The following is a 118,246-nucleotide window of genomic DNA, read 5'->3' as shown; positions in this document are numbered from 1 at the left end:
TCTTACTTCTCCTTAACACTCTCACCTTCTCTGTCTCTTTCACTGTCTTTCTTTCCCATTGCCATTGTAGTTGACCCATTTCTTCTGTCCCATTGCCATTCTTTCTTTCTCGTTTGCAGTCTGCTATCTTTCTCTTCAACCACCATTGCGTCCTCATCACACATGTCCTCGGGGACAATTTGCTCAGGTTTTTGACCTCTAGACTGGGAAAATTTGGTGGATTTAGGGGACGTGTGAATGGGGCAAAGTTTTTGCATTGAAGTTTACCTATGTATGGTCTCCAATCATCTCTCTTTTTCATGTCCACTATCTACTCTCCTGTTTGCTCCCACTGCTAACGTCTTCATTCATCTCTGTTTCTGTTTTAAATCCACTGTCTCACTGATCACCACTATCTCCTCTCTCTTTGCCTTCCACTGCTTATGTCTTCTTTCAATTCTCTTTCTCTTTACTTGCCACTTTCTCTCTCTCACCATCACTGTCTCCTCTCTCTTTCTCTCTTATCTGTGCCTGTCTAAGATGTTCATTCTGTCTGCCTGAGAAGAAGTGCATATCAAGTCGCTATTATAGAAATTGGACTGGGTCTCCCAGCGTTGGATACTCTTTGCCAGTTACAGGAAAGACTGCGAGCTCCAGCCAACGAAAAGTTCCGAGATATGTTACCAAAATCGCTTCCCTTATGTATTACTACTTGATTAACCAATGAAGTTAACTGTCTGTAAAGTGGGGGCAGAAGTTCGGAGTTCTTTCCCTCCAAAGGCGCAGCATTTCACCCTGGGCAAATGATAGGGAAGGAACAGACACACGCACACACACACACACACACACACACACACACACATACACACACACAAACAAGCCCATGCTCCCGCTCCCAGAAATTTTCATGAACCAGCAAGTGTTCATTTTACAAGTTTGATTAAGGACAGCTGTTTGCTTGCTCCTTACTCGCTACCGTGACACTCTCTGCTATCACAGCATGTCGTGTCTTTTCCACACTGTAGCTCTGCATCTGTCTAACAGCATTCGTGAGACTCCAGGCGGCAGCTGAAGGTTTAGTCTCGTAGTTTCTCCAGGACACTCCCTGTTGTTACGGCCTCTGGATGACTCCGTCCTCATCCCAGAGCGGTAGCACATCCACAAAGGAACACATTTATAACCCAATGTCGCGCTCCTGCACAGGGCTATCCCACAGCAGCTCGGCAAACTTGGTGGCAGAAGGAAAGGACGCGACAGAGTGAAAAGACAGAACAGAATCTAAACAGATTTGCAGTCATTGCAATAACTCGTACTTGCATGCATACGCAAGTGGACTACTCATATCAAGACTTTATGAGGTTGTCCTATATTAATTATATGAATGACAATTAGGTTATGTAACAGTTTGTCAAAAACTGTCACGTTACAATATGTCAGGTTATACTGATCTCAGAGATAAGAGGTCAAGTGCTTTGAATAGCCCTTGGCAAAGCGACCAATTGTATACCTATTGGAAGAATGCCATAATGGAGCTATCCTACAGTACAATACAGGGTCAAAATTTAAACATTATTCATCTTCCCTAGTCCAGGTAAATTGACAAATTGGTTGGTTGTTTTGCATTAAGTGTTGTCCATGGTGGGCCTTTTGTAACCATTTGTTCAAGGGCGGTTAACCATTTGTTCAAGGGCGGTTCCTGAGGAAATCCCGATAAACAATTTTTTTTTTTTTTTTTGGTACCAAAAGTACCAATTGTGGGAAAATACACTTCGACAGTTTCTATTCAGGCAGATCGTCGAAATTTTTACCATATCATCATTTTACCATTTTTACCATTTACATCAAGATGATGTCTCCAGGAATTTTGAAACTTTTTTCCATTTCATTATCCATTACCGAGATCCATAGGTTTAACGTTACTCGTTCTACTTATGCACAAATCCACAAAAGAGTATTTTTTCTATACTGTAGGTGTAGCCTAAAAATGTTATACACATTTACCTAAAGTAGTTAATGTGAACTTGCATTTGATGGAATACGATTTTATTTTAACCCTATATCATGCATACTGATTTGTTTTTTATGTGTGTCAGAGTACGTAAATGTGTCGAAGTATACAAATAAGCTGTCAAAACTTTACCTACAGAATTTGTTTTACATAAGCTGCACACTTACCTGTAATATGAAAAAGAAGGGAACCAGCTGAAAAATAACTCCTGTCAGGCATGAAAAAGGAGAATATGCTCATCTTTTAAAGTCTCTGACAGAGCCACATGAGCACTCCTCCGTCTTGACACTAACAACACTTCCCGAGTTTGCACTTGCACCCACTTCCCAAGTGCACCCCATCTAATTGTATACGGGTGTACTGTATAACACTGGTACCGCGAATTGATACCCATCACTGGTATTTGCACTTCTGCGTGTATACCTGCCTGATCCGTAATTACTCTCACTTTAGACATGCGATAGAATAACGGTAAATTGCGCTTCGCCGGAGGCACGACATGACGCACTCCTTCCGAGAATTCTTTCTGCGCTTTCAGCAACGCCTCCAGCATCTGATCTGGACTTAACAAAGTGGCACTCAATTGCCCATGCACTGCGTGATGCATAGCTTCCTATAACTCTTCCAATTCGACACACGCATCATCCACCCTGTCTGCTAATGCTCTCAATAAAACTGCTACTTGTACTCCCCCGTCTATTCGGCTCAATCTCTCCTGTATCGCCTCTATATCCCCATTCAACACTTTCCTGGTATTTGCTGCATACCGTTCCAGGTCTGACGACAACTCCCACACTGTTCTAGTGACATTCAATACCCCTGCTCCATGTTACCTATACGTGTGGTGTGCCAATCCACTTTCGACTTTGTCCCCTCCGCCAACTACTGCACCTCCTCCGCTGTACTATTTAAGCTCCTTATATCTTCCTCGTCCGTGGTTCCGAACACTGTTTTCAGCAATTTTCCCCCTGCATCCAAACTCCCTAGTTTCTTGCGAACGAGCGTTTGCGGGACCACTTCCGTTACTTGTTGCAGCTGCCTTCTCAGCTTTTCGTATGAGAGCTTCAATTCCTGATACTCGTTCCGTATGTCTTGAAACAACCCCTCCTTCTCCGTTGCCGCCTGTAGCGCCGTAAACCTATCCTGTAGTGTCCGTACATCATTCCTCACTCTCCATATATTATACGTGAACACAATTGTCCACCTGCGGCTTGACAATACCACATCTAACTGTCTTGCTAACAAAATTCGCTTATCTAGTGGCTGCAACTGCACCACCTCTCCTCTGCAACAGTTTAGCAGTACCAGACTGACGAAAAGTTTCCCGGGCAATACCTTGCCCGGCACCTGAAGGAAAAGGAAGCCATGTCAATCGCTCCCTTCCTTACCATGTCTAAAACACACAAATGACAAGTAAAAACTACACGTACCCTATTACCTAATAACAATAAATACGACATGTTCCTCCCCGAGGACACTTAATCTGCTTATCCCTAGACCTAAGTGCGTAAGGTACGTTCCTCTGCTGCTCTTTTAGCTTTGGTACCCTCACACCCTTTGTTACTACTGGAGGAATCTGCGATAACGCATCCACTGCGCCCTTAAACGGCTTAATCCTACTCACATGAACTACTGACGACTTGGTTGGTAACTGCAACTTTACGTTCACTGGAGACACTATTTCATTTACCTGATACGGTCCAGAATATTTCGTCAAAAACTTCTTCGTTTTACCCTTCGGAACATAAGGATTAGCCAACAATACCCATTGACCAATTCTGTATTGCGGCAGTTTACCTGTTCTTTGCCCAACACTCTCTTGTTTCTCCAAAGCTTTAGTATTAGCACGCCGTACCCTTTACCAAATCTCTCTCAATTTCTTGGCGAAATTCTTCACTGACTCATCATGTGAACCTACCTGAGGTTTGAGCACATCAAATGGTAATGGCATTTTCCGACCATAAATTACCTCATACGGAGAGAGCCCCGTTCCTGTGTGAACTTTCGCGCTATATGCGCTTGTCAACAGATTTAAATACACGTCCCAATCCGTGTGTTCTGAATTTACGTAATGACTAATCATCTTAACTAACGTCCTATGAACCCATTCTGTTCGTCCATTCGAGTGAGAATGAAATGGGTTTGTCCGCAATTTCTTAACTTCCAATAAACGGCATAACTGCTTCATCAGCTCCGACATAAATTTACTACCCTGATCTGTAATTATTGTATCAGGCACACCATACTTCAGCAACCAGTTATTTACTAAGGCTTGCGCAACAGTGCTTGCCTTCTGATCTGGAATAGCTACCATTACCAGGTATCGGGAAAAATGATCTAATATTATTAATACGTATCGATTACCGGCTTTGGTCTTGTTAAATGCTCCGATTACGTCTAACCCGATGAATGCGAACGGACGATCCGCTTCAGGTAGTCTCTGTAACTGAATTTTCTGATGACTTAAATCTGCTCTCTGCGCACACGGTATACAATTTTGCACATACTGCTCTACATCACTGCGACGTGTCTTCCACTAAAACCTTTCAGCTAACCGTCTATCAGTCTTGTTCTTTTACCACCATGACCCGACAATACATGATCGTGCGCTTGTTTCAACACTTCTTCCCTCAGCGTCTCCGGTACTACGACGCGTAGTCCGCACTTCGTCTTCCTGCAAAGCAACCCATCCTGCATTTCAAACTGCGGTTGCGTTCGGAACAATTGACACTCTCTGTCAGTGGCTTGCGCCTTTATCCACTCCTTCTCACTTATGGCCACAACTTGTACAGCTGATATTTTTCTACTAAGCGCATCTGCATTCGTATGTTTTACCCCTGGTTTGTGAATTACCTCGTAGTCAAATTCAATTAGTTTCAGTGCCCATCTCGTTAAACGACTCGAAGGATCTTTCAGTCCCAACAACCACTTCAATGCTGCGTGATCTATAATCACCTTGAACTTACGCCCATATAAATAACAGCGAAAATACGAGATACCGTAAATCACTGCTAACATTTCTTTCTCTGTAGTTGAATAATTCTTCTCTGCCTTATTCAGGTGCCTGGAAGCATAAGCCACTGGATGTTCCTGTCCATTAACCCTCTGAGAAAGAATACAACCTACAGCAATATTACTAGCATCACAAGATAGTATGAACTCTTGTTCGAAATCAGGAAGTATCAACACTGGGTCTGATGTTAGTAACTGTTTGAGGTTCTCGAATGCCTCCTGATACTGTGTTGTCCATTCAAACTTAACCCCTTTCTTTAACAATCTCGTTAATGCATGAGCAATTTCCGCGAACCCATTTACATATCGTCTGTAGTAATTACATAAACCGACATATTGCTGAACTTGTTTAGTGGTCTGTGGTACTGGAAAACCACGCACAGCCGACGTTAGACGAGGATCCGTTCTTACTCCATCCTGACTGATAATATTCCCATGATAAGTCACGTGCGTCTGAGCAAACTGACATTTCTCGACATTAAGCGTAAGATTTGCCGCTCTTGGCCTACTAAATACTTCGTTCAGTCGTTCCACATTCTCTTCTATATTACGCGAAAAAGTAACAATATCTTCGAGGTACACCATAGCAATCTTCGTTTTCAGTCCTCGAAGCACACCATCTAACAGACGCTGGAAAGTAGCAGGAGCGTTTTTCATCCCACATGGCATTCTGCGATACTAAAAGTGACCAAGGCTTGTTGTAAAGGCCGTCTTCGGTCTATCCTCGGGACTTACTTCTGTCTGATGGTACCCACTCTAAAGATCTAGTGTCGAAAAATCTTTACACCGACCTAGGTTGTCCAATGTTTCCGTGATGTTTGATACTGGATACTTCTCTGTTACAGTTCGTGCGTTCAAAAAACGATAGTCACAACAAAACCTATACTTTTTAGTACCGTCCAATGATTTCTTAGGAACTACCACTATGTTGGTAGACCACGGGCTTTCACTGTTCTCTATAATACCGTCCCTTAGCTGTTGATTAATAAATTCTTCCACTAGTGGTTGTACGTGTTTCGCTATCTTGTATTGTTTTCTATAGACCGGCGGACTACCGCCAGTCGGTATACGGTGCTGTGTAATAGGAGTTGCTGATAATGGGCCTTCTGAATTAAGCAAGTCCAAATACTCTAATAACAAAGCTTCCATAGCTTTCCGATCACCATTCTCCAAATGACGAATCTTATCACGTAGTACAGATGCCTTGACGGTTTGCTTGACGTTATAATCACCTTGGGATTCACCTATATCCTCATCCTCGAGTATTTCCAAACTCGCTGCCACTAAACCCTTTGGGAGATCCACTTCATCTGCCCCAAAATTATCTACACTGACCGGAATCATCAGTTCCCCATTTATATCCGTTACGCGCGCAACGCTCCTCCTAATAAAACAATGCATTTCATCCAATGCTTCATTGCTCTGCAGTGGCTCCACCACACATAGTCTCTGCTGTGGTACATTGGTACCTACTGACAACCAAACTAACTTCCCTGTGCCCGAAGGCACTTTGACATGCGTAATCATCTTTAATGCCCTTGTACGCGGTTCAATTGGTGACATCTTAGCAACGGATGCACCTCGCGACGTAGAAACATTTACAGCTGTTGTACCCATTGAAAACAAGTTTCCACTAAGTTCAACTGTACGCTGTTCAAATGGTTCCAATGGCTCTGAGCACTATGCGACTTAACTCCTGAGGTCAGTCGCCTAGAACTTAGTACTAATTAAACCTAAGGACATCACACACATCCATGCCCGAGGCAGGATTCGAACCTGCGACCGTAGCGGTCGCTCGGCTCCAGACTGTAGCGCCTAGAACCGCATGGCCACTCCGGCCGGCAACTGTACGCTGTGAAAGATTAATTTAGGCATGGTGTTTATCGAGGAAGTCCAGTTCGAGAATCACAGAATACCCTTGTCCCACAGTTGGCAACACTTCCATTTGCTCTCTGAACTCTACAGTTCCAATATTAAAAACGAGCTGTGTTGTACCCAATGATTGCAACTCATTATTTCCTACTCCACGTAAACTATACCCAGGAGTACCTAGTCTTCTCCAACCCACGAGGTCTAGCAACAGATATATGTGCCCCTGTATCAATCAAAAAACTTACATCTGTTATTCCTTACAACACCCATCAAGCAACAGTCCGTCTCTGTACTAGTTTTCGCCGTACTTCTGCTTACCGGGGATGTCTTCCGACGGACGAAACACTCCCGTTCCCGTTTAACGCTTTTTCCTGTTTATTCCCGTTACCATTCTGCTTACTACGACACTCATTCGCCTTGTGACCGTAGCGTTTACAAGCATAGCACTGCGGCTGTCTGCATTGAGCCTTCACGTGACCTTTCCTCCCACAACGGTAACAATTCCGCTCCGACGCAAAAATGCGTTTATCATTGCGAACCCTTGTTGCAGTGTCTATCTACTGCAGATGCGTTGCAATACGCAGTGCTGCAGCTAAATCCCCAGGATTCTCCATCCTAATCCTACGAGAAAATTCTGCAGGAATTCCCCTGAGGAATACATTGAGGGCTCTGTTTTCTGCCTCTCGTAGTAATACACGATCCGCATCAGGATTACTCGATAATTCATAGGTCTGCGAATTAATTTTCTGTATCCTATCTGAAAAAGAATCCACTGTCTCATTGACCTTCTGTGTCAAATTAGCTAACTTCTCCCTAAAAAATCTTGCACTATTCTGCTTACGATATCTTTGTCGTAACCCATCTGCCAATTCGTTAAACGTGCTCACCTTAATAAGCGTCTCATAGTACATCACGAACGTCTTGGCTTCCCCTGCAAGTCGCAAATTTGCCATACGTAACGTAGTTACGTCCGACCAATTGCTCATAGCAACTGTTGCCAAAACATCGTTAATGAACGCTGTGACATCCTCTGTTGTTTTACCCGAGAAAGGCGTGATCAGGTTAGCTACTGAAGGATATATTGCAAGGTTGGACATTGCTACTGACGTGCACTCACTTGAACCCGTTTGCGACTTTTGCGCCGAACGCAAGGTCTCCATTTGCGTCATTAATTCTACATGACGTAACTTATGCTGCGCATTCTCTTCTAACAATTTTGAGACTTGCTCTGTCAGAGCAGCTATACTCACTTCAGTACTAACGGATCTTGTTTCGAGCATGATTTGTGCAAATTACCTGCAACTTACTCTTTACTGAATTTACTCCTCAGAACAATAACTACACTAGCTACTCAACTCCTTTGTCACAGTTGAGCACTACACACAAGAAGACAAACGAGACTCACAATGCACAACTAAACAAAATTAATCCTTCCGCCTTGTTATTGCCCAGCGACACTCTCTACAATTGTGCGCCGCGTGACCAAACCGTCTACAAATTGAACATTCTACTGGTACAAACTTCGTGCATGGCTCCCCACGCCCCGTTAAATTACACACAGTACATCTGACTGGTACCAAGTACGTTTCCCAACTGTTTCTCTTAAACTCAGATAAATCTGCTGTTTCCGCAGGTCTCACAAAGTGCACTCCCAACAAACAACGTGCATCCATAGTTATTAACAAAAATCACCTCTTGCACTTACCACAAGGCTGCGTAGAGTCGACAGTTCTGACCACAACTCTGTGGTGTCAGTCCTGCAGTGGCGGTGTCGACGACTCCAGATACCAGATCTGCAGGCCAGTGCTGTAGTGGGCGATTCGAACACTTCTGATACCAAATCCGTAGGCGGTGGGCGTGAGGACTTCTTACACCAAATCTGTAGGCGCCCCGGTAGTCCCGGTCGCCTATGGTGGACTGGAGGCCGAGCAGTGACCTCTCCAGTTGTCAGGATGCTAGGAAATGACTGCGGACGCGTCACAAACGCCAAAGAAACATTATTAATTCATGACAGCTTTATTCCTGCCGAGTACAATGTGACCCGCATAACACAGGCTGGCTGAGCTTGGTGATATCAACGACCTTCCCCGAGTCCTCGCTGACTCGTAGCGATGACACCAGCTCCGGGCCGCACCAGTCTTGCTAGCGCACCGCCGCGTGCAGTGACGTAGCGTTGGAATGCCCTTACTTCAGCCGCGTGTGGCTGGCGGTGTCCGGCTGGCCGGCCGGCTCGGACAGCAAGCCGCTACGCGTAGGAGGCTCCGGGTTGGAGTCCAGGCGCTGTCGGCACGAGAAGCGTTCTCGTAGTGCGGAGTGTACTCTATCCCACCCCGTCTTCTTCCCTGCTCCTCCTGGTGGCTCGTCCGCGGTGAACGGGCGGAATGGGCTGCAATCCCCCAGCGTCGCAGGCTCACACGGTTGTGATGGCGGATGCACAGGGCCTAGGCCCCGCACGATCTTGATGACGGATCACTGATGTGGTCACCATTGATGGCGAGCGAGTCTGCCGCGATGTCTGCTAATCCTGGGTTGATGATTGGCAGCGGCAGCAGAGAAGACCAGAGCTGGTACTGTCCCCTCACGTCTACACTTGATGGGCCGCCCTTACTACAACATCTCCTTAATAAAGATTAACATGTCGATCACCGAGCTGAGTGCTACACAGCAATCCAGTACACATCTAACTGCAAGTCTAACTGCGAGTCCCTTGTTGCTATCAAAGCTGGCGTATTTAAAGGAAGCACGAGCGACGTCCTGACGTCATGTTGTTGTTGTCATGGTCTTCAGTCCTGAGACTGGTTTGATGCAGCTCTCCATGCTACTCTATCCTGTGCAAGCTTCTTCATCTCCCTATACGTACTGCAGCCTACATCCTTCTGAATCTGCTTAGTGTATTCATCTCTTGGTCTCCCTCTACGATTTTTACCCTCCACGCTGCCCTCCTGTACTAAATTGGTGATCCCTTGATGCCTCAGAACATGTCCTACCAACCGATCCCTTCTTCTTGTCAAGTTGTGCCACAAACTGCTCTTCTCCCCAATCCTATTCAATACTTCCTCATTAGTTACGTGATCGACCCATCTGATCTTCAGCATTCTTCTGTAGCACCACATTTCAAAGGCTTCTATTCTCTTCTTGTCCAAACTATTTATCGTCCATATTTCACTTCCATACATGGCTACACTCCATACAAATACTTTCAGGAACGACTTCCTGACATTTAAATCTATACTCGATGTTAACAAATTTCTCTTCTTCAGAAACGCTTTCCTTGCCATTGCCAGTCTACATATTATATCCTCTCTACTTCGACCATCATCAGTTACTTTGCTCCCCAAATAGCTAAACTCCTTTACTACTTTAAGTGTCTCATTTCCTAATCTAATTCCCTCAGCATTGCCTCACTTAATTCGACTACATTCCATTATCCTCGTTTTGCTTTTGTTGATGTTCATCTTATAGCCTTTCAAGACACTGTCCATTCCGTTCAACTGCTCTTCTAAGTCCTTTACTGTCTCTGACAGAACTACAATGTCATCGGCGAACCTTGAAGTTTTTATTTCTTCTCCATGGATTTTAATACTTTATTTCTTCTCCATGGATTTTAATACCTGACGTCATGCTCGTTTGTAATGAACGCATTCGTTCCACTTATACTGCTGATTCATCTGTCGTACTCGCCCCTTAGGTGTTCTTGCGACCGAGTTACGTGTTGTTACGGCAGACTTACGCGAAGTTGTGAAATGCAATACAGCTGACGCTATACCTCTGTCTTACACTCTACGAAAGTCTCCGTCTAACACAAACCCTCGTGCTAAGCAATTCTCTCTCGCCTGTTGTGTGTAACCAGGCCATTGCCTCTGTCTGACGACACATTCCGATATATGTGCAATCCTCTTACCTCTTGGCCAACCTACTGCCTCTGGCTCTCGGCATAAGCAACGAAACTTCGACAATATTCCACGTTTCCAACTTTTTACTATTCCGCGACACTACAGGAGACACTCCATATGACCACGCTTCCTCCCAGCAACAGCGGTGCCCTCACACTAGCATCAGTATAGAGCTGAGCTAGGAAGAGGTCCGCCCAATTCGAAACTTCAGTTTCAGTAGTCAACCAAATCGAGTACAACAGTGTTTGTGGAGATTCAGATGGACTTATACTTTTGTCAGGGTTGAATATTGTACCAGAAGATAACAGTTACTGCATCAAGTGAGGCTTTGCTGGCCCAAGAGAGATGTAAATTATCCAGTACTACTGCGGTAAAGAAGTGTGCCAAAGTTATGTAATTGTTTTATTCATTCAGATAATAAAGTGAACTAATATTTAATGGTTTGGTTGTTTGGGGAAGGATACCAGACAGCGTGGTCATCGGTCTCATCGAATTAGGAAAGGATGGGGAAGGAAGTCGGCCATGCCCTTTCAGAGGAACCATCCCGGGATTTGCCTGGAGTGATTTAGGGAAATCACGGAAAACCTAAATCAGGATGGCCGGACGCGGGATTGAACCGTCATCCTCTCGAATGCTAATATTTAATGTGTTCTAATTTGACGAGCCTTCTCTCAGAGCAAACAAGGAACCCACAGTTGTGGCTGGACGAAAGTAGTTTCACCTGGCCACAACAACAGAGATCTGCTGAGCTCCAAATCGTAGTCTCACAATATGACCCATTGAAAAATCGCATTTTCTCCTTATTGTCAATCCAGATTGCTGTAGATGCCATTGCGCGAGTTTTCATTAAATAATTTCACATGATTTCATCGATGGGTCAGTCTGTTTACTGATTACATCAGTTTAAGATTTTACTAGTATCACAGGGGTATGCTCGGCACTGAATCGTGTTCTCACAATATGACCTCCTGATAAATCGCATTTTAGCGCCCAGTTATTTCGAACATTTTGATACTGTGCATGACAGTGCCTAGGGATAAACTAATGCATACACTACATACTAGTCCCATAGTGCTCAGAGACATTTGAGCCCACTACGTACTTCTGTTTGTCGCCAGTACACGAGCTATCACAGGTGATGTACCGCTTTGTTTGATGTCTCCCTTCGACATTCTGCACAATTAAACTTATACTGAAAAGGCTATAATCACAGCGCCACAGTACAAAAGAGAATCAAATTATAAGATACGTATTATTTAGCCTCGTGGTGTCCGACTATCGTGTTTTAGGAAGCAAGGCCCCATAACAACGGTATACCTTCTGTCCAATTATAGTCACCCAAAAGAAATTTGAATTTTTCTCTGTGGAACTGTGAACACATAAAAGAGTGATATTGCGTATAAGCAACGAAGTGCATTTTGTGGCGTAGCTGCCTTTGTTCTGAGTGTAACTTGTTCTTTACCATAAAGGGCTAAAATACAACTGATGCCACAGAAGGGACTATCAGTACATGCCGTTTCCTGAAGAAGTAAGAAAAATTTAAAGAACCCATTTACTGTGCCTGCCACACATACTTCTCCAGGTTATAGAATTAGAATTTCAGCGACAATTGCAGTTGGTCTCTTCTTTAAGCCTCGATTAGCAACTAGAATACGAAAGGTAGAGTGCACTAGGCGAATAGAGGGCTGTTAAAGAAACTGTATTAGTTATAAAAGTCACTCCATCATACTCCTTATTTTAGGATAATTGATCAAATTCAGTCATTTGCAGACTTAATGAAAGAAACGACTCTAAGCTGAATCCATTTCTTACTGTTTAAACGCCCTGAGCTCCCTCTAATGCTCACTGGCTAGAGTGTTACAGAGCTTGTATCATCCAGTTCCCTGAGGTGTGAGCAGCCTGGCCGGCACCATCTACCATCAGCAGCCTTAAATCCCTCTTACTGCTGCATCTGGCCTTATCACCACACTGCCACAAGTCGCTGCACCACTCTATCACCTCCCTTGTCAATCTGTTTGAAAATTTTAATGCAAGAACATTTCAGAAAAAATGCCCCTGTAACCAACTGCACCCCCCCCCCCCCCCCGCCAAAAAAAACATTGAATGAATATAAATACTGTGAGGCTGCACCCCACACCAAACATTTCATTATCATGTAACAACAGCTACCCTCCCTTAGCCTATAAGGTCATCTCATATCACCATCTGTGCAAATGAAAATACCACTGATCTGTTCAAATGAGAATTTCTTATTCATTAAATTTGTAAATTAGTTGCTCTACTCTTGAGGGAGGCAGAAGGAATGTTCAGTGGGTTACCTGCTTGGAGGGAGAAGCAGCGAAATATTCACAATTTTCATTTTTTGAATTGATTTCAGAAATTAAGTTTTCTGCTGTTGAGAAATCGCTCACAGCCTGCCCACCAATGCAGCACATGATGCTTGGCTCAGCCAGGTTCTCACAGTGAATATTTCTGGTGGCTGGGGATCTTGGTAAAGTCTTGGTCGCAGTCCTTGACCAATCGGAAAGTAGGCAGGCCCCTGTGGGCTTTCCGATCCTGTGAGAGCCAGCGCAAAGACACTTAGCTCTCTTGGTTGCTGATTTCCCACCCACTAACCGTTCCTCTCCTATGTTCCATTTGGGACTTTGGCCATAATGACCTCCTCCAAGTGTACAGCGATTACCCTGGGTGCACCATATGTATTCCTTAGAATGTAATAAACATGGCAAGGCTTTTAGCAGGTTAATTTTTGTTTTTATTTACAAACGCAACCATCTTGGATGCCCAATTACCTGCCTATCCTGACAACTGAATTTCGACTCCACAGGCCCGCAGTTCGACACAGGACGGACATGCAATATCACTGTCCTGCATTCACCTGCGCAATAGGGAGCACAGAGGGTGCTAAATTTAATTGAGGGCGGTAATTCAGCAAAAACACCTATGTGCATGCATTTTCGATATGAAGTCAGTGATGTGCATCAAAAGTTGTCTGTGTAAAACACATCTGACGATGGCTGAATGAATGTCAGCAGAATTATTGTGACAATATGTCGACGTCATCTGTCTGCAAACCAAAAACCTCCAGAAAACTTCAACGATCAAACTATTAAATAATTTTCAAGATATCTGTATTTTCATTTTGACAAACTAATGTTTCAGTAACAGTTTTGATTACAATATTATATCATAATCAGAGATAATTATTTCAGGTTATTGGGCAAACAAAGGCAGGTAATTTATACATAATAAAAATAAGAGTGGACCAAAGACCGATCTCCTTAGAATCCTGTTTGAAATCCGAAATAAGACGTACAAACAATCTCATTTTGGCATACTCATGTTACTGCTCCTGTCTACATAATGTTTTCCAGTGCCTTTAAGGAGAGTACAGACAGTGAGACTGCTTGGTAGCTACTAATGTATCAGTGAATACCATTCTTGTCAAGCAGTGTGACAATATATTTCAGAATTTCTAAAAAATATGTCCTGAAGTAGTTGTGTATTCTGTGTGATTCTGAATATATTGCATGTATGTGAAGTACATTCTGGAGTTTAGTGATTTGCTTGAAATATTATGAGCTGTATGGGAATTTTGATTTTGAAAGAGTTAACTGGATTTTTAATTCTTTTGGTAGATAACAGAGAAACTGTGGTTTAGCTGTATACATGTAGTGCCATTTCATGCATGGATCCTATTGCATTATCTGATAACTTGTTCACACCACTCTTTTGAAATATTTCCTGGGAATGGTTACTAAATACGTTGGATATGTGACTTATCATTTATTACTTGCTGTTTTATTTAATAACTAAATCCTCATCTTACCTGACAGGAAAAGATTTCATGTTACTATCTGAATTGTTAATTTCAGATAGTAATCTGTCTTTTAAAAATCTTAATCAATTTCTTTGGAAGAGCAAAATATTTTTTTTAATACAAAATCAATCTGATCTCTTTGCTTGCTTTAACTACTCTTTTGTGTGGGTTTCCTCTTTTTTCCTATTAACGAAATTAGTTTTGAACATTGTGATGGAAATAGCAGAGGGTTAAGTAAATGTGTAACCTAGTAGAAAATGTGGCTCGAAGACATGTCTAATGGATGGTTACACATCACTCCATTTGTCAACCTTTAACAGTCTTGGCATTAGAATCGTTGAATTTTTAATCTGTAACCTATCAGTCTACGAAAACAGCGAAACGTGGCCGAATTTATAAATTAAACTAACAAAATAGAAAAGTTAACTGAAGTAAATTAATGCATCAACCATTTATTATCATATATTGGAATATAAAATTTTATTAAGTAAAATCAAAATTGTGAGTAGTGACCTCAAAATAAAAGGAATAATATAAAAGCGGGTTTGAGGTGAGCAGTTTGACAAAAATTTTCATAAATGCATCTAGTAAAGATAGCAGTATATTAGATATAAATACAGTGAACTCTCATACTAAGTTAACATTGCAGCATTTGTCATGTTCCCTGGTACTGCTGTGCTTAATCGTACTTTCTCTTTAGCTGATCGAGTGTACAACATGTTAACATTGGATTGAAGGTCATCTCTAACAACAGTTATGAGCTGGACTAGCTAGTCAGTTCCAACTTTGCTGTTCTCAGTACGTGTTTTCCGAAATGTGAGTCCATCACTGAAAGAGAGCGGAATTTCTGCTATCTTTAGCTATGTGAATTATTTTCTACAGTGATTTTGCTTTAAACACCATATTTTCTTCCATAAACTTACACAATTACAACTCGCAAACATATAAGAGTAACTTTTAATCTGGATCTTCACCCAAAATCAACCAGTCTCTTTCGTGTCTTTACTAGTATTGATGATCCAGGAGAGGTCTCCTTATGTATTCTATAATAGCCCCTCCAGAGCACCTTCAGCTGGTGGCTGCATGGAATAGTGCACACTATCAGCAAGTGTAGACACCCACTCACCACTCAGGCTGCACACCCAGGTAATGACTTGTCTCACTTAACTTGTACAGAGAGGGTCCTCTTGACAATGTAGTACTTTTACAACATCCAGTTAAGCAATATATAGTTTTTCATATTTCGTTCGTGTGGCTATCCTCCATACTTTGAAGAGCCTAACAGCATCCCATAACCTTTCCCATGGAAATGCTGTCAAATGCCATGCATTCCCCAACTCTGAATGGAAGATATCATGTTAACAATCCCTACACTTCTTTATACCACTGAATCATACATTTCTTAATCTTAGATACTACTACAAATCCACCATTGAACATTTTCTGTAATCCTTAATAATACTTTGCATTTGTTTTCTTTAAGTGTCTGTTTTATATTTAATATTTATTTAAGATGATAAATCATCATATCCAATTTTTTCTTCTTCTTTTCAATTATAATTATTCATTAAATTACATCTGTTGGCCAAATAGAACTCTCGGTTCCAAAACCGATAAGATTCTGAATAGTTTTTATACCTCTCATGTAGAAATACCATGTTCTGATGAACATCATATTGAAACTCAAATATGGCGAATTCAGAAATGTGCCAGCGCTTCAATCTTACTTTTTAGGGCCACACTTCAGGATCCAGTACAGCCAGCATAGTGAAGCTCAGAAAAAAGTAAGTCTAATGATTCTTTTATTACTGTTACATCATACTGTCTTCATTTCAAATAAAAAAAATTGTCCTTTCCTAACCTTCCATCACTCTACAGCATTTCCAGGGGTAGTTAATCATCCCTCCTCATACACAATCATGATGTGATTAAACCTGTCACCTCCTTCTCCCATCATCCTAAAAATTTCTTCGGGCCATCCCTCCTTTGGGTCCAACCTAACATAACATAGGTTCCCATGTGTGATATAACCTACCCTACAAACCATCCTTGTCTCTCTCTTCATGAACTGCATCACATCACACAACTACCATTATGAGTATTGAAGTATCCTAACCCTTTTATAGCTCTTCAAACTTCTTGTCGCACCTCCTGGTGCCTCCCTAACAGATCTTTTGATTTCCTGCTCACTTTGCTGCACACCTTTTTCGTGCCTTTCTTTTGGTTTTCTATGTCGCTTTAACTTCCCTATGGCATATTCGCTTCCCACCTCCCCACTTATGTGATTGTATTTCCTTGCATTCCAGGGTACCGTGTCATCTGTTTCTTTATCTCCATAGTCACTAATTTCATAAAACATTTAAATCGTAATTTATATTTGTCTCAGTGATTAAATATCATATATGTCTTCCGACACTGATCAAACAATATGTTACTTAAAAATAGCCCAATTTTCGTGTCCTCTACTAAAATGATCTTGTTTTGCTTATCGCGTATCTGTGTTGTTGATTAATCAGTTTCTTGCTAGACGACACTATTATCTTCTGCACGTTACCCTCATGTTAGCATGTCATATTTCATACTGTTGCACTGCATGCACAGGCTTTCCCCCATTATCTTCTCACACAATGTGTGATAGCCTAACGTGCAGTATACTGATGTCATACACAATATGTGTATGGCACGAAAATAACGTCGACTTCTCCAAATCATATTGTCACATGTGTTGCTCCCCTCGGCCAGCCTGTGACAATAAGTTGTGATACAAATATGCAGCAAAGAGAAGGGTTTCACTGACAGGAAGTGGTACTTCAGGTGGAGAAGGAAGAAAAGAAATTAAAGAATAGATTTGCTAAGGCCAAAGAAAAAAAGAAGACAGCCACAAAAGACAAAATCCCTTACCACCCCTCACCACAAGACAATCCCACTTCTGCTAGATCTTCATGGTGGCGCTGGAGGGAGAATGTGATTGGCATTCCCTACAGAACAGATTAGTCACAACTTCATCGTCATAGGGTTCAGAAATTGACTTTAGTAAATCTATTGCAGGTGTGGAGAGAAAGAATAATAATACGTGAAAAAAATTAGTAAATCTTCGTCGACAAAGTCTGTTGTCATCTCTATCAACTTCTCATAAAGAGTCTCCCGTACAAAATTCATAGACGCTTAGCATTTTGTATTTTTCCTCTCAAAAAATATAAAATCCCAATTATACATAACAGTATATATAGAATTCACACTATGTATCTTTCTCTGTAAGAAACAATCTACACATTATTAATACTAAAAAAAGAATAATTACAGCTATCTGAATAGGAACTTGGGAGTCCTGTATTCTTGCTTTTACAAAATTCACAACTAACTATTCCCAGTTTGCTGTTATTATTCCATAAAGGTGGATATTTGAAACGTTTTACCTGTTACACAGTATACAAGCCTTTATCTTGTACTGTAGTTGGTTCTATTAGGAAAAAAGCTTTGTGGAATCCACTGATGAGCCAGCACATTACGACCACCTATCTAATAGCAAGTATATCCACCGTTGGCATGAATAACATTGGCAACGTGTTATGGTGTGTAAGGAATGAGACCTTGGTAAGTCGCTGGAGGGAGTTGGTACCATATCTGCACACACAACTCACCTAATTCCTGTAAATTCTGGGGAGAGGGCGATGAGCTCTGACGCCACATTCGATGACATCCCAGATGTCTTTGATCGGGTTCAGACCTGCCGACCTGGAGGGCCAGCATATCAATTGGAACTCGCCACTGTGCTCCTTGAACCACTCCATCACACTCCTGACCTTGTGACAAGGCGAATTATCTTGTTGATAAATGATACTGCCATTGGGAAACATGGTTGTTATAAAGGGGTGTATGTGGTGTGCAACCAGAATGCAATACTCCTTGGCCGTCATGATGCCTTGCACGAGCTCCACTGGACCCATGGATGCCTATGTGAATGTCCCCAGAGCATAATGGAGTCGCTATCAGCTTGTCTTCATCCTGCAGTACAGGTGTCAAGGAGCTGTTCCTCTGGAAGACGACAGATTCGCACCCTCCTATCAGCATGATGAAGAAGGTATCAGGATTCATCAGATCACACAACGCTCTGCCACTGCACCATGGTCATGTGTCCATTGCAGTCATAGCTGCCGATTACATAGTGTTATCATTGGCACAAGCGTGGGTCGTCTGCTGCGGAGGGTCATTGTAAGGAGTGTTCAGTGCACTGTGTGTTGCGACACACTTCTACTCTGCCCCAAATTAAAATCTGATGTTAGTTCCACCACAGTTCGCTGCCTGACCTGTTATAACAGTCTGCCCAGTCTACAATGTCTTATGTCTGTAATGATGGGTGGCTGCCTGACCCCACGATGCCTGGACATGGTTTCATTTTCATTAAGCCAAGTGTTGAAGACACACATCACAGCACTCCTCAAATACCTGACAAGTCATGAAATTTCGATAACCCTCGATCGAACTCTGATAGATTGGGTTCCTTCACCATTCTACACATGGACAGCACTCTCACTGACACTACATGCACTGTGTGTTTGTCTGACTAGCACTCATTCGTTGTCAGGTGACACTGTTATTGCCTGGATCATTCGTCGTCAGGTGACACTGCTGTTCCCTAGATGGGTTTTTTATCGATAACAGAATGGTGGTCATAATGTTCTGGCTGATCAGTGTACGGTCCTCTAGACTATGGGTAAAATTTGTTTGTCTGCTTTTTGATATTTCAACTTAACTGGTGATTACGAATCAATACCAGTTCGCCAATTTTAAATTTTGGAACATGTGCACGATGGTCATGTTGCCACACATGTTGTTACGCACATATACGTAAATTAGTGCACATGCTTAGTTGTATTTCATTCATAGAGATTGCTTCCAGTTTGTACAGGGGAGTCAGAGGTCAAGGAGAACTCAGCCAACAAGTTTGACGCTCTGTCTTCCTCTGTAACTCAGCCAGTGAGACACAGTTCACCTGCTATGTCCCATGTCAATCCCCGGCAGGATAGTAGTCGTCACCAGTATTGAACGAATGGCAAATTATGGTAACCCTTAGAGAAATGGCAGCAGTGGGTGGAAAGGATGACTTTGTGCATTCAATGTATATGCATGGAGGCCCCATTTAGTATGCTGACTAGTTTACCCTGGCAGCTATTGAAGGGACAAGGTGCAACCAACTGCACACTGTGTTGCATATTGGAAAAATGATACCTGTCACCAGAACAGCATGTACATTACCTAATTATCCATCATGCATGACTATAGAAAATGTGTGAAATCATTGTGATTCCAAGAAAGTAAGACAATGTTCACTTGCCACCAGTGAAAATCCAGTCACATCCTAAAATAATGTCTTAAGTTGAACTACCCAAACCAATACCATTAACATATCCCACCATCCTATTCCTATACACGTGTGGTTATCATGAAAGATTAGTTGAGAGATAATACCCTTAATATCGAATAAAAAATTATTGGTCACTCATACATATAACAAAGAATGGCTGTTGCACATCTGCACGCCGAAAATTCACACAAGAACAACTAGTTCAAAGAAGGAAGGTGCTAAGGCCAGAGCACTCTGCGCTAGAGGCGCCACAGACCTCCCCCCCCCCCCCCCTCAAGGTTGTGCGGAGCACAGCGGAGGGAAGCCTCATCATGAGATGAAGTTGTAATCTTGGTGCCAACGAGGCAGTTGTAAGAGCCGGCCAGCGCGGGAAGTGGGGGTGGCAGTGTTGGTAGTGCTGCAGCCTGGTGGTTCCCATGGCTGCATGTGAGAGGTGACGGCAGGTGGAGGCGAATCAGCTGAAGGCAGGATGGCTGCGTCGGCAGGTAGGTCGTTGAGGGACCACACCGGTTTTAACTGTGTCAGTGGCCATCTGTAGAGCTGGATGACTAACGCGTTGGTACTGCAATGTAGCACACGATGAGGGCCCAAATAGAGCGGCTGAAGGGCTGCTTACACAGTGTCGTCCCGCAGCATAACAAAGTCACACGTAGCTAGGTCCTTCGGACGAATACAGTGGGGGGGGGGGGGGGTAGGGGGCGGAGCAGGGGGATGAGGCGCGCAAGGTGCATGCAGACACGCTCGACCAGGGCGCATAGATCCTCGGTTGTAGTGGAAGGTGAATCCTTGACGAATTCGGCGGGGAGAAGAAGAGGCTCGCCGTGCAGAACCTCGGCAAGTGAGGCATTAAGATTTTCTTTATGAACCGAGGGAATAGCCCACGGGAGGGCCACTGAGCAGAGGCCTCCATGGCACATTAGGGTGGCTTTGAGTGCGTGGTGCCACCGCTCAATGAGGCCATTCAACTGCGGGTGGTATGCTGTGGTATGAAACTTGCTAACGCCACAGAGTCGTGCGAAGAGTGTGGACTCAAATTGGCGTCCCTGGTAAGTGGTGAGAGACAGGGGACAGCTGAAGTGAGCAGCCCACGCCGAGATAAAGGAACGGGCGAAGGTCTCGGTCGTGATGTCACTAAGGGTGACTGTCTCGACCCAACGGTTCACAAGATCGATGATCGATAAGATGTATCTGCAGCTCTTGGATGGGGAAAGGGGACCAAAGATGTCCATATGGATGTGCCAGAAACGCCCTTTCAAGATGTCAAAGTTGCCCAGAGGAGGTTGAGCATGCCTGCATCTACATCTACATGATTACTTTGCAATTCATATTTAAGTGCTTGGCAGAGGGTTCATCGAACCACAATCATACTATCTCTCTGCCATTCCACTCCCGAACAGCGCGCGGGAAAAAACGAACACCTAAACCTTTCTGTTCAAGCTCTGATTTCTCTTATTTTATTTTGATGATCATTCCTACCTATGTAGGTTGGGCTCAACAAAATACACTCCTGGAAATTGAAATAAGAACACCATGAATTCATTGTCCCAGGAAGGGGAAACTTTATTGACACATTCCTGGGGTCAGATACATCACATGATCACACTGACAGAACCACAGGCACATAGACACAGGCAACAGAGCATGCACAATGTCGGCACTAGTACAGTGTATATCCACCTTTTGCAGCAATGCAGGCTGCTATTCTCCCATGGAGACGATCGTAGAGATGCTGGATGTAGTCCTGTGGAACGGCTTGCCATGCCATTTCCACCTGGCGCCTCAGTTGGACCAGCGTTCGTGCTGGACGTGCAGACCGTGTGAGACGACGCTTCATCCAGTCCCAAACATGCTCAATGGGGGACAGATCCGGAGATCTTGCTGGCCAGGGTAGTTGACTTACACCTTCTAGAGCACGTTGGGTGGCACGGGATACATGCGGACGTGCATTGTCCTGTTGGAACAGCAAGTTCCCTTGCCAGTCTAGGAATGGTAGAACGATGGGTTCGATGACGGTTTGGATGTACCGTGCACTATTCAGTGTCCCCTCGACGATCACCAGTGGTGTACGGCCAGTGTAGGAGATCGCTCCCCACACCATGATGCCGGGTGTTGGCCCTGTGTGCCTCGGTCGTATGCAGTCCTGATTGTGGCGCTCACCTGCACGGCGCCAAACACGCATAAGACCATCATTGGCACCAAGGCAGAAGCGACACTCATCGCTGAAGACGACACGTCTCCATTCGTCCCTCCATTCACGCCTGTCGCGACACCACTGGAGGCGGGCTGCACGATGTTGGGGCGTGAGCGGAAGACGGCCTAACGGTGTGCGGGACCGTAGCCCAGCTTCATGGAGACGGTTGCGAATGGTCCTCGCCGATACACCAGGAGCAACAGTGTCCCTAATTTGCTGGGAAGTGGCGGTGCGGTCCCCTACGGCACTGCGTAGGATCCTACGGTCTTGGCGTGCATCCGTGCGTCGCTGCGGTCCGGTCCCAGGTCGACGGGCATGTGCACCTTCCGCCGACCACTGGCGACAACATCGATGTACTGTGGAGACCTCACGCCCCACGTGTTGAGCAATTCGGCGGTACGTCCACTCGGCCTCCTGCATGCCCACTATACGCCCTCGCTCAAAGTCCGTCAACTGCACATACGGTTCACGTCCACGCTGTCGCGGCATGCTACCAGTGTTAAAGACTGCGATGGAGCTCCGTATGCCACGGCAAACTGGCTGACACTGACGGCGACGGTGCACAAATGCTGCGCAGCTAGCGCCATTCGACGGCCAACACCGCGGTTCCTGGTGTGTCCGCTGTGCCGTGCGTGTGATCATTGCTTGTACAGCCCTCTCGCAGTGTCCGGAGCAAGTATGGTGGGTCTGACACACCGGTGTCAATGTGTTCTTTTTTCCATTTCCAGGAGTGTATTTTCGCATTCGGAAGAGAAAGTTGGTGACTGAAATTTCGTAAATAGTTCTCGCCGCGACGAAAAACGTCTTTGCTTTAATGACTTCCATCCAAACTCCCGTATCATATCTGCCACACTCTCTCCCCTATTACGTGATAATACAAAACGAGCTGCCCTTTTTTGCACCCTTTCGATGTCCTTCGTCAATCCCACCTGGTAAGGATCCCACACCGCACAGCAATATTCTAACAGAGGACGAACGAGTGTAGTGTAAGCTGTCTCTTTAGTGGACTTGTTGCATCTTCTAAGTGTCCTGCCAATGAAACGCAACCTTTGGCTCGCCTTCCCCACAATATTATCTATGTGGTCTTTCCAACTGAAGTTGTTCGTAATTTTAACACCCAGGCACTTAGCTGAATTGACAGCCTTGATAATTGTACTACTTATCGAGTAATCGAATTCCAACGGATTTCTTTTGGACCTCATGTGGATCACCTCACACTTTTCGTTATTTAGCGTCAACTGCCACCTGCCACACCATACAGCAATCTTTTCTAAATCGCTTTGCAACTGATACTGGTCTTCGGATGACCTTACTAGACGGTAAATTACAGCATCATCTGCGAACAACCTAAGAGAACTGCTCAGATTGTCACCCAGGTCATTTATATAGATCAGGAGCAGCAGAGGTCCCAGGACGCTTCCCTGGGGAACACCTGATATCACTTCAGTTTTACTCGATGATTTGCCGTCTGTTACTACGAACTGTGACCTTCCTGACAGGAAATCACGAATCCAGTCGCACTACTGAGACGATACCCCATAGGCCCGCAGCTTGATTAGAAGTCACTTGTGAGGAACAGTGTCAAAAGCTTTCCGAAAATCTAGAAATACGGAATCAACTTGAGATCCCCTGTCGATAGCGGCCATTACTTCGTGCGAATAATGAGCTAGCTGCGTTGCACAAGAACGATGTTTTCTGAAACCATGCTGATTACGTATCAATAGATCGTTCCCTTCGAGGTGATTCATAATGTTTGAATACAGTATGTTCTCCAAAACTCTACTGCAAACCGACGTCAATGATATAGGTCTGTAGGTTGATGGATTACTCCTACTACCCTTCTTAAACACTGGTGCGACCTGCGCAATTTTCCAGTCTGTAGGTACAGATCTATCGGTGAGCGAGCGGTTGTATATGATTGCTACGTAGGGAGCTATTGTATCAGCGTAATCTAAAAGGAACCGAATCGGTATAAAATCTGGACCTGAAGACTTGCCCGTATCAAGCGATTTGAGTTGCTTCGCAACCCCTAAGGTATTTACTTCTAAGAAACTCATGCTAGCAGCTGTTCGCATTACAAATTCTGGAATATTCCATTCGTCTTCCCTGGTGAAGGAATTTCGGAAAACTGCGTTCAAGAACTCCGCTTTAACGGCAGAGTCGTCGGTAACAGTACCATCAGCACTGCGCAGCGAAGGTATTGACTGCGTCTTGCCGCTTGTGTACTTTACATACGACCAGAATTTCTTCGGATTTTCTACCAAATTTCGAGACAATGTTTCGTTGTGGGACCTATTAAAGGCATCTCGCATTGAAGTCCGTGCCAAATTTCGCGCGTCTGTAAATTTTAGCCCATCTTCGGGATTTCGCGTTCTTCTGAACTTCGCATGCTTTTTCCTGCCGACGTTGCTGCTCTGGTACGGAATGCACGCAGAGCTCCAAGTGTGACATTCGTGCCACACGAAGCGCTCTGTAACGAGCTGCGCGGTGACTCGCATCCCAGGGTGAGCTAAGCCATGCAAGATGGTAAAGATCCTATGGCAAAGGGTGGCGGAGTCCAGGGGGCGAAGTGTGCCTGTAGAGCTGTCACAAAGGACAGGGATCACTGAACCAGGTAGTATATGGGGCTGGACAGAGAGCGATGAGCCGTTGTCTTATTTTATTCGCTGTATACTATCATCAGCTCGTAGTCGAGCGAGTTCCTCCAGATTCAACGGTGCGGTTAGCACGCAGATGCAGGAATGATAGTCTGCCACAACGTTCTCCGCGCCGTGGGTATAGCATGTGTTGGAAGAGTGCTGACAGATGTAGTCCATATGGTGGAAACGCCTGGATGGGAGGTCCTTAGCCAGATTACGAATAGCATCCACAAGTGGCCTGTGATCAGTATAGATCGTGAAAGGGTCGCCCCTTGAGGTCACTACGAAAATGTTTAATCACCTTGTACACAGCGAGTAGCTCATAGTCAAATGCTGATCACTTGCTCCTAGTCAGTTTCTTGGAAAAGAAGAAGACGGGCTGGGTGGAGTCGGTGGTGTGCTGCTGTAAAACGGCGCCCACAGCTGAGTCACTGGAATCAGTCATGATTGAGACATGGGCCTCAGGGTCAGGGTGGGCGACCGTGACGGCTTTGGCTAGGGCAGTTTTAATGTTAGCAAAAGCGTCGATCATAGGTTGGGTACACTCCAACTTCCGTTTTCCAGTGGTGTTTCTGCCAGAGAGATCGTCAGTGAGAGCCATTGGGATGGAGGCAGCTTGAGGAATATGGCGGCGATAAAAGTTTGCCATTCCCAGAAAATGACAGAGCTGAGCATAATCTTTGGGGAGAGGAACTTTAAGTATGATTTTGACATGAGAACTCGTCGGTTGGAGGCCGTCGTACGTGGAACACAGTTGAGGTTTATCATGGTTGATCATCAAGTCATTGGCAGTGAGGGCCAAACAGACTGCATCGAGGTGAGCTTGATGCTCCTCAGCGGATGAAGAAAAGATAAGGATATCGTCTAAGTAAACATAGGCAAAAGGCAGAGGGAGAAAAATGTAATCAATTAACTGCTACCATGTCTGTGCAGCATTTTTCAATCCATAAGGCATGTAACAGTATTCAAATAGGCCGAAGGGTGTGATGATGGCCATCATCAGAATGCATAGGAATCTGGTGATACACTTTGGAACAATCTAATATGGAGAAAAAGGTAGAACCATAAAGCAACTGCGTGAAATCTTGGATATGTGGAAGTTAGCTACCGATAATGGTGCAGGACCTGTAGCCCCTGCACATGCGTAAGGTGTCATCCTTTTTGGGGACAAGGTGAGTAGGGGAAGACCAGTTGCTATCGGAGGGGCAGAGGATACCCAAAGTCAATAGATCCTGAACGATCTCCTTGGTACGCAGATGTTTGGAAGTGTTAAGTCGCCTGTCCTTACAACGAACAAGTGGGCTGTCGGTGGTGCGAATCTTATGGCAAGTGCCATTACTGATGGCCAATAATCGCACAGGTATGTCGGAAGTCGGCATGAGGGTTCAAGAAGGTATCCACAGGCAAAGTCAGTTCACTGACCTTGATGAGCCGGTACGATGTAGGCGGGGCGTAGGCTGCAGTTGGCGATGGAAGGCGCGATGCAGGAGTGAAGTGGCGCGAAGAATCAGAAGAGGTGCATGCAGGTGCATCTTGGAAATTCAGCCGTGGTGATGCGATAAAAACAGCAGACGGTGTAATGCTCGACACTGGAGTAGGTTGGTGAGAAGACTGTAAGGGGGTGTGCTGAGCTACCTCGCTGCAGGGCTGGAGATAGGTGATGTATGGTACGCCATGCATGTGACAATTTAGCAGAGGCAGAGATGATGCGAGCATGTAAGTCATCATTCTGGGTGCAGAGTTCGTCTATCTAGGAGTGCACACACGACAGATCAGAGAGCCGTGTGGTTATGTACTCGACCAGGGAAGCACACATGGAAAGTGTAGCCAAGGAGGCATAGAGCGAAGTGGTGCTGAACTTGGGTGTGCATGGAATTGTAGAACCAGACGTGTGGCAGAGTGCGGCGACCTGCAGTTCTGAGGAAAGATCGTAATGGTGAAGAAAATCCACCCAATCACAGGTCCATGTCGGCAGTGTGGAAGGTCCAAGGGAAGGTGTGAACTGGTGAGAGGTGAAGCGACATCTTGATGGAGCTGTGAACCACAATAGGAGAATGGTTGATGGCGATCAAGGTAAAGGTAATGGGGGATAGCACGTCGACGGCATGCTTGGCCGGTATGACGCTAATGTTGGCGCCAGTGTCGACGAGAAAACGAATGCTGGTCGATATATCTGTGGCATAGAGGTGTCGTGTCGCTAAAGCGAGTGGTGCAGCATCGAAAGTAGGCGCCATGAAGGTACCGGTGGGACGTAGCACCTAAATGTGCCCTCCAGTCTTGTTTGGGTAGGCGCAGAGACTACAGCAGTTGTGGGCGGCGTCCCCGTAAGTAGCATGGAAATTGCACAGCGGGTAGGCCAGTTGGCGGGATGGTGTGGTGTGGGCGGGGGTCGCGGCTGACTGCAGTGGGGCCAGTAGCCAATCGGGCCGTTGCTCGGGCGAGGTCATGGCTGTCGGGAGCCCGCTGGCAGTACGTCCTGTAGGCCGCTAGGTGACTGCTCCTGACAGGCAGCTGAAGTGCCTAGGTGAGAGCGCTCGCCTCTGCCAACAGGGTGCGGAACCAGAGGCACAGGTGGCCAGCTGAGTAGGATGGTGGAGATGTCGTTCATTACAGGTGGTGTTGGTGATGGTGTACGCGTCATCCACCATGTGTAACCGAACCTCAAGTGGATCAGCGACGTGAGACAGTAGATGAAGCTGCAGGTCTGAAGTCATTTTGACCATCCACAACATCCAAAAGGTAGTGTCAGGCAATGCTTGGTCGTCGATTAAAGCCCGTAGACGCTGCCAAAGTTGCGAAGGTGTGCGGTCATCAAGCTGCTCCTCATGAATCATGTGATGGATCGCCTCTGCCGGAGGACGGGAAAGGCGCTCGATAAGCAGTGATTTGGTGGTCAAATAGTTGTGCAATGCGGGTGGTGAGAGGAGCAAGTCACTGATGAGGTCCGTATGTACATGGAGATGGCTCACCAGGCAGACAAAACGGGCGCCGTCGTTGGAAATGCCGTGAATGTCCAGGATGTGGCAAACTAAGGCGAACTAAGTTTTTGGATTCTCTTTTTGCAATGCAGGTAGCTTAGGTAATCTGCATGGTAACACATGTTGAGACAGCACCGGCAGATGGAGATCGGTGTGGGCAGAGCAGGACGAAAAAGAGTGGCCAGAGGAGGCAGTGTACATGTAACCAGGGAGGTGTGTCCAGTCGGCAAGCCTGATGAGGAGCGCGATACAGGTGTAACGGTAGGTGGCGTAGCAACAGCGGGCGAGGGGCAGTCATAGTGCAGGCGCATGGCAGCGGAACCGATAACCAGAGTGGGTGGAAGTCTGACGTCATTACTAAAGCGAGCAGAAGGCACTCATGGTGCAACCACTGTGCGATGGTAGCAGAACCAAGGCGACAGGTGTCGCCAAAACGGCGTGGGGGGTGCAGTGACACTAAGTAAATGAGAATGTGCTACCCCATGCATAGAAATGTTCGATTCACAGTTCTGGAAATTTGCTGGCACGTCAAGCCATCCCAAAGGTAACGACAAACATGAAGGATAAACCACAATGTCTTTAACTGGGAGGTCCTCCATGTTATGGTTAGGTGGGGCACGGTCCATGTTGTGGCTGTTGTTGTGTTGCCATGTTAGGCGGCGGTCATGTTGAAATGGGTAAGGTTAGGAGGCCGCTGGCGTGTCCACTCATGGTCGCAAGCGGCAGAGTTGATGGGGCTCATTACACTTGCACCAAAAGTCACAGGTAGATCCATTGCATTGTAAACAACGGAGTCCAGAACGCGATGTGAGTGATTGATAAAAACAAGCACAAATGCCGCTGGATGAGACGTCGACAGTGTCACCATTGTGGTTATCACGGAGGATCGGTTGAGAGACAACACAATATCGAATACAGATTTATTGGCCACTCGTACATATAACAAAGAATGGCTGTTACACATCTGCACGCTGGAAATTCACAAGAACAACTAGTATAGAGAAGGAAGGTGCCAAAGATAGGGCACTCTGCGCCAAAGACGCCAACAATGTAAGGTAAAATTCCCACTTACACGTCTTTGGTTAGCTGGCTGCATCCACCTTGTCAACACACCCCTTCAGCCGATGATTTCCTACCTCTTATTCCCAACTTTGAAGATATCATCTACTGTGCCAAAATGTCCATTCTTTGGGTGGCCGCATTTTGATCAACACTGGTCGCTAATTGCATGTATTATCTGAGTGTCACTGTCGTGTGTTTCTAGAACTACTCGTCTTACTTTTTTCCACCTTGATACACTAGTTTATAGGCACACTATCCCTCTTTCATATCCTCATCGTTATTTCATAATCCTGTTCCAATCATCAATTTTCTGGACCTATTTGTAAGTTTCTGGTCGTTATCTTCTAGTCTAATCACTGATATACTAGCAGTATTAACTGGCACCAACATAAAGTCCTCTATATTTCCTATGTGAATCATTCACTACTTGAAGGTCGCTTGTATAAAATAATATCACCAGTTTATCTGTAAACTCTCTATATTTTTTCTAAATTGAATTTAAAAAGCTGAAGTGGTGAAGAATGGTTACCCATCCCGTTCCTTTGGAGAAATAAAACGATTATAAAGAAGAAAACTAATATAAAGCAGGAGGACGACATTAGGAAATTTACGTGAACAATATACAACAATATGTTGCTGAAGAGTGTAGCACATGGAGGCCTCTGAAGGAAGATAACATCCTGCAGTGGATGTCAAATGGCTGGACCTGTTGCCAGTGATCTCCATACGAATAGTAATCACTGCCTGTTGCCGACACTGATGATCTCTGACGTTAGGCTTACCGTCGACCTATCATGTCACAACAGTCGATACCTAATTGCAAAGGTTTTAATGTCCTAGCAAAACAAACTCATGTAATGCGACGTGTTGGTCAGAGTGTGGCGGGTGTTTGGAGTGCTGGATTTGAGATGAGTAAACGACCGGCAAGTGACGATGGACTGCCGTCGAAAAAAGCACCTGGATTTTGGGCAAATGGCCTTTTAACGGCTATGAAGGACCCTACATTAATTGTGAAGGAAGACAGCAAGGTTGTGGTTATAAAAGATAAATATCCAAAAGTGAGTTGTACCCTCGGTATTCAGTTAAGGAGTTTCCTTTTCAGTGGGCCTAGTAGGCAGTAAGAAGTAGCGAAATATACGCTTTAGTTTTCTACTGCTGTCTGTACACATGCTAAAACTGGGTCAAAAGCTTTGACCATGTATAAATGTCAGTGGCAATGGTAATACATACTCATTTAAAATACCACATGTACGAATGTTCCACCCACTTCAAAGTCCAACTTGTATACATACGTTAAAGACTACGAAATCTAGTAATTATTTATACAAATGAGAAAAATTGTTTCGTAATTTCTGAATCTCTACGCACGTTTTGTGCAGAAATTTGTCTAATGTTGGGTATCGTCATATTGGGTAGACACTAAGAATAATTCTGCTAATTTAATACAATTTTTCGCTAGAAGGTATGAAGTGGCACTCCTTTTGAATTTTTTTTTAAGTTGATACTCGATATTGGTACATTGTATGCGCAACAGCAGTGTAATGCAGCTTTCCTGAATGTTTGTCACTGCAGTTTGAATGATTCGGAATGTTAAGTGATAAATATGGAGTGAATGTTGACCTCCGGCTATCAAGCAGATCTGTCAAGTACTACCACCTTCTTCACACTCTTTTTCACCACATGACAACCAATTTGTTACTTCCCAGTCTAACCTAGACCTCAGGCTATGTTACAGATCAGTTTGTCACAGATAAGATTTAAAGGGTGGGCACTAACACATGCTGTTACTTCTCCATGTTGCCTAATGTTTATTTACTAATGGAATTTTTTTGAAATCATCTCAGAGCTTATGGTTTTATCACTCAAGTTTTAAAATAGTATTAAATGTTTTCAGTGTTATGTTACCCTCCCTACAATAATTATCGACCAGCACTGTTTACTGTATTACTGCCATCTGAGATAAGATTTACCCCTTATTTCATGATTTTGTAAAATATCTCTTGCATATATCAATTTCTGTTACTGAAGACCCCTGTAAAGGGATCTCAATGATCCCCATTGAAAATTGAATGTTTTGTAAAATATTCATAAGCTAGGTATTGTTGAAATACACATTTCTGCGAATATAACTACCAGTCCTTAAAACACACTGGAGAAAACTGTTAAGAATTCCTTTTGGGCCAGTGAAGAAGTTTCCCTCAATTTAATTTATAAGCAAATATTTAGAGCTTGCTTAAAAAAAAAAATTAACTACAAAGTGTGTGAAATCATATCAACAAATTATATTGTATTTTTTGATACTTTGTTTTCAATATGATATGTAAGTTTATCCAGAAATGGAAATTAAAGGGTGAAATTGGCTCTGGGATCAATGTTACTCTTGGGGGAGGGGGAGCTTCAGAATCAACCCAGTTGACAATACTATACCTATACCCAAATGGAAATGAATTGAACTATTCAGCATTCACACAACAAAATGTGATGTGTCTACACTTATACTCTGCAAACCACCGAGAAGTGATTCGCATAGGGTAGGTCTACGTCCCACTGTGTCCGCCACGTTTGAGGATGAGTTACACACTCACGTTTGAGGATGAGTTACACACTGATGCAATTTGGCCTTTCTTTTGACACTTGTTGCAAACAGCCCAATGCTTAGGGTACGCTGCACACTCATATTGGATGAAGCAGTAGAGGTGAGATGAAAACGGGCACACGGCCACTGTTGTGCTGCGGCGTGTTGCTGCTGTGCTTGTAACCGACACTGCTCCATGAGACACTGAGTCTAAAGGTTACTGCTGCGATGGCTTCGCCATTATCATGAACACTAGCAGTGTGCCTAACAGGTTGGCTGAGCAACTTCAAATACCTCCCTTGATGCAGCAATCTGATCGCCTGTGGCCTGTGACGCTTCAAAGGACTGTGCTTGCTATATTGAGCACAGTGACAGTAATACGTTGAGAGAAGCTTGCACATTTCATCAAAAGATGCTGTCCAGTTCTTGAAAAGGTGCAAGTTGGCACGACAAATGCTAAACACACGGTGAAAGCCAGGAAAGAAAGAAAGCCTTACACAGATTTGCATCTCCCATGCGAAAAACCTGGAAATGTTGGCGTAGGAGTCCCAATCTTCAGCCGATTCAGCATATGGTGTAAAGGGCAACAGTTGCACTGATGGGAGAGTAACCTGCCACAAACTAGCAGGTGCCACTTGCTTGAGAGTGGTGGCGAGAGCCTGCTGCTGTTCTGTGAAAGCTTAGGTATTGCTGGGCAATGGTGCATTGGAGTATTTCTTCCATCGAGATTTTTGTCGGGTTACTTAGCACTGACACTTACACAAGGAGAAAATGTAACACTTCCTCATTGCCAAGTTTGCTGTAGCGAGAACAAACACGATTTATGGAACGTAGTACTTCATAGAGCAACTTGTAAGATACAATGCAGAACAGGTTGGGTGTAGCACTGACACACTGACTGGACTATTCGCTTAAATAATAATGGTTCTTTGGCGGCTCACCAGAATGCCCCAGGAAGCTGACACAGGTGGCCTCCACAAGACGTGTGAACTGTATGGATGTGCGATGTCTGAAATTGCGAGCTCATGAAAAGCAGTGAAGGTCACATTATACTGTGTACAGAAAGCTGGTCGAAACCTGAAATTGATGGCAGTGAGATTTTTGGGGGAAGTAAGTGTATATCGAAAGGATAGGCAAATGGGAAAAGGTGGTGGTATATTTGGCATAGTAAACAAGAAACTCAAATCCACCGAGGTAAAAATTGAAGCTGCATGTGAGATTGTGTAGGCCAGACTCAGTATTGCCTGCCAGACTCATCTCCTGATGTAAGCGAAAACTTTTGAGAAAACCTCAGTTCACTTGTATGCAATTTAGTCAATCATGCTGTAATCAGTTGGTAGGGACTTTAATCATCCAATAATTAATTGGAAAAAATACAATTTTGTTAGTGGTTGGCATGATGAGACTTCCTGAGAAAGAGTACTAAATGCCATTCCTGAAAACTGCCTAGAAGTGATAGGAATCCCAGTCATGAAGGAAGTGTATTGGGTCTAATGGCAACAAATAGACCTGACCTCTTTGAGGGTGTGCACATCAAAACTGTTATCAGTGACCATGATGTGATTGTGGCTACGTGTATTGGATCTAATAGCAACAAATAGACCTGACCTCTTTGAGGACGTGCATATCAAAACTGGCATCAGTGACCATGATATGATTGTGGCTACAGTGGTTACTAAAGTGCAAAGGACAGTCAAAACAAGCAGAAAGATATATATGTTCAGTAAACTAGATAAAAAATCAGTAGTGTCATATCTCACTGAGGAACTTGAAACTTTCAGCACAGATCAGGAACACATAGAGGAGCTCTGGCTCAAGTTTAAAAGAAATGTTGACCATGTACTGGATAGATATGTACACAGAACAACAGTTCATAATCGGAGAGAATTTCCATGTTAGACAGAAACTGTAAAGAAACTTCTAAAGAAACAGAGATTGCTGCATTATGGGCATAAAACAAAGTGTATGGCTGTAGATAGAAGCTGAATAAAGTGCCTTTGGCTGTCAAGAGTGCAATGCATGATGCCTACAATGGCTGCCATAGTGGAATACTGTTAAGTGGTCTTTCACAGGACCCAAAGAGATTCTGGTAGTATGTAAAGATTGTTAGTCGCATTACATTAATACTTATTCCATAGTCATGAATACGACGTTTTGTAATGATGTGGGACATGAAAGTTTCATGTAAGTTTTCTTTACACAATATCATTTTTTTTTTATTTTTACTACTTCATATCCAAAAATTCATCTATTGAGCAGAAAGAATTGTTATTCAGAGATTCTTTTGTTTATAAATGTTGGTTGGCTATCTGTCAGACTTTTAATGCTATTTGGCAAATGACCAAAGACTTTTGTGGCAGCATAATTCACCACTTTCTGTGCTAAAGTTAATGTACAGTCCCTGGTGAATGCAACAGAAATTGAGTGTAGTGAAACAAAAGCTTGAAATGATTAACTCTGTTTTTAAATGTTCTTTTACAAAGGAAAACCCAGGAGAATTGCCCCAAATTAATCCTCATACCACAGAAAAGATGTCCCCCTGCGGGTTCGGGGGTTAGAATAGGCCCGCGGTATTCCTGCCTGTCGTAAGAGGCGACTAAAAGGAGTCTCCCATGTTTCGGCCTTATGTGATGGTCCCCTCTCGGGTTTGACCTCCATCTTTCTAAATTATTCCGAAGAGCGAGCCAATTGGGGAAGGGCGCCTTACGTGGTGCACTGTATCCGTCGTGCATTGAGACCTTTAGCCGGCTTTTTCGTCGTTGCAATGGTGTCCCGCTTGTTTTCCATCTCTTGGGCGAGGATACGTCCCTGGGTGCGATTCCCACGCTGCACTCTGCAGTGTTTCTTTTAACTGCGACGACGACCTTGAACAGTTTTGCACCTAAGATCCAGCACGGTAGCCAGTCCGTTGTGGTGGGGCCGCCATGTACCCTCTTGGTTGTAGCCCCCTGACAACACAGGGATCGCTCTACTGATGCCTGCGCCGTTAACTCCCCACGTATGCCAAGGAGTAGATGCCCGTCTCCCTGGGGCATCAGGACTCCCGGCAATGGCCATCCTGCCAGGTGGCTATTGCTGCGGCTGGGTGGCGCCCGTGGGGAGGGCCCTTGGTCGGAGTAGGTGGCATCAGGGCGGATGACCCGCAATGAAGCGTGGTACATCATCTCTCGCTGGCGGCCAGCCGCCAGCAGTCTCTAAGCGTTCTCGGGCTCACTTTAATGCTGAAAAGTACAATCCGAAAACATTCCCCTCTCTGGCCACGCCGTGGGAGGAGCGTAAGTCTCAGGATGGAGGTAATAGTTATTCGCCCCGATTCTTAGTTTGTACGAGAGCTGATGGGGAGTCTTTTCTCTCCACAAAGCCTCAGTTCTTCGTCGAGCATTTAGAGGACAAGTTTGGGGAGGTGGAGGGCTTGTCAAAAATGCGCTCTGGATCGGTCCTGATCCAAACGGCATCCTCTGCCCAGTCACGACGGTTGCTTGCTTGTGACAAGCTGGGGGATGTTGCTGTTACGATCACGCCGCATAAGAGTTTAAATATGGTTCAGGGAGTTATTTACCATAAGGACCTTCTTTTGCAGTCTGATGACGAGCTGCGCGCCAACTTAGAGCGCAGGGGTGTACATTTCGTCCGGCGCGTTCATTGGGGTCCTAAGGAAAATCAGATAGCTACCGGTGCCTTCATCTTGGCCTTCGAGGGTGATACGTTACCGGAAAAGGTCAAGGTGATGGTCTACCGATGTGACGTCAGGCCCTATATTCCTCCCCCGATGCGGTGCTTCAAGTGCTGGAAGTTCGGCCATATGTCTTCCCGCTGCACTTCCAGCCTCACATGTCGAGATTGCGGACGCCCGTCTCATCCCGATACTCCATGTGCCCCGCCTCCCATCTGTGTCAACTGCGGGGAGCACCATTCACCTTGCTCGCCTGACTGCAAAGTCTTTCAGAAAGAGCGCAAAATTATGGAATATAAGACCCTGGACCGGCTGACCTATACTGAGGCCAAAAGGAAATATGACAGACTCCATCCTGTGAGAATGACATCTTCTTATGCAGCTGCTACGACAACTGTGCTCGCTCCATCAGTTTCGAGACTTCCAGCCAGCTCGATAAGCAGTAAGACTCCTCCTGCCCCCTTGCCTGTGGGGGGCTCTACCCAACCGGTTGCTCCTGCACTACCTACCTCAGGAGCAACCTCCTCCCACCCGTCGGGGACGTCCGTCCCCGCTTCTCAGCCGGAGAAGCGTCTAACTTCTTCGGCTACTCTCGCCCGTAAGTGTTCCCTTGGGACCCTCCCTTCCCAGGGTTCCACCAGCGGGAAGGATGACGGCCGCCAGTGGCATAAGTCCTCACCAGCGGCCGGGCGTAGGGCTTCACGATCCTCCTCTGTCCCAGAGACTGAATCGGTGAAGCCTTCCCAGCCGGTGCAACCCAAGGTTCAGCGAGAGAAGTCCAAGAGAAAGACCTCTAAGGCCAAAGAACTTGCGGTGGCGCCAACCCCACCGCACCTTTCGCGCTCTGCGTCTGAGGATGCAGTCGAGATTCTGGCGTCCGCTGAGGACCTTGATCTCGCTGGTCCCTCAGACGCCATGGATGCCTCTCGTACGGGTACTGAATCGGTGGCAGTGAGTGAACAAGCGGCGTAAATTGCCTTCCCAGTCCTTTCACGCCTTTCTCAGCCATGGACAATATCATCCTCCAGTGGAACTGCGGCGGTTTTTTCCACCGTCTAGCTGAGCTCCAACAACTTATCAGCCTTCACCCTTTCTTCTGCATTGCTCTTCAGGAAACTTGGTTTCCAGCAATGCGAACCCCCGCCCTCCGTGGCTATCGGGGTTATTATAAGAACCGGGCAGCATATGAAAGGGTGTCGGGTGGCGTCTGCCTCTATGTCCTTCACACTCTGCACAGCGAGTCTGTCCCTCTCCACACACCTTTAGAGGCTGTCGCTGTTCGGGTGTGGACGCCACAGGCTGTTACCGTCTGCAGTCTTTACCTTCCACCGGATGGTGATGTCTCGCAGCATGTCCTGGCTGCGCTGATAGCCCAATTGCCGCCACCTTTCTTGCTATTGGGCGACTTCAACGCCCATAACCCTCTGTGGGGTGGGTCAGTGGCAACAGGTCGTGGCGCCATCGTTGAGCATTTATTGTCGCAGCTCGATCTCTCGATTTTAAATGATGGTGCCTTCACACACTTCAGTGTGGCGCATGGCACATACTCCGCCATTGACCTTTCAATATGTAGCCCTAGCCTCTTACCGTCTGTCCAATGGAGTGTGCATGACGACCTGTGTGGTAGTGACCACTTTCCGATCTTTCTGTCACTACCACAGCATCACTCTTCTGGGCACCCTAGCAGATGGGCTATGAATAAGGCTGACTGGGACTTGTTCTCCTCCACTGCCGGTGTTGAGTCTCTCTCTAATGCCGACATTGATGCGGTGGTTCAATCGGTCACCACCGGCATCGTTACTGCCGCCGAACCTGCCATTCCCCGTTCTTCTGGGTCCCCTCGGCGGAAGGCTGTCCCTTGGTGGTCGCCTGAGATCGCTGAAGCGATTAAAGATCGCCGGCGGGCGCTCCAGCGTCACAAGCGACGTCCCTCCTTAGACCACCTTATCGCCTTCAAACGGCTGCGTGCGCGGGCCCGCCTCCTTATCCGCCAAGGTAAGAAGGAGTGCTGGGAGCGGTATGTGTCCACCATTGGCCTCCATGTCACTCCTTCGCAGGTCTGGGCCAAGATTCGACGCGTCTACGGCTATCGGAACCCTGCCAGCGTCCCTGCGCTCTCACTGAATGGAGCAGTTTGTACTGACTCCGACGTCATTGCCAATCGCTTAGCAGAGCATTTTGCTAGGAGTTCTGCTTCTGCGAATTACCCCCAGGCCTTCCGCTCCGTTAAAGAGCAGATGGAACGTCGGAGCCTTTCGTTTCGCACCAACCACCCAGAATCTTACAATGCTCCATTCAGTGAGTGGGAATTTCGCAGTGCCCTAGCTGCTTGCCCTGATACCGCTCCTGGGCCAGATGGCATCCACTGTCAGATGCTGAAACACCTTTCAGTGGACTGCCAGCGGCGCCTTCTCGATCTTTACAACCGTCTTTGGGTCGAGGGGGTGTTTCCGTCGCAATGGCGGGAAGGCGTTGTCATCCCCATTTTGAAACCTGGAAAGACCCCTCTGGAGGTGGACAGCTACCGCCCCATTAGCCTCACCAACGTTCTTTGTAAGCTTCTCGAACGGATGGTGAGCCGGCGCTTAAATTGGGTACTGGAGTCTCGGGGCCTTCTGGCTCCGTCTCAGGGTGGGTTCCGGAAAGGCCGCTCCGCCGCCGACAATCTGGTGAGCCTGGAGTGGGCCATCCGTACTGCCTTTGCCCGCCGTCAGCACCTGGTCGCTGTCTTTTTCGACATGCGGAAGGCGTACGATACGACATGGCATCATCACATCCTTTCTACGCTTCATGGATGGGGTCTTCGGGGCCCTCTGCCGATCTTTATCCGCAATTTCCTGTCGTATCGTACCTTCCGCGTGCAAGTCGCAGCCTCCTATAGTTCCACCCACGTCCAGGAGAACGGTGTGCCACAGGGTTCTGTTTTAAGTGTCTGCCTGTTTTTAATAGCCATTAACGGGCTCGCTGCGGCCGTGGGAACTTCTGTCTCTGCTTCCCTGTATGCTGACGACTTCTGCCTTTATTACAGCTCTACTGGCATTGCAGCTGTTGAACGTCAGCTACAGGGAGCTATCCATAAGGCGCAGTCTTGGGCTGTAGCGCATGGGTTTCAGTTTTCGGCAGCCAAGACCCGCGTTATGCATTTCTGCCGGCGCCGAACAGTCCATCCTGAGCCGCGGCTTTATCTTGGCGACGAACTCCTTGCTGTGGTGGAGACCCACAGGTTTTTGGGGGTGGTTTTCGATGCCCGGTTGACTTGGCTGCCTCATATCCGGCAGCTTAAACAGACGTGTTGGCGGCATCTAAACGCTCTGAGATGCTTGAGCCACACCCGCTGGGGCGCCGACCACTCTACCCTGTTGCGGCTCTACCAGGCGTTAATCCAGTCCCGTCTGGATTATGGGAGCCTGGCTTATGGCTCAGCATCCCCATCTGCGTTACGGGTGCTGGACCCAATTCTCCACAGCGGGATACGCCTTGCCACTGGTGCTTTCCGCACCAGACCTGTGGACAGCGTACTAGTGGAGGCAGGTGTACCTCCACTGCGGTTCCAGCGCCAACGTTTGCTGGCAGCTTATGCTGCCCATGTTGTAAGTCTGCCCGGGCATCCAAATTATCGTGTCCTGTTCCCGCAGTCAGTCGTCCATCTGCCAGACCGTCGGCCCCGGTCGGGTTGTCCGATCGCCATACGCGTCAAGGAGCTTCTCTGCGGGCTTGGGTTTTTCCCTGTTCCACCTCCTTTCCGGGCGCCTCTGCGTACACCCCCGTGGTGTGTTCCTCGCCCTTGCCTTCGGCTCGACTTGGCACAGGGCTCGAAGGACTCGGTCCCTCCAGAGGCCTTCCGCCGCCGCTTTTATTCCATCCTGGCCACGTATCAGGGCTCTGGAATTGTTTACACCGACGGTTCGATGGTTGCTGGTCGTGTCGGGTATGCGCTAACTCTAGGGGACCATTCCGAACAACGGTCCTTGGCGGCTGGCTGCAGTGTTTACACTGCTGAGCTAGTCGCCATCTTTCGAGCCCTAGAGTATATCCGCTCCTGCTCAGGTGAGTCCCTTCGTTATCTGTAGCAATTCCCTGAGCGGTTTACGAGCTCTCGACCAGTGTTTTCCTCGTTCTCGTCTGGTGATGGCTATCCATGAGTCCCTGCACACTCTTGCGCGTTGCGGCCGCTCTGTGGTCTTTGTGTGGACCCCCGGTCATGTCGGTATCCAAGGCAATGAACATATTGACCGCCTGGCGAAAGAGGCCACGAGTAAACCATCTCTGGATGTTGGCCTCCCAGAGGCTGATTTGCGGGCAGTCCTCCGCCTAAAAGTTTTTGCGCTTTGGGACGCTGAATGGCGCGATCGGATTACACCCAATAAACTCCGTGCCATTAAGGAGACGACGACTGTGTGGCGGTCTTCCATGCGAGCCAACCGCAGGGACTCAGTTGTCCTTTGTCGGCTCCGCATTGGCCACTCCCGGCTAACACACAGTTATTTACTGCGCCGGGAGGACCCTCCTGTATGTCGCTGCGGGGCGGCTTTGACAGTGGCCCACATTCTGTTGGCCTGCCCCCTTTTAGCTGTGGTCAGGCAGACATTTGCGCTGCCTGATACGCTCCCTGCCGTTTTATCTGATGACCCTGTTATGGCTGCCTTAGTTTTACGTTTTATTAGGGCAGGGAGTTTTTATTCTTTCATCTGAGTGTTTCTGTTTTATTTTATTTTTTGTGCTGATTCTGGCCTTTGGCCTATGATTTTAAACTGATCTTTTAAGGTGTTTCTAAGTGGTTGGCTTTTCCTTTTTTATTTCTATGGTCGGCCAACCACTGTCACACTCTGTGTGGTTTTAGTTCGTTTTGTCTTGTCCCTGTCTCCGTTTCTCTTGTTCTGTACCGTCTGTGATCTATTCTGTTCCTCGTTTTTATTCTCTGTGGGTGTTCTTTGTATTTGGAAAAAGGTACCGATGACCGTAGCAGTCTGGTCCCTTTCATCCCCCAAACCAACCAACCAACCACAGAAAAGATGATTGAAATAAGTATTGATGTTCAGTGGTGTTGAGAAGCAACTGAACTCGTTAAAACTGAACAAGGCTCCAGGACCTGATGGAACCCCTGTCATATTCTATACTGAATCTGCCACTGAGTTAGCCCCCCACCCCTTTTTTTAGCTATAATCTGTCGTAGATCACTTGAACAAAAAACCGTGCCCAGCTCTTGGAAAAAGGCACAGGTTATACACATCTTCAAGAACGGTAGTAGAAGTGATTCACAAAACTACCACTTAATATCCTTGACATCAATTTGTTGTAGAATCTTGCAGCATATTCTGAGCTCAAACATAATGAGGTATCGTGAACATTTAATGAGGCATCTTGAACAGAATGGCCTCCTCAGTGCCAGCAATCATGGATTTTGAAAACATCAACAAAGATACTCTGCAAATCACATTTAAGTGCCTGGCAGAGGGTTCATTGGACCACCTTCATGATTCTCTATTATTCAAATCTCGTATAGCACACGGAAAGAATGAACACCTATATCTTTCCGTACGAGCTCTGATTTTCCTTATTTTATCTCAGTGATCTTTTCTCCCTATGTAGGTCAGCATAAACAAAATATTTTCGCATTTGGAGGAGAAAGTTGGTGATTGGAATTTGTGAGAAAATTCCTCTGCAGCAAAAAATGCCTTCATTTTAATGATGTCCATCCCAGATCCTGTATCATTTCACTGAGATTCTCCCCCCTATTTCAAGATAATACAAAACATGCTGCCCTTCTTTGAACATTTTGATGTACTCCGTGAATCATACCTGGCAAGGATCCCACACCAAGCAGCAGTATTCTAAAAGAGGACAGACAAGCTTTGTGTAGGCAGTCTCCTTAGTAGATCTGTTGCATTTTCTAAGTGTCCTGCAGTCTTTTGTAAGCCCTCCCCACAACATTTTCTATGTGTTCCTTCCAATTTAAGTTGTTCATAATTGTAATTCCTGAGAATTTAGTTGAATTTAGGGCCTTTAGATTTGACTGATTTATTGTGTAACTGAAGTTTAAGGAATTCCTTTTAGCACTCATGTGGATGACCTCACACTTTTCATTATTTAGGGTCAACTGCCAATTTTCATACCATACAGATATCTTTTCTAAATTGTTTTACAATTTGTTTTGATTTTATGATGACTTTACTAGTCGATAAATGACAGAGTCATCTGCAAACAAGTTAATGCTGCTGCTCAGATTGTCTCCCAAATCGTTTATATAGATAAGGAACAGCAAAGGGCCTGTAACAATGCCTTGGGGAACGCCAGAAATCCCTTTTGTTTTACTTGATGACTTCACGTCAATTACTACGAACTGTGAGCTCTGACAGGAAATCACAAATCCTGTCACTTAACTGAGACTATATTCCATGAGCATGCAAATTCACTACAGGCTGCTTGTGTCGTACAGTGTCAAAAGCCTTCCATATATCCAGAAATACAGAATCAATTTTAAATCCTTTGTCAATAGCACTCAACACTTCATGTGAGTAAAGAGCTAGTTGTGTTTCACAAGAACAATATTATCTAAACCCATGTTGACTGTGTGTCATTACCGTTTTCTTCAATGTAATTCATAATGTTCAAACACAATGTATGTTCTAAAATCCTGCTGCATATCGACGTTAATGACACGGGCCTGTAATTTAGTGGATTACTCCTATTACCTTTCTTGAATATTGATGTGACCTATGGAACTTTCCAGTCTTCGGGTATGGATCTTTCGTTGAACAAACGATTGTATGTGATTGTTAAGTGTGGAGCTATTGCGTCAGCATATTCTGGAAGGAACTTACTTGGTGTACAGTCTGGACCATCAATCATGTGAAACCTACTCGCATTTTTCTCACATGACGTACTGAAAGCTTTGGATTAAGGCAGTCAGATAGAGGCTGTATTTTTTTGATATGCAAAAAGCATTTTATTCAAAACCACACCTACCTTTGTTGTCAAAGTATGATCATATGGCGTATCAAGTAGGGTTGCCAGATTTCAGTGAGGGAAAATAGGAATACATTTATCGACACTGACATTTTTTAGAATAATTATATTTACTGCACTTTTTTTTTCATAATACACGCAACACAATGGAGTGCTTTTCAGTTAGCACACAATTCTCAACATTTTTTCATTTGACAATACTGTCTTATAAAAATCACTGCAACTTTCATCACAATTGAAATAAGTGTACATTTCATTTTTTATTGGATCAACTGAACATCTGTTTCGCTCATCCTTCCATTTAATGTTCATAGTGGAGAAAACTCTCTCCTTGAATGCATTTGAAGGAAATATACTCAAAACAAATGTAACTAAAACTAAAACACTGCACAATTTTGAGGTCCCAATGATTTTTATAATGTAGACCCATCTCTGTGGTCTTGTCATAGTAGCTAACTTTGCTTTTAAATGCTCATTCCCTTTCCCCCAAAACAAATCAGAAACCATAGTGACCTATGAATACATATTATGCATGAAGGAAATCAACAATACAAAGTGATTCAGCTAATTTTAAAATATTTTGAAGCTAAGGTTTTTTTGTTTTTGTTTTTTTTTTTTTTCCACAAGTGATATGAAATCCATTAAGGACAAAACATTACTCTCATCAAAATGAAACCATTTTTTTAAATATTTCAAACAAACTTTATGTATATGTCTGCATTCTTCCAGTTGATTTGTTTTTCACCTGGGATCAGATATTCCAAATTATTTAGCAACTGTTGCACCTTATAGCCAAAAATCTGATTGTTTATCCTATGTTCTAACTCCATTTTTATTTTCTCCATCACATGATATACTTCAAAAATTGTCAGCTCATTTTTTCGAAGTTGAGTACACCCTTTGAAAAACTGTCAGTCAAGTGCAAGGAAAACTGTAGATATAATTCCATTAAAGTAAGCTGTTTTCCTGAACCAAACACACCTATCAAATTGTTTTTCATGGAGCTGGGGCAATCATCTACACTAGAAAAGTATGATATAATTGTAGGCAGATTTTTCAGCAACTTTTCTATGGCAGGCTTTATGCTTAAACAACATGTAGGTGCATGTCTCAACAAAACAGTGTGTTCTGTATCAACAAATTGAACGAAATCTTTCAACTGAGGTACCCTTTTAGCTGAATTTGAGAAAAAGTTGAAAGTCCGAATTACTAACATTTTGATATCTATTGACATAGTGGTCATATCAGATTTACAGCAATTATGGACTATATAAGGAGGATATAATATGATCAACAAAAGCAAAACGAGGATAATGGAATGTAATCGAATTAAATCGGGTGATGCTGAGGGTATTAGATTAGGAAATGAGACGCTAAAAGTATTAAATGAGTTTTGCTATTTGGGGAGCAAAATAACTTATGATGGTTGAAGTAGAGAGGATATAAACTGTAGACTGGCAATGGCAAGTAAAGCATTTCTGAAGAAGAGAAATTTGTTAACATCAAGTATAGATTTAAATGTCAGAAGTCGTTTCTGAAAGTATTTGTATGGAGTGTAGTCATGTATGGAAGTGAAAACGTGGATGATAAATAGTTTGGACAAGAGGAGAATAGAAGCTTTCGAAATATGGTGCTACAGAAGAATGCTGAAGAGTAGATGGATAGATCACATAACTCATGAAGTACTGAACAGAATTAGGGAGAAGAGAAATTTGTGGCACACCTTGACTAGAAGAAGGGATCGGTTGGTAGGACATGTTCTGAGGCATCAGGGGATCACCAGATTAGTATTGGAGGGCAGCGTGGAGGGTAAAAATCATAGAGGGAGACCAAGAGATGAATAGACTAAGCAGATTCAGAAGGATGTAGGTTGCAGTAGGTACTGGGAGATGATGAAGCTTGCACAGGATAGAGTAGCATGGAGAGCTGCATTAAACCAGTCTCCGGGCTGAAGACGACAACAACAACAACAACATGCACTATATGTGCGTAGCAGTTTGATTCCACTATACCATGATTTTTCCTTTTTAAGTGAACATACACAGAGTTTTTCATCCCATAGTTTGCATTTGTATAGTCTGCAGTAAAACCTGAAATCTGGGACAAATTCAACTTGTGTTTTGGAATCCTTTTCAAGATCTGCTCGGACACTGCAGATGCAGATTCACCAGAATCCTCATAGAAATTAGAATTCTGTGGGACACGCTTGCTTGCACATCAAAGTATCTTACACAAATACAATAACACTTTTGATTACCTTTGTTGGAAGTGTCAAACGCCACACCAAAAAACTTGCTATACTTCAACTTCTGATTAAAATTATTAATGCTATTTGGTTCCAAAACATCAGTAATTAATGCCTCACATTTTGTTCTACCACAGTGATTTTATTTGCAATTGTCAAATCCGGGAATAACAGAAGATATTTTTACATAGTCAGTGCTGGCATAGCGAAGACGATGATTAACTGTGTGAAACGCGAATGTAAGGTCAGATGTTGTTATCTGAAAACAAAGAAAGAAGCACTAATAATAGTACCTTTTCATAATCGCCTAAACAGCTCTATTATTATCATCATCTTAAAAATTAGAAATATTGAAATTAGCATGCACCTACTACGTACCTTGTTGCTTCAACAGAGTTCACCTTGTACTAGAGAGTTTTCATCAGTGATGTTTCTACCAATGTCAGACGTTTGCGGTTGACATTGTTAAGATGATGCCCAACATTGGGTATGCTGCCATGTGAAATCTAAAATCCCTCTCCAGTTTTTCCAACACATAAGGTATACCCTGCTTTTTGCCCACAATTCTGGAAATCTTTTTCCTGAACAATACACTTGCGGTCTTCTGTTCTGGTGTGTGCTGGTTTGAATATCTTATTTTCATTTTGTGGGATTTTTGCCATCCCATCCATTTTCAACACACTACTTCCACAAAGAAATAAGTTCTAAAACGTGAAATGTATGATGGCATACAATAAAGTGTTGAACCTGCTCCCGAAATGAACAAAACAATGTGCCTTGTTGCATGGGGTCAAAGTACAACTTGTTCACAAAAGAAGAAAATTTCTGTCGGGGTGCAGTGTTAGGAGATTAGATTAGACAGAGTGAGAACAAGCCACACACCTGTCACGCAGTGCTAGTAATACGCTCGCACTTACGTATCAATATCAACTTATGCCAAAGCAAGGCTCCAATCGAAATTGAAAGTTTCATGTTGAATGATGGTGCTTTTTTGCTCCTAATTCTGTATCACAGACAATTCGAAATTGAAAAGACCCAGTAATAAAACTTACATTTTGGCAATAAAAAGAACACACAACAATCACTTCACAATGGTTATAATGCAAAGTTCTGTGTTGGATCGCTGAGGCTGGCAGTGACCAACACAAAACATGAGCAGGCCGAATTCGACTGACTTCTGCCGAGTCAGAACTAGGCAGGTCCCCTTGATCTCTTTGTTAATAGACTGCACACACTGCAGTTCTGCTTCTGACGTCACATGTACGAACTCTGCGTAGTAAAATTTGGTACTGGAAGATTAAAAAATATGTCATTAAACCTCATGTTCAAAGCAGGAACATTTGGCACACAGTTAAAGATGTGCTCTGTACCTGGAACAAAGCAGGGCAATTTCATATTGTTCTGGCTAAAACTGTACAGCTGGCCACCCTAGTATAACATGAAATTTGTGACTGGATTGAGGATTTTTTGGCAGGGAGGACGCAGCGTATTGTTGTGAATGGAGTCATTGTCGGATGTACATCTACATCCATTCTGCGCAAGCCACCTGACGGTGTGTGGCAGAGGGTACTTCTATCAGTTCTCCCTTCTATTCCAGTCTCGTATTGTTCGTGGAAAGAAAGATTGTCGGTATGCCTCTGTGTGGTCTCTAATCTCTCTGGTTTTATCCTCATGGTCTCTTCATGAGATATACGTAGGAGGAAGCAACATACTGCTTGACTCCTCGGTGAAGGTATGTTCTCGAAACTTCAACAAAAGCCCGTACCGAGCTACTGAGCGTCTCTTTTGCAGTCTTCCACTGGAGTTTATCTATCATCTCCGTAACGCTTTTGCGATTACTAAATGATCCTGTAACAAAACGCGCTGCTCTCCGTTGGATCTTCTCTCTCTCTTCTATCAACCCTATCTGGTACGGGTCCCACACTGGTGAGCAGTATTCAAGCAGTGGGCGACCAAGTGTACTGTAACCTACTTCCTTTGTTTTCGGACTGCATTTCCGTAGGATTCTTCCAATGAATCTCAGTCTGGCATCTGCTTTACCAACGATTAATTTTATATGGTCATTCCATTTTAAATCACTCCTAATGCCTACTCCCAGATAATTTATGGAATTAACTGCTTCCAGTTGCTGACCTGTTATATTGTAGCTAAATGATAAAGGATCTTCCTTTCTTTGTATTCGCAGCACATTACACTTGTCTATATTGAGATTCAATTGCCATTCCCTGCACCATGCGTCAATTTGTTGCATATCCTCCTGCATTTCAGTACAATCTTCCATTGTTAAAACCTCTCAAAATACTACAGCATCATCCACAAAAAGCCTCAGTGAACTTCTGATGATATCCACAAGGTCATTTATATATATTGTGAAAAGCAACGATCATACGGCACTCCACTGCGGCACACCTAAAATCACTCTTTCTTCGGAAGACTTCTCTCCTTTGAGAATGACATGCTGTGTTCTGTATCTACGAACCCTTCAATCGAATCACACAATTGGTGTGATAGTCCATATGCTCTTACTTTCTTCTTTAAATGACTGTGGGAACTGTATCAAACGCCTTGTGGAAATCAAGAAACACGGCATCTACCTGGGAATCCGTGTCTATGGCCATCGGAGTCTCGTGGACAAATAGCGTAAGCTGGGTTTCATATGAACATCCTTTTCGAAACCCATGCTGATTCCTACAGAGTAGATTTTTAGTCTCCAGAAAAGTCATTATACTCGAACATAATACGTGTTCCAAAATTCTACAACTGATCGAAGTTAGAGATATAGGTCTATAATTCTGCACATCTGTTAGACATCCCTTCTTGAAAACGGGGGTGACCTGTGCCCTTTTCCAATCTTTTGGAACGCTACGCTCTTCTAGAGACCTACGGTGCACCACTGCAAGAAGGGGAACAAGTCAGTTCATAGAACTTTACTTTCGAATTCGTTGAACACCTCTCGCGCAATTTTTGTTCGTCTGCAAGGCTTTGGCTATGTTTATGTTTGCTGTGAAGTTCCCTTTGCTTCCGTAGCAGTTTTCTAACTCGGTTGTTGTACCACGGTGGCTATTTTCCATCTCTTACAATCTTGCTTTGCACATACTCACCTAATGCATATTGTACGATGGTTTTGAACTTTGTCCACTGATCCTCAATACTATCTGTACTTGAGATAAAACTTTTGTGTTGAGTCATCAAGTACTCTGAAATCTGCCTTTTATCACTTTTGCTAAACAGAAAAATCTTCCTCCCTTTTTTTAATATTTCTTTTTACGGCTGAAATCACCGTTGTAGAGGTAACTTTGCGTGTGCTACGCAGAAGTGTGTTGGAACCGACCCTTGCTGTTCATGTTGTATATTAATGACCTTGCAGACAATATTAATAGTAAAATCAGGATTTTGGCAGATGATACAATTATGTATAATGAAGCTCTATGTGAAAGAAACTGCATAAGTATTCAGTATGATCTTGAAAGGATTTCAACATGGTGCAGAGATTGGCATCTTGCTTTAAATGTTCAAAAATGTAAAATTTTGCACTTCACAAAATGCAAAAACGGAGTATCCTATGACTATACTGTCAGTGAGTTACGGTTTTAATTGGCAAAGTCACTCAAATACCAGGTAAAGCAGGTGGTAGACTTCAATTTATTGGTAGAATACTGGGGATATGCAATCAATCTACAAAAGAGGGGCAGCACAAATCGCCACAGGTTTGTTTAAGTCCTTGGGAGAGTGTCACAGATATACTAAAGGAACTGAACTGGCAGACTCTTGAAGATAGATGTAAACTATCCTGAGAAAGTCTATTAACAAAGTTTCAAGAACTGACTTTAAATGGTGATGCCATGAATATACTGCAACGCCCTATATACTGCTCACATAGGGATCATGAAGAAAAGATTATAATAATTACTGCTCGCACAGACACATTCAAACATTCTTCCCACTCTCCATACGTGGATGGAACAGGAAGAAACCATAATAATTGGTACAGTGTGATGTACCATACCATGCACTTCATGGTGGTTTGCAGGGTGTAGATGTAAATGTAGATGTAGAAGGCACACCAGTTTGTATGCAATCTCCTTTGTGGATTGATTGTGTTTTGCCAGTATTCTACTAATAAAGTGAGTTCTACCATCTGCTTTACTCACGACTGAGCCTATGTGATCATTTCATTTCATATCCCTTCGAAGTTACACCTAGATATTAGCAGACAGGCTCCAACCATGAGTCACTGATAATCTAGTCATAAGATCCCATGTTTTTTGTTTTCTATAAAGGACTGTGATATCTTATGCAGATGACATAAGATAATTTATCACAAGATACCATTAACATACTGTTGTGTGCATCTGATTCCATTAATATGCAAGGCACCCAAATGCCATACCGAATGCAACATTTGTATGTGCCTCATTAAAGATTCTTCATACTAATGTAATGTTTTAATCATTTGTTGTTTTGCATCACCTGTAACAATGTGGAAAATAAAAAGATAAAAATCAACTTGCCACTGGTACTGGTATAATGTTTTCATTGCAGCATCTAATATATGTATCAATTGTAACAGTCTTAGCAAATGAAACCTACCAGTACATCAAAATTGGTTGAACTAAATCCTACATGTACACAAATTAGAATTGTATCCCCTAGAAGTGTTATAACATCTAAAGTCTTTGCTAGTGGTTTGTTGTGTGCATTAAAAATCCACCACAGAAGACAAATCTGTACTCAAAATTCACCTTTGTTAATCCACTTGGCATGGTACAGTGCACAGAAGGCAATTCAATACAGCTTTTCTGTACATTAGAACCTTCTCCATTTCTATCCACATTTTACACGTTTTTACATCCACATTTGCCCTGCTTGCCTCTTTCTGACCCTTTCTATCATGAGGAATCCAGAACGGAATCTCCTTTGTCCATCTCCCATTATTTTGCATCAGTGTCTGCCCATTTTATGTTCTCACCTCCTATTCTTTATATTATATGTTGTTGTTATTCTGTACATTCTTGTTATGTGCAGCAATCACCCTTCTTTTGGTTGTTCGGCACCCTTCAATTTTTGACTGTCTTCGCATCTAATGTTCGCCCACATTTCACATGTTCAAGTCCTAGGATTTAGAGTATGCAGGCCGCCTTTCCTCCCTACTACCACCGGGAGTCCACTTCCGTCAACTGCTCCATTCTCTTTCCTTCCACTCTCCTAAAACTTTCTTGACAACTTGGGGTACAGCACCACCTTGGCTCCAGCCCCGGACCTGCCTGCTCTGTGACCTTTTCAGTTTCCCAAGGATGGTACCCCTTCTCATGTTTATCATCGGGCATTTGCTGCTCTCTGCACAAATGAAGGATGCCACATTTATTTACACTAATGGCTCAAAAACATTGTTTGGTGTTGGGAGTGCCTATATTGTTGGTGACACCCCAAATTGATTTCGGCTTCCCGACCAGTGTTCGGTTTATACTGCGGAGCTTTACACTGTTCTCCAGGCTGTCCAATACATCCGTTGCCCAATCAGCGGATGCAGTATGTTATCTGCTCAGACTCTCTCAGCTCTCTCCTCAGTCTCCAAGCTCTCTACCCTCTCCACCCACCGGATTCAGGACTGCCTCCACCTGCTCCACTTGGGGGGGGGGGGGGGGCGTATCTGTGGCGTTCCTCTGGATCTCAGGACTTGTTGGCATCTGTGGAAATGAGGCGGCCAATATAGCGGCCAAGGCTTCAGTCTCTCTTCTTCGGCCAGCTATTCGCATGATTCCCTTCGCCGCTCTACGGAGTGTTTTATGTCGTCGTGTTGCTCTTTTATGGCATGCACATTGGTCGACACTTCCCAATAATGAATTGCGGGACGTGAAAGCTCTTCCCTGCGCTTGGACCTCTTCCTCCCGAACTTGTCGTCGGGAGGAGGTAATTTTAACTAGACTCCGGATAGGGCACTGTCTTTTTAGCCATCGACATCTTTTAAGCGGCGATCTTCTCCCACTCTGTCCCCACTGCTCTCAACTGGGGACGGTGAGACACCTTTTACTTGTGTGCCCCTTTTTTACTCTGTTACGCGCCCGTCTACAGCTGTCGCCTTATATATCTTCCATTTTAGCAGATGACGTGCGCTCAGCCGATTGCGTTCTCGAGTTCATTAGTGCCAGTGAGATAATGTCAGTCATTTGAAGCTCTTTTTGGGGACAAACAACCCCCCTTCTATAGTGGTTTTTTAAGCTTCCCTTCTGTTTTTGGTTTCCCCAATTTGAGTTTTGCTCCCATTGCTGCTGATTTCCAGTTTCGTTTTTTTAGCCTTTTCTAAGTCACAGACCGGGCGCTAATGACCGTAGCAGTTTTGCGCCCTGAAACCATATTAAAAAAAAGTACAGTCCCTATATTCATCTACATTGGTGGCAATAGAATTATCCTGCAGTCAGCTTTAAATTCTGGTCCTCAAGTTTCTCAGCATTGTTCCTCAAAAAGAATATTGCCTTCCCTATGGGATTCCCATTTGAGTTTCCAAAGCACCTCCATAATAATTGCGTGTTGACTGAACCGTCGCAAATCTGGCAGTTGGCTTTTGAATGTCTCCTCCTCTTTATCTGACATGATACGGATCCCAAACACTTGAGAAGTAGTCAGGAATGGGTCACACTATAGTGTCTTGTGTAGGTGTGGAGTTAAGAACACAATTTATTTGACTTATTAAACTGAACCAGTATAAACACGCAGTAAACACAATAATGCAGAAGTTTGATGTCACACGAACAGAAGATAGCTAGCCAATGTTAAAGTCCATACATAGTCAGAGACAAAAGCAAGTCATCAACAGATAGTAGCCTGTAAGTGAACATTCAATCAAGTGAATACACAAACGAATGAGTCTTTGCATGGCAGGTGCACAGTTGTAGCAGATCGGAGGTCACGGGGTTCCACCAGATGACGTGACATGAGATCTGGAGGTGGGGCCTGTTCTGAGTGTCTTCCGGACACAGCTTGTAGGCTGTGGCATGAGCAGTGGTGGGGGCTGGAAGTAGGAATCACTTTCTCCGACACTGTGACAGCTCCATGTCACTGTTGTAGTCTTTTAGTGCATTATGTACATCATCATCTTTACAGATGACCCACACTTTCCTAAAATTCTCCAGTAAACCAAAGTCATTCATTCACATTCCCTATGACAGACCTTTCAGGCTAGTTCCATTTCATATATCTTTGTAATGTTACATCTTGATATTTAATAAATGTGAATGTGTCAAGCAGCATATTATGAGTACTATATTTGAGCATTACAGGATTGTTTTTCCTACTCATTTGCATTAATTTATAGTTTTCTGCAATTGGATATAGCTGTCATTCATCACACCAACTAGAAATTTCGTCAAAGTCGTCTTGTATTCTCCTACAGTCGCCTGATAATGATATCTTTCCGTACACCACAGCTTCATCAGCAAACAGCTCCAGATTGCTGCTAATCCCATGTCAATCAGACCATTTATTTACATAGCTGATAAAAGCAGTCCTTTCATACTTCCGGGACACTCCTGATGATATCCTCGTCTCTGATGAACACTCACTGTCGAGGACTGCATACAGAGTTCTATTAATTAATGTGTATTTAAGATCCTCACATATTTAGGAACCTAATCCCAATGATTCTTTAACAGTCTGCAGTGGGCCTCTGTGTCGAATGCTGTTCGGAAATCTAGGAATACAGAAGCTGCCTGTTACCCTTCAACCATGCCTTGCAGGGTATCGTGTGAGAAAAAGGCCAAGCTGAGTTTCACATGAGCAATGCTTTCTAAATCTGCACTGATTTATGCACAAATATGTTGGCATTTCCAAGTTTTTAATGAAGCTATAAGATTAAAATACACTTAATCCATACATGTGTTGATACCACTGTACATCGTGAAAATTGATGAAAGGCAGTACACAAATTTATCAAACAATTTTCTTGATGAAATGTATCATAATTAAGAGAAGCAAATTTGAACTGCACTCTGGCACATAGTTTTAATCTGCTAGGAAGTTTCATGCTAATCACAAATAATGACTAGTGCTCATCTGACAATTATGAGCAGTGTATGTAGATTAGGAGAAAAACAGTCACTTTGGGAAAGCCACTGATTCACTTAAACTACTCAGCTGCTGTTTGTATCCAATACGTCAAAAATATGTTTATGTAGCATCACATACACCACAATCAGCTGACTATATGCTGCTGAAGTATGATCTGTGTGACTTAAACAGCCTGGAGTTCAAATTTCTGTTAAACTGTAGGAGTGTCTAATGAGATATTATTTTACTTGGCTTTTGAATATCTGTGGATTTTCAATTTCTTATAGACTTTGTTTGTACCAGAATATAACATTCCATTCTGAGTCCCAGATTAGGGGTTCATACTCTATCAGGACATTATTTTTGTTTGTGCTACTGTGGGTGTGAATTGTACAGTTCATCCTAAATTCGCCCCTCTTATTAACAAAGAATACAAATAAGAAATATATGATTTATTGATACCTAAATGTAAGAATCTGTAGGCCCTTGAACAGACGTCTGCAAGGTGTACAGTTATCAAATGTAAACATTATTCTTATTGCATACTTCTACAAGCAGTACACAGAAGAATATCATATGTCCTTATAATAGTATAATGTTGACAGAACAGACTGATAACTGACACTAATATTTTCCTAAACTGTGTGAAAACATGCAAAAATTTGTTGGTCACAGCACAGATAGGGTGGTCCTTATATGGGAGTTACATGGAAAGGTCAAGTGATTTGTGCACACAATTCTATATTTTTTTAAATTTTTGCCACACTTTGATAAAATGCCACATTTCATTGCAATTAATTAATATCAACCCATGGCTTAAATAGCTAAATAAGATGTCAATACTGAAATAAGTGTGTGTATTCTTCTATTGGCCTATACAACTGAAATCGGCCTATATATATTTTGCAGATATGTGTAAACATAATTATATGGGAAAAATTTAAATATAAATATGTGACAGGACACATAGAATGTAGCATAAATCAATAATAGTGTAGCACTACTTTTTTTCTCTCTTTTTTTTCCAATTTGAGTATTGTCTCCAAAAACCCTGTTCACATTAAAAAATGAATTCTCTTTGTTCTTCATCAGCCATTAATAATCCAATGAAATTTTGCATTGCCTTCACCCCTCTCTCTGTTGTATCATTTCTCATCTTAAGATTGTTCAAAGTCTCTTTGGCACTAAGGTAGCAATTGTTTGAATCTCAAGAAATAGCAATTTTATTTAAGAAATCTAAGTCAATGGTTGACTTCAACACGTCCAAATTCTTGACTGAGATGAACTCATCAATTTCTTTACATGTAGTAATACAGAGATTCACAGCATAATCTGTTTGGTAATATTTTGAAACATTCTTAATAGTGTATGTGAAAGTGCTAAATTGAAATTTATAAAATTATATTATGCCCAAAAAGTTTTGTAACTTCAACAGGTAGAACATTGTACTATATGTGTTTCAGTGTCATTGTTAATGAGGTCATCAAACAGTGATAACACACAAAAATATCTCTTCATTTAAATACCACAAGTGCTTACAAAACTTCTTTAGACCGCGTGAAGAAACTATTGCATTTACTTTTTTGTTCAGTTTTAGTTCTTGTAAAAAGCACAAATCATCGTAAAGTGCAGTGATTGATGAGGAACCCAGAAATTGCCATTTTGCATATAATGTAACTACATAAAAACAAGCATTTTTCAGGCCATCCACTTCACTAATGCTGAGGTGTAGCTGAGAACAATAGAATAGACAGGTCAGTGGACACCAGAAAAGATCACAAATTTTTGTACAGTGGTAGAAAATAATGCCATGAATAACATACTAAAAATCGCTGCTGGCTGTGTGTTGAGGTGTGAGGGGTCTTCAAAGGTTAGTTTTTTATAGTTTTCTTGAATAACTCGAAAACTGCAGCTTCTAGTGAAAATATTTCCCAGGATAAAATTAAACTAGATTAATTTCATATAAAAAGGTCACATTAATTTTTTTCTCTACAACTAGAGTTGTGGCATTGAAAAATCACAGATTATTAAAAATAATGTTTTAATGACTTGAAATTAATGTTTATTGTTAAATGAAATGGATTAAGATCAAATATCAAATGTGTGTACTATGTAAAAGTGCAGTAGAGCCTTATTAACCCCTTAATGCCAAGTGCCACAAATTCACGTCATACCAGTGCTGTGCTAATAATTGGAAGATTAACTGTTTTTGAATACAAGTGTCGATAGGTACTGATTCTTCACGAAGCTGCCAACACTCTGACAAGTGCTGCATTCTCCTGAGTGTTTTGGGTACCTCTAATGAACTATGAGTCTTGATTTTTTTCTTTAAGTTAGAAATTTATACAGGCATTAGGGGTTGAGGGGTAAATTATGCAAAAGAGTGGAGGGTAGAATGCGAGCGAAGGTAGGTCGCCAAACTGTGTTCATCAGCTTTCCTCCTTCACAGGTCTGCAAATGAAGAGCAAGCAGGTGAATCTCCACTCTGTCTACCCAACCACGTCACGAGAAACAACTACAGGTTGTTTCATAAGTTAAACCGACCCTCCACAACACTATGCAGCGTACAGATATCACTAGGGGGAAGCTGGGGGGCAAGGGGTCTATTTTCCACAAACTGCATCAGTAACTCATATCTGTATTCCACAAATGTGGCATACAGGAGTGAGGTACTGATACTGCTAATGCAAGAAACACATGTCATCCCATATGGGGCTGCAGTGTTCTTCTGGGAAAGGCAACATCCCCCACCATGAGTGATCGCTTTTCATTTTGCAATGCCAGCACTTCCTCTCTAGTTCTCTTGTGTGAATATACAAAATAACTTCACTGAGTGCATGTTTATATATTGGAGTTATTTTAAGTATATTAAATGAACACTTATTTGCCATTGTTAAGTGAGCTATAATGTAAAAAAGTTAAAACAGCTGGAGCTATCAACTGTATACCACACTAAAGAGCCTGTCCCAAGCATAACATGCTGTCAATATGTATTTGACAATTTTGATTTCATTGTCTCCCCTCTCACTGGCTGGAATACATATCACAGTATGAGGGGTTTCAAATGCATCATCCCAGCCTCAACTCTCCTCAAATCTCAGGAGGCCCAAAGGCTTAAATTTCTCTCTGCAACAGAAATAGGTCACCTAAGTGTTCTGGAAACTGAGGTATTTCGACATAAGTTGAGTAATGCATTACAGCGGATTATTGTTCTAGATTTGAACATGATTAGTCCTATTCTATCAGAGGTGTTAGCAATTTATGAATGGAAGATATTTATGCAGTCTACCAGTAACACAATTAATAGTGGGAGAAGCACAGCTACTTTATGACTATTCATTAATTTATTGCCGAGTGACTATGACACTATTACACGGCTTTACAATATGTTGTCAACAGTAGACAGCAGCAAGGTGCCACATTTGCCCATTCAATTCATTTCCAACCAATACTGCAAAGGTTGCTGACAGCATCACACACAAAAATTACACACTTCTCAGCCACTGTTTATAGGAACATATTTTACAGAAAAACTCATGTAACAATGGCAAATAAGCACTCGTATAACAAACTGAAAATAACTGGACTATTATATAAAACATGAGCTCAGTAAAGTTATTTTGTCTACTCACATAACAGAACAGGGCAGGAAGCTGTCGTACATGATGACAAAGAATGAATGTACCCTCTAGCAGTGTGGAACTGTGTAGAGATATTTACAAAGATTCTGTCCATAACCATTTCTTGCATTAGTATTGATGGTAACTAATACCAGCATTCTGTGTAGCAATTCTGCACAGTGTGGAAAATAGACAGCCCCCTGCCATATCTGTGCACTGTGTCATGTTTCGAAGATTTTAGTACAAGGAAATACACGACTACAATCTGGTGACCTACCTTCTCTCATCCTTTTACATTCCAGCCTATTTGTCTCCACCATGATACCTCCCCAAAACACAATTTATGCCTTAGAAGGCTCTGATGCACTTAGAGGCAGTATACACGTTTAATATTTGTACTTACCCCACTTAATTTAAAAATAAATGTTAATTTTATGCAATTAAAACAATATTTTTAATAATCTGTGATTGTCCCTTCCCCTGCAACATGGAAACTGTTAGTCGTAGAGAAAAAATGAACGTGTCCTTTTTATAGGGAATCTGATGTAATTTAATTTTGTATTGTGAAATATTATTGCCAGAGGTTGCATTTTTCGAGTTATTCAAGAAAACCACAAAAAAGTGATTTTTTAAATTCCACTGACCCCATGCTCACACCCAACTGGTGGTATGCTGGTCACAACCCCACTTAGCACTGTACAAAAATTTGAGACGATATTCCTACTCAATTTTCCTTTGTTGATTGGACTAGAGGGACTGAATATTCCTTTGGCCATTGAGCTTGCATGATGCGAAACTCCAGACAGTGTCACTTCAAGTCCACAGTTGTCCCCAGAAACATGATGCACAGTTCAGCGAGTGCACAGTAATCATTTTTCAGGTGCCCTCCTTTTATTAGTTTTTTTAAAGAAGTTAAGTGATCCATTAATTTTGAGAGCACTGGAAGCCTCACATAACTGTCAGTCTTCATAACTTGTTTTTTTTTTTTTCCATGCCATTCCACATTTCTCTAAGTTTTTTTGAAAAAGCTAAACTTGACTAACTGCCGCTGGGTAACACATTTTTGAATACATTCCATCTCAGTAGCTCATACATGTGACTGTTCCAACAAAGTAACAGCTCCACTGAAACGACATTAGTTGGAGCCAGGTGGTGTCACAACAAAGAATTTGAATTTTCTCGCCCAGTCTTCAACTTTTATTGCATTCTAAACCGCTGTGATTATTCTTTCCCCACTAGAATTCAGTAATGCATGCACACCAATTACACTGTCCAGTCACATGTGACCACCTGTTAAAAACAAGAATAACCACTTTTGGCAGTGTGTACTGCTGCAAGATATGCAACAAGAGGTCAATGAGGTTCTGGAAGGTATGGAGAAGATGTGGAGCCATGCGCCGATACCATAGAGGCATACTTGTGTTGATCCGCTGCCTTTCATAATGAATATTTATTTATTTATGTATGCATTTGTTTCACCCATGGAAAGCCACGAAAACATTCCGCAGACCATAATGTTCCTGCCCTTATTTGTTTCCAATGTTTCATACTGTACAGACCAACGGTCACCTGTCTAATGGAGAGTAAAGCTTGATTCATCTAAAAAGGCCACATCGTGACACTCGGTGGACATCCAATTGTGGTACTGGCATGCAGGTCCCTATCTTCCGATAAAAAGCTGTCGGCACTGTTGCATGAACCAGGCAACTGCTAGTGGAGGCCCATACGCAGCAGCATTCGCTGATCAGTTGTTGAGGAGATATTATTCGGTTAGCATCTTGGCTCATCTGGATGGTTAGCTGCTAAACAGTTGCTTGTCTGTTTGTCCATACACATCTCTGGAACCGTAATTCAACCCTATCATCTATGGCCTGTGAAGCACCACATTTGCCTTGGTGCCAGTTTTGAATAGCACTGTTTTGCTATGCACAATATACTTTAAGCGGGGTGGCGTGTGAACAGCTTACAGAATTAACCATTTTGGAAATGATTCAATCCTTGATCTGAAAACCAAACTTTCGTAGTAAATGGGCTAAAGTATATTAACAATATTACCCGCTCCAAAAAACTCAGTGTTTGTTGTTGTCTCCTCTTGTAGTTTCTAATTAGACTCTTGTTAGCCTTGTTGAGCAGAACTATATTCTTATGTTCAACCTAATTCTGTAGTCTCTCTCTCTCTCTCTCTCTCTCTCTCTCTCTCTCTCTCTCTCTCCACTAAGTATTCCTTTCTGTACCAGCTCTTCACACTCTAACTTGTTTCCTTATTCCTTTCTTGTTATTTCAGTGTATTTTACACTATTATTTCGTCTCCTTCCTATGCACCCTTTCACTATCCTTCATATTTAGTTCATTTTCCTCCTTATCCTTCATTGTTTTATATTGTTAGGGAGTTCCAAACTAGCACACACTCAGCATTAGGGTGAATGTCATTTGGAAACAACCCTGTGGATAGGCCATATCTCCAAGATATCCTTCCTTCCACGAGTGTGTTACACACACAAGATATACTGGAGAGCTTCTGGGAAGTTCGGAAAGTATGTGAGAGGCACTGGTGGATTTGAAGCTGAAAGGATAGGTAACAAATTGTGTCCTGATATCTCATTCAGAAAGAGATGATGTATAATCACTTGCCTCTGTGGTGCTACTTTCTGTGTACGGAGGCATGAACTTTCAGGTGAAACATCATTCAAAGAGCACACACATCCCCATATTCATTGTATGTGTACGCCATAATTTCTTGTTAGCTCTATAAAATCACTATTCCATAAAGTTAGTTTTGTATGGATGTGTTGTTTTGGTGAAAAAAATACAGGGTGGGTGTTTCACAATTCATGTTACAAACTTCTAGAGGTTTTACCAGGGACTTGATGTTATACGTTTTACATAGGAACCCATGTCTGAACACCTCATCCAATGATGACACAGAGCGTCAAAATTATAGGCACTGGTGCCTGTTAATGTATGAATATACAGGGTGATTTCGTGATGATGTTACAAATATTCAAGGGTGATGAAGAAGGTAAATGTATCATTTGAGGTAAGGGTTCCTGTAGCAGAAACAAACAAGTTGAAAGTTATAAGCGAAAACACTTCTGATACCTCTGACAGTGGAGTACTGTTTTTGCTAAATTGTAACGTAGGAAACTTTCAGAATTGGTAGTATGGATCAATACAAGAAAAAAGTCTAGTAAACATGGGCTGTAAAATGTATACCTGAGGGGCTACGAGCTCTTGTTCATCTTCGCTAGTAAGAAGCACTTCTCCTGTATTGAACAAGTGCTCATACCTCTTAAAAGGTATGCATATCTGAGTCCAAGTTCACTAGAAATTTTATCTTGTTTTGGTTCACACTGCCACCTCTAAAAGTTGCCAACCCTTAGCAACAACAGTACTAATACATGTATTCCACTGTCAGAGGTATCAGAATGCTTTTTGCCTATTACTTTAAACTTGTTAGTTTCTGGTACATGGATCTTTACCTCAAATTGTTGCGTTTAACCTTCTCCATCTTTCTTGAAAGTTTGTACCATCATCATGGAACAACACTGTATATACATACATTACCGTAACAGGCATTGGTGCCCATAACTTTGATGCTATGTAGCATTGTTGGATGACGTTTCTGGACATGGGTTCCTATGTAAAACTTTATCTACTAAGTCCCCTCCACAACCTCTAGAAGTATGTAACATAAATTGTGGAACACCCTGTATAACTACACAATATCAAAAAATGCTAGTGACCATTTTATTTGTTAGAATAAATCATCTGAGTTCTTTCCAGTAGAGTAAGCAGATAGGGGTTTTGGTATCAAAGAAATTTTGCCTTGAACTGTTTTCTGGTTGTATCAGAATTAACACAGGTTTTGGAGATACTAACATTAGATAGGACAGCAATGCTACAAATACATACTGAAGGTATAGCATTTCATAAAAAAATAAGTCCTGTAGGACTCGGGCAGATGTTAAGTGTTTCAGTCAGATGTCATTTCGGTAGCTCACGTATCAGTGCTACAACTTAGTTTATTTAGCAGCTTCGAATCAGGTCTCCTGAGCTGGGTGGACTAAATTCCAGACTTTTGGGCAGAAAAAAATTCTGAACCCATGAATTACAGTGTAGTAACTAGAATAACAATACAAAAATGATAGATTGCTACTCACCACCCTCCTCCTCCTCCTGAAGGGGGCTTTTTTGTCTGGAATCTAAAAGTTTAACAATCTTTCCATTGTGTCAGTCTACATCAGTACCTCGTCTGTCGGGTGAGTACTGGTCTATCCTTTCCATATTGTTGTTATTCCATAGTGGACTTCCATTGTTAAGATAGTAGATAGAAATAGACTGTGAGAATAAGTGCATTGTGGAACTGCTAACAGAAGTAGTGGAAGCTATTAGGTGCATGGAAACAGGAAGTAACCTTCGTAATAATCAGATAACAGTAGAAATTCTAAAAGCAGGGAGCTAAAAGATTATGAAAGTGAAATTTGCGCTGTTATTCTCAGAATGCTTTTGTAAGAGCACAACAGAGATACACTTAGTTGAAACAAAGCTGTATCTGTTGTAATCCACAAGAAAGAAAGCAGAGAAGATGTGAAGAACTTTGGATTCATTAGTCTTTTGCCAGTGGTATACAAGACGGAATTTTCACAAATATCTTTACTTGTTGTTTAGAAAAAAAAAAACCTCAGGCTTTTAGATCTGTGTGTAGTAGAATATATTACTGCTGGTTGTGGGCAATGTTATATAGAAACAGCAAAGATTGTTAGTTTCTAGTTTGTGTGTGTGTATGTGTGTGTGTGGGGGGGGGGGGGGGGTATAGACAATGAGAAAGTGTTAGCCTATAGAGTCTGTATTGTCAGCACTTGAGAACCAAAGAATACAATCTACCTATATCAGTTTGTTAAAGAATAAATACAAAATAACGCTACAGCTTCCATTTCACTAAAACCATCTTTTGCGGCCTTGGCAGAGGTCTTCAAACCAATAATTATTTATGATGAAGACAGAATAATCCCAAACACCTCTTACCTAAACCACTATAGATTTGCAGATATCTGCTTTGGATCACGAACAACTTCAGCAAAGGATGGAGAAACACAAAAGAGCAAGGATAGTGTCAGATTTGAAGATTAATAACAGTAAGATCAAAATAATGTATAATCAGTACAGGTGTTGGACAAAAAAATGGAAACACTGCAAGAGATGGTTGCTTGAAGAGAAATGCAGATGCTAGTCAAGCCTGTGGGTTGAGCTGTTGTATTTGATCATGAACGGCATCAGCGCATTATCCTCAATACATTGCATGGTCAGTACCAGTGCTCTGTGTAGCCTTGAGTGCATTACGTCAGAGCTGATTGAATTTGAACACAGGCAGATTGTTGGTGCTCATATGGTGTAGGTGCTTCCGTAACCAAGGCAGACAAAGTGTTTGGTGTTTCAAAATGCACAATATCGAAGATTTATGATGCACACAGGGAAAGCAGAAAAATATCATCCACTCAGTCATAGTGCAGACGAAAGTGTGTGTTGTACACTGTCATTAAAAACGATTGTGACGAAAAATAAGGCAGCAAGAGCTGCAAAAGTCACTGCAGAACTAAATGTCACTCTTGCGGAACCTGTCAGAACCGAAACAATGACAATGGGACTCCATAAGCAGGCCACACTGGAGTTCCAAAACCACTCATCAGTGATGCAAATGCCTGTAACAGTAAAATGTGGTGTCAAAGCCATCAAACCTGGACTATGGAGCACCAGAAGGAAGTTGTTTGGTTGGATGAGTCTTGTTTCACAGTGTTCCCAACTTCTGGCCGAGTTTATGTCTTAAGAGTAAAATGTGGAAGGGATTTGGTGATGATCAGTATGCCCGTATTGTGGCATTCCATAGGCCTCAGGGTTCTTCTCCAACTAGGTCAAAGAGTATAGGGAAAGTCATCAAAGTGGCAAATGCCTTGGAAAAGCCTCAGTTTGCTTTAGGCCTCTAAGTTTAGGATATACAATAAAACAGCACTTTACAAAGCAACTTTTCTCGATTTAATTTGAGGAAATTTAGAGATACAACAAGTGAAATAAGTGTTTCTAAGCAAATTAGGCTACATTCTGTGTTCACTAAGGTGGGGACCTTCCACGTCCTTGCTCCATGTGTTCCTTAACTCATTCTAATGCGCTTTAATGTTAAAAAAGAAAGTTCCCCTTGCAAAAGAAAAGTAAATGCCTAACACTATTTCTACATTTGGGAAAGACACAACTCTAAGGAATTTTCTTTAAATAGTGTATAAAACGCAGTTCCAGTGGCTCATGATTTTCTGCTATCAGTAGCGACAGCCACATCTTTTTTGAACAGCTCAGAAAATTGCAGCAGTTCATCTCCCAGTATTTCTTGCAAATCGTCTTGATAACCAGAGTTCTTTTCAAGATCTTTTCTGCGGCTCAAGTATTAAATTTCAGAAATATTCCAAAGACACTTGTCACTTTATGGTACACTTCCATGTGTTTCGCTAATGCAGACAACACATTACCAATTATGAAAATAAACAAGTGAATTTTAAAATGTTGCCCAGATGTTTGATTTTCTCCAACTTCATCGAGTGTAGGAGAGCCACTGAAATGGTGGTTCATACTTCGTATTTCGCTTGCGCAGTCGTGAAATCTGTTACTTATATTATCATAGCTGGGTCAGCACGTTGGCTTTTCCTTACATATCTGAAAATATGGACTGCATGGACTTGAGCGCACCTTTTTTTTTTTTGCCAGTAGAAAATATAAACGTCGTTATAACAATCACAATTTTTTGTACAGTCACTTAATTAAATTTATACAAAATAGTAAAGTTAATACGATTGAAATGAGGCGTGCTTATGGCGCTATTGAGTTATTTTTTTAACGGTTTAGTGTCTCACGAGAAATTATTTTCGTCACATTTTCCAAAAGAGGTTTCACCAGGATACGATGGATGCCTGCTCGGTGTGCAACCTGGAACCAATTCTACACCGCTGTATAGATGATTTCATGAATTCCATCTCCCCCCCCCCCCCCCTCTTACAGTGGTATCACAGTGGCAAATAAATCTTTGGCTACTGCATTCCGAAGCACATGAATAATAACATTTCACGAATAATATCCGATCAAATACGGCTAACAGATATCGACATTGTTATAAACGTTGCACATGTAGAAGCTATTTGTTTTCCTTCAACTGGTGACGCGTATAAATATAACAAATAAGCTTGCCTTATTCTTCAGTGTTTCTCGTTTTCCTGCCGCCAAATTTCACACTCAATAGATAAAAATTATATTTCATACCCTTAATGCCTTCTAATGTTGGTAAACAGTGACGCTGAATCCTGTTAGTACAATGCGTTAACTGTAAGACGACAGAGTTATGAGGGGTGGTGCGGGGAGAGGAGGAAGCAAGCATTGGCTGGCGAGGGGAGAGCCATTGAGGAGAGGACAAGGCACGCCTACCAGTTGCAGTGCTAGCACTACAAATTGCGCGTCATGTTTACACGAAAGCAGACGAAAGGCTTGGAAGTAAAACTCACTTTAAATGTTGTTCGTAAACGAAACTGAAATCGTCATGTACATTAAAATCTAAATATATAAAAATGAATGTACGTATGCTTGTCTACTATGCGCTTCCCCATGTTGTGACACCAACGACACTCTCTTCACGTAAGTCACCCTTCCTCTGCCAACATTTATTAAACGTTAAGTTATTATCGATCCACGATTCATCGAGATAAAATATTTCTCTGCCTGCTTCCCTGAAGTTCGTCATGTCAACAATGAAACGAGATCGCCAGTGCACAATGTCTGGACGTTCTAGCAACTCTTGTTTTCCACCTTACGCCATATGAATCCGATAGACAAACGTACTTTTCTCAGCGAGACAATACTCCACTTCCAGCCTATTTTGTCGTGCAAAACTGGAAGCAGTGTTCGCAGGCTTGGCACAATCTTCCACACTGAATAAAATTCCGCTATCGTGTCGCGAATGACACGCTGGTTGAAATCATCGATCATTACTTCGATTTCTCCACTTCTTTTCCTAAGTTAAAAGAGAGGGAAAGATTTATAAGAAAATGCCTTCTGCACTGCATGTATTTTTTTTTTAATTTGGAAATGTACTGTGATATGAATGAATGTGTTTCGAAATAATACAGTAACCAGTGATGTTTCCATACAAAGCAATACAGTAGCAAGGAAAAATGAAATATAAGGTAATTCGGACGAAATAGGGGGCTCCTTCAAAGTGATCGCGAACAAAATATCTGAAATGGAAACTCACCTTTTCTTGCCAGGCGTTCGTGGTGATACGCCAGGATGATTCTTGGAAAACTGTTTGAATCTTCCAGTGCTACGCATGCTTTGTTCTGTGTATGTAGTAGCTCTCACTGAAGATTTGTAAATGGGGTGAAGCAATTTTTTCTGCTCCCTTTCGCAGCATTCAATCACACGCAATATAATTTTGCGAGCATCGCTACGTAATACTGGTTTCCTTCTAACCGTAGGCCTACCGATAGGGGTTGTTGGCGACTCCTGAGATGGGCCAGCAACTGCCTCTTCACTAATTTTGATAATGTTTAGCACAACTGCACAATAAAAACACTCAGAACAGTACAGCGCAAAACAATAACGAAGCAGACGACAATGGCTACCTTGTACAACACAGTCAGCTACGTAATGTTGGCAGCAGTCGAAACTGCGTGCCTACCGAATCCTCCCGACGTTTACAGACTTCTACCGATTCTCAGGACTAGGGAGAGGTCTACCATCTAAAAGTTTACACACTGTACAGTGATCTGGATAAAAGAAGAGCAGAAACCGCGAAACTACTCGTCCTACAACAGGTAATTTTCAGCAAGATAGCAATCTGTACTGTAGTTGGCTTGTATCAAAAGTAGCTGTAAGTAATGTAAATACATTATAGAAGGAATGAACGACTGTAACAGTAGACTTACAGAAATAAATATGGAATCTGTTAACTACCTTCTTATTGGTGATCAATAACACCCTACTCCAAACGATCAAGTTATTACGACTAGCTTCGTAAACGTTAGGGAATTCCCCTATCAGTTTTGCGGTGTTGTCAGTTTGCGACACACAATGTATGGTGTGATCAGTGCTCACTTTTAGAAATGGATGACTTTGTTGCTACTCAATCACTCATTTACATGGGGCTCCCAAATCCGGATTTCATAAATCGGTTTCCCAGTGTCACTTCTGGGTGTTCATGCAAACACTTCAAAATCGGTTTTGGAAATCCGTTTCTGGTTCATCAATTCCGCAATCTATTTTATTTCCCATGTAAACGCAACCGGTTTTGAAAAGTGCTTGGGTTGTCAGATATTGTCTTATTTTAAAATATTTTCGACTAATGTGGGCCCGCATCTCGTGGTCGTGCGGTAGCGTTCTCGCTTCCCACGCCCGGGTTCGATTCCCGGCGGGGTCAGGGATTTTCTCTGCCTCGTGATGGCTGGGTGTTGTGTGCTGTCCTTAGGTTAGTTAGGTTTAAGTAGTTCTAAGTTCTAGGGGACTTATGACCACAGCAGTTGAGTCCCATAGTGCTCAGAGCCATTTGAACCATTTGACTAATGTGGACGGGGTGGCTTTTTGTACAGTGAAGGATAAGTACAAATAGTAGACTGAAGCGGTTTACACCTCGTCTAATTGAAGAGAAATAACAATTGTTCTGACTAAATCATAGAGAGTACCACCTGTTTTCCAGGCGCCATATTCAACAGTGCTATACTCCATTCATCATAAGAATAAATCTGACGTAAACAAACACAAACGCGATGACTTGTCAGAAGCTGTAGCAGAAGTACACTGGTGTTAAGCTCTTGGAAGTAGGTCCTACTTATGTGTTAGATATATTATTACTAAGTTACGTTAAATAAAATTCGAAGGTATTCAAATGTATTAACAGCCTTCAGCGTTTTTCTTAATCACGCTTTAGCTATGTAGTTTTTATTTCAAAAAACCGTGTAGTCACAGCCTCTGCACTGTTGTTGCGCTGTTAATATGCAGTATGAAAATGGCTGAGGCTGCTTCCCCATCCGTGGTGAAACACACATGTGGAAAACGGTTATAAAATGCCGAGAAATAGGTTTCCCTTAACGTTTTCCATAAATTTACACAGATAATCGGTTTTGAAGTTTTCCAAGGCCTGAGCTAGCGAGGTGTGCGCATCGCTGCCGCTACGCTTACTCGGCCGTTGTGAGCTTCTGAAGAAGTTTCTGTGCTGTGAGCGCCGCGGGAAGCAAATTGTGTGTTGTTCTCACATCGCCTGCAGATTGTGTTCTGCGCCCCACAGCATGGGAAAGAAGTACGCGCAGAGGAAACCTGCTGGTACGAAGGGTCCTTCGGTTGTGCAACTCACTGAGTCTGCCGACCAATCAAGGAAGCCCCGAGTTTTGCCGAATGTTATTTTGTTCTCATTAATAAAATAATTGACATTCGAAACTATATTGTTTCTTTGCCCGTCCCGTTTTATGTCTGAACTGTAACTGCTCACATCATTTCAGGTTAGTTGGACCAGCTAGCTAGCCAGTGCTGTCCTAGAGAGCCAGTATACAGACAGGCTCCCTATGCTGTCAAAGTTTAACGTGCCAGTAAGGCTGTTCCGCGTTATCTCTCATTGTCAGTCTATGTGCGTGTAACACAGCATAAAATATACTTGACTGTACTGGTCACAGCTTGACTTGCGCTCTATGTGAAACGAAATCCAACGAGATTCAAGCAAACACGCAAGAAAACATGGCGTAATGTTTCAGTCTGGTTTATTCTTATGAAGAACAGAGTATAGCAAATCTTCTTCAGCCCTTCACTTGTAAACACGACAGCAAAAAACGGTTTCCGTAATTCGGTTTTTATCTTTTGGAAGATGTGTCGCATGTAAACGTAGTGATTGTAGATTTAGAAACTACCGTCATTTCATTGGACAGTAGGTAAATAACATTCATATCGAACTTGACAAATTTTTTTTAAGTCTGGGCGCGGTACCCCCTAATGCGCGGGCCATTTGCAAGTTCGTAATTTATATCCTTTTTGCTTTCATCATAAGCTCTCATTTTGTTGCCCAAATAGCAACACATGCCTACCATTGTTAGTGTCTCGTTTCCTAATCTAAATCTCCCAGCATAATCTGACTTAATTCAGCTTCCCGCTGTCAGCTTCGTTTTGATTTTATTGATGTTCATCATAAAACTTCATTTCAAGACATTATCAATTCCGTTAAAATGATACAAAAGTCCTCTGCTATCTCTGACAGAATTACAATGTCTTCGGCAGATGTCAAGCTTCTATTTCTTCTTCCTGAATTTCAGTTGCACTTCCTTTACTTCTTGCTCTATCTACATAATGAACAGGAATTTCTGGCCCAGCTATTGAGAGATATATGTCCACCTTTGGCTTAATGCAAAAATGTTATATAACATTATATTTGACAATATAAAGTAAATACAGCACCTAGAAAGTTTCTGAGAATACTTGTTGACGAAAACTTAAATTTTAATGACCCACTGATAAAACTTGTACAGAAACTCAATTCAGCGTGCTTTGTTTTAAAAAATATCTCAAACATTTTTACCTCAAAAAGTTCCAGGTTGGCATACTTGGCATACTCCTGCAACTTATGGAATGTTGTTTTGGGCTACCACCACTTGCCACCTAAAGCTAACCTTTTCATTACAGAAGAAGTCAATCCAAATAACAACATAAATCCTCCGCAGACACACTGAAAACCTATGTTCAGAAAGTTAAAATACTAACAAACAATATCCACACTATATAGCCACAAGCTTAGCTGCATGCAGTGTAGCGTAGTGCTTAATGTTTCTAGCTGGGGTGCTACGCATTGCCAATTCAGACCCGACCACAAGGAACTGTTTGTTATTTAGCTTCTATCATTTCTAGAAGGTTCTGTATAGTTCTTGTGTTTGTATATTCTAGAATATTTTATGTTGGTATAAATAGCAGTACACTCTGTGCAGGAATTCAGTCCAGTTCTGTTCTGACTGTACGTTGGTGCTTCAAAACATCATCATCATGACTGTGGCTGCAATTAGGCAATGTAAAAGCTGTTGCTTCATGGTCAGGAACTGTAATACAAACAATAAATCATTCTCACATTCTGCATATTCAGGAGACTAATGGATTCCAAAACAGCAGGCATCCTTCAGTGTTCGTGGAGATGCTGGTTGGAACGTGACAAAAGGCTGAAAATATTCTACAGAGTTGCCATACACAAAAGGTGTGCTAACTTGATGTGTGGCAATGTGTACTTTTACAATGAAAAGAAACTGCAATAGCAGGGATAGATTCCAGGTCGAATTCAAGAAAATATTTGGTGACAATCGACAGCAAGTTCACTTAGTGGAAGAATTATTGGACAGGGTCCAACATCATGGAAAATACCAGAGTCCTATGTGCAGAATGTTTTAGCCTAATGACATGTTGTGAATCCAAATATGATGTAAGCTGACAAAATCTGACATTTGATGAAAGGAGTCAAAAAAGACTTGTACCAGGCCCATTTGCTAAAGATGTCACAACAACAAGAATTCAAGTGTGCCAGTGCATTGAGTAGATGGAGCAGAAAATAGATGGACTAAAGAGGTATGACCAATTCCCAAATGTGGTACCTGTGGCAGTTGTAGAAAACCACTATGACTTGGTCTTTCTCATAAACCATGTTGTGAGAGAAGAGATTCAGCATTTTATAGCAGCCAGAACTGAGGGGCTGAGTAGGCAAGAATTAGCAACCACAAATGTTGACCCTATAAATCAGCAAATAACAGAGAATGTTGAAGAAGAAGTGTATCAGTCTTTAGCCACAATTCCCACTGCCAGTTAAACACGCCAGGAAGAATGGTCTTGGGCTCATGCCACAACCGTCAAGGGACAACCCACCACCTAATCAACGCAGGTACAACCAAATTGTCTGTCAACTATAATACACCAGAAAACAGCTGACAAGAGGACACCACGCCAGTATGTTTCCACTGTGGATGCCCTGGATTCATTGCATGCTGCTGCAGAGAAAGAAGACAAGTTTTTGACAACTAGTAACCTACCAGGTATGAACCAGCCCTACAGATCTGTTCACGCCAGTCAACAGCAGATGATTGTGGTCAACTTGTGTGATGCCCATTGCCTTACCCTGGATAAGGTTACTCCTCAACATAGTCAGAGCCATTCCTCATTGCCAAACAGAGGTACCAACCACTTGCCTAGTCGTTGAATTCAGGAAAACTTAAGAAAGGTGACCATTTATGGAGGTGAGGCTGCCACAGATGAAAAGCCTACATGGACGACAGTCACCACATTGTCAGGAAATCAAATTGACGTCATCGCTGACAGCCAATGTGTCCCAGTACTAGTCGACTGAAGAGTTTCATTTTCTATAATGTTAAATGCTTACCGTAATCAGCTAAAGAAGACCATTTTCCGTTATGCAGAAGTCGCTGTGCTGAGGGTTGCAAATGGGAAATAGTTCAGCTAACAGGAACATGTATTACAAGAATAGCTGTCAATGACAGAACACAGATTGCAAAAAGCTACTCAGTCTCACAAAAGAAATCTATATGCCAGAAACAATCGTAAGCATTGTCAGTGGTCAAGGAGAACTGTGGATCACTAATTGTCATGAGCAGCCACAACTCATCCCTGTTGGTATATGCCTAATAACATCTGAACCAGTTCAGGAAGGGCAGCCCAGTGCCATCGACAAAAGAATCTTGCTCTGCTACCATTACGGATAATGCAGAGGAAAAATCTACTATGGAACTGCCAGTGATATCTGATGTGACCAAGAAACAATATCTGTGAGTGTTGGCTGTTCTGCACCAATTGTAAATGCTTTAAAATCCAGAGTGGAGATAAGACAGACCTAGTGGGACATAGTAAAACACCATATCAACACTGCGCATCATCCGCCGATCAGCCAGTGCTCGTATGGAGTGTAGCTAGCTGAACAATGGATAGAACAATGGATAATCGTGGAGGAAGTGGTGAAGATGATACCAGGTATATACCACTAGCTTCGTTATATGTCACTCTTCCATAACAACCTAACCTCAAGTCGTGTCGTGGTAAAAGCCACATATAACACTAGCGTGCCGTGACACGAGATAATGTTACCCTCTGGGAGGATTTAGCGTTTTGACCGTGCGTGTGTCTAATGGATGAAGGTATCAGACAGTAATTTTGAATATATTGTCATTGATAGAAAAACTAAACAGGCTTTTACTTTCGGGATAATGAAAGTAGTAAAGTTCATATACGAATGAAAACTTGAACGGTCACCAGCCCAATTAGGCACATTAATATGAAATATTATGTTCAAGAAAATTGAATATTGGTTGCCGTAGTGACCTTCATTAAGACTCCCTTTGAATAGCACACTGGATACACATGAATACAGTGCAATCTAAGTTGTGGGTAGCAGTAGTTACCATTAATGCACAAACCAATAATCATAGAAAGCAAAATTGTACCCCACTCATAATAGTAATAACAGCTGCAATCACGATCATTATGTGGCTCGGTACTGAGACGTTACTGTAGGAAGCACTGATCTAAAGTTGGACGTGGAAAGGTTTTTGATTTAACTGACATATTAGTACCACAAATAAGATTAAATAATACTTAAATAACACTGTTTATACTCCTATTTATAGAAATGTATCGGATTTCTTTAGTAGCAATAATATTCCAATTATCTTTCTAATATGAGAATAATAGGGTGGGGACCCATAAACTGATACTGTATCACTAGTCAAACTCTATGATTATTTCAGTAGTAAGATTCATTTCAACTAAGTTTAATTCTTAACCCCACTTGGAATAGTTTGTTTTCATCCTTCAAAGCAAATTACTGAACACTGAACTCGATGTACCTCAAAAAAAGTCATTCATGATATTAATCAAGGCTAAATTATGCTTCAAATAAGTTTAACTTGTGTGCCTTTTTCAGCACCTGTGAAGCAGGTATTCTAGACAGTAACATTTACACAGTCTGGCACTGAATTCTAGCACATTTAATACACAGAAGTAAATCACTAATTCGTTAGAAACAGGATACTCGGTTTTCTGAACACTTGGGAGGGGATCCTGTATAGGCTTATGAATAGGATAAAAGTTATGGTTCTAAACACAGGTTTATAGCACTTAGATTATTATTGAAAACTCTCACACAAATTAACTGGTCCATGCTCCGATACATATCTGTATGTATGAAGCTGATGGAGCAGTGGCGAAGTAGTGGTAGCAAGCGACATGGTGGCTAACTGTACTCACGGCTCTTGATGTTTGAATGCTCTTTACAATTTCTTCTTGGCCACGGATTTTTAATATGTTAGAGCCATTCCTTATTGCCGAGATTACCATGCAACAGCCAATTCCACATCTGAGGCAATATTCCTTGCAAAACAGCTTCCAGTTGCCTCCTTTGGCACCTTTGATGTGTACCGTGCAACGGCTAGACACTGATTGCGTACCGTTCTCACCAAGGAACCGCCCAGTTCGACTGCCAAAAGCACCTTTTATATCGCTCCAAGCCACTTCCATTGCGGAGAGACTTCCCTACATCTTTCACGTTATACAATACAAGTGTCCTAAGCATGAACCAGCTTCCAGTACACAATATTTGCTTTATAAATGTAAATATATTATAAAATTTAATTATTTTAAACATTATTTAGTTTTTTTTTTTATACATACATTAAAAACTTTAAATTTCCTGTCGCAAATCAATGACTTTAAGTAACGAAGAACAAACACTTCATAATCACAGATACACAGTTACGTAGTGTAACCTGCTTTTAATTGATATAGGTGTTATAGGTGACATCAGTGAAACTCATTCTGTGGTGCTCTCCTGTGCCCCTTGTGAGGGAGGTGTATTAGGCACCGTACAATTCTCCACTGAATACTGACGACTGAACAAAATCATGAAAATAGATGTCTACCCACTGCTGCACATTGATGGCACCCTAAACTGTTTGGGAGGAGCAAAGTATTTCTCAACTATGGACCTTTAGCCAGGCTAGTGTTAAATCTAGATTGACAAGGCTAGCATTGTGCAGGCCCGGATCTGCCCAAATCTTTGTTTTACAAAGTCCCTAGCATTCAGCACACATTGTACTATCTAATATTTGTATGATTTCATAACATCCCAGTTGGTTTTTAAACGTTGTTGTTGTTGTTGTTGTTGTTGTTGTTGTGGTCTTCAGTCCAGAGACTGGTTTGATGCAGCTCTCCATGTTACTCTATCCTGTGCAAGCTTCTTCTTCTCCCAGTACCTACTGCAGTCTACATCCTTCTGAATCTGCTTAGTGTTTTCATCTCTTGGTCTCCCTGTACGATTTTTACCCTTCGTGCTGCCCTCCAATACTAAATTGGTGATCCCTTGATGCCTCAGAATATGTCCTACCAACCGATCCCTTCTTCTAGTCAAGTTGTGCCACAAATTTCTCTTCTCCCCAATTCTATTCAATACCTCCTCATTAGTTATGTGATCTACCCATCTAATATTCAGTAAACATTATTGAACACATTTTAAGTTGATTTTTGAATATGTGCACAGAGTACATGATGTCTTGGCCAGGGGAATCCCTGTCACATCAAGAAATAGAAAACTTTTCCAGAGAAAAAAGGGGACTGGTCTTGAGCTGAGCTGAATAAACCCGAACGAGTGAATGCCAATCGCTGTTTGTTTATGTGGTTGTTTGGGTGTGTGAATGATCAGCATTGTCATAATTACTAGCAAAATCCATAGATTCAGACTACCAGAGTGAAAATAAATGAGTAACAGGAATGACAGGTAAGAAAGATTACATATTATCTTTTCAGTGTATCCAAGACAATGAAATTTTGACAAACTTTTTGCTAGATTGCTATACTGCCAGTTGTACAGTCCTCGATTGGCAGCTGCTCTAAATTCTATTCTCCTGACGCAGGATCTCGGCAGTGAGTGAAATGATGAACAGACAAGGATGGACTTCCCAAATTTGCAAATTAATTTTATCTTTGTAATAATTTTTTATAACATTTTTAATGTATGATTGAGATACAAATTTTTTAACAATGCTGGTACGACAGACCCAAGCATATGTTCATAGCCTACCACTTTCCGAAACAAACAGTTGAAGACAGGGGAATTAATCAAATGAAGAGCTTATTTCTTCTTTTGTTTCATACAGGAGCATCAAAACATTATCCTTGCCACAAAACAACTCATTAATTTATCTTTGTCAGGGTCTGCAACCCTTTGAGTTTTACATGTATAAAAAGGAAAGAACACAAAAATAATATGATTCAACACAACTGATGGCACAGAAATAGGTCTAAAATTGTCTACATTATTCCTTCCTCCCTTTTCATAAAGCAGCCTTACGTGTGAGTAATTTAATTATTCAGGAAACTGACCATTCTTAAAGGGAAAAAATACAAATATGGCTAAGTACAGGGCTAACAAGTGCAGCACAGTACTTCAATATTTTGATAGGTACTCCAACATGAGTCCTTAGTCTTCAGTGATTTAATTATTGACTCAGTTTCCCCCATGTCAGTATCACAGAGTAGTATTTCAGACATCAATCTCTGAAAGGCATTTTCCAAGAGCGTTGTACGATTCCCTGTAGAAACAGTTTTTATTTAATTCACCAGCAATGCTCAGAAAATGATTGTTAAATATTGTACATATACCTGGCTTGTCAGTAACAGAAATATTTTTATTACGAAATGACTTTACATTGTCATCCTTGTGCTGCTTACCAGACACTTCCCTTTCAACTGAACATATGGCTTTAATTTTATCCTGTGAATTAGCTGTTCTGTTTGCCTACCACACACTCTTTGCTTTCCTAATAACATTTTTAAGCATCTTACAATACTGTCTGTACTGTACTGTGATTGTGACTACTTCTAACAGTTTGATATAATTCCCACTTTGTTCTACATGACGTCTTTATCCCACTAGTCAGCCACCCACACTGCCTTTTGCTGCTAATACTTGGCTTAAAACATTCTGATGGACAGGAACGTTCAAAGAGCATGAGAAATGTATTAAGGATAACATTATATTTGTCATCTATGTTATTGGTACTATAAACATTGCACCACTCTTGTTCCTTAATGGAGTTTAAAAAACTCTCTATTAGCTTTTGTACATAGTCTGTAATTATATATAACATTTGTTTGAGTCTCCCTTTTACTGACAGAATGTCCATCTAGTAACGAAGAATGAATAAGAATATTGTCTATGGCTGTGCTACTGTTCCCCTGCACCCTGGTTGGGAAAAAACATCCTTTTTCTTGCACAATCATATATAAAATTAATATTGAAGTCACCACATATAATTAATTTTTGGTACTTCCTATAAAGTGAACCAAGAACCCTGTCTGGCTTGAGCAGAAATACTCTGAAGTCAGAGTTAGGGGACTTATAAACAACAACAATTGGAAGTTTAGTTTCACTAAATTCAACTGCCCACTCACAACATTAAAATACCTGTTCAGTGCAATGCCATGATATGTCTACGGACTCAAATGCAATACTGTTCTTTACGTACGTGGCCACTCCCCCACTCCACAAACAACTCCTTCAAAAACAATCAGCTAATCTGTATCCCGGTAAAGGAAGTCTCTGAATTGTCTAATTATTTAAGTGGTGCCCCCATATACCAATAATGTCAGAGTCAACATCTATAAGCAGTTCACTAACATTATCTAAAGTATCTCTTATATGTAAGTGAAATATGTTAATTCCTTCACTACTTGGATACCTGACCACCTCTGAAAGTGATTCCTTTGTTGGATGGACTTCCTTTAAGCAGGGATACCTATCAGCTGACTGATCATTGGGCAAAAATGGTTGTTCATGATCCCAGCTCATTTACAGCCATCTATTCTGAATAATTTCCATGATGATCTAACATCTGGGCACCCAAGATTGATTAAGACTCTAGATAGAGTTAGAAACAGATTTCACTGGCCATGTCTCTACTGAACTGTTACACAGTCCCACTTTAAGGAATGCCAGCAATGGCAGCTCATGTTGCAATTGCCTCCAGAGCACCTTTTACCACTTCTGCCTGCAGCAGCAAAATCCCACCAAACTGGCATTGACTTATTTGGGAGGCTCCCAGAGTTGGCAAACAGGAATTGATGCATTACAGTCTGTAATGATTAAATGATTACCTCACCTGTCATACTGTCACTAAAGCTGTGCCAACAGCCGAAGATGTGGAAATTGCAAGGTTCCTTGTAGATGACATCAGTTTGAAGCATTGATCACTCTGAATGATAATCTCTGATTGTGGAAAAGTTTTTCTTTAGAGACTTGCATCATAGGTAATTTCACGTTGCAGTATCACCCCCAGGAAGACAACTGCCTACCATCCACAAGTGAATTGTCTCACAGAATGTGTTAATAAGATGTTGGCAGGTATGCTCTCTATGTATGTTGATGTTGAACAGAGCGATTTGGATACCATACTGCCCATTGTGACATTTGCTTACAGCACACCACAGGTTTCACTTTGTTCTTTCTGCTTCATGGTCGTGAGGCTGAAATGATAACTTATACACTGTCCCGGTTTCAACCACATATACTCAAAATGTATGTTATTGCATATGGATAGGAAAAACAATCCCTTAATGTTCAAATACAGCATTAGCAGTGCACTTCTTGACACAGTCATGTTGACCAAATATCTAGGCACAACATTCCAGAGCTATATGAAATGAAATGAGCACGTGAGGACAGTAATGTGGAAGATGAATGGTCAGCTTCAGTTTGTTAGGAGAATTTTAGGAAAATTTAGCTTTCTAGTAAAGGATACAGTGTATAGAACACTAATGCAACTCATTCTCCAGTAGTGTTTGAGTCTTTTGGACCTACACCAGGTCGGGTTAAAGGAAGACACTGAAGCAGTTCAGAGGCATACTGCTATAGTTATTACCAGTAAATTTGATCAACATGCAAGTATTGTGGAAATGCTTCATGAACTCAAAATTTAGAAAACTGGCATTTGAGGCTGACTGCAGAATGATTCAACTGGTGCCAATGTAAATTTCACATAAGTACTATGAAGATATGAGCAATTGGGTCTCATATGAAGGCATACAGACAGTCTTGTCCTTGCTCCATTTGCACATGTACAGGAAAGGAAAAGGCTAGTAGTGGTGCAATGTACCGTCCACCACCTGTGTATTGTATTGTACAGTGGCTTACGGAATATGTATGTTGTTATAAATGACTATGTGAAACACCACAACACCAGACCAAAGAAGTAAGACGGTTGCCTCACATTCCGATCTTGGATTCCTAGGAGAAAGATCGAGTGTGCTGTAACGCCAAACTGTGATGAGTGGGATAGAGTGAGGGAGTCTTAGTATGGATTTTTATGCATGAGCAGAAAATGGGACTATCCAAAAAGTCACTAAAGCACTCGTTTGAGCCATATTGCATACGTCATTGTTTGTTGGATGTCACATATGAAGTCAAAGATTATGATGCTTCATGAAGAACACAAAAGTGCAGAGGCATCATCCATGTTCTCCATATAAAACTGTACCACACTTCTATGGTGCAGATCAGTAATGGGGGTGTCTCATTCAAGGGAACTGAAGACATACTTGACAATGCAAAGATTTGATAGGAGAGACTACCTATGCTGTTCATCATATTGAAGAGGATGTGACAGTGTGACCACAGTGTGAGGAGCTGCCAGTGTTGCTGTACAGAGGAACATTGACAAGATCTACATGAAGGATGCTGTTGTCAGGACCAGTGGGAACTTAGGAAAGAGTGGGCTGCTCTTTCTCCAGAAGTGGGAGCAATGCTGCAAACAGTGTTGTGTGCAATGTGGCATAGCATTTAGCATCGCTGACTGGTGTTGTGCAAGTCTCTAGTTGAAACCTCATCACAAGAAGTTATTTAGCTTCTATCATTTCTACACTCATGCTCATAAATTAAGGATGATTGCAGAATGTGGTGCCACACAATGTGGCACTACACAAAACTGGTGCTAATAGCATAGGCACATGGGGAATCCACATGACACAGATCTTTAAGTCTACGGTATTGCTGATAAGTTGAGAAAACCATCCCGAAACACATGTGCTACAAAATGCCACTGTTTCCTGCGCATGTAACCTGACGTCAATACGGTATATGATCACCATGCACACGTACACAGGCCGCACAATGGGTTGGCATACTCTGGATCAGATGGTCGAGCAGCTGCTGGGGTGTAGCCTCCTATTCTTGCACCAGTGCCTGTCGGAGCTCCTGAAGTGTCTTAGGGGTGTGAAGACATGCAGTGATACGACAACCGTAGATGTGCTCGTTGGGGTTTATGTCTGGAGAACAGGCAGGCCACTCCATTCACCTGTTTCAAGGTACTCCTCCACGATGGCAGCTTGGTGGGGCCGTGCGTCATCATCCATCAGGAGGAAGGTGGGATCCACTGCACCCCTGAAAAGGCAGGCATACTGGTGCAAAATGACGTCCCAATGCACCTAACCTGTTACAGTTTCTCTGTCAAAGACATGCAGGGGTGTAAGTGCACCAATCATAATCCCACCCCACACCGTCAAACCATGACCTCCATACAGGTCCCTTTCAAGGACATTAAGGGGTTGGCATCTGGTTCCTGGTTCACGCCAGATGAAACCCCTGCGAGAATCACTGTTCAGACTCTACTGGACTCGTCCGTGAACATAACCTGGGACCACTGTTCCAATGACCATGTACTGTGTTCTTGACACCAGGCTTTACGGGCTCTCCTGTAACCAGGGGTCAGTAGAATGCACCTTGCAGGTCTCCGGGCGAATAAACTGTGTCTGATCAGTCATCTGTAGACTGTGTGTCTGGAGACAACTGTTCCAGTGGCTGCGGTAAGGTCCCAAGTGAGGCTACCTGCAGTACTCCATGGCCATCTGCGGGCACTGATGGTGAGATATCGGTCTTCTTGTGGTGGTGTACACTGTGGACATCCCATACTTTAGCGCCTGGACTCATTTCCTGTCTGCTGGAATTGTTGCCATAATCTTGGGATCACACTTTGTGGCACACGGAGGGCCTGTGCTACGACCTGCTGTGTTTGACCAGCCTCCAGTCTCTCTAGTATTCTACCCCTCATAACGTCATCAATGTGTGTTCTGTGAGCCATTTTCAACACACAGTAACGATTAGCACATCTGAAAATGTCTGCAAACTTACTCGCTGCACTGTATTCTGAAATGCACCAACACATATCTGCGTATGTGGACTGCTGCCAGCGCCACCGTGTGATGACTGCAGGTCAAATGCACCGCATGGTCATACCCCGAGGTGATTGAAAATGTCTGCAAACTTACTCGCTGCACTGTATTCTGAAATGCACCAACACATGTCTGCGTATGTGGACTGCTGCCAGCGCCACCGTGTGATGACTGCAGGTCAAATGCACCGCATGGTCATACCCCGAGGTGATTTAAACCCGAAAACTGCCCACCAGAAAAGAAGGGAATGGTTGAGTCCAAATGAAGCAGCAACTTCTCATATATAGACCTGCACACATCCACAAAAGAATGTTGTGTGTGGTGGAACAGCAATGGCCTGATGTATTACGAATTGCCTCCCCTAGATATAACTGAGATGAACTGCAAATGCAATCCAAGAAAAACAACCAGGAAGACTTGTGTGGTGTACTACACCACAATAACAGTCGCCTGCATTCTGCGAGACTGATGAAAACACTATACAGGAGTTATTTTGGGAAGTCATTGCACACCCACATTATTCACTTGATCTTGCACCCTCAGATTTCACCTTTTCCACTCTCTATCAAGCAACCTTAAAGGAACATGCAGTTGAAAGGAACTTGTAACTGTTCAGTATCTGTCCAGGCATCAGCTGTTTTTATTAATAGTGAGTTAGGTGATGCTGACTCATATTCAGGTTGGCAATGGTTCAAATACCTGTCTGGCTCACCATATTTAGGTAATTTCCCTAAATTGTTTAAGGTGAATGTCAGGATGGTTCTTTTGAAGGACACGGCTGATGTCCTTCCCTATAATTTGTCAGTTCAAGTTCACTTTTTGTCCCTAATGACTTCATTGTTTGTTTGTTTGTTTGATTGATTGATTTCTTTATTAATCCATGTAACAATTTACATTGTGTGGATTTCGTCAGCAAAATCATATACAATACAATATACCTACAATTTATACACATAAAATTAATATTTACACACATTTTAAAGGTATCTTACATTAGTTTTATATCCTTATGTAATTTTCTTATAGTACTGAACGATTCTGGATTTCATATTATAATTTTTCCTGGGATGGGATGGGATGTTATGTTAAGGCCCCCGTAAATGATCAAACATTTTGTCAAACTTAACTATGCTTGCTAAACATTTGACCTTGTACCATGCTGTTTGATGTGCTTGTCAAGCATAGAGTGCACTTGGCGTGTTAAACAGGAATTTTGAGTGACAGAAAGTTTGAGAAGCATGTTTGATTGTGTATGTCTATATTTGTCAGGCAATAACATCAACAAAAACAGAAACGCTAGAATTTGCATGCCGTGTTTTGAAGATGACAGACCATGGTAGTGATGTTCGTTGTGTCATATGACCGAGACAGAATTCGTGCTGCAATTTATATCACTGTATCAAGAGTTTCCACAGTTGTGGAAAGTAAATTTGAGTGAAAATATGGATAAAAATAAAAAGAATATTATCTCTGCACAAAATGGTAGAAGTATTGTGGCTTTCACAACCCAGCATCATGCAGGAAGACATGAAGAAAAAAATATTCTTCGGACATCATACAGATGAGAGCAAAAAATTAAAGAAATCAAAGCTCTCCGGTACTTCTGCCTACAATTGGTATTGTAATGAACTCTCTTTTTTAGAAGACGAAATGGAAGAGGAGGTTGGAATTACCACAATCTAAAATGAGGTAACTAATCTTTTATTTATGTCTTTGTCTGTATTAAATCTTGTCACTTTTTCTATAATGACACAACTGATAGTAACACATATAAAAATGTTATTGTTGCAAGATTTTGGTGTGCAAGGGAACTGCTCCATCCATCACGAAGTATTCACAATAGTCTTCTTGTACTTGCCTTGCCAGCAATAAGGAATTCCCTGCTTTGGATGACTGTACTGGAAACATCTCACTGTGATCATTCCTCCAGGCACCAGGTGTAATAGTACCTGAAGCACAATCTTCAATGTCTGTCTCACCGTGGTTAATAAATTGCTGTTTTTTAATTAATAAATTGTGCGAATGGCAGCAAGCCAGTACAAATATTTTTGCTTTCTCTGGTGACAAATTAATTGGTTTTCTAAAAGTATTGTTGAATTTTGCTGTGAGGATGCCTAAAGCTTTTTCTGTGACCCAACAGGCACAAGACAAATGATAATTCAAAATCCTTTTCTTGTCATTTAACACATTTTTGTTGTATGGTTTCGTACGATTTGTATGCAACTGAAATGCTTCATCATCTATAGACATGTATGGAAACTTATTTTCTGCATTTGGCAATTCCTATGAGAGTGGAATCTCCAATTGGTTGTTTTCCAGTAGATTCCAAAATTTAGTATCTTTTTTTACTCCTCTATCAGATAGTCTATCATTAGCAACACTATCCACCATAATAAACTTATATTTTGCGTCGGCTATACCCATTAGCACAATGCTGTATGTCCCTTTGTAATTACAGTAACAGGAGCCTGAACGTTGTGGTTTCGTAATAGTGACATGCTTTCCATCAATAGCACCCAATGAAATTAAAGAAATTGTAACAGCTTCAAAATTCTTTCATTGTATTCTTCCAACCATCTTCCATTATGGGGAGCTGAAAGAAATACATCTATTGATAAATTAACAGGTACAGGAATACATTGCATACAAATTTCTTTATTTATCGTTACAGGAATCATGGACATTGGCCAAAGAAGACTGGACAGTGGTCAAAGAACACTGCCTAAAAATTTTATTAATGACATAATATTTGAAGGAGAAAGTGGGAATCTCCACAGAAATTGTTACCATCAATGTAGGCAATGAAGTACCCAGGACACATGTCAAAAATATACACACCAGTGACATAAGCACTTCTTCAAGTGCATAAAGTTTTTCTCCACCAACAATGGAGCTTTTTGTGGATGACTTACGACAAATAGTTGAGATAGATGCGGAGGACGACAGTTATTCATTAGATGACGGAATCACTTGTATTTTGTGTTTGTTTTTGTATTTTTAAAATGTAAGACAACTGTAAAATTGTTGGAATAAATGAATAAGAACACTTACCTGAGTGTTAGCTTTTAATACTTCATTTATTGCTTCAATGTTTCCATAATGATGCAACTCAACGTGCGAGGTAAAATGCAAGACACAAACATCAAATCTTCAAAACCTGCTCCAGTTGCCAAGCATCTCAAAGTTATTGATAATCATTGGAAAACTGATAATAGATTTTTTGTATAATTGTCTTCTTTTTCTGTGCAAGGGCAAAGTAATTCCAACAAGTTGTTAAATGTTTCATGGTCCATTCTTAGAAAGTTGATGTCATCATCAATTTCAAATTGCAGTGTTTCTTTTAGGAGATTTACATGGGTATATTTATCTCTCAGTTTTAACCACTCCTTGCGCCAATATCTAGTTTCCTTTATTTTTTTCAGCGCAGTGCCAAAGTTAGAGCCAAAAATACTTTGTCGGCATTCGTAACCATTTTCACTACTCACGAACATGAGCAGCGTCTGCTTCTAAAGTGAGGTTATATTGACAGACATTGTTTGTACGTGTATGGGCTTGGTTTGACAAATCCGTGGCTAATAAGAGTGATTTTGTCAAACACGTTTGATCATTTATGGGTGATATTAAGCTCTGTCTCCTTTCCTTTTTAACATCAATTTTAACTTTAAATTCTTTGGAAAATTCTCAAATTAATATTACCTGTGAATTATTGTTGTTATCGTTTTCAGTATGAAGACTGGTCTGATGTAGCTCTGCATGCAACTCTATCCTGTGCGAGCCTCTTAATCTCCGAATAACCATTGCAATCTATATTCTTCTGGATCTGCTTGCTGCATTCATCTCGTGGTCTTCCTCTATAATTTTTTAACACCTACACTTCCCTCCAATACTGAACTAGTGATCCTTTCATCTCTCTTAACATTTTCCTATCAAACGATCTCTTATTTCAGTCAAGTTGTACTACAATTTTCTTATCTCCCCAGTTCTGATCAGCATCTCCTCATTATTTACACGATCTTCCCAGCTAATCTTTGTCGTTATTCTATAGCACAACATTTCAAAGACTTCTATTCTCTTGTCGGAACTGTTTTAAAGTCCATCTTTGAATTCCATACAAGGCTACACTCCTGACAAATGCCTTGAGAAAAAATTTTCTAACATTTAAATTCATACGCAGTGTTAACAGATTTCTCTTCTTCAGAAACTCTCTTCTTGCCACTGCCAGTCTACATTTTATATCCTCTCTGCTTTGGCCATCATCAGTTATTTTACTGCCCAAATAGCAAAACTCATCTACTACTTTTAGTGTCTGATTTTCTCATCTAACTCCCTCAGAATAGTCTGGTTTATTTCAACTACATTCCATATCCTTATTTTGCTTTTGTTGATGTTTATCTTAGTCTTGCTTTAAAGATGCTGTCCATTCTGTTCAACTGCTCTTCCCAGCCCTTTCTTGTTGCTGGCAGAATTACAATGTCACCGACAAATCTTAAAGTTTTTATTTCTTCTCCCCAAACTTTAATTCCCACACCAAATTCTTATTTTGTTTCCTTTACTTCTTGCTCAATGTATGTATATAACAACATTGAGGTTAGGCTACAATCCTGTCTACTTCCCTCAACCACCGCTTCCATTTCATGCCCCTCAGCACTTATAACTGCCGTCTGCTGTCTGTAAAATTTGTCAATAGCCTTTCTCTTCCTGCCTTTTACTACTGGTACCTTCAGGATTCCAAAGAGAGTGTTCCAGCCAACAATGCCAAAACATTCCTGTAAGTCTACAAATGCTATAAATATAGTGACGCCTTTTCTTAACCTATCTTGTAAGATAATTCATGGGGTTAGTATTTCCTTGCGTGTTCCTACATTTCTCCAAACTCTGAACTGATCTTCATAGAGGTTTGAGTCTAAAAATTTTTCCATTCTTTTCTAAATTATTCGTGTTAGTTTTTTGCAACCATGACTTATTAAACTGATAGTTTTGATGATTTTCAAACCTTGCAGCAACTGTTTTCTTTGGGATTGGAATTATTATATTCTTCTTGAAGTCTGAGTGTATTTTGATTGCCTCATATGTGTTGCACACCAGATCAAAGATTTTGTCATGGCTGGCTCTCCCAAGGCTATCAGTAGTTTTGACGGAATGCTGTGTATTCCTGGGGCCTTGTTTCAACTTAGGTCTTACAGGGCTCTGACAAATTTCTCTCACAGTATCATAGCTGTCATCTCATTTTCATCTGCATCCACTTCCCTTTCTATAACATTGTTTTCAAGTTGTTCTTCCTTGTATAGACCCTATATACACTCCTTCCACCTTCCAGGTGTCCCTTCTTTTCCACCTGAGCTCTTGATATTCATATAGGTGCTTACCTTTCCCACAAAAGCCTCTTTAATTTTCCTGTCGGAGGTATCCATCTTTCCCGTTGTGAAATTTGTTTCTAAATTGTTACGTTTCTCTTCTAGCCATTTGTGTTTAGCCATTTTGCACTTCCTACCAATCTCATTTTTTAGATGTTTGTGATTCTTTTGCCCGTTTCATTTGCTGCATTTTTATATTTCGTCATTTCACCAGTTAAGTTCAGTATCTCCTGTGTTATCCAAGGATTTCTACTAAGCCTTGCCTTTTCACTTATTTGATCCTCTGTTGCCTTCGCTATTTCATCTCTTAAAGCTACTCATTATTCTTCTTCTGTATTCGTTTCCCCTGTTCTAGTCCATTATTGCTTAATGTTCACTCTGAAACTCTCAACCACCTCTTGTTGTTTCAACTTATCCAGATCACATCTCCTCAATTTCCCACCATTTTGCAATTTCTTCAGTTTTAATCTGCAGTTCATAACCAACAAATTATGGTCAGAATCAACATCTGCCCCTGTAAATGTCGTATAATTTAAAATCTGGGTCTGAAATCTCTGTGTTACCATTATGCAATAAATCTGAAACCTTCTGCTGTCTCCAGGTCCCTGATAATAGAGTTTATAGATGTAAGCATTGTGGTCATATCTCAGATTCGTTCAACACATCTCTTCACACTAGTCTATCCTGTGCGAACCTTATCGTGTCCAAACAACTACTGCAACCTAACAGTCATTCGAACCATTGTACTGTGTCCACTCTGTGGTGTCTTCCCCTACAGCTTTCACTGTCAACACTTCCTTCCACTTACAAATTAATTATCTACACCTATATTCTGCAAACCACCATGAGGTCCATAAGAGAGTATGTCCCATTGTACCAGTTATTAGGATTTCTTCCTGATCCATTCATGTATGAAACATGGGAAGAATGACTGTTTGAATGCCTCTGGTGTGCAGTAATTATTCTAATCTTATCCTGATGATCCCTATGTGATCAACACATTGGGGGTTATAGTATACTCTTAGAGTCACCATTTAAAGTCAGTTCTTGAAACTTTGTTAATAGACTTCCTTGGGATAGTTTGCATCTATCTTCAAGACTCTTCCAGTTCAGTTCCTTCAGCATCTCTGTGACACACTCTATTGGATTTGAAGGAGATATCAAGGTGGTAAGGTAATGACCATGGTTCTCTCTTCTAATCATCACTACTTTTATTACACAACAAATGTACAGGTCGAAGACTAGGCGGGAACTGAGGTCCCGGAAGTATACAAAACAAAGATCAACTCGAAGACATAATACACATATGATGTTCTGGCCTATCGATCTGTGGATCGACGCCACAGATTAAACAAACCTGCTGCCCTTATCCGTATATGTTCAATATCCTCTGTTAGTCCTTTCTGGTATGGGTCCCACATATTTTAGCAATATTCTAGAACTGGTCACTTGAGTGATTTTTAAGCAATCTCCTTAGTGATTTTTAAGCAATCTCCTTTGTAGACTGATTGCATTTACCCAGTAGTCTACCAATAAACCAAAGTCTCCCACCTGCTTGACCCACGACTGAACCTATTTTATCATTCCATTTCATATCCCTGCCAAGTGTTATACCCAAGTAGTTGTATGAGTTGGCCAATTCCAATGGTGACTCGTTGATATATAGTAACAGAATACTACATTTTTTCATTTTGTGTTGTGGAAAATTTTATGTTTCTTAACATTTAGAGCAAGTTGACAATCTTTGCATTACCTCTAAATCTTGACAAGATCTCACTAAATATTTATGCAGCTTCTTCCAGATTGTACTACATTATATACATCTTCATTATCTGCAAAAAATCTGAGATTACTATTAACATTGTCTGCAAGGTCATTAATATACAACATGAACACCAAGAATCATAACGCACTTGCCTGTGGCACACCCGAAGTTACTTCTACATCCGACAATGGCTCTCCAACCAAAATAACATGCTGCAGCGACCCTACCAAAAAGTCCACAATCCAGTCACAAATTTCAGTTGATACCCCATATGATCATACATTTGACAATAATCTCTTGATGCTTCAGAATGTATCCTATCAGTCTCTCTTATTTGTGCCATAAAACTCTTTCCTTTCTAATCGCATTCTGTACAACTTCATCAATTACCCAAATTACTCTTTAAATCTCCAGAATTTTTCTATAACACCGAATTTCAAAGACTGCTGTTCTTTTCTTGTTGGTACTGGTTATCTACATTCCACTTCCAAATAAATCTAGAAGAAAGAAAGATATGGAAAACATTGACAAAGATGAGGAACAGGATGGTAAGAAACATGTAAAGACATCAAGGAATAAGAGGGAGCTGTTGGGGGTAAAATGGTAGGGGATGATAGAGATTGGAATGTATCTAATAAATAATTAAGGGTGTAATGTACAAGTAGTACTCGGAGATTAAACAGTTTGCCACAGGAGAGGGAGTTGTTGTGGGCTGCATCAGACCTATCAGGGGACTGCTGAGGAAAAAAGGTTACAATCCAGATAAAAACATTCAGTTAAATCTTGCTAGCAGTTCAGTTGATATGCAACACTAACATATTTCCCTTTTTCAGGGAAGTTTGTCTAGATGTTGCAGGCCTACTTTATCCACTTTGTTCCTTCTGTTATTAGTTATTTTGATACCCAAATAACAAAACTTGTGTACTACCTCTGTGTCTTAATTCAGCTATGCTCCATTACCTTTATTACAATTTTAATGATTTAAGGACAATATTATGAAAAGGATAGACTCCTACTCACCATATAGTAGAAATGTCGTGTTGCAGGCAGCATGAATGTGTTTGTGTGTGTGTTTTCTTATCAGAAGGAGTCTTTTTGTTGTGCCTTTCTGCTACTTAACATTTCCACTGTATGTTGTTGTTGTGGTCTTCAGTCCTGAGATTGGTTTGATGCAGCTCTCCATGCTACCCTATCCTGTGCAAGCTTCTTCATCTCCCAGTACTTACTGCAACCTACATCCTTCTGAATCTGCTTAGTGTATTCATCTCTTGGTCTTCCTCTATGATTTTTACCCTCCACGCTGCCCTTCAATGCTAAATTTTGTGATCCCTTGATACCTCAGAACATGTCCTACTAACCGGTCCCTTCTTTTTGTCAAGTTGTTCCACAAACTCCTCTTCTCCCCAATTCTACTCAATACTTCGTCATTAGTTATGTGATCTACCCATCTAATCTTCAGCATATGGTGACTAGCAATTTACTTTTCCCATAACATTACCATTATTCCCTCCTGGATTTTCCATTGTTTGACTTTTAATGATTTTCATTTTATACCCAATTCTGAAGACACTATATGTTCAGTTTAGCTTATTTTCCAGGTCCTTTGCCATCTCTAACAGAATGTTAGTATGATTTCACACTCTTTAAGTTTTTACTTCTTCTCCCTGAACTTTTATTCCCTTTCCAAATTTCTCTTTGGTTTCCTTTAGAGGTTGCTCATTGTTCAAATTTACTAACATGGGGTATATGCTACAACCCAGTCTCTCTTCCTTCTCTACTATAGCCTCCCTTTCATGTCCTTCAGCTCTTATAACTGCCATTTGGTTTCTGTACAATTTGTAAATAACCTTTCCCTCCATGTATTTTGAATTTTAGAGAGTGTACCCCAGTAGCGCTAACGCGCTGCTTCCTGGATTTGGGTAGGCGCGCCAGCCCCAGATCGAATCCGCCCGGCGGATTAACGACGAGGGCCGGTGTGCCGGCCAGCCTGGATGTGGTTTTTAGGCAGTTTTCCACATCCTGCTAGGTGAATACTGGGCTGGTCCCCACATTCTGCCTCAGTTACACATGTCGCAGACATTCAAAACACGTTCGCACTATTTCACGATTTCTACTACATGCAGACAGCTGGGGTACACAGATTCCGTCCCTGGGGGTACGGGGTGGCGGCAGGAAGGGCATCCGGCCACCCCTCCAACTAATCTTGCCAAATCCATTGTAACCATGCCAACCCTGCGATCGCTGCGGTACTATGGTGTAAGTGAAAGAAAAGCGAAAAAAGAGAGTGTACCCCAGTCAATATTATTAAAGCTTTTATCTAAATAAATGTAGGGAATAGATTTATTTCTCTTCTTAGGAATCTGGTGTAGAGCCTCAGCTACCTGATAACCAGTTCATGACCCCCCCCCACCACCACCACTCTTTGGTGGATTCATGCTTGGCTATCATGGGGCCCCAGCCTTTGCTGCATTTTTTTTCCCCTCTGTGCTGCATGTATATCCTCTTGATATTGTTTTTTCCCCTCACTTGGGGAACATGTCTGGTATGTTCTTGGGAATGTTCTGTATTGTCTGTATCTGACGTAAGAACAGTCTCACTTTTGTTTTTCCCTCCCTTTTCCTGTCTTTGTTTCTCTTCTCCTCTCGTTCCTCCACTTTGGCATTTGAGGTTCCTCTTGCCCTTCTTCCTCCCTGTGCTCTCCTGAAGGCCAGCCCACATGTTTGACATATAACAGGTGACTGGGTAACGCGTAATTGCCAGCCCTGGGTCGACAGGTAGGATTTGCATGTACTCTCTGGTACAGACCAGGCCCAGGGAGGGGTGATAGCCTCAGCTGCAACCTTCCCAAATTGCCAATTGGTCCCCCATGTGAAGGGGTCCCCCAGTTGGAAGGTGTGCGCCATCGGAGATGCTGGCAATCGTGGGGGATTTTCTCGCAATGAGTCAATCATCTTCCCAATCAATGTGTACGAAACGTAAACATAATGAGGCTAATGATTCAAAGACCATTCCCGCTGCACCATGGTTCCTCGTGGTCTCACATACCGAAGATAGTCAGTCCTTTGCAATCATAAATACATTTATTGTTCAGGAAGGGGTTGATGCAATTGCTGGCCCTGTGAAATCCTGCTCTCATTTAGGGAATGGCGCTTTTCTTATGGAGACTACTTCTGATTCTCAAGCACAACTACTGCTTGCTGCCTCGATTCTTCCCAGATACCCTGTTTGTGTCAAGGCCCACAGAACTTTGAGTTCTTCCTGTGGTGTAATTTACACCAGGCTGCTCGACGGTCTAACAAAGGCTGAAATCCAATCTTACCTCTCCTATCAGGGTGTGTTTGCCATCCATCGTGTAATGAAAAAGATAGATTCCTCCTTAGTGCCCACCCGCACTCTTTTGCTTCTCGCCTTTGATAGAGTGGTGCTTCTTGTACAAGATCAAAGCAGGCTATGAAATTATCACAGTCTGGCCATACATTCCGAACCTGATGCACTGCTACCAGTGTCATCGTTTCAGTCAGACTAGAATGTATTGTCGACACCCAGCCAAATGTGTAACCTGTGGTAGGGGTGTGCACGAGGGCAATTGTTCACCTCCTTCTTCCCCACTGTATCAACTGCAATGGCAGCCATGCTGCCTCCTCTCGGGATTGTCCCATGTATTGTGATGAGTGGGCTGTCTGAGAGATCTGGGTAAAGGAAAAAGTGCCTTACCCAGTTGCTCGCAAGTTACTGGCTTGTCACAAACCCTGCGTTCTCCCGTCTGACACCTATAGTTCTGTTCTTGTTATCCCTCTCTCCATGAAGGACATGGCCATGCAGACGTGTGAGCTCCAATTCAACTCTGATGTTGTGAAACCGCCCAGTGTTAAGGTAGCATCACCACCCCCCATTCAGCTGTGCAACAAGCCACCAAACTCTCGCCTCAAGGGGCGAAGCCACCAGCTACACAACCGGTAGGCTGGGAAGGACAGGAGGAGTACTCCCGCGAAGACTTCCACTGTCCCTCCAGCCAAATAACACTAGAGTCTTCCTCTAAATGGAAAGGCTCAAAGAAATCCACCAAAGGCAAACGGACTTTTCATTCGCCAACTTTAAGATCTTCTTCGACAGTGTCACCACGTGATACATTAGCTCGACCAGCCTCCGGGTCGCCAGTGCACACCACCAACCATTTTTCAGCATTTGACTCCACATGCCAACTGCACAAGCAAGCCCTACATCTCTTCCTCAACATGACTTTCCTCCAAAGGAACGTTCACCGCCTTCGGTCCCACAAAGAGGATTTATGGCTGCTTTTAACATCGCAGCATCCCCTTGTACTCTGCCTTCAGGAAACGAAATTGTGCCCTCAAGACTGCTTTGAGCTTTCGCATTTCTTACCGATTCATTTTGACCTCTCCCCCCGAGATCGGCATTCCATCTCATGGGGGCGTCATGTTGCTCATATGGGATGACATTCATAGTCAACCCATCTCCCTGACTACCCATCTTCAAGTTATTGCAGTTCACCTTTTCCTCCCCCTCCTGACTTTTTCTCTCTGAACCATTCATGTCCCACTGTCATTTGATGTCACCAGGGCAGACGTCCTTCAGCTTATTGGGCAGCTACCTCTCCCATTTTTGCTACTCACTGACTTCAATGCACATCATCCCCTTTGGGGTTCTCCCAGGACCTGTCAGAGGTGCCCTCTTGGCTGACCCTTGACCTCTTCTGCCTTAACAATTTAGCACACACTACTCTTTCCAATTCCTCACACACCTATTCCCATTTGGATCTATCCTTCTGCACTGCCCAGCTTGCCCATTATCTTGAGTGGTCCCTTTTTTCTGACACTTACTCGAGCAACCATTTCCCATATGCTGTCCATTTGCTGACTCCTACCTGATCCGCATACACACCCAAATGGCACGTTACTAAGGCTGACTGTCAGCTTTGCTCCTCCCTGGTGACCTTCGAAGAACAAGATTTCCCCAGTTGTGATGACTAGGTGGAATATCTCACAAACATTATCCTTACTGCTGCAGAATGTTCCATTCCTTGCACTTCCTCTTTGCCACATCATGTCCCAGTCCCTTGATGGACTGAGGCATTCCGTGATGCAATTCGCACATGGGGACGTGCTCTCCACTTTTTTAACCGTCATCCTACAGTGGCAAACTGCATTCTTTATAAACAGATGCGTTCAAAGTGTCATCGCATTCTTAACAGTTCCAACCCTTCCTCTGTCATGTGAGCCAACCTCCAATGGCTCTCGGGGACCAAGACCCATTCCAAAATTTCTGGCCTGACGGTAGCAGACGATGTCATTGTGGATCCTATTGGTTTCTCCAACACCTTGAGTCGCAATTTTGCGGAAGTTTTGAGCTCTTCCTACTATCAATCTGCCTTCTTCCATTGGAAACGGGCAGAGGAGGCTCAGGCAATACCCTTCTCTTCTCTGAATCATGAGTGCTACAATGCCACACTTACTATGAGGGAGCTAGATCATGCTCTAAGTTCATCCTGATCCTCCGTCCCAGGGCCAGACGCCATCCACATTCAGATGTTGCAGCACCTTTGTCTTGTGGGCAAGCACTTTCTGCTTAACATGTACAACCACATTTGGGCAGAGGGCACATTTCCCAGACTTTGGCATGAAGCACTGTCGTACACATACCTAAGCCCGGTAAGGACAAAAAACTGCCTTCTACCTACAGCCCCATCTCTTTTATTAGCTGCATTTGCAAGGTGATGGAACGTATGATTCTTGCCCGGTTGGTATGGTGGCTCGAGTCTCCCTATTTACTGACGAATGCACAGTGTGGATTTCAAGCATGGCATTCTGCAATTGACCATCTTGTTACTTTGTCCACCCATTTCATGAACGGTTTTCTGTGGAAATCCCAGACTGTGGCTGTGTTTCCTATTTGGAGACGATCTATGACACCTGCTGGAGAACTGGTATCCTCCATACTCTTTACACATGGGGCTTCAGTGGCCAACTGCCCTGTTTCCTTCAGTCATTTTTAAAAGACAGAGTTTTCAAGGTGCATGTGGGTTCTGCCTTGTCGGACACCTTTATCCAGGAAAACCGTGTGCCTCAGGTTGCATGCTGAACATTATCTTCTTTGTTGTCACCATTAACCCTATAATGGCCTGTCTCCTGCCTGGCATCACTGGCCCCCTTTTTGTTGACAATTTTGGTATCACTGAGCGGCATCTTCAGCGATGTCTTGATCGTCTTTACTCCTGGAGCATTGACAGTGGCTTTCACTTTTCCACTGACAAAACCATCTGTATGAATTTCTGGCAGTGCAAATGGTTTCTCCCACCATCTTTACACCTTGGGCCTGTTGCCTTTCCGTTCATTGAAACTATGAAATTCCTGGGTCTCATGCTTGATAGGAAGCTCTCTTGGTCCTCCCATGTGTCTTACCTGGCAGCCCACTGTATGTGGTTCCTCAGTGTCCTACGTGTGCTCAACGGTACTTCCTGGTGTGCCAATTGAACCACCCTCCTCCGTTTGTACCAGTCCTTTGTCCGTTAGAAATTCGACTGTGGGTGCTTTATGCATCTACATGTCCATCCTTCTTATGCCGTCTCAACGCTATCCGTGATCGTGACATCTACGGGTGCCTTTTACAATAGCCCAGTTGAGAGTCTGTATGCTGAAGCTGCTGAACTGCCACTGTCCTACCTCTGTGACTTTTTCCTCAGCAGGTATGCATGCCGTTTGTCTGCCATGCGTGGCCACCCATCCTATGCCTCCTTCTTCGATGATTCCTTTGATCGCCAGTATGGGGTGTGTCCCTCTTCTCTGTTACCTCCTGGAGTTCGCTTTCGGCACTTGCTACAGCGGCTTAACTTTATACACCCTCACCTTTCCTGGTGGGTGTGAACCCTTCACCACCTTGGCTTCGTGAAGTGGGCCACGTTAACCTGGGCCTTCATTTCCTAAGGACATTCCGGCATACTACTCAGTATTTACAGCTGAGCTCTTTTGCACTGTATCTGGCCAAGGAGTACATCCATCGACACAGTCTTTTCAATTGTGTCCTCTGCTCAGACTCACTCATCACCCTTTAAAGTCTATGTGCACTGTACACCGTCCATTGATTAGTGCAGTGGGTCCAGGAAAACTGTCACTTGCTCACTCTTGGTGGAGCCAGTGTGATGTTTCTGTGGGTTCCTCGTCATGTCGGTCTGCCAGGAAACGAGCCTGCTGACGCTGCTGCCAAGGCTGCAGTCATTGTACCTCAACCCGTGAGTTCCTATATCCCGTCCGATGATCTCTCTGTTGCCATCTGTCAGGAGGTGGAGTCCCTTTGGCATCGCCAATGGTCCTTGCTTCACGAGAATAAGCTCTGGCTTATTTGAGCCTCTCCCAGTGGCTTGGATGACCAGCTCTCCACCCTCCCTCCAGGAGGAGGTCATTTTAACTAGGCTGTGTATGGGCACTGCCTTTTTAGCCATCCTCATTTGATAAGTGGTGATACCCCACCACTTTGTCCACATTGCACCCAAGTTTTAACTGTCCACCACTTCCTGATGGACTGCCCAGTTTTTAACAGGTTTTGTTCCCACTTGGGTTTGCCATCTGAGTTATCGGCCGTTTTAGCAAATAACATGTGGACTGTCTACCGTGTTTTACTTTTTATCCTCCAAAGCAATATGACGAAGGCCATTTAATTTTTAGTTTTGGACCTCTGTTTCTGTATGGTGTCTTTTTTTTTTAGCCCTTTTTCCTCTGCCTGTTTGTAGCTGTCTTCTATTATGTCAACTGGCACTGTTGTATAGTTGCTTTTTAACTCCTCTGTCTTTGTGTCCTATAGTTTTGATTCGGGCGTGTATGACACCAGTTGTGTTTTGTGCTCAAAAGCTAAACAAAACCAAAACTCAAACATTTCATTCTGTTGTCAGTAGGAAGGATGGATTATCAGAATAGATATGCAGCACCAGTTCTCGACTATTTTTTAAGCTATTCTTCATTATTATTCTGCTGTTTATGAAATCTTCTCTATAAGCCGAGTCACCGTGTCATGTTCTGCATTGTCTCGACAAGTTTTCCTCTCATCATCTTCAGGCAAAGTGTCAAGTTCATGTCCGATTCATTCTTTTCTTCCTGTTGGACCACAGACTCTTACACCAAGAGCTCAATGGGTAGGCCAGTTGTGTGCCTCTGGAAGAGATGTTGCTGCCATGGTTGAATGCCTCCCGAGGGGGAAGAGGGGGCTCCTGGCATTGAGAACTAGTGCTACGTGTCTTTACCACTTGCTGCTTCTACCACTTTTGCATCAAGCTATTCTGGATGTATTTTTGCTAACACTGCATCCCATGTGGAGCTCAGTTGGACATTGCTGTTCACATTGACAAGATTGTGATGTACTCTTATTTCCATTGCCTCATTGACCAAATCCCAGAACTGGTTGGGACAGGTGAGAATCTTGTTCCGTTCAAAAACAAACCTGTCTCCTTTGTTGATGCTGTGCTGTGCTACTGCAGACTTGTTATTTTGGCTGATGCAAATGCTCTTCACACATTCTGAAAAGTGCTGCAGGATTTATTGTTGCGTCTGGCTGATGTACTCCATGCTTTACTGATAACCATTGCTGTTGGATGTCAAGTATCCGTAGCCGTAGCTGAGACTGCCAGGATAATAGAGAAGTATGACATAAAAACAATTTTCTGTACAATAGTTAAAATCAAGGTGAAGCTCCAGTCAGCCAAAGACCATCTACTGTTACGGGCACCTGACATCTACAGCATTGGTTCAGAGTATGGCACGGAGTGCATCAGCCGGGTGCAGTGATGCATCTCGCAACACTGTTCAGAACCTGAGAAGAGCATTTGCCTTGGCCAAACTGAGAAGTAGCATTGGTAGAGCACAGTATCAGGGAACGAGATATGTTCATTTTTGAACAGAAAAGGTGTTAATGCATTCTGGAATTCTGTCCTAAAAGAGGCAGTAGAAATAAGATTAGATGATTATCTCGTTGACTGGGACAGCAGTTTGCAACTGAGCTCTGAGTGAGGTGTGGCATTAGGAAAATAAATCAAGAATGCTGTGATGTGAAAGGGACGTAGACCGCATGGGGGTTGGGCAGGCAGCACCAGTTCTCGACACCAGTAGCCCCCTTCCCTGTGCTCGGGCCCTTCCCACCATCCCTTCCCACCACTGGCCGTGACATACCTTACACCCCCCTGCGGGTCCGGGGATTAGAATAGGCCCGAGGTATTCCTGCCTGTCGTGAGAGGCGACTAAAACGAGTCCATCCCCCTCACGGGGGTAGTTAGCGCCTGCGTCCGGAGACGGACGGTTCCACGACCTATAATTGTAGTCCTTTTGGTTTTTCACTTCTCGTTTCTTCCTTCCTTTTGTTGGTTCCTTTCTTTGCTCTTCTCCACCTCACTGTCTTCTTTACTCTGTCCCTTGACTTCTCCTTGCCTTCTCATTGCCTTCTTCTCCTTGCCTTCTCATTGCCTTCTTCTCCTTGCCTTCTCATTGCCTTCTTCTCCTTGCCTTCTCATTGCCTTCTTCTCCTTGCCTTCTCATTGCCTTCTTCTCCTTGCCTTCTCTGGTCTCCGCCTCGGCGTTTGAGACAGTCTGTCCTCTTTCTCCCTCTCTCTCTTCTTTTGCCTCTTCTTCCTTCCTCCCTGTGCATGCCTGAAGGCCGACCCACGCGTTCGCACGCGTAGCCGGTGACGGGGTAATGCGTAATTCCCCGCCCTGGGTAGACATGTAAGGCACGCGCGTATCCCTGGTAAAGGCCAGGCCCGGGGAGGGGTGATTGCCTGAGCTGATACCTTCTGACCATGCCGATTGGTCCCTCCGTCTGTTTCTCGGGAGGTGTGACCTGAGGTGTAAACATTCACCTAAGGCGGGAGTGCCCTCTCAGAGGGTCCCCACAAGGAAGGAGCGCGCCATCGGAGACGCTGGCAATCATGGGGGATTCCTCTGCAATGGATTCTACTCCATCTCTCTCGACTTCTGCCCAAAAACGGAAATGTGACCAGCCACCAGTGACAAAAGTACTACCGCCTGCCCCACAGTTCCTCGTAGTTTCTCGATCTGAGGACGGAAAGGATTTTTCCTCTGTCAACCCTTTCGTTATCCAGAAGGGCGTAGATGCCATAGCCGGATCTGCCAAATCTTGTACCAGGTTGCGTAACGGTACCTTATTACTAGAAACTGAGAGTGCCTTTCAGGCACAAAAACTGCTTCGGGCCACACTCCTGTACATGTTCCCTGTCCGGGTGGAGGCCCACCGAACTTTGAATTCGTCTCGTGGTGTAGTCTATACTAGCTCCTTCGACGGATTGACTGACGAGGAGCTTCAATCTTTCCTCACTGAGCAGGGCGTGAAGGCTGTCCATAGGGTCATGAAAAAGGTCAACAATGACCTTGTACCGACCCGAACACTTTTCTTGACCTTCGATAGTGTTAAGCTGCCATCGCGCATCAACGGTTACGAGGTTATTTCTGTTCGCCCCTATGTCCCGACACCTACGCGCTGCTACCAGTGTCAGCGTTTCAATCACACTCGACAGTCTTGTTCCAATGCGGCTAAATGTGTCACTTGTGGCCGGGATGCCCATGAGGGTGACTGTCCACCTCCGTCTCCTCGTTGTGTGAACTGTCAGGGTGACCATGCCGCATCCTCCCGCGACTGTCCTGTCTATAAGGAAGAACGCTGTATCCAAGAAATTCGGGTCAAAGAGAAAGTGTCCACCTCGGCTGCTCGCAAGCTATTGGCTAGCAGGAAGCCTGCGCTGCTCCCAGCGGGGAAATACAGTACTGTCCTCGCCTCTCCTCGGACTACCAGGGAGGTAGCAACCCAGACATGTGATCTGACCTTCAGCACCACGGTCATCCGTTCGGCCAGTGCTAAGATCGCGCGGTCGACGTCTCCTCTTCCTCCCATCACCCCACAGACACCAGCCCCTTCATCAGCTTCTGCTAAGACGAAGACCCCGAAGTCAGATGCACGGGCCTTCAAGAAGGAACCATCCCGTGCAGACTTCCTACGTACCTCGACCTCCCAGCCTTCGACCGGTGCTTCCACCAAACGTCCTTCCAAAAAGGCTCATAGGAAGCACAGTTCTCCTTCTCCGCCACGGCGCATTTCTTCTCCTGCGCCACCCAGCGGTTGCCGCCCCAGGCCGTCATCCGTTTCGCCTGGCCGCACCGCTGGTAGCCGTACATCTGGCCGTTCACCGGCGGAGGAAGCTCCCCCTCCCGGCCATCCTCCCGAGATGGCCGATGAACCTATAGACCCAATGGACGATGACTGTCTGCCTACTGATATCGGCGGCAGTGCTCGCTCGAAGCCAGGCCCTCAGCGGCCTTCGAGGTGACCCCTTCTTTCATCTTCCTTTTCTTACGATGGCACTTATTCACTGGAATATTCGCAGCATTCGCTCCAACCGAGAGGACTTGAAGTTGCTGCTCCGCTTGCACCGTCCGCTCGTCGTAGCCCTCCAGGAAACGAAGCTACGCCCATGCGATCAAATTGCCTTGGCACACTACACCTCTGTGCGTTTTGACCTACCCCCTGTGGTAGGTATCCCAGCTCATGGAGGGGTTATGTTGCTGGTCCGGGATGATATTTACTACGATCCCATCACGTTGCACACCGGCCTGCAGGCAGTTGCCATCCGCATTACTCTCCCCACTTTTACGTTTTCCTTTTGTACCGTTTACACTCCGTCATCTGCCGTTACCAGGGCAGACATGATGCAACTTATTGCTCAGCTACCTGCACCATTTTTGTTAACTGCAGACTTCAATGCCCACCATCCCCTTTGGGGCTCTCCAGCATCCTGCCTGAGGGGCTCCCTGTTAGCAGACCTTTTCAACCAGCTCAATCTTGTCTGCCTCAATACTGGCGCCCCTACTTTTCTTTCGGACACATCTCACACCTATTCCCATTTAGACCTCTCTATATGTACTCCCCAACTTGCACGCCGGTTTGAGTGGTATGCCCTTTCTGATACATATTCGAGCGACCACTTCCCGTGTGTTATCCATCTCCTGCAGCATACCCCCTCTCCGTGCTCCTCTAGTTGGACCATCTCCAAGGCAGACTGGGGGCTCTTCTCTTCCAGGGCGACCTTTCAGGATCAAACCTTCACAAGCTGCGATCGTCAGGTCGCACACCTCACGGAAGTCATTCTCGCTGCTGCCGAATATTCCATCCCTCACCCTACTTCTTCTCCACGTCGCGTACCGGTCCCCTGGTGGACCGCAGCATGTAGAGACGCTTTACGTGCTCGTCGCCGTGCTTTACGCACATTTAAACGCCACCCTACAGTGGCGAATTGTATCAATTATAAACAATTATGTGCTCAGTGTCGTCGTATTATCAAAGAAAGCAAGAAAGCCAGCTGGGCTGCTTTCACAAGCACCTTCAACAGTTTTACTCCTTCTTCTGTGGTCTGGGGTAGCCTGCGCCGGCTATCTGGCACTAAGCTCCACTCACCAGTTTCTGGCTTGAAGGTCGCAAATGACGTCCTTGTGGCCCCTGAGGCTGTCTCCAATGCCTTCGGCCGCTTTTTCGCAGAGGTTTCGAGCTCCGCTCATTACCACCCTGCCTTCCTCCCCCGCAAACAGGTAGAGGAGGCTAGGCCACCTAACTTCCGCTCCTCGAATTGTGAAAGTTATAATGCCCCATTCACCATGCGGGAACTCGAAAACGCACTTGGCCGATCACGGTCCTCCGCTCCAGGGCCTGATTCTATTCATATTCAGATGCTGAAGAACCTTTCTCCTGCGGGTAAAGGTTTTCTTCTTCGTACATACAATCGCATCTGGATTGAGGGACATGTTCCCGCATGCTGGCGCGAGTCTATTGTTGTCCCGATTCCTAAGCTGGGGAAGGACAAGCACTTGCCTTCCAGTTATCGACCTATCTCGCTTACCAGCTGTGTCTGTAAAGTGATGGAGCGAATGGTTAACTCTCGATTGGTTTGGCTGCTCGAGTCTCGACGCCTACTTACCAATGTACAATGTGGATTTCGTAGGCGCCGCTCTGCTGTTGACCATCTGGTTACCTTGTCGACCTTCATTATGAATAACTTCTTGCGGAAGCGCCCGACCGCGGCTGTGTTCTTTGATTTGGAGAAAGCTTACGACACCTGTTGGAGGGCGGGCATTCTCCGCACCATGCGTACATGGGGCCTTCGCGGTCGCCTCCCTCTTTTTATTCATTCCTTTTTAATGGATCGACAGTTCAGGGTACATGTGGGTTCTGTCCTGTCCGACACCTTTCGCCAGGAGAATGGGGTGCCACAGTGCTCAGTTTTGAGCGTCGCTCTCTTCGCCATCGCGATCAATCCAATAATGGATTGCCTCCCAGCTGATGTATCAGGCTCCCTTTTCGTGGACGATTTTACCATCTATTGCAGCGCGCAGTGTACACGTGTCCTGGAGCGCTGTCTTCAGCGTTCTCTTGACCGTCTTTACTCCTGGAGTGTCGCCAATGGCTTCCGTTTTTCTGCCGAGAAGACGGTCTGTATTAACTTCTGGTGCTACAAAGAGTTTCTCCCACCGTCCTTACGACTCGGTCCCGTTGCTCTCCCAATCGTGGAGACTACCAAATTTTTAGGCCTTACATTTGACAGGAAACTTAGCTGGTCTCCACATGTGTCATATTTGGCCGCCCGTTGTACCTGTTCTTTAAATGTCCTCCGTGTTCTCAGTGGTATGTCGTGGGGAGCGGATCGAACCGTCCTACTTCGTCTATATCGGTCGATCGTCCGCTCCAAGCTGGATTATGGGAGCTTCGTATACTCCTCTGCACGGCCATCCATCTTACGCCGCCTTAACTCCATACAACATCGGGGTTTACGACTTGCGATCGGAGCATTTTATACTAGTCCCGTAGAGAGTCTTCATGCTGACGCTGGCGAATTGCCACTCACCTACCGGCGCGATATACTGCTTTGTCGGTATGCCTGTCGGCTACTGTCAATGCCCGACCATCCGTCTTATCGTTCCTTTTTTGACGACTCTCTCGACCGTCAATACGGGTTGTGTGTCTCTGCCCTGCTACCCCCTGGAGTTCGCTTTCGTCACCTCCTTCAACACCTTAATTTTTCACTCCCTGGAACCTTTCGAGTGGGCGAGACCCACACGCCACCTTGGCTCCAGGCTCAGGTCCGCGTTCACCTTGACCTCAGCTCGCTCCCAAAAGAGGTTACCCCCGGTTCGGTCTACCACTCCCGTTTTGTGGAACTTCGTTCGAAGTTCATCAATATGACTTTCATTTATACAGATGGCTCTAAGACCAATGACGGGGTCGGGTGTTCTTTTATTGTCGGGGCACAAAGTTTCAAATACCGGTTCCATGGCCATTGTTCGGTCTTCACAGCTGAGCTCTTTGCCCTCTACCAGGCTGTTCTTTACATCTGCCGCCACCGACATTCTGCTTATGTCATCTGCTCCGATTCCCTGAGCGCCATCCAGAGCCTCAGTGATCCGTATCCGGTTCACCCTTTTGTGCACCGGATCCAACGCTCTCTTCGGCAGCTGGTGGGCATCAGTTCTCCGGTTAGCTTTATGTGGGTCCCTGGCCATGTCGGTATCCCTGGGAACGAAGCTGCAGATGCCGTGGCCAAGGCTGCGGTCCTCCAGCCTCGGACAGCTTCTTGTTGTGTTCCTTCGTCAGATTTTAGCAGGGTTATTTGTCGGCGTATTTTATCGCTGTGGCATGCCGATTGGGCTGCCCTTACAGCCAACAAGCTTCGGGCCTTGAAACCTCTTCCCGTGGCTTGGACGTCCTCCTCACGCCCTTCTCGGCGGGAAGAGGTAGTTTTGGCCCGGTTAAGAATTGGACACTGCCGGTTCAGCCATCGCCATCTGCTGACGGCTGCGCCGGCGCCGTTCTGCCCATGTGGGCAATTGCTGACGGTCCGCCACATTTTAATGTCCTGCCCGGATTTTAACGCGCTTAACCTGCCATGTACTTTAGATGCCGTTTTAGCGGATGACCCACGAGCAGCTGCTCGTGTTCTTCGTTTTATCAATTTGACAAACCTCACTAAGGACATTTGATGATGCTGTTTCTTAATCCTATGCCTGTCAGTCTGTCTTTTATCGTGTTTTCCCTTTTAGTTGTTGTTTTAAACTTGTGCCTCGCGGTGCATTCTTAACGTCGTCAGGGCGCTAATGACCATTGAAGTTGTGCACCCTAAAACCACAAAAAAAAAAAAAAAAAAAAAAAAAAAAAAAAAAAAAAAAAAAAAAAAAAAACATACCTTACAGAGGCACGTGATTGGCCATCCTTTCGGGCCTGCGGCAGAGGAGTCAGCTGTCCAGTGACTATAAAAGAATGAACTGGATGTAAACTTGACACTTTCATGCAGGTGACAATACAGAACCACTGTGACAGCACAACGCCGTGACTTGGCTAATAACATGAGAAGTTTTCGGCAATGATTTTCGGTGAAAAAGCTTGCTTTCCCTCTTGTCTTTTATTTATTTTTATCAAGGTTGTTAATTTAAATTAAACTGTTATATATGCAGCTGCTTTCATGTAAGGCATCTCTTTTTGTAAGTGTAATATTTACCTCATGTTGTCCACTTTCCTCTTCCACTTCATCCTCATGCCCCTCTGGGCCCACTCATTCACGTGAGCAATGTTTACTCTTAATGTTTTTTGGATTATTGCCTTTAAATTTGCTTACTGTTTAGCTTTGACACTTTCAATTATGTTACTACTACACTGTAAAAGATGACATTCACTCTGTGTTTGTACCTCACTCTCCATGCATAATATCTTTTTGGATTTTGTGAATTTTAAAATTTTCTCAGGGAATCGAACGTTCAAACAAATTTCGGGCTTGCAATCGGTCGTCATTTTGTACATCCCATGGTATTTAAATTGGGCACCTGCCAGTCTTATTTAGGTCAGCCATCAAAGACAGTGTCATTGATGGCTCACCTGAAGATGAAATATAAGGGGATGTGTTAGACGACGACTGGCACTGAGTGCAAGCCCAAAATTTATTTGAACTTTTTGGATGCTGTTCACTAGTAATGGAGCATCTATGTGACAATGTCAGTTGTAACATGACAGCGGCGTTGTAAACTGAAAACTGGTTAACAAAATAAATAAATGCTGTAGAACATTTACAGTTATGAAGTTGTTCCACGAAGCAGCAATGGAAGAACCAGTTAACAACTGACATTAATGTATCTTATAAGAGATGTGAGTTTTGAAATTTTGATTGCTTGCGGCTTTGTACTGAATGCTTATTAAAATAAACAATAAACCCTTTCATTCCAGGCTGAATTCCACTATCTTGTACTTCCAAAGGAAGATATACATTCCTTGACGAATGTCACTAGAGCTAATCTACCACTTCTTAAACACATGGATAAAATTGGTCAGGAAATAACAGGAAACCATGAGGAAAGACAGTTCAAGTTAGTATACATTTTTTGCTGCTTCTGGTGAACGTAGGAAATGCAATGTAATAGAAAATGAGTTAGACTTAAAATTATGTTATATGCATGTTGAATAAAACTTAAATTTAATGTTTGGGTGGGCCAAGGCTCAACCCTAGGTCTGCTATTGTTCCTCATATACACTTTGTGATCAAAAGTATCGACACCCCTAAACACATAAGTTTTTCATATCAGGTGCTTTGTGATGCCATCTACTGCTAGGTACTCCATATCAGTGACCTCAGTAGTCATTAGACATCGTTAGAGAGCAGAATGGGGCACTCCGCGGAACTCACGGACTTTGAATGTGGTCAGGTGATTGGGTGTCACTTGTGTCATACGTCTGTACGCGAGATTTCCACACTCCCAAACATCCCTAGGTCCTCTGTTTCCGATGTGATAGTGAAGTGGAAACATTAAGGGAAACGTGCAGCATGACACTGTACAGACCGACCTCATATGTTGCCAGACAGAGACTGCCGACAGTTGAAGAGGGTCGTAGGGTGTAATAGGTAGACATCTATTCAGACCATCACACAGGAATTCCAAACTGCATCAGGATCCACTGCAACTACTATGACAGTTAAGTGGGAGGTGAGACAACTTGGATTTCATGGTCGAGTGGCTGCTCATAAGCCACACATCACGGCGGTAAATGCCAAACGATACCTCGCTTGGTATAAGGAGCATAAACATTGGACAATAGAACAGTGGTAAAATGTTGTGTGGAGTGACAAATCACGGTACACCATGTGGTGATCCAATGGCAGGGTGTGTTTAGTGCCAACAGTGATATTCAGAGGCGGTGCTGTTATGGTGTGGTTGTGTTTTTCATTGGGGGGGGGGGGGGGGGGAGGGGGGAGGGGGGGGGGGCGGCGGCTTGCACCCCTTGTTTTGCATGGCACTATCAGAGCACAGTCCTACATTGATGTTTTAAGCATCTTCTTGTTTGCCACTGTTGAAGAACTATTCGGGGATGGTGACTGCATCTTTCAACACAATCGAGCACCTGTTCATAATGCACAGCCTGTGACAGAGTGGTTACACAACAGCAGCATCCCTGTAATGGACTGGTCTGCACAGAGTCCTGGCCTGAATGCTATAGAACACCGTTGAGATGTTTTAGAATGCCGACTTGGTGCCATGCCTCACTGAAAGACATCAACACCTCTCCTCGTTGCAACACTCCGTGAAAAATGGGCTGCCATTCCCAAGAAACCTTCCAGCACCTGCTTGAACGTATGCTTGCGAGAGTGGAAGCTGTCATCAAGGCTAAGGGTGGGCCAACACCATGTAGAATTCCAGCATTACCGATGGAGGGCGCCACGAACTTGTAAGTCATTTTCAGCCAGGTGACTGGATACTTTTGATCACATAGTGTATGTAAACAATCTTTCATGCAGTATGTAACAAACAACATCAGTTCTTTTTGTGGATGACACTAATATTGTAATTAATCCAGGCATATATACAACAGAAGAAATGATAAGTATTGTTCTTAAAAGCATCATTGACTGGTTTTCTGTGAGTGGGCTGACTCTCAATTTTAAAAAGACACAAATACTCAGTTTGCACATCTGATGGTACTACATCAATTATAAGTGTAATACATGGCGAAGGGATAATACATAATGCAGAAACTTCAAAATTCTCAGATGTTCACATTGATGAGAATTCAAATTGGAGAAAGCACATTATGAAACTCCTCAAAAACCTTATTTCAGCCATATTTTCACTTAACATCATTGCAAATCTAGGGGCTAGAGAAATCAGTATGATGAGACATTTCACATGTTTTCATTCAATAATGTCATATGAAATAATGTTGTGGGGTAAAATGTTAAGAGAGAAAGTGTTCATTGCTCAAAAATGTGCTGTAAGAATAATATGTGGTGCTGAGCCATGTGTGGTGCTCATCCACAATCACTTCTATTACTGCTTCCAGTATATTTATTCCCTCATGAAATTTGTTGTAAATAATCCACAGCAGTTTAAAAGGAACAATGATGTACATAATTACAATGCCAGAAGGAAAAATGACATTCATTTCTCCATATTAAGGTTGTCTTCAGCACAAATATAGATGCACAAACCTGCAAACAAAAATATTAATCACTTACCCAGTGGTACAAAATGGAACATCAAAATAACTAAGTGCATTAAAAATTTATGCTTAAATGTAGACAGAGCATTATAAAATGATCATCTTTTTTCATTAGCCCATCCTTTTCTGTCACTCTGTTGCTATGACTTATGCTTCCTCCCCCCCCCCCCCCCCTCCACCCCTCAATCCAAAACAACAAAAACTAAAAAATTCTCTCCTACCCAAAAGTTTTGATGAAGTACTGTATGAATAAAATCCTCTCGGTTTTCAAGCCGTGTCAAATTGAATGAAATCCTCGAGCTTTCGATGACCATCTCTGCCATTGTCGTCAGGAGTTCACTGACTGCCAGGGCTGCTACAGTTTCTCACTTATGTAGGCATGATGACATCAGCAGCATCCAATCAGATAGACCCAATGTGGCACGCGTGCGCATAAGTCGACCCGGGCAGCTAGTGGCGCTATTGCCCGTGGCCGGACCAGTGACGTCAGGTGGCGCTAGGGGGAGGTGCCACGTTTGAAATGGCCGCTCCCACGTCGTGCATCTGTCTTTGCTTTCTTTCGATGTCCAATGCCCAACCCCCATGCCCTGCTGAGTGTGTACCACTAGTCTGTGTTGAAATTGTTGTTGTTTAAACAAATCTCAGCTGCTTCCTTCCCTGGCGCCACCTGACATCACCGGCACGCACCACATTGGGTCTATCTGATTGGCTGCTGCTGTTGTCATGCCCATATAAGAGAGAAACCGTAGCAGCCCTGGCAGTCAGTGAACTCCTGATGGTGATGGAGGAGATGGTCATCGAAAGCTTGAGGATTTTATTCAATTTGATGTGGCTTGAAAACCGAAAACATTTTATTCATGTCTGCCATTGCGAAAGACTTGGAGGACACAAAGTACTGTATATTTGACAAGAGTAATAATTTACACGTTAAGCAAGTCATTGGAATTACATAGGGTAGCTGGGTCAACACTGTGTTCTCTTCTTGGCTCTTAACTACAGACTGTGTTTTGTGGCAACATGCAATCACCTCTCTGACTGAGCTTTAAGCTAACTCCTTATCACTTAGTGCCTATGTGCAGTTCTGTTGTCCCTACTGTCAAAGGGCAACACAACTGACATTTTTTCTTCCCTGTGAGGGATTTGATGCATTTATAGTCAGTTACTTAGTAATGTAATAAGTGTGTATTTTGAAGTTTTCCCAGCACAGTGAGCATCTCATGAGATTTTGGGATTACAGCCACATGATACTGACTTCTTGCATCGATATTTTGACAACCAGACAGCCATTTTCAGATGAATAGTATGACTAGAAATTAGTATTGCACATCACTACATTCTGTACAAAAGTTGAAGTGTTGGCCAGAATGAAACTCTTGGCCATGAAAAGATCCTTTTTGAATTAAATTACAGTATCTGCAGAAATACGTTTGATGTAAGTTTTTATTAATTGGGATGGTGGCTTTCAGCTGCATAAGTTGAGACACTCAGTCATTTGGTTATTTGTTCACAAAGCAAAATTATATGCCTAAATTATATGCCTAGTGCCATTTAATGTGTAGAGAAAGTACATAAAAGGACATGTATGTGTATTTGTGCTGATGTCCACTTAACTTTATTATATCAAACAATAGAAAACCCAGGATGGAATGTAACAAAGAAGTTTGTAACTTTATTATATAGTGTAACAGAAAAACAAATTACATCAAGTGGAAACGAAACACAGTTCTCCAAACTAGTCCAAAGAAACTGGCCCCAAAGATAATGCACATGATGTCCTGTTGACTGTCGATAATCACTCCCACACAAACCCCTATCCCCACCCCTAAAGTGCAGAGTACCAGATAGGCCAGGGTACTTAAACTTCATTTCCCAGCCCACACGAGTGTGGGTGTAAGGGGTCGGGTGCCGTTGAATGGTTCTGCTTGTATAACTGGTCCCAGGGTGTGAAAGTTGGGCCGGTTACAGCTATCTGGCTCTGGCGTGATTGTTGACCTGGTGTGAGGTGTGCATGAATTTGACTTTGTGGTGGTGAGTGTTGCTGGCAGCATCCAAGCAGTTTTTACCCACAGTGTGGAGACTTTGGTCCTCTTTCTGTGGTTGAGGAAAGTCACTGTGCATTTTTCTCATTGTAATGCTCAGTACAGGCCGATGTACAGTGGCCGCAGAGGATGTAGTACCAGATCTATGGGAAGCACGGTGTGTGCGAAAACTGGGTGTGTGTGGTGTGCTGTGATGCCAGAGTTGCACAGAAGGTCTCTGCATGCTTTTTGATTTGCTGCAAGAGACAGGTTAGCTGTGCCTTGTTTGCGAGAGGCACGGGTGCAAGAAATTCCACTGGGATGCATAATTGTTCCCCGTACATGAACTCTGCCGATGAACAGCCCACATCAGTTTTTAAACAATCTGTAAACACAACAAAACCGTGGCAATGCTTGAGTCTGAGTCTTTGTGGTACATCAGTTAGGCCTTTAACATACAGTGCCACCTTTCTACCAAGCTGCTGCTGGCTGGGTGGTAGCTGATTGTTCAGTTATGTCAGAAACTGCAAAATGTTGACAATTGCTAGAACATTGTGGACTCAAATTGGCGTCCCTGTTTGGTGGGAATTAGAAATGGAAACCCAAAATGGGGCACTCTAGTTTCCATGAATTCTCACGTGGTAGTCTTTGTGGTAACATCTCTGATCAGAATGGCCTCTGTCCACCATGTGCAACAATCCACAGCCATAAACAAATACCTGTAGCCTTCAGAAGGGGGAGGGGCGTAGCCAGATCAATGTGGACATACCCAAAACATGCACTAGAAATTGGAAATTGTCCTACTGGAGCGTGCACATGGTGTCCTACTTTACTGTGTTGGCACTGAAGGCAGGAGCGGGCCCAGTCCCATGTATCTTTCTTGACTGATGGCTACACAAAACGGTCCGTCACCAACCTCACTGAGATGCTAGTTTGTGGGTGCGCCAAGTTGTCAGTGCTGTCAAATTGTCATCAGAATTGGGGAGTAATGTATTGGCATGGTCTAGCAGTAGAAATGTGGCACCATACTTAGACAAGCCGCAGGGCACGTCCATAAGTTGGGAATGCAGGCCGGTGGAAGAGTCTGCAAGAAAGATTGTAGTTGTGTTCCCATAGTTAGAGCACTTGCAAGTTCAGAACAATCCAACATCGAAGTTTGCCCATTGATGTGTGAAAAATAGTCTGCCACAATAGTGTCAGTTCCATGGCTATCGCACACATCTGTAGAAAATCATTGTATGTACTCGATTTGGCGAGCCTACTGTGGAGAACATGAACTGCTGATTTTGTGGAAACTTGACACGATGGGTTTGTGGTTGGTAAATATTGTGACAGGTCTGCCCTCAGTGAAGGGGTGGAAATGCTTGACACTCATAAATTTCAAGGAGTTCTATGGCATATGCACTGCAGCAAGTTTGGCCGCCATGTACCTTCTGAGAGAAAAAAAACTTTGTGCTTGTCAATGTCTGTTTACCTTCTGATGGAGTGCTGCACCCGTTTTGAACTGGCTTGCTTTGACTACACAAGCTGGGTGGGCTCCTAATGCATGAGCATCATGCAGGCTGTTTTGCAGCTTTGTGAAGACTGACTCTGTCTTGTGCATCTGTGGAAGCGGGCCTTTGGTATTTTTGTTACCTCCAGCCAATGCATTGTGTAGCATTGTCCGAATGGCGGACATTCTGGGAGTTGGCGTTGATAAAAAGCATATCATTCCCAGGAATCGCCTGAGTTCTTGATAATTTTGAGGTTGAGGGAGAGTATGCAACAGTTCCACTCTTTCACTTTGAGACGTAGGATCCCATGACGCTGTGAACTGTAGTGTGTGCTGTATCATGTCGAGTTGCTTCTTGATGTTCTGGATGGTGTCGTCAATGTCACAGTGGAAGTTTTGCATGGACGACATGCTGGTATGGGATGATGTGGGGTATGTGTAAAGAAAAATTGTCCACTGCCACACCACTGTAGTTTCAGGCTCATCATTTATGCAGGGAAATTTTCACTCCATAAAAGGAAGAGTACACATATTTGTGCTTATGTCCACTTAACTTTATTATACAGTGTGACAGAACAACAAATTACATCAAGTGGGAAATGAAACATCCTTCTCAAAACTAGCCTCGAAGATAATGAAGATAGTGTCCTGTTAACTATTGATAGTCTCTCCCACATATTCTTATCAATTTAATTACTGAGTTTTAACTTTGTGGTTGTGCAATGACAGTAAATCTAATCTAATCTAAAACACAATAACACTGTTGCCTATGTGCATCTCAGATGCAGCATAACATGACGAGAGACTTGGTTGTCTAACTTAGACCTGTGCACATGCATTGTTTTGACAATTTTTAGTATAAACATAGCAAAGCACACTAATAATCTCCACTCCTAAAATTAATCTGTAGGTTGCTGCCTAGTTTTCTGTTTAAAGAAGGTGGCAAGAAGTCAATCTCATCTAACTGCAATCCCATAATCTTGTTGAATTGAATGAGAAGGAAAGACTTCCTTCTCATCCCATATGATAAGTCTCCCCTGACCTGTGGTTCTGGCTGACTTTACTGAAATCAACCCCTTTTTCTAGACCTCTCCAGTCCTTTTCCTTCACCCTTCTTCCTTTCCCTTCAACCCTTCTGCCTGAAGAAGGAGCCATTGGCTCCAAAAGGTTGCCAGTCACACCCATCTTTTATGTGTGTGTTCTGCCGCCACTTAGTAGATTTTTTATCTATCCAATTGAACAATAAATGCTGCATTTTCCAAAATATCCATGGCAGATAGCTATTCTCCGATACTCATACTTACATTGAATGTGTGCATGGAAACAGTAATTCATAACTCTTCTCCCGTACAATAAACAAGAAAGGTTAAATAGCGTTGTATGAAGGCTAACAATAACAGTCTGGCAGATTGATAGCAGTAATCGACAGACATGCTGGGCACAACTGTAGATTATTTGTGTTATAGTTTTGTAACTAAGTAAGTACAAATCAAAAATGTGAAAGTTATATTTTTTAAATATTTTGCAGGATTGGTTACCACGCAGTTGCAAGTATGGCAAGACTACATTTGCATGTGATCAGCGATGACTTCAACTCACCTTCTCTCAAAACAAAGAAGCACTGGAACACTTTTACAACTGACTTCTTTGTTCCCTCAGCAAGTATGTACTTTGCGGACCATCTGTTGTGACCTTTAGAAATTCTAAAGATGAAATTAGAGCATCTACATGCCCCCCTCCCATACTCTGCTAAGCCGAACTGCCATTTCATAGTTGGTGAAAACAGTATTGTTGTTGTTCTGGTCTTCAGTCCAGAGACTGGTTTGATGCAGCTCTCCATGCTACTCTACCCTGTGCAAGCTTCATCATCTCCCAGTACCTGCTGCAACCTACATACCTCTGAATCTGTTTAGTGTACTCATCCCTTGATCTCCCTCTACGATTTTTACCCTCCACACTGCCCTCCAATACTAAATTGGTGATCCCATGATGTCTTACAATATGCCCTACCAACCGATCCCTTCTTCTAGTCAAGTTGTGACACAGATTTCTCTTCTCTCCAATACTATTCAATACCTCCTCATTAGTTATGGGATCTACCCATCTAATCTTCTGTAGCACCACATTTCAAAAGCTTCTATTCTCTACACTCCGTACGAATACTTTCAGAATGACTTCCTGACATTTAAATCTAAACTTCAATGTTAACAAATTTCTCTTCTTCAGAAACGCTTTCCTTGCCATTGCCAGTCTACATTTTATACCCTCTCTACTTCGACCATCATCAGTTATTTTGCTCCCCATATAGCAAAACTCCTTTACTACTTTGTGTCTCATTTCCTAATCTAATTTCGGCAGCATCACCCAATTTAATTAGACTACATTTCATTATCCTCGTTTTGCTTTTGTTGATGTTCATCTTATATCGTCCTTTCAAGACATTGTCCATTTCGTTCAACTGCTCTTCCAGGTCCTTTACTGTCTCTGACAGAATTACAATGTCATTGGCAAACCTCAAAGTTTTTATTTCTTCTCCATGGATTTTAATACCTACTCCGTATTTTTCTTTTGTTTCCTTTACTGCTTGCTCAATATACAGATTGAATAACATCAGGGATAGGCTACAACCCTGTCTCACTCCCTTCCCAACCACTGCTTCCCTTTCATGCCCCTCGACTGTTATAACTGCCATCTGGTTTCTCCACAAATTGTAAATAGCCTTTCGCTCCCTGTATTTATCCCTGCCACTTCGGAAGAGATTATTCCACTCAGCATTGTCAAAAGCTTTCTCTAAGTCTACAAATGCTAGAAACGTAGGTTTGCCTTTCCTTAATCTATTTTCTAAGATAAGTCATAGGGTCAGTATTGCCTCACGTGTTCCTATATTTCTGCGCAATCCAAACTGATCTTCCCCGAGGTCGGCTTCTACCAGTTTTTCCATTCATCTGTAAAGAATTTGTGTTAGTATTTTGCAGCCGTGGCTTATTAAACTGATAGTTCGGTAATTTTCACATCTGTCAACACCTGCTTTCTTTGGGATTGGGATTATTATATTCTTCTTGAAGTCTGAGGGTATTTCACCTGTCTCATACATGTTGCTCATCAGATGGTAGAGTTTTGTCAGGACTGGCTCTCCCAAGGCTGTCAGTAGTTCTAATGGGATGTTGTCTACTCTCGGGGCCTTGTTTCGACTTAGATCTTTCAGTGCTCTGTCAAACTCTTCATTCAGTATTGTATTTCTCATTTCATCTTCATCTACATTTCTACACTCCTGGAAATTGAAATAAGAACACCGTGAATTCATTGTCCCAGGAAGGGGAAACTTTATTGACACATTCCTGGGGTCAGATACATCACATGATCACACCGACAGAACCACAGGCACATAGACACAGGCAACAGAGCATGCACAATGTCGGCACTAGTACAGTGTATATCCACCTTTCGCAGCAATGCAGGCTGCTATTCGCCCATGGAGACGATCGTAGAGATGCTGGATGTAGTCCTGTGGAATGGCTTGCCATGCCATTTCCACCTGGCGCCTCAGTTGGACCAGTGTTCGTGCTGGACGTGCAGACCGCGTGAGACGACGCTTCATCCAGTCCCAAACATGCTCAATGGGGGACAGATCCGGAGATCTTGCTGGCCAGGGTAGTTGACTTACACCTTCTAGAGCACGTTGGGTGGCACGGGATACATGCGGACGTGCATTGTCCTGTTGGAACAGCAAGTTCCCTTGCCGGTCTAGGAATGGTAGAACGATGGGTTCGATGACGGTTTGGATGTACCGTGCACTATTCAGTGTCCCCTCGATGATCACCAGTGGTTTACGGCCAGTGTAGGAGGTCGCTCCCCACACCATGATGCCGGGTGTTGGCCCTGTGTGCCTCGGTCGTATGCAGTACTGATTGTGGCGCTCACCTGCACGGCGCCAAACACGCATACGACCATCATTGGCACCAAGGCAGAAGCGACTCTCATCACTGAAGACGACACGTCTCCATTCGTCCCTCCATTCACGCCTGTCGCGACACCACTGGAGGCGGGCTGCACGATGTTGGGGCGTGAGCGGAAGACGGCCTAACGGTGTGCGGGACCATAGCCCAGCTTCATGGAGACGGTTGCGAATGGTCCTCGCCGATACCCCAGGAGCAACAGTGTCCCTAATTTGCTGGGAAGTGGCGGTGCGGTCCCCTACGGCACTGCGTAGGATCCTACGGTCTTGGCGTGCATCCGTGCGTCGCTGTGGTCCGGTCCCAGGTCGACGGGCACGTGCACCTTCCGCCGACCACTGGCGACAACATCGATGTACTGTGGAGACCTCACGCCCCACATGTTGAGCAATTCGGCGGTACGTCCACCCGGCCTCCCGCATGCCCACTATACGCCCTCGCTCAAAGTCCGTCAACTGCACATACGGTTTACGTCCACGCTGTCGCGGCATGCTACCAGTGTTAAAGACTGCAATGGAGCTCCGTATGCCACGGCAAACTGGCTGACACTGACGGCGGCGGTGCACAAATGCTGCGCAGCTAGCGCCATTCGACGGCCAACACCGCGGTTCCTGGTGTGTCCGCTGTGCCGTGCGTGTGATCATTGCTTGTACAGCCCTCTCGCAGTGTCTGGAGCAAGTATGGTGGGTCTGACACACTGGTGTCAATGTGTTCTTTTTTCCATTTCCAGGAGTTTATAATACTGTCCTCAAGAACATCGCCCTTGTATAGACCCTTTATATACTACTCCTACCTTTCTGCTTTCCCTTCTTTGCTTAGTACTGGGTTTCCATCTGTGCTCTTGATATTCATGCAAGTTGTCCTCTTTTCTCCAAATGTCTCTTTAATTTTCCTGTAGGCAGTATCTATCTTACCCCTAGTGAGATAAGCCTCAACATCCTTACATTTGTCCTCTAGCCATCCCTGCTTAGCCATTTTGCACTTCCTGTCTATCTCATTTTTGAGACGTTGGTATTCCTTTTTGCCTGCTTCATTTACTGCATTTTTATGTTTTCTCCTTTCATCAGTTAAATTCAATATCTCTTCTGTTACCCAAGGATTTGTATTAGCCCTCATCTTTTTACCTACCTTCACTATTTCATCTCTCAAAGCTACCCATTCTTCTTCTACTGTATTTCTTTCCCCCATTCTTGTCAATCGTTCCTTAATTCTCTCCCTGAAGCTCTCTGCAACCTCTGGTTCTTTCTGTTTATCCAGGTCCCATCTCCTCAATTTCCCACCTTTTCGCAATTTCTTCAGTTTTAATCTACAGTTCATAACCAATAGATTGTGCTCAGAGTCCACATCTGCCCTTGAAAATGTCTTACAATTTGAAGCCTGGTTCCTGAATCTGTGTCTTACCATTATATAATCTATATGAAACCTGTCAGTATCTCCAGGCTTGTTCTATGTATACAACCTTCTTATATGATCCTTGAACCAAGTGTTAGCTATGATTAAGTTATGCTCTGTGCAAAATTCTACCAGGTGGCTTCCTCTTTCATTCCTTACCCCCATTCCATATTCACCTACTACCTTTCTTTCTCTTCCTTTTCCTACTGTCGAGTTCCAGTCACCCGTGACTATTAAATTTTTGTATCCCTTCACTATCTGAATAATTTCTTTTATCTCATCATACATTTCATCAATCTCTTTGTCATCTGCGGAGCTAGTTGGCATATAAACTTGCACTACTGTGGTAGGTTTGGGCTTCGTATCTATCTTGGCCAGAATAATGTGTTCACCGTGCTGTTTGTAGTAGCTTACCCGCATTCCTATTTTCCTATTCATTATTAAACCCACTTCTGCATTACCACTATTTTATTTTGTATTTATAACCCTGTATTCACCTGACCAGAAGTCTTGTTCCTTCTGCCACCATCCTACACTAATATCCACTATATCTAACTTTAACCTATCAATTTCCCTTTTTAAATTTTCTAACCTACCTGCCTGATTAAGGGATCTGACATTCCACGTTCCTATCCGTAGAACGCCAGTTTTCTTTCTCCTGATAACAATGTCCTCCTGAGCAGTCCCCACATGGAGATCCGAATGGGGGACTATTTTACCTCCAGAATATTTTACCCAAGAGGATGCCATCATCATTTATCCATACAGTAAAGCTGCATGCCCTCAGGAAAAAATTACAGCTGTAGTTTCCCCTTGCTTTCAGCCGTTCACAGTACCAGCACAGCAAGACTGTTCTGGTTAGTGTTACAAGGCCTGATCAGTCAATCATCCAGACTGTTGCCCCTGCAACTACCGGAAAGGCTGCTGCCCCTCTTCAGGAACCACACGTTTGTCTGGCCTCTCAACAGATACCCCTCCGTTGTGGTTGAACCTAAGGTACGGCTATCTGTATTGCTGAGGCACGCAGCCCTCCCACCAGCGGCAAGGTCCATGGTTCATGGGGGGAGGAAAATGAAATAGAGTGGATGGGATTGTAATAGGATTTGTAAGGATATACGAAGAGATGTAGATGAAACAGATATTCCATCAGATTCTTAATTGTGAAGGAAAAAATGTTGCTGCTTAAAAAAATCCTTTTTCTCTCTCCTTTTATCCCCCTTCCCCAATCCACATTTTATCCTCTTTACTTCAGACAGTTATTTTGCTGCCAAAATAAAAAACCTATTTTTAGTGTCTTGTTTCATAATCTAATTCTCTCAGCATCACCTGATTTAATTCGACTACATTCCATTAGCATTTTTTTAATGTTGATCTTATAGCCTCTTTTCAAGACTGTCAGTTCCATTCACCTGCTCTTCTAAGTCTTTTGCTATCCCTGAGAGAATGACAATGTTGTCAGCAAACCTTGATGTTTTTAATATCTTCTCCCTGAACTTTAATTGCTTCTGCCAGTTTGTCATTTGTTTCTTTACTGCATATGAAAATGCACAGATTGAGTAACATCAGGGATCGGCTACGACGTTGTCTTACTCTCTTTTCAACTTTTATGTCCTTTGGCTCTTATAACTGCTGACTGGTTTCTGCAGTGAACTGGTCAATTGACAATAGCACATTCCTTGTGTTCACTGTAGGTTCTACATCCACATCACTGAAAACTTTCAACCTGCTGGCTGACCTGTGATTGAAACATGACACCAGTTGGTAGGGGTTGGAGGCCCAAAAATATTGTTTTAAGCAAGTACTCCAACACACAGTTATTGAAACTTTCATTGGGATTTTGAGCTCTCCCATGGGTGCATTTAGCAAGCAGGTGTTAGCTAACAACAAAAAAACTTGTTATTTTTGACAGATTTTCTGTTCGTTGTTCCGTTAAGAATTTGTTTTGGAAGGATTTCTTTCTTTCTTTTCTTTTTTTTTCTTTCTTTTTTGTTTCATCAGTCTTGAAACTGATTTTGTGTCCACTTTGACTTCTGCTCCTCACCTGAGATTACTTCTTAAACTCAGTATCCTCATTACTGTTTGTATATATTCTAATCTCTCTCTACTCCTCTGTCTCCATTGAAATATTTCCCTAATGTCATTAACACTTGTACCATCACCTTGTCCATTCTTCTAATTAGTATTTTACTCATAGCTGTATTCTTTTCCTCACTAATTCTGTGGAGAAGCACCTCATGTCGTATTTTCAGTACACTTAATTTTCAGCATCCTACTGTAAAATTATGTCTGAAACATTTTGATTCTCTTTATTTCCCGTTTTCTTGTACTCATTGATTCACTTCCATACAATGCTTGTCTCCAGATGTACCTTCTCAGAAATTTATTTCTCAAATTGAGGCCAACATTTGGTGCTATCACTCAATTGGAATAATAAAGTGATTGACAGCTAGTTGTTTATGGGGCATCTACCTTAGCAACAGCCAAATCAGTGAATGAGCTTGGTCATGCCTTCTGCCTCTTCACTGTTGTCATATCACTCTGCTACTTCAAGAAGTGCCAATTTCTGCAGTCAGTTGAAGACGACACTTCTGCCGAGTAAAGAATTGTTTCATTTCTCTCTGTGCGGTGCATTTATTTTTGTACCGAAATGTCTTAAACTAGTTGAGAAAATTTGCAAAAAAGTGATAAGACTATTACCATCCAGCTAAGCAAATTCAATACTGCAAATTAATGGATAGAAGGTGAATCTACTGCTGCTTCCTGCAGCCATGTTGTGTGTACAAACAAATGGGAACCGATAACATTGGCCAACCCCCCATGCCCGACTGTTAGTCATTTTGCTAATTTGATTCATAAAGAGTAGACTTCTTTTGACAAGAAATGTCTCTCTGTCTGCACTATGTTCCTTCTTATATAATAATTGCTTTGTCCATCATATACTATTTTGCTCATGAGGTAGCAGGATTCCTTCATTTCATCTGCTACATTGTTCCCGGTTTTGATGTAAAGTTTGTCGCTAATCTCATTTCTACTGCACCTCAATACCTTCATCTTTCTTTGATTTACTCTCAATCTGTATTCTGTGTTCAACGGACTGTTCATTTTATTCCATTCCTTACGCCTTGTAATTCTTCCTCACATACATAGATACAGGGTGGTGGTGAGGGCATGGTGAGATAGGTTCCTGACAAAGGTGCAGGCACAGAGGGGATCAAATACTGACCAAAAAAATATGATGATTTGAGTTCTCTTACCTCTTGTGTTCCTATATTCTTCCTGCAAGAAGCCTTCCCCGCTTCCCCGTGGCCAGCAACTGGAAACATATGTTGTAGGCACACTTTCATTTTCACACCAAAAAATTGCCCTCCCCCCCTCCCCAATAGAGCCTGGTCATCTAGGGAAGGCATATCCGCAGTGACAAGAACTCACTTGGTCAATGTGGTCAGTGTGCTGAAGTCTCACACCAAGGCAATAACCCCCAGACCTAGTCTGCAAACAGATCTCCTATGCCACTGTCACTTATTACCACCCCGGACCAGAACAGCTGAAGCACATCCTTTGTCAGGGCTTCTATTACGTATCATCATGCCCTGAAATAAGGGATATCGTACCAAAGATCCTTCCCACCCACCAAAAGTAGTGTTCTATAGCTCACCCAACCTCCACAACATCCAATCCCATATCCATGTGGAAGACCCAGGTGCAAGACCTGTCCAATCCACCTACCCAATATTCCCTGTTCCAGTCCTGTTACAGGCTTATCCTTCCCAATTAGAGGAGGGCCACTAGTAAAATGAGTAATGTGATATACCAGCTCTGCTGTAGTCATTGCATAGCTTTTTATATTGGTATGACTACCAACCAGCTGTCCACAATGATGAAAAACCTCCACCAAGCTATGGCCAATAGCACAATAGACCGTCCTGAGGCACAACATGCAGCTAAACTGGATCTTCTCCTCCACTACAAGCATTTCTGAACTGTGCAGATGGAGTTAACTTTGCAACACATTCTCCACTCTCAAAATCATCCTGATCTCAATCTACAGAAACCTATTGTCCCCACATTGTCCACCCAACAGTTTCTGTTCCCTCTGCCCTATCATCCCTCTGTTCATGTCCCCTCACCCTCATTGGGTGCCGCTCTCTGCCAATGCCTTTCCCCTTCCCTGCTCCTTTCCTCCCCCCCCCCCCCCCCTCCCACCTTCCTACCTCACAGCCTCCCAATCATATGCCTAGCAGGCTTGTCATACCCTATACTCTCCACTAGACAGTGCCCTTCCCCCCTGCATGCCACCCCACTCCCCATCGTATCCTGCTATCCCTGCCCCATCGCCGTCCCACTCCAGGTTGCTACTTTCATTCAATGTGAGACTTGCATTCCAGTCCAAGCTGCTGGAGATAGTGGTCATGTGTGCATAAGGGGTGTGTGTGTGTGTGTGTGTGTGTGTGTGTGTGTGTGTGTGTGTGTGTTTTTCTTTTCTGAAGGCTTCAGCTGAAATGTCTAATTGTGTAACAGTTTCTTTATTATGCCTGTCTGCAGCTCAACGTGTCATCTTTACGGTGAGTAGCAATCTATCCTTTCCCTAACATTGTTGATATCCCAACCTGGAGTTTCCTTTCTTCGGCTAGTTAGTTAGTAAGTTAGTCAGTCAGTCAGTCACTTCCGTACTCCGTGGAGTGTAATTGAAATGCCCCACTATGATAGCTGCTCTTTGTCAAATGTATGTTTCCGTAATATTCTACTGATGAATGAATAATAGATAATCGTTGTATACACAGTTATTTTCTTCAATAAATTCTTATATCTTCATTTTTCTGTGTGGAGACTGCATAATTTATCACTTTTGGTTTCATGATCTATTTGTTGTTTCAGAAGTATTAGCAGAAGTTGAAGAACATGGTAAATTTAACCGCATTTCTAGTGAAGTCGCAAAAAAGTTGATGGACACACCACTGAAATGTAATAAGTGCAGCTTTCAGTCACCAACTATTCCAAAGTTAAAACAACATTTACTTACACATATAACGAAAAAATGAATGAAACTGGACTTCAAATTGGGAATAATGTTCCTGCAGTAATTTTTTTTGTTTTGTTTTTTGTTTTATGGTACTTCCACTTCAACTGATATTTTATTTTGAATAGAAAATATGGACTTTTGTCATGGATTTTATTTGCATAAAATAAATTGTCTTTATTACGCAACAGCATGCACTTATGTTTTGGTCGGCAAATATTACTTTTATTATTGAATAACATTAGCTAATGTGTACATATTAACCTGACAAGAATTAAGAAACGAACTATATTATACGTACTCAGAAAATAAAAACTAATAAAAGTAAGTAACACAATAAGGTCCTATATTTATCTACACTGCCCCATAATTTCTGTAATTATGGTAGTAACAGCACTCTGGTAGCATGTTCAATATTTGATGGATGCAGTGAGCACATCAATACAACTGCCTGCAGGCTTGTGGTGAACATTGTGAAAGTGTATGTTGCTTATTGCTATTTCCTCTCACA

The 118,246-nt window shown here is 43.0% G+C and overlaps 1 protein-coding gene across 1 annotated transcript; it reads left to right on the top strand.

The window, feature by feature from the left end:
• The first annotated feature begins 29,637 nt into the window (after positions 1–29,637).
• On the top strand, positions 29,638–118,020 carry LOC126175103 (aprataxin). Its single transcript, XM_049921658.1, has 4 exons — positions 29,638–29,877; positions 101,599–101,738; positions 108,902–109,035; positions 117,594–118,020. Exons 1-4 carry the CDS (start codon positions 29,677–29,679, stop codon positions 117,755–117,757), a joined length of 639 nt encoding a protein of 212 aa, XP_049777615.1. The 5' UTR covers positions 29,638–29,676; the 3' UTR covers positions 117,758–118,020.
• Positions 118,021–118,246: the final 226 nt, after the last annotated feature.

Source organism: Schistocerca cancellata, chromosome 3 (genome assembly GCF_023864275.1).
Source record: "Schistocerca cancellata isolate TAMUIC-IGC-003103 chromosome 3, iqSchCanc2.1, whole genome shotgun sequence".
NCBI classification, from domain to species: domain Eukaryota; kingdom Metazoa; phylum Arthropoda; class Insecta; order Orthoptera; family Acrididae; genus Schistocerca; species Schistocerca cancellata.
The sequence above is the reverse complement of the archived record's forward strand: the minus strand, read 5'-3'. Positions and strand labels throughout refer to the sequence as shown.

Coding starts and splice junctions, on each gene's coding strand:
- LOC126175103 (XM_049921658.1), top strand. CDS start 29,677: ATGCGACGTGTTGGTCAGAGTGTGGCGGGTGTTTGGAGTGCTGGATTT. Junction 29,878..101,598: donor TAAAAGATAAATATCCAAAA/GTGAGTTGTACC, acceptor CTTTCATTCCAG/GCTGAATTCCACTATCTTGT. Junction 109,036..117,593: donor CTTCTTTGTTCCCTCAGCAA/GTATGTACTTTG, acceptor TTGTTGTTTCAG/AAGTATTAGCAGAAGTTGAA.